Below are 144179 nucleotides of genomic sequence, written 5' to 3'. Positions count from 1 at the left end.
GTCTGTGATTCCCTGGCCTGGCTCCATCCTCTCCTCCACTAAGTTGCTGGATTGAGCCCCTCTCTGGGGGTTACAGAGTAGGCAGAAGAGGGGAGAGAGAATTGAGGAAAGACCTTTCTTAATAGACAGGCTGTAATCTTAGTTGACGTGAGGGTAAGAAACATTAAAATTGCCATCTTGACCTCATGGGCCACTCTGGCAAATTTCTCAGGAATCCCTGACTGTCCTATGGTTGCTGTCCTTTGGTGCAGGTCACACCTCTTTTCTTTTCTTTTCTTTTTTGAGTTAGAGTCTCACTCTGTCGCCCAGACTGGAGTGCAGTGGCCACTCCCGGCCCCCGCAGCCTCGACCTGCTAGACTCCAGCGATTCTTCCGCCTCAGCCTTCCAAGTAGCTGGAACTACAGGCGCACGCTACCACGCCCAGCTAATTTTTGATTTATTGTAGAGATGAGGTCTCGTCAAGTTGCCCAGGTGGGTCTCGAACCCACGGGCTCAGGCAATTCACTCACCTCAGCCTCCCAAACCTCTTTTCTAGTCTTCTGCTTATACCCCCGCAACCCCCAACCTGTAAACTTCTGGAGATCAGTTTCTTTGGGGAGTTTTTTTGTTTCTCTGAGTATTCTTCCTGAGTGATTCTTCTTGTTTGACTTCTACCCACAAGAAAGTAAATCCTATGCAATCAAGGTTTATTTTCTGACTTGCCTACTGTGGTAGCTTTGTCACCTAGGACAGTGATAACACATGGTTATCAATAAGTTTTGGTAAGTCAGTACCTATTTTTTAAAAGTACAAAGGAGGAAGAGAATAACAAAGGGAAGAGTTGAGGAGAGCAGAGGAAATCTCCCTAAAGAGAAAGTCTAGCGCTTGAAGACTTGAGAGGTGATGATGAGAGGCTGTGACAAAGACTATCAAAGCCCTTCTATTCTTGGTGGTTGTATGCTAGACACCATACGTGAGCTTTTTCGTGGCTAGACCCAGAGTCTGATGATGCATGCTGAAGCGAGGCTAACTACTATACTTTATAAGGCTACCAGATTGGAATGAGTAGTGTGTGTGTGTGTGTGTGTGTGTGTGTGTGTGTGTCGGTGGGGGTGTTGCTATGTTGCTCAGGCTGGTCAAGTATAGTCTCTAGTGACAGACAGGCTTGAGTTCCATTCTTGTCTCTGCCACCTCTACTAGCTCTGTGGCCAGGGGCAGGTCATTTCACCACTCTGATACTGTTTCCTTATCTTTAAAAATGGGAGTAATATTATCTAGTTTATAAGTCTATTATGAGAATCAAATGTGAAAATGCATAAAGAGCACCTACGAAGCTGAGATCCAAATGGTCCAATCTGAGAAGAAATGCCATGATCAGAAGCAGAGTAAGCAATCAATCTCAAATTAAATTAAGACCTTTATTTGCATGTTTTAATTCCCTGAAGGGGAAAAAAATGACCATATCAACATTTTTTTATGTCACCATTTTATCTTTTGTCCTCCACTTATCCCACATCACAATTGTTCACCTGTCTCTTGTATTTGGCACATAGTAGGCCAAATTATCCTTAAAATCTATATTGTTTAGAAAATATTTTAGTATTTCCCAAAAATAACTAGTCATGAAACCTCTAGCTTTTCCCTGCCTTTCTCTTCTCCATCAGTTAGATGACCAGTCACTAGGAAGACTGGCAAGAACATAGGTTAAGAAATTCAGTTCTGCTTGACAATGTCACATATTGCTGATCAGAACTAGCTCTTAGAGAACATGATTCTGTCTCCTCCATTCAGTTCAGCACTGATGGGAGCTGTCTTCTGACTTAATTGAGTTTCTAGTGATAGCATAAAAGGGTATTTTTAATTTCAGTGAGAAATTTTTTTAAATAGCTAAAGTAGAAATGTAGAGATGGGCTAGGAAGTTTTTAATCTCCTCGTCTAATCTCATGGTCATTTCTGAACTAGAATAAGCAAAGCATTTTGTCTGAAGTCATGTTTACTTCTAAACCCCTTCTTTCCTGGAAACAAAGGTCATTTTAATGTATCTCTGGATACTTGCCAGATTTAAAAACAATAAACGTTCACATCGAAGAAGAAATAAACAACCAGCAAACAAAGCCAGCAACCTCTATCACTAGGTCTGGCATATAACTTGCCTTCATTATATGTCATGACATAAAACAAATTATTGAATATTGAAGAGGCTTTACTGTGTTGTGAAGTATAAATGTAAGCTTGAAACAAAAAACACAAGTAGATATCTTGTTCACATGCGGAAATACACAATCAACGCGAACCTTTCGAAAACTTGGCTAAGGGGAATGCAAATAAAATTTTTTTAAATGCTCTACAAGACATCAAGAGACAAATATGTTCTTATTTAGTTATAGGTGAAGTTTGAAAAAGGGTTTTCTTTCAAAAACAAGACAAAACAAAGCCCTGAGAAATAAGGAGTGTTGCTGTACCAGCGTGCCACAGTGTAATCCCTATTCTCCTGCTGCTGATATCTCGGATATGCACTGTTACAGGTAATGTCCCACCCAGCTCTCACACCCAGTTCAACTTAATACACAGAACAAACATCTGTGAGAGCTTGTAAGGGTTCAGCTCTGGAATGGATAGGTGCTAGACATGACTATTACTAACCTGAGGCATGTGAGACCACACACAGGGCCTCTGCACTGGCTACATCCGCTTTCTGAAAGCCCTACACCCCCTGCTCTGGTCTCACGTACCACTATGTTCCTCAGGAAAATCTTTGGGACTCTGACCAGGCCATGACCCCTTTCATATGTTCTCATATCTGGATTGGCTTATGCAATTCTCTGATTGATGCCCATCTTCTTCATGAACTTAAACTGCAGAGGAACACTATTCCCAAGTGCCAAGTGCAATACCTAGAAGATAGAGGCTCCCAAATGTTGGTTGAACAAATAAGAGAATGTATGCAGGGAGTAGCAAGAGAGGACATTGAAGATTGTTAGAGGTCAGGCCACAGAATGTAAAGGGGACTTAATCTTGAACCATGGTGTAAGTAAATCCACGTGAACTTAATTACACCATGGTGTAATTTAATTTATCTAGGAGCTACATAGTTTAATTAATCTAGGAACTACATAGTTCTCTAAATGGCTTTAACTCTGACTTTCACATGACAAACAGGGTTCGTCCCATAGTAAAGGGATCATTCTTTGAATAAGCTGTGCAAGTTGATGCAGATTCTCAGTCTAAAAAAAAATCAGCTGGAGACCAGTAAAATAGACATAACCTCATGCTCCCTGGGAATAGAGACTAGGTAACATTGACCCTTCCGTTACCAGCCATGGACATGTATTCAGTCCTCAACAAACCCCCCCCCCCGCCCCCGCCTGTGAGAAGGCGGTAAAGCAACAAAGATGTCAAAATAGGGGCAGAGACATAGTAACACAAGGATTTAGGCAGCATGCCTGCCTCAGGTGTGTTTCTCCCCCACTGTGACCCTGAACAACACAATAGACGGAATCATATGAATTCTCCGTTCCCTGCACTAAACTTTGAGTGAAGATTTATGTCACATTACTTTCTGACCTCCAGAAGAGGACATTTAATCAGTCATTTTAATATGAATGGAATTCCTAGTCAAGTTATACTTTACTGGGATTCCGGTGATTCCTACCAGAATGAAGTCACATGGCTCTAGTCAGTGTCAGCGCCCGCTGTCAATAAATGGACTGGCAAAGGAAAATGTCTGTTGCTTGCAGGTAAGAGATGTTTTAAAAGGCTGCTTGCAAATAATTATTAAACTGAGATTTCTAGGTAATAGTAGTGTAGTTTACAAAGAAATACAAAGTTCTCTGAGTTTTGTTTCCTGGTTCTTTCTCCTCATCATCATTATGCCCATTGTTATCTTATCACCACTGTTAAAAAAAAATTCCTTTTTATTTACTAAGTCTCCCAGTAAATACTTTTGGAAGTCTGTTCTCAGAGTGAGAGAGAGAGAAAGGGAGGGTGGAAGAATCCTTTTCCTTCTTCTTTAGAAAGAACCCATTATATCTCTCAGTATCTCACAGTATCCGAGTTTTTTATTTTCTCCTATGCATTTTTTACCTTGTCTTGTCCTAAAAGGGATACAAGGTAACTTAAAAAATACATAACAATATAAAATTTTAAAAACTGATAACTGAAGAAATCGTTGTGTAGAAAGACAAAACCAAAAACTATCTTAATAACAGAAATGAAAGTATAATTCATTCCATGATTCATAGGTTCCTAATGTTATAATAAAACTGTTGTCCAGAAACACAGATGCTCTTAATGCAGGAACTGCCTGGGCTTCCTCCAGAAGGCATGGTAGAGCCCAGCCCCAGGAACATTTTCAGTGCAAATAAATAATGACTAACTTCTCCCAAGCATCCTGGCTACTAGACTGTCATCCAATGTGGGTCCATGGAAAAATGCCAATCTTCAACGCCATAAGGATAATTCTACAGTGACCAAGAATGTGTCCCACAACTCATTTCAAGGCAATCTAGAAATGCAAATGCATCATATACCTTTTAGTTAGTCTTACGCATTTTCTATTAATAGATCCTTGATAAGTGGTGGGAGGTAGTGAGCCAAGAGCTGCATCACTGCATAAAGAATTTGATGCTGGTAGCTCAGTGTGGTAACAGGAGGAGAACTGTAGGTGACTCTGCCAATGAGAAGTTATTACTCCACCATAAAGTTAACACCCCTGTTGATTGTTTACCACTCTCTTTGCCACCAGACAATTAGCCCTTTTTTGTACAGTTCTTTGGAACATAGTTCTTGATTTGTGCCCATCTGGGGAAGAAGATATTTGTTACCTTAGATCGACCTCCTTCTAGAAAGACCAAGGGAAATGGGACAATTGTGTAACCCATCAGAAGATTCAATTCACCTTGTTAAAACATACTTATATTACCAACATCTGAACTAAACTATAGATGACCTGTTTTATAGCTTCTAATATATGATTTTTGTCATTTACCTCAGGCCAGACACTTTCCTAAGAACTTTATATATATGACTCTGTTAATCATGGGACCATGATATAGTATCTCCTTGGAGTTAATTGGTAGGTTGCATTGCAGAAACAATGATTGCTGATCACCCCTGAATGTGAACAACTTATAGATTCATAAATCACAAAACCAATTAATTTATTTTATTTCACTACCCGTGTTCTATATTTAAGGTATTTCCCAGAACCAAGGTATCTGCAAAGCTGAGGTGCTATTCACTACTGACTAAAACTTGAGCATGAATGAACATACTGATTATTATACTGCAAAAATATTGTTGAAAATATCGTACACATTATACAACTTTCTTTTTATGAAGATTTAAGAAAAAATTCTTTTTAATCATAATAAAAAGAATAGCTGTTTCTCCAGAAAACTTACTGTTTTTATCTTATGATGGGTAACAATCACATAGCCTATATTTTGTATTTATTACAATTTACTACTAAAAAATTCAGAGCAAATGTGGAGCCTATATCTACTAAGAGTAAAGGATAGTAAGAAATATAGTTTGTCAAGAACAGCCTGGGCAACTTGGCGAGACTTCGTCTCTACAATAAATCAAAAAACTAGCCAACGTGGTAGCACACCTGTAGTTCCAGCTACTTGGAAGTCTGAGGTGGAAGGATCGCCTAAGCCCAGCAGGTCAACACTGGGGTGGCTGTGAGCATGCCACTGCACTCCAGCTTGGGCAATGGAGTGAGACTCCAACTCAAAAAAAAAAAAATGTATTTTGTGTATAGTACTATCCCCACTCAGGTTTCAACAGGACTTAATATATCTTTGCTAAGTATATTTTCCTTGTTCATGTTTTCTCTTTCTGCTTTTGTCTTCTTATATTGCATTTGTTTGTAAGCCACTTTAAATATGCTTTGGAACAAAGGAGAAATACATATGAAATATATTTAAAATGTATCACTTCAAGAAACATAAACATTATTTCAATGAAGTGTGATAAGATATTTTTGCTCTTCTTTAATTTTCTTTAATCTATCTTGCTTCAACTCCAGAGATAATTTCAAATAAACGTGAAAATGTCTTTCATGAGGGAAGGGGGAGAGAGGACAGGAAATAGAATGGAAAATGATGAATCATCAAAATGAAGATAATTTTGCAAGCTGACAATTGTAGTACATATGAAACCATATTTAGTGTGTGAAAATATTACATACTATTGTGAAAATCCACTATAAGGTAAGTTTCAGAGGACAGAGACACTGTATTCATTGTATATTGCTATATTCCCAGCATGTAGAATAGCTCTAGCACATAGTAGACACTAAAACAATATATTTTGAAAGTATGAATATAACATATTTGGAGTTAGGAGAACTGAGTTAATAGCAAATAAATGATGCCAAATATCATTTATATAACCACAAACATATAGCTTTTGAATTCAGTCTCCTCATTTATAATATGAAGCTTTTGAACCATGTACTCACTAATATTCTTTCCAACTTGAATATTCCATGCTCTTGTTAAATCTAACAGCGTAAACGTGAATATAAATATCTGTAACGATTTGGGAATTTTGTTTTCAAAATAGGATATCCAATCACATCTTCAATGGCCCTTATAGATGCAAGTACATCGAAGCCAAATGCCACCCCTCAATGTGAGTACAGCAAGGCTTTCCTCCTATTAATTCGAAAGAGACAATACTCACAAGTTTTACTATAGCTTTTATAACATTGAGATGTGGGCAAAAGGCTGTATTTTTCAGTGGATGTTGATATTTTGGTTTTGAGCTACTCTATGTTGACTGTATATTGATATGACAATCTCTATAATCTTAAAAATAAGGGTTGGTGATGTGCTATTATATTGTACCTTTCATTTGTCAAGAGATTTTAAGCTAACATTAAGATAATCTTCACAATACTCCCAGTGATCTGAGTTGGTGACAAGAACAGAAAAAGAAAGCAAATCAGTGACAAGTTGACATTAAACATAAACTACCGAGCTTTTGTTTAATATGCCAGGTAGTGTTCCTACACAGGAAAGCACATTTTCAATTTCAGATTTTCCCAAAGTCACACAGATTAAAAATTTATTGCATCAAAGCAAGGTTAAATTACAGCTTTCTAAAGAAGTTGGATTCTGAAAATAATTTTGTATTTCAGCCAGCATCTCCAGTGTGACCACGCAAGGCTTCAACGTCTCCTGGACCTCCAGTGGGACAGATGGCAAAAAATGTTAAGTATAACTGTGGGTCCCTTGGAATCCTCTGGCTCCCATTCATTCATCCAATGACATTTATTGAATGACACCTATGTGCTTTATTCAAAATAATATTCACAAAGCATCTACCACGTTTAAAGTTTTATTGTAGGTACTGGGAATACATTTGTGAACGAAACAGACCTGAGTTTCAAATTCTGGTAAAGGAGAGAGGCTAGTGGTGACAAGTGACATGGAGAAAACAAAGCAGTAGAGAGGGGCAGTGAGAATCAAGGGTGAAGCTGGGTTGCCCTTTTAAATGGAGTGGTATTGAAAGGTCTTATAGAGGAAAGTGACATCTGAGCAAAGATACAACCAATGAAGCTGAAAGGGCAAGCTGTACTTCTATCTGGGGAAAGAGCAAACTAACCAGAATATGCATATCACCAATAAAAAGGAAAAGAGGGAGCCCAGTGTGAGGTACAGAAATTGTTTCATTGTTACTCTTAATCCAACCAGTTAGCAGCAATGTCCACAGTGCTGCTTCAGCAGGTATGGACAGGGTCTGAGGAGGAAATCTACAGTGTCATAGGGAAATGGCAGGGAAGGTGACTGGAGAGTACAGAGGACACTGGATGCCACAGGGGCAGAACTCTGAATTGAACTGCTAGGCCCTTTGGCACAAAGAATAAATGTGTAATTTTTTTTCTTTTCTCATTTTATTTTATTTTTTTTTATTTTTTATTTTTGAGTCAGGGTCTCACTCTGTGGCCCAGGCTGGAGTGCAGTGGCACAATCACGGCTCACTGCGGCCTTGATCAACCAGGCTTAAGCAATCCTCCTGCCTCAGCTACTCCAGTAGATGGTAATACCGGCACTCACCACTACACTCAGCTAATTTTTAAAATTTGTTTTATTTTTTTGTTTTGTTTTGAGTCAGAGTCTCACTCTGTCACCCAGACTGGAGTGCAGTGGCCGCTCCTGGCCACCGCAGCCTCAACCTGCTGGGCTCCGGCGATCCTTCCGCCTCAGCCTTCCAAGTAGCCGGTATTACAGGTATGTGCTACCACGCCCGGCTGATTTTTTTAATTTATTTATTGTAGAGATGAGGTCTCGCTGCCCAGGTGGGTCTCGAACCTGCGGGCTCAGGCCATACACTCACCTCAGCCTCCCAAAAGCACAGGATTACAGGCTGAGCCACCTAGAAGTCTCACTATGTTGCCCAGGCTGATCTCTAATGCCTAAACTCAAACAATCCTCCCATGTTGGCCTCCCAAAGTGCTGGGATTACAGATTTGAGCCACTGCGCCCGGCCTCAATGTATAATTTCTCTAAGAAAGCATTTAAATTGTCCATTTAAAACCTTTAAAAGTATTTTATACCTAGTGGTTCAGTCACTGCTGGGAACTTATCCTTAGGCAATAAAGAGAGGAAAAAACATGCATAGTACTGCTGTTTGTTGCATTATTTATTTATTATTATCTCTCTCATGGACCTCAAACTCACAGATTTGGATTAATCATAATCTTCAATTCATGAAACACTTTCATCATTAGTCGATGCATGACCCTCTGTAATTCTTTTAATAAACATGTTAATAATGCAATATAACATAAACCTATGAATTCAGTTCTGCTATAAGAACTGAAAGACAGTATTCAAAAGGGGGAGCATAAAAAAAGAACCACAAATAAATGGAACTTAAGTGTCTGTCAAAAGTGGCATGGAAGATTACTGTAAAAAGAAGGGACTGTTCAGCAAATGGACCTGAAAATAGTAATTATTGATAAGAAAAACAAAAATTATAATGTATCCCTGCCATGAACAATATAGAAAAATAAGGTTCATATGGCTTAAAATCTTTGTCAAAAGCAAAACATTAAAACATGTAATGAAATAAAGGTAGATTTTTTTCTCCTGCTTCGGAGTAGGGAAGGGCTTAAGAAAGAGACATAAAGCACTCACTATAAAAAAGATTGAAAAATTAGAATAGAATTAAGAAACCTGCATTGATCAGAAGATATCTTAAAGAAAGTAAAACAGAAAGCAAGCTATAATCTAGGAGAAGATATTTGCCACATACGTAATCGAAAAATGATCAAGAATACGTAATTGATAAAAGATCAAAATTTTATATCAAAAGCATATAAAGAATGCCTACAATCAATGACAAAAAGCAACTGAAAATGAGCAAGAATGCACACCACAAAACACAGGGACTAGGAACATCAAAGAAATACTCAGTCCCTCTAGTAATCAGGAAATGTAAATGAAGACTAAAATCAGGAAATCATTTTACACATAATCAACTGGTAACAATTAAGAAGTCTGGTATTGCCTAGAGTTGAATAAGACTTATCCAACATCCTATCGACATAACTTTTTATATGTTGCTGATGATACCATCACTTTCATCATGTTTTGGCATTATGTTGTAAAGCTGAATATGTACTTACCTACAATCCAACAGTTCTATTCCTGGGTGTATACTCCCTCTAAAAATAGAATATGTTATACAAAATATACACACAATTGTTGAGGAGAGGAAACACTATTTTCTGGTTTTATTTATTGTTTATTTATTAAAGAAGTGGGGTACAATTCAGGATTAGGTATACAAGTGTTCATCGTACAGGTAAAGTTTGAGTCTCCCTTTGGTCCCCATTTTGCCTGGTTTGAGATCAGGTACCCTTATTGATGTTGTGTCCCTCACCTCCACCCACCCCAGCAGTATCCTGCTACTGCCAATCCCTTTCTTATAGTATTATGGTAAACGTTCAGGTCTACTTATGAGTGTGAACAAGTGGTACTCTGTTCTTTGTTTCTGGAAAACACTATTCTTATAGCAAAAACTTTAATCTAAATGGCCATAGGCAGGAGAATAGATTAAATAAATTGTGGTATACCCATATAATAAAATATCATAGAGCAATGAAAAATAAGTGAAAGACAATCTTATACAACAGCATGAATGAATCTTAACATTGTGTTGAGTCAAAAAGTAAATGCTGACTGATGACACGATATTTTTAAATAAAATTTAAAAACAGGTATAATCAAATATCATATGGCTTAGGCATGATATGTGATAGAAATTTTTAAATGGTACAAGTGAATAATAAACACAGCATTCAGGACAGCATTTGCTTTTAATGGAGATGCAAGGGATGGAACAGGCAGAAGACATTTATGGCATTATTTATTATGACCCAAAATCAGTGTGCATGAGTAGGAGTGAGAGGGTGTTAAGAAAAAATATATCCAGTAATGAAAGAACGTTGAATAGGTTAAGGTAATAACTCTATGAAATATTATGGAGCCAGTCAAAACAATAGCCATAATGTACTAAGCAAGTCAATATAGCTTAACATCTAGACAAAGGTTCAAGCTGGAAAGATTTTATCAATCAGATATAAATTGAGAATAAAAACATTAGTCAGACCAAGGATGAAAGGCTGTACATTTGTGCTATACAGTGTTAACATAAAATTGTATTGTTTGTAATAATCTCTGCTGAAATGCCTTACTTTACCTACATTGGTTGTCATTCTTTACTGTTGAGTCTAAAATACAAGTAAGTTCCATGAGACCTTTTATTTGTTTTACCTGTATCCCTGGTGCCTAAGATAATGCCTGGTATATAGTTTGTGCTCAACAAATATTGCTGAAGAGAAAAATGAATTAATACTTGTTTGATATGGGTGGAAATTATATAGCAATGGAGATAAAGATTTATTGGAAAACATTATATCAAAAAACTGAACTCCAACTTAAATTTATGCTATGATTATTTATAAATTATCCCCTGTTTTAATTGTCAGCATAATACAGTATCTGGTGTTTTCCTCTATTTCATGTTTTTGACTTTTAATTGGAATTATACCAGAATATAAAACACACAGGAACAAGGATCTAAACCTTTTTCTCTCTTGCAGTATCCTCATGTCTGTTAACAGTGGCAGACATACAGTTGCATTCAAATATTTGTTAATTGATGGAAAGGCAGGGTACATATGGGCAAACACAAGGAAGAAAACATGCCACAGAATGAAAATAGATGATCGGCTCAATTCGAACATTTAAACTCTTTGTTTGCTTTATTTAAATTTTTATTACTATATTATAGATGTCAGAAATAAAACAAGAAATTATTATCATCTTCTGCCCCAGAAATTGGAAAATTGAAAGGGTCTTACGAGTCTTGCTTTGTAATTTACACAAGTATATTCTTAGTCTTTTTTAGTAGGTTTAATAATGAAATGAACTACTGTAATCTTTCACATTTTCTGTCTCTTTCCATTTGAAAACTTCATTTATTCTGGGACATCTCTTTATCGTTCTTACCATAAAAATAGCCTTAGAAATTGTGAAATCTAGGAATGTATTTTAAAACCTACCAAATTATTTTTCCCTGGCCGTGTAGACCTACATTCTCACACGTGCAAGAATACAAAAGCTTGTTAACTAGTCACCATTTTTTAATCCATAAGCAGAGAGAAAAAAAACTCCTTCAGTAAATTGCTCTATTTATAAACGTTCACAAAGACACATTAGGATCCAGCAAGTTAATATTGATTACTCACTTCCAAACTATTTTTGAAACATGTTTCTACACGTTGGATTGTAATGTGACATCCAATATTGGATGATGCATTTGGCAAAGATGCATGACAGACATTGGTAATGGGATTTTTTTTCTCTCCCAGTATGTTTATTGCAATAGATTAATGAAATTTTCAGAGCCAGAAAAGGAATGATAATGGATGGATTTCTGGTGAAATACATATCAGTGTATCAAAGACCTCTGGGTTTTAGGAGTGTGTTTTATGGGATATTTGGCTTATGGATGCATTTTGTATAGCTCATGTATATTTTGGATGTCACTGCAAAATGCTGAGTACATTCAATTTACCTACATTTATAAAAATATGTTTTAATATATTCTTTTGTTGTCATTTTGCTTTTCAACTTGAAGAGGTCTAGGCTCTTCAAGAATATTGGAGAGGTCAAGAATATTGGAATCTAATTCCATTTTAGCGTCCCAATTCCTTACAATCTGGAATATAAATACATATTTTACTTTAAGCAACTATTAAATGAGGATACTCAGTCTGGTCATCTAAACACCCAAAATGTATAATATTAATGACATCCTGGAACATATTTTCATCCTGACACTCAGGTGATCAGGCCATGGAGCAGAAAATTGAATCTTAATTACTTTTTTCTATCTGGTTTCCCTTGCCATCCATCTGGTCCAGCAGAGCCTGACACCACATTGAAATCAGTCAGTCTGTGTAAGTTAGACAAATCGAAAAATGATATGAGTCTCCATGGGCCCCTGTTCCTCCTACTTACCCCTCCTACCCACCCCATTATCAAAATCAACAAACCCAAACTCAACATCAACACACACACTCACCCCTGGGCCTCAGAGTGCCTCTTACTGATCTCACAAGAAGATTTCATTCTGTTCATTGACCATGCATTCCTTATCTTTCAAAATTTATGTACGCTTCTTCCAAATCTTACAAATGTATTTTTATATTGCCCCTGGGCCTGGCTGGGTCTTCCTACCGTCTTGATAACTGTGCCTAATAATTTCATAGCAACCCCTTGTATTTCCCATAGGCACAAAGAGATTGAGGAGGGTCAATGGCAGGAACATAGCAATGCTGGGACCTAGAGCAATGCTGGGCCCTGTTTCTATTTTAGTCTGCATGATAATTCCTCAAGTCCCTTGGTTCCCTGTTGGCTGAGATGTCAGTTCTCCAGACCCAACATTTTTGTCCTCAAATTATCAAATCTCACGTGGCTTAGCTCATATCTCATTCTATTTTTCATCCTAAAACACTGTCCTCCTCCCGTTCTGTCACCTAGTTCTATTAGATCAGTCTCAAATTAAAGATATATTTCTCTGATTTAAAATTCTATCTTCTGTTAAAATACAGACAAGCCCCAAGGATATTGCAGGTTCGGTTCTAGACTATTGTAATAAAGTGAATACTGCAATAAAATGAGTTATGTGAATTTTTTGGTTTCCCAATGCATATAAAAGTTATGTTTACACTACACTGTAGTCTATTGAGTGCAATAGTATATGTCTAAAAAATGTACATACATTAATTTTTTTAAATCTTATTTCTTTAGAAAATGGTAACAATTATCTGAGTGTTCAGTGAGTTATATCTTTTTGTTGGTCAAGAGTCTCATCTCAATGTTGATGGCTGATGATTGATCAGGGTAGTGGTTGCTGAAGGCTGGAGTGGCTGTGGCAAATTCTGAAAATAAGACAACAATGAAGTTTGCCACATGGATTGACTCTTTCACTAAAGATTTCCTTCTGGCATGCCATGATGTTTGATAGCATTTTACCCATAATAGATCTGCTTTCAAAATTAGAGTCAGTCTTCTCAAGCCCTGCCACTGCTTTAGCCAGTAAGTTTATGTAATATTCTAAATCCTTTGTTGTCATTTTTTAAATTGTTCATATTATCATCATTCAGGAGTAGATTTTACCTCAAGAAACCACTTCTTTTGCTCATCTGTGAGAAGCAACTCCTCATCTATTCAATTATGATTCAAGTTTGAGATCGCAGCAACTCAGTTGCATCTTTAGGCTCCACTTTTAATTCTAATTCTCTTGATATCTCCATCACATCAGCAGAAACTTCCTCCACTAAAGTCTTAAACCCCTCAAAGCCATCCATTAGGGTTGGAATCTTTTTCCAAACTCCTGTTAATGTTGAAATTTTACCTCCTTCCATAAATAACAAAGCTCTTAATGACATCTAGAAGGGTAAATCCTTTCCAGAAGGCTTTCAAATTGCTTTTCCCGATCCATCAGAGGAATCACTGTCTATTGCAGCTATAATCTTATAAAAATATATTTCTTAAATAATGAGACTTAAAATTGCTCCTTGATCCACTGGCTATAGAATAGGTGATGTGTTAGCAGGCATAAGCACAGCATTAATATCTTTGTGCACCTTCATTAGAACTCTTGAGTAACAAGGAACATTTTCAATGAGCAGTCATATTTTGAAAGGAATTTTTTTCTGAACAGCAGTTCTCAATAGTGGGCTTAAAAAATGCATGTGCTGTCATCCAGGCACTGTTCTGTTTATAGAGCACAGTCAGAGTAGACTTAGCATCATTCTTAAGGGCCCTAGAATATGCAGAATGGTAAATGAGCATTAACGTCAGCTTAATGTTACCAGCTACATTAGCCTCTAACAAGAAAGTCAGCCTGTTCTTTGAAGCTTTGAACCCAAACATTGACTTCCCCTCTCTAGCTATGAAAGTCCTAGATGGAATCTTCTTCCAAAAGAAGGCAGCTTTGTCTGCGTTGAAGACCTGTTTTTAGTATAGTCATCTTTTTTTTCTTGAGTTGGAGTCTCACTCTGTCACCCAGACTGGAGTGCTTTGGCACACTCCCGGCCACTTCAGCCTCAACCTGCTGGGCTCCGGCGATCCTTCCACGTCAGCCTTCCAAGTAACCAGAACTACCAGCACCCGTTACCATGCCCAGTTAATTTTTGATTTATTATAGAGACGAGATCTCGCCAAGTTACCCCGGTGGGTCTCAAATCCTCAGGTTCAGGCAATCCACTCGCCTTGGCCTCCCAAAGTACTGGGATTACAGGCTGAGCCACTGAGCCCGGCTTAGTATAGTCAATTTAGTATGTTAATTTAGCTAGATCTTATTAATAACTTGCTGCAGTTTCTACATCAGTGTTTGCTGCTTCACCTTGCAGTGGAGATGGCTTCTTTCCCTAAACCACATGAATGAACTTCTGCTAGGTTTCCTCATCTCTGTAGTTTCCTCATCTCTCTTAGCTTTTATAGAATTCAAAAGAAATAGGGCCTTGCTCTGAATTAGTCTTTGGCTAAAGGGAATGCTGTGATCAGTTTAATCTTTATTCAGACCACTAAAATTTTCTCCATATCAGCAACAAAGTTGTTTCACTTTCTTATCATTCTTGTGTTCACTGGAGTAATACTTTTAATTTTCTTCAAGAATTTTTCCTTTGCATTCATAAATTGGTTAACTGCTCAAATGATTTAAAGTAGAATTAACATATAGTTAACAAACATGATGTTACCTTGAAGTACACAGAATATTTCAATCAATTAAAAGACAATAATGGCATAATTCTGATAAGAAATCCCCAAGGAGACATAAAAAGGGAAGATGGAGTAGCCAAATTTTTTTACTCTGAAAATTAGATATCAAAATGATAGCGTAGTTAAGCGTGGAGAAAAAGTATTGTTACATCAAAAGATGAGTCATTAGAAGTAGCCAACTCTGTCTAATAAAGGATTAAATAAACAAGCATTCTTCAAGATGTTTTCTCCTGTGGGAACAATTGATAAAAGAACTGTTATCTCTTCATCTTGCTGGAAGACTTATTTATAATATATTTTTGGTTTTGAGGTTTTGTTTTGTTTTTTACATACTTATGTATTCTTAGACATATAGAATCCATCAACTGGAAGCTCTGTTTCTTTCACCTCTTTAACCACACTCCCCACTACATTTTTTTAACAGATTAACAAAAAACTCAAAGTCAAAATGAGAAAAATAATGTACTTTTCCAAAGTGGTTTTGTAGATTAATTTTATCAGGCATTATTTTGAGAAGTCTTTTTAAATGGGGAAGTGACCAAAAATTTGCATAATTTTAAGTATTGCAATGTTTGTAATTTGTAAATGTCCTGATGGCATCATCATTTTCTGAAATTGTGTAGTTTGGGGAAAATCAATATTACCCAGAAAAGCCTAGCACTCTATATTTAGTGACAAAAAAAACTGGTGTCCACATGTCACTGATCCTTATAAAATGTACTGTACTGACCCATTGATGATTGACATGAAATGGAAAATATTTTTAAATAGCCACTTTCCTTAGAGGAATAGCACTTATTCAGTCACTTATACCTTGGCATAAATTAATTTATCCCATTCTTCCTTGCAAACATACTCTGAAGACATACAATATAAAGACAGCAAGCTCTGAAAGTAAGAAGTTAAAGATGACACCATGTTGAGCAAAAAACCTATAAGGTCATCTTCTTCATAATTTTACCTAAATCCAGGCCTGGTCCAAATTTCTTTTTAATTAGTTGTTGCTCTTTATCAATCAGGTCCCTGGCTAATAGCTTATATACTTAAAAAGGGCATTCAATACACGCTCAGTCCAACATCATCTATAGACCTTAGTATTCTCTCTACAATGAAAAACTAGTCAAGATTACTTGTATGGGACCAAAGAATTCTGTTGAAGGTAAGAACATCTCCTTAGCCTAATCAGACTCAAAATAGCTGTATACAAAACTACTTTTACCTCCAAAGCGACCCCAAATGGAAGTAGCTATCAAAGATTGTCCCTGTGTGCAAGCCCTAAGGAAGCATTGACTTACACCTCTTCTGAAGGGACCGATCACATACCTTTGTCAGCAACAGCAGCTGCTGTTGACATCTAGGAAGAAATCAAGAAAGGGGAGGACTGAGGGTTGTTTTGTTTGTTTGTTTTGTTTCACTTTGGTTTTGCTCATTTGTTTTGATCTTGCCACAAAAGAAACTTTTAACTGGGAAAATCATGTATGCTAACATTCGAAATAAATGAATGTGATATCTTTCTACGGATTGCAACCATGTACTACTATAGTTATTTTACTTTACATTGCAGGCTTCTATCAAATACAAATATGTGGATCCTGCCAAGAAGTGGATCTTTCTTGCCAGAGATGGAGCAATAAACAAAATGAGTTGATAGATCTATCTCAAAAGCCATATGTGCTGCCTGAGTTTGTTCCCATCCACTCAAGGGAAAGGTTTCCCTCTGAATGCTTCAGAAGGACTCATGAGCAGCTAACAAGGCCTGTGACCATAGAGGTCTGGTAATTCACTACTGATACAGTTCAGTAGTCACAGTTGAGCAAGAATGTTAGCTGACCCATAAGTACAATTATTTTCTTCCCTCACACATGTTCTACCAAGGTCTTCAAAGTCCTATTGGCACCTTTTCTCTAATAAAGGCCACCATAACACATCCAGGCTTTTATTTTCTCCTGTTCTTTTGACTTAGCTATGGGATGAGCATGAGAACAGTCAAAACACACTCTTTGTAACTGGAAAAGCCTCTTCTAGCATCTTCCTTTAATTTCTTTTCATGCTTCTAAATGGCTATGATTAAAACTTTCCCTCTGAGAGGCATCTGGACCACCAGCATCCCCTCGACTCCAACTTTATTTTGGGACATTCTAGTGTGTGCTGCAAAATAATTCAATGATCTTGCTTTTAGTATTCATTAATACCTTTTAAAATAATTATTAGATTCAATTAACAGTCAGGAAGAGATAATAGAATAACTATTCTTACTTAAATTGACTCTTCCCACACCTTCTTCCTTTAGTAATTTCATGGATACCTAATGAAACGTTCAGTTCATCCTCCTCAAGTACAAGTTCGACACTTCATGGTGAGTAAGTAGGGGAAGATTTAGGGGCATGAAGGTAGTGGTCTGATTTATTTGGGCAGAGGTAGAAAAAAAAAGAACCGATAGAAAGACAATCTCATATAGGTATTTAAAAGTACATTTTAGCAGGCCTGGTGACTGATACCTATAATTCCAGCACTTTGGGAAGCCAAGACAGGAGGATTGCATGAGCCCAGGAGTTCAAGACCAGCCCGGGCAACCTAGCAAGACCTCTTCTTTACAAAAAAATCAAAAAAGTTAGCCAGATTTGGTAGCACACGCCTGTAGTCCCAGCTACTCAGAAGGCTGAAGCAGAAGAATTTCCTGAGCACAGAAGTTTGAGGCTGTGGCAAGCAGTGATTATAACTCGGCACTCCAGTCTGGGTGAAAGAATGAGACCTCACTTAAAAAATAAATAAGTACATCTTGACGATGTAAATGGACATGAATGGAACCAAAATTCTTCCCAATCATTTAAAGAAGACAGTCAAAGAATAAGTCTTAGATTTTTTTCTCTATTTTACTGTATTTAGAAAGGAAATTTATACAATTGCATTTTTGGCCAGCTACAGCTATGAAAAATACATTTCAACTTGTATTTTTCCATTGGAAAGTAGAATGATAGCATGGATGTGTCTAGTCTAAAGTTGCAAAATAATTTTTATTTCTCATTAAACACATTGAAGTGGGGAAAATGAGTATTTTGATCCACTGAACTTCAATCCCTGGGAATAGACATAAGATCTCATCTTTCCTTGACCCCAACTATGGCCTTTTCCCATACCACTTAAATTTCTCATGAAGATTCTTTAGCAGATATTGTTTTGTTATTTGAACGTATGCAGCTTCTCTTTTTTTCTTTTAGCCAACAGTAAATTTCACTTCTTTGGTAGTTGTTATATAAGTTCCAGGATCCCAGCCTTGCTATAAATTGATTGTTAGTAAAATTTGCACATAATCTTTTAAGGGCACCTAGGCCATTTAAATTGAGCTCTTTCTAATAGCACATGGAACCCAATCATGGTTTTATATCACTTTGTCAAGTTGAGATAGCTAATTCAGATATCTCTTTTATATCCCTAGACGATGTCTTTACCAGCACAACCAGAGTATTTTCAGAAGTCCCCACAACTGTCAATAGATCTACTAAAAATAATCATGTCCATATCACCGGTGAGTCATTTACTCTATTTTTTAATGTTTGTTCACAATCAATATTTATCAAGTACCTACCATTTGCCAGGTGCTAAGGTATTCTCAGAGTCTAACAGAAGACCAAATTTTAATTGGAGAACAGAAAAGAACTCTTTTAGGTTATACTATTTAAATTAAAATCTGAAAGATGAATAAGAATTAGCCAAGTGAAAAGGAGCAAAAAACATTTAAGGCCTGTGAAAACATAATCTGAGACAAAAATCATTGGAACGAAGAGTAATCCTTAATTCAACTGATAAAATTTTGTCAATGCAAAATGCAATCCTTTGTTTTATTACATAAGAGAGCAAAGGATTCAATAGACTTAGGGCCCTCCCAATACAGGTTATGATTGTATGTTCACAGGCATAATCAACTTCAGGTATAATCAACTAGTGAACTCTCTACCTGGGTACTCAGCCTATTTCATATCAAAGTCCTTACAGTCCTCTCATCACTGGGGCATCATCCTTCACTCATTATGGCAATAAAGCTGCAAACTGAGGCACTACCAACATCTTAAGATGTCGGTGCCTTAAGGAGCTGTCTAGTTTAGATATGGATCAAGAGTGGATTCTGCTTTTCTATTAACACATTCCTGAATGCAGTGGTCCCCTTTTCTACATTTGATTGGAAGGTAATTTGTAAGACTTACGTAAAACCTTTGTTCTTTCACTTTCCTAAAATTTTGGAGGTAGATGTTACATCCCACCATATAATCAGTGTAAATTTTTACTTGAGTGAAACAGAATCTTGTCCACTCCTGAGTTGACCATCTGTGCAATTGTTTATTTTGTGATCAGGCTACTCCAGTGGTTTGAACTACTGTAAACTCTCTAGCCATCTGTATATGGAATGTACCACATGGTTATATATTATAGGACTACAGGGGCTTCCAGGGAACCCTCAGTGTCTACTGTGATAGGGCCGATGTAAAGCGAGCATTAATTAAGAAGGCCTCAAATCCCTGGATGGTCTATGAAAGATAATTTTCAGCACTTCTAACCAATGCTAACATGTTGACATCACGTGGCTGCAGTCTAAACTACGTAAAACACAGGAAAAACTTGGTAGCTAATATTTTTAAACACAATTCTTTGGCCTGTATTTTTTGAGATTTTGCTATATGAAAAGCAGTGCAATCAAAACTGGGCAATAAAAGAAATTAAAAACCTACAAGCAGTTTACCATCTAGTTGAGACAATAAAAAAAAATACAGATAACTTTTTATCTAAATTACCTATGTAATCTAAATAGCTAGAGAGCTATCTATCATGTATAAGACATTTCACTGGAGTGTTGTTAGAAATAACAAAAGTCTGGAAACAATTCAATCATCTAACATTATGAGACCAATTAAATATATTGGTCAATCCATTGAACTATTCAGTCATTTAATAGAATGAGGTAAATCTCCATGCTATGAAAAGTATTCCAAGAATGTTTTTTAAGAAAAAAAGGCCAGACAACCAATTCCTGATCAAAACTCCAGATGTCCATGTCATAAGAGATAAGATAAACAAGTGGGACCTCATCAAATTGAAAAGCTTCTGCAAGGCAAAATAAACCATAAAGAGAGTGGGGAGACAACTCACAGAATGGGAAAAAAATATTTGCCAACTGTATATCTGACAAAGGCCTAACATCCAGGATCTACAAGAAACTCAAACATGCAGGAAGAAAAAAAAAAGGCTCATTTAAATATGGGTGAAAGACATAGACACTTCTCAAAAGAAGCTATACAAGCAGCCAGCAGACACATGAAAAAATGCTCAGCCCCACCAATCATCTGAGAAATGCAAATCAAAACCACTTCTCAGTAAGAATGACCATCATTAATAAAATAAGAAACAACAGATCCTGGAGAAGATGTGGAGAAAAGGGGCCGCTTCTGCACTGTTGGTGGGAGTGTAAATTAGTTCAACCTCTATGGAAAACAGTGTGGTAGAACTAGAAATTGACCTTCCTATGACCCAGCAATCCCCCTCTTGGGAGGATACCCAGAGGAACTCAAATCATTCGACAAAAAAGGTACCTGTGCACACATGTTTATTGCAGCACAGTTCACAATAGCATAAACATGGAAACAACCATGTTGCCCATCAAAATTGGACTGGATAAAAAAGATGTTGTACATATACATGATGGAATATTATGCAGCCATAAAGGAGGACAAAATTATGGACTTTACAGACACTTGGATGGATTTGGAGTTTATCACACTCAGTGACCTACCACAGAAACAAAAAACTAAGTGCCACATGTTCTCACTCATAGGTTGACCCTGAACACCTATCATAATACTGCAAAAAAGAGATTGACCGTAGTGGGACACTCCTGGGGGGGAGGAGGCACATAACATCAAGAAGGGTGCTTGATCCTAATTCAGCGAGTCCAATGGGAGGCCCAAAACTTCACCTATACCTAAACCACTTATGTACCCAATCCTGATTTATACCCTACAACTTTCAAAAAAATGAAAATTTCAAAAAAAGAAAAAGAGGCCAGAGACAGAATAATGTGTATAGTATGCTCCCATTTGTAATAAAAAGGATATATATTCATTATGTATATATATCGTGTATACATAAATTTGTGAGGGTATATATATATATATATATATATATATATATATATATATACTATACATATACATACACACACACTTATATAAGAATAAAGAAATTCTGGTAGGATACATCACTATCAAAGGTTAGTCAGGCGGTGTGGCTCATGCCTGTAATCCCAGCACTTTGAGAGGCAGACATGAGAGAATCACTTGAGCCCAAGAATTTGACACCAACCTGAGCAATTTAGAGAGACCTCATCCCTACAAATAAAATAAAATAAAATAAAATAATTAGCCTAGTATGTGGCACGTGCCTGTGGTCCTAGCTATTCAGGAGGCTGAGGTGGGAGGATCACTTGAGCCCAGGAGTTCAAGGCTTCGGTGAACCCTGATTCTGCGAATTCCCTCCAGTCTGAGTGACAGAGTGAGACTCTGACTCAAAAAGAAAAAAATTATTGCCTCTTGAATAACAAAGCATAGACATGTTCCTGTAGTATGATCATAGGCAATAAGCATAGTATTGGCCTTTGGAGAAAATAAGTTTCAAGTAGGAGAAATAGTTCAATTGATCCTGTTTTCCAAATACCAAAGTGTCGGATTATAGTTTATCTCTCTTTATGCCCTTTTCAGGTATTGTGGTTAATAAACACAAAGATGGAACATCCTGGCCAGTGATTGTAGCAGCCTTACTCTTTTTCTGTGTGGTATTGTTTAGTCTTGGGGTGAGAAAATGGTGTCAATACCAAAAAGAAATGTGAGTATTATACTAAGATATGTAGGAACGGATCAATTTTTCATTATCAGATATTTATCAGTACAACCTATTATTACTACACAGAATTCCTTTCATATTTTAATGGGGATATAAGGTTCACAGAAGCTCAGAGAGGCTATATAGCTTTCCCAGCATCACACAGTCAGAATTCAATGCACAACTGCTGACTTGGTATCTCTCTCTGCATTGGCTTGGTCAGGCTATAATACTCATCAGGTGAAGCAAGTCTGTGGGCATAAAATGAAAACTGAGCCTCACCTCACCTCAAAACTGAAACTGATTTTTCTTTTAATCTTCATTATTTTTTCATTTTCATGCATCTTTGAACTGCCTGGACTCAGCTGGGCCTAGATGCTCAAGTGTGAAATTGAGTGAGAAAGGTAATTTTGAGAGATTTCCAGCTGCTTTTTATCATAGTCGATGCTTACTACCCTTTTCCTTTTTCTGCAAGCAGAAAAGAAAGTAAGCACTGTGTTACCCCTTTTATATCTTACTGAAATATTTTTCAAAATTCTTCAATGAGCAGTCTGAAATGGTATGTAAGTTTAAGTCTCACTTTTCTGGCTTGCCATTTTGGGTCAGTCTGAATTAGGCCATACTTGGAGGAGACCCCAATACACAGAGCTGATTTTCCACATGTCTTCTATTAATACTATTAAGATGACATTGACCATTGTGCCAAATGCTCTCCTGCTTTTGATAGAGTAGTCTTGAAGACTCTATAGCTGCATGCAGGGAGTGTTTCTTGGCGAATAAGACACTAAATCAGTGGTTAGAAATCTAGGTTCATCTCAGCCACCAAATGACCTTGAGAAATTTATAATTTCTCTGAAAGAACCAAAGTGCAATGTTCTCAGAACTGTATCCACCTTTTGATATATGTTGTCTCCATAAAGCATCAGAAAATTGGGTAATAGGAATTGGAGATCTTTATAAGAAAATAAGCAAATGAGAACCTGGAAATCTGAATTGATTTTTTAATTGTTCTGTATTCAAAAGTCTGTGTTATATCGAAATGGAGGTGTTTGAGTTATAGACATAAAGATGTTCACTGATATATTTCTGTTTTTTTATATTAAGCTAGATGGAAAATTCATATAGCTAAATCCCATACTAACTTGACTCCTTTATGCAATTTAGACAAAGAGATGAGTTTTACTAACATAAAATAGTGCTTTATACAAAGATGACGTTAAGAATGTTCACTGATTTAAACAAAAGGGATTAGGCATTATCCAGCTAGTTCTCAGAGATTGAGAAAGTTTTATTTCCCACCTCTACCATATCTCCACAGTACACAATGAGTGAAGGCTGGGGGTAGGATGAGCCAAGGGGCTATTTGAAAAGCTCCCTCTTAAGTCTCAGAATTTTAAGATTTTTATCTCTAGAGGAATGTTTTAACTCACATAGGAGAAACACTTCTTTTATTAAGAAGCAGTTGCCAGGGAAAGTATCGGTTCTAGTTAAAAGACTTGCATTTCTGGTCTGGTTCTCTTGAGCAAATTGTTTAAATCTCAGTTTTATCAGTAGAAGGGTGACAATAATATTCAATTCCTAGATACAAAATAATGTTATGATAAATGTGCTTTGTAAACTATAAAATACCATATAGATATTAATTAATGGTATGATCATGATACTCAAATGACTGATAGAATTGACAAGTGCATGGTTAAGCCAGCAAAATTTCTGAAAGAACTAGGAGGGTATGTCTCTATCTTATGAGTCTCTTCTCCTTAAAAAAAAAAGAAAAGGTACGTGTGGGGGTGTATGTGTATCTTCCTCACAATCTTGGCATTGAAAAAACAATGTTTTGTTCTTAGCATGGAGAGACCCCCACCTTTCAAGCCACCACCACCTCCCATCAAGTACACTTGCATTCAGGAGTCCAGTGGAAGTGATCTACCTTGTCATGAGATGGAGACACTCTAGTCCTATGAGACTTTGTCATACAGAAAATTCTGCTGGAATCCTATTGGGAAGGTAGAACTTGTGCTTTATTAATATAATCTTCCTTCAGCCAATCCTCTGCAGCAGCTAAAACAGATGTCAGAAGTGAATGACCTGTTTTCCCAGCAACTCACCCTCTTTCATCTGTAAATGGCTGAAATTTAAACAAGAGTAAGAGAATATGTCATGCTCACACCCAATGCAATCTGTAGGGGTTTTCTTGCTTATGTAAGAGGTACGCATTAGGCTGCTGAAATTAAAAAAAATACTTACAGTGCTTGCATTTTTTCATTTTAATTATCTGACAGAGGGACAACAATGTTTTCAAGTGCATGCCAATACTAGATCCTCTGCTTTTGAACATCTGCCAACATTCTAGACTGTTTGCCAAAATTATGATAATTCCAGAGCTTTGTTGCTTTCAGCAATGTAAAATCTAAGAAGAAAGCGTGAAAGTTCTTGCAAAAGTGACAAATAATGGGGAAGTACAGCTAGTGCTCATATTGAAATTCTGTTGTTTATTTTCACTGAAGGAAAACAGAATCCCTTGCACAAGAACCACATTTCTAATCTTTCTTCTCCATCCTCCCATCATGTTCAGCCCAGGCTTCTGCTACATGGACCAGAATGAGAAGGGATCAAAGAGATAACTAGCCAACAACCAAGTAGCCTAGTTGATATAAGACTTCACTAGCCTCTAAAATTATATGAGCTAAGAGCGGTTTCATTCTCAGCTTTGCATGTATGTGTCTATGTGTGTGTGTGTGTGTGTGTGTGTGTGTGTGTGTATGTGTGTGTGTGTGTGTGTGTTTGTGTATACGCATGCACGCATGCATCAAACTAGTACTAAACTGTTATGTAAGTAAACAGGCGGCCTAAACCCAATCTAACCCATCTAATTCCTATTATTCTCTTTTTCATCTGGTAACTTTTGTGTTTATCCAACCTGCCTATTTTTATCTGTTTTGAAACAGATAAAGTGCCTTAAATCAGACCCGCACTGATTAATTAACCCTGCTCCTACCAATCTTATACAAAAGAGTTCAAGCAGACTGTATAGGTGACAGAGAAGAAATCTAGTCAACCGGACATGTTCTGTGTTCAACAACAGTGTGCAAGTGAATAAATTACTGATCCTCCTTGTCCTAAAGCTTCTCACACTCCCTGCTGCAGGAGGGAAGAACAGATGTTGTTGACAGATACAATGATAGGCAAATTCTGTGTGGACTTTAGTCCCAAAAGGAAACTTTCATTCATTTGCAGTATACTTATCCCTGACTGCATATGAAAATAACTTGGAGAGTTTGTCTTTTTTGAATACTATGACTGTCCCACTCTAGTTTAATTAAATCAGGATCTCTAAGGAGTGAGGCACAGGCATCAGCACTTGAGATGATTCACATGTTCAGCAAGGGTTGAGAACTATGGAACCAGTGGAAGTTCCTTCTCATTGATCAGAATCTTGCGTAGGTGCTTAATTCTTACATGGCCAGCCTCGAAGATGACCCCAGTGGTTGCTTCCTACTATTATACCCCTATCAGTCTCCTTCAACACTGAATACAGATTATTTGTGTAACCCGGAGCCAGGATTAGGGTGAGGCATCTAGGATTAAAAATTTAAGGAAATATTCACAGGATCATGCACTTGCACGATCTTGAGAGTGAGTGCCAGACCCATCCCTGGTATACCAATAAAATACTGCAGAAATAACCAAGACTAGGTCATAAAATACATTGGATCTTCTCACGCCACCCCCCGACTCCCCCCCCAACTCCCCAAACGCCCGGCTATTGAGAAGCCCACCTGTCAAGGAACGGAGGCTTCCTGCTACCAAGTATCAGCTTGCCAGTCATGGAAGTGAGACATCTTGGAAGCAGATCCTCCAACCCCCAGTCAAGTCTTCAGATAATTGCAACCTCAGCTGATTTTTGGATTGGGACCTCACAAAAGCCAGAACCCATCTGCCTAAGCCTCTTCTAAATTTCTGACTCACAAACACTATGAGATAATATGTGTTTATTGTTGAACACCACTAACACTGGGTATAATTTTTTACATAGCAATAGATAGTTAATATAGTTCAATAAATGGAAAAATAAACTGATCATCTGCCTTAATTATCCTTAGTTCCTCATTAGTTCTCAAGAAACAGTCACAAATATGACTATTTTTCATGTGTATAGTTATTTTTATTTAATATAATTTAATCAGTAATTTGTGTACAAAGCATTGTGGTTTTATTTTACAATTTCATTAGGAGACATGAATACAAGCAGAAGTTTGGGGGTATAAAGTGGCAGAATGAGAGATGTTTAGATTGTTTCAGTAAAAGGAGAGACAGTTTTATAATAAGTCCATGTAGTTTTTCAATCTATCACATAACAGGTGTCTCATCGTGTTTTTATATTAGCTCTTCTTTGAAGTATACTCTTTTAGTCTTGTAATTAAGCTCTGGTCAACATTTGCAAATTTATTTACCACTTGAATAGAATGAACAGTTGGTTATCCATGGAAGGATGCTCACTCAGTGGTTCAAAGGAACTTTACATAAGCCTGAGAATTAGAGGGGGTCCAGATGCTTTTTTAGGAAGTGCTGTGAGTTCGGCATTCCTCATATGATTGAAATGACCGTTTAACCTACATCTTAAATTGCATGCAAACAAACTCATAGAGCCCATCTCAATTAGCAACTACTTTCTGTAGAAGTAAACGCAGTTCTGTCCCATATGGCATGTAACAATACTAGGCACTAATCCCTAAGGCTTCTGCATGTCTTTATCACCACCTTCTTTTTCACTGAGAAGATGCCATACATAAGCATTTTTATCACTCATTTCCAAAGCACTATGTGTTAGATAACATTGTTATTCCAAAATATTTCCTCATCCACTTGCATCATGTGCATACCTCAGCTTCAGGTTTGGCCACATGACTTGTTTGGGGAAATGGAATATCATGGGCATGACTAATTCAGGGCTTGCAACTCTCTGTTTGATTGGACTCTTGTTCTCTACTATTGCCATGAGAGCATTTTCAAGCTACCCAATGAACATATATATACACACACCCTATGAACATATATATGTGTGTGTGTGTGTGTGTGTGTGTGTGTGTGTGTGTGTGTATAACTTTGGAATTATTCTTAAACCCTGTCCAATGCAGCATCTGGAATGGGTCTTGATATTAGTTGAGTGCAGATAATATTGGAATGAAAATAATAGAATCTAAATTTTTCTCCCTGGACAGCATCTTTGTACCCTTCAATCTCTGTTACATTCTTGCCTGTTCCGCTCATTCAGATTCCTCATGTTTGCTCAAAGGCTCTGTCGGATTGTTATTATGGGGAGGAACTCTGAGAGGAATAAAAAGGAAGAGCAGCAAACCCTCAGTCACAACATCAAGAAAGAATATGGGTGGGACCACATCCAGCTCCCCTAGGTAAACGCCAGGAACTTGTGCACATTTGCCCTGGGTTTTGTCAGACTATTCCCTATTTACTGTTCAAAAAAGACATACCATCAAATAAAACACTACAATATTGGGCTATCCTGCTATCACGAAGGTAAGGTGGAAGGGAAAGAACAACAGTTACATGAATTCTGAAGGAAAATTTAATAGTGAACCTGAGAACCACAGACAAAAGTTAACTTCTCTTTTCTGCACTTTCTCTCTTCAGAACATAAATATCTTTTAATGATAAATGGGAAAATGAACAGGGACAGGAGAATTCCATTTATGGTAGAATCATTTCTGCATCATTAGTTTGGGATAAGCCTAATTCCACTCTTATAGATAATTGGGGTGTATTGGATTTTTCTCAAATATAAAGCTGTTGCACTGATTCAAAGGGACATACTTTGATGACTAATAGATCTGAATCTAACATAATTATAAATGAGAATTGATTTTAATTTGTGGCTAGTTAATAGAAAAGTATGACAAGAACTGTTTCTGAATATCTCTTTTGGATGGCCACTTTAAGATTTGTAGATTTCACATTAAAGAAATTGACATAAAAAAAAATATATATGTATGTATAAGAACTAGTCCTTGCCTTCAATGAATATAAAATTTAATGGGAGAGAAAGACATTTAAACAAATAAATATAGTCCTGTGTGATTGATATTGACATATATACACATACATGTATAAATAAAATTATATATATGTTATATTATATATATAAATAAAAGTATGCACAAAAAAGAGAAAGAATTGAGGGTATATCAGGGACAAAATGTGTGAAATATTTTTCAAGGGCTTCAGAGAAGAGGCTGTCAGTAAAGACAAGAGCACTACAGTAGAGATGCTGGAATCTGAGACATAGTGATGGGAATGGAAAAGTACCTAAGGATTATACTAGAAATGCAAGAGGATTTGATAGAAAATTGTTTAATATAATTCATCATATAAATAGGGCTAAGGAGGAAAATCTCCATAGCTACACAAAAGACCTTTGTCAGAATTCCACATCCATTCCTAATAAAAACTCTCAGGAAAATGCAATATTTCCTTAAATATGAACATACAGCTATATTTATATATAAATACATATATTTATATTATTGCTATAGTATATAGATACTATAACTATATAGTTATATAGGTACACTACATACAAGATCTGATCATTAAGTTTGCAAAATTATTCTAGAAAAAGTGCTACATAACTCATTGCCAAATATCACTGTGGTCACCTTCAAAGTACTCGACGTGGGAAGTTAGGGAAGCTATGCACTGATACTAGTGCCTAGTCCATCCATCAAAGCAATTTTGGAACTCTTTCTGGAATGGCCATCAGAGCTGTCATCATATTACCCTTGAAGTCCTGAACGTCATCAAAATGTCTTCCTTTCAATATTTCCTTTGTCTTCAGGTAAAGAAAAAAGTCACTCAGGGCCAGATCAGGTGAGTAGGTAGGATTTCCAATACAGTTATTTGTTTACTGACTATTATCAACAAATTGACAATTTGTCAATTGTGATGTATTGTTGTGATGCAAGAGCTCCTTCAGGACCATTTTTGCACATACCTTTCTTATGCCAAAATTTTCAGTTAAGATTTTCCTGTTCCTCTATCACGTTTTTTTGTTTGTTTGTTTTGTTTTTTTGAGTTGCAGTCTTACTCCACTGCCTAGGCTGGAGTGCAGTGGCACACTCACAGCCACCCCAGCATTGACCTGCTGGGCTCCTGTGATCCTTCCACCTCAGCCTTCCAAGTAGCTGGAACAACAGGCGCGCGTTACCGTGATCACCTAATTTTTTATTTACTCTAGAGACGAGGTCTCACCAGGTTGCCTGGGCTGGTCTCGAACCTGCAGGCTCAGGCAATCCACTCGCCTCGGCTCCCAAAGTGCTGGGATTACAGGCTGAGCCACCAAGCCTGGCCTCCATCGATGTTTATTTGATCTGCTGTGCTTCTCACAGTCAGCTGATGATTTTTGACGCAAAAGTCAATTAATTTTTGCAATGTTTCCATCAGTTCTGCTCGTTACTGGCCATCCTGACCTCTTCATCACTGACACTTTCTTTCCCTTCAGAAAAACATTTAATCTATTTGTACACTGCTGTTGTCTTCATGCCATTATCCCCATACATTTGGACTAACATGTCCCTGATGTCACTTTCACTCTTGCAAAGTTTAACAAGAAGTTTAATGTCTGTTCATTGCTCTAATTCAAGCTCCGACATTCTTACGACAGTACACAAAAACATGCAACAATAATGAACACTATTCAGCAAGACACTGCCACATGTCAACATGTACACAGCTGTAACACACTGATATACCAAGGTTATGAAAACTTACTGAGTCGTTTGTATAGTGCTGCCAACTTAAACACACAGTGGCAAGTTAAAGAACTTGTCAGACCTCATATGTACATACATATGTAACTATGAATAGCTATTGTTATATGTGTATACTATAGAGTACATACTATAACATATGTATACATATATACACTATAACTACAACTATAACTCTACAATATGTAAATCCAGATGCAATGAAAGAAAAGGGATAAATTTGACTACATAAAAATTGAAGCAATTTGCATGGAGAAAAAGCAAAGTCAATAAAAGAGAAGTGATAAAGTAGGCGAAAATATTTACAACATAAATCGCAGACAAAGGGTTAATATACCTAACTGATAAAGAACTTACAAATATTGAGGATAAAAAGCTGAAAAATTCTACAGAAAAAAATGTGCCAAAGATATAAACCAATGGTTCACAAAAATGATATGAAAATTACTCTTAAGCACTTGGGAAAAAATTGGAATCTATCCATAATAAAATACATGCACATTAAAAATTTACTGAGATATCATTTCTTCTTTAATTGTCAAGAATTCCAAAAGTTTGACAAAGTCTTTATTATCAAAACATGCACGTTCAAATATTGCTGAAGGAAGTGTAAAATGCTGCCTCCATTATGGAGAGGAATTTGACAATATCTAACAAAACTACATATTAACTTATTCCCTGACTTAGTAATTCCTCTTCAAAAATTTACTCTGAAGTTCTTCTTCCAACAATATCAAACTATATATACACAAGGTTATTCTTAGCATCATTATTTATGTTTGCAAAGTACTAGAAACTATCTAAATGTACAAATATAAGCAGTTGGTTGAATAAACTATGGTAAATACACAAAATAGAGTAATAAACACCCTTAAAGGCAAGAAAGAAGAAAATCTCTGTCAGATGATATGAAATGATTTCCAGAAAATATTGTGAAAAAGGCAAAGTGCAAAGTGCTTACAATATGGTACCTTAGTGTAAGAAATAAAGAAAATTGTTTTAAAAATTAATGTATGTATTTACTTATTTTTACAAAAAGAAACAAAGAAACATCAAGAAACAGTGGAGCTGGTTATTTTTAAGGGGTGGAGATGGAACAGGGTGGATGGGATGTGGGAGGAAGTGACCTTCTCTATGTATACCTTTCTATATGATTTCATCAGAAAAAGGTATGTTAATGTTCTACATATTCAAATAATAAAATTAAATAAATAGGAACAGGAGAAAAAGTCTAAAACCGAAAGCAAACTTAGACAGATGAAACCATTTGCATTTCAAAAAAATAGCATAATCATGCTGAAAGAGAAAAAAATACAGAAAAAACTAATCCAAGTAGCTATGAACATGAAATTTTATATACACCCAGTCATATTGCATGGAGAGAAAAAAAAAAGGTGGAGTTGGGGGGGGTGGGAAAGAAGAGTGGAGAATTGCAAGCAAATCTGAAAGGCTTTGTAGTGAGGATGATTTTTTGTTTTTTGTAGTAATATGAGCAAAGCAATTTTGAAACTCTTTTGTATGCATTATAAGATTTAGTAAATATGTAAATGTGTTGTTGTTGGCAACCCAGCTCACTCACTGTGGGAGAGGAAATATATAAATATGGAATAAGGGAAGATAGGAAATAATTTAGTGTAGATGCAGAAATGGATTCAAATTGAGATGATCAATGTGATCTCATGAGTTTTCTCTGTGTGTGTGTGTGTGTGTGTATGTGTGTGTGTGTGTGTGTGTGTGTGTGTGTGTGTGTGTGTGTGAGTGAGAATAGATGATACGCTCCTTCCCAGGTAACATATCTAGAACCCGTGAAATTCATTTGTCCCTCACTGGTAATGCTAATCGTAAACACATCTGTGTGTGTATGTGTGTGTGCACATATGTGTTGCACTGCAAATAAGTTTATATGTCTATATTGCCAGATGTGTCTTTTGAAAGGACCAACAAGCAAAATAACCCCGTAGCAATGAGCACACCTAGTATCCAGGTCTTTGTCTTTAATCTAATTTCCTGCTGAAAGGAACTCGACTTCTCAGAGAAATATCTGATTAACGTAGAAAGCTTGAAATATCTTGATGTGTCAGAAAGTAAGAATACAGTCCCAAAACTGCTGGGGGTATGTCAGAAGGATGCAGGAGTCAGCTTGAAGGGACTTTCACCAGATACATCTAGGATAATTTGAGCACCAAATAAGTAAGTAAAATAATGAATTAGAAACCACTGAGAAACATAGGAATTCATGAGTCTTTACCAGTAATATGTGATAGATACCTAGGTAGGTAGATAGAGAGCTAGAGAGAAGGGAGGGCTCTCACCTACAGCAGAACTTCCAAAAGCAGATTAAGAAATATGAAAGGAGTGCTGAAATTGGAAAGATCGTTTTGTAATCAGCATAACAAAGATTGCATCAGGCTAGGATTATCAATGGATACCAAATCAAATAGGAAATTTTGAAGAAGATCAGGATATTTTCATAGTCTCTAAATGTCTCCCCACAAAATGCTTATTAGTTACAAAGGAGAAAGAAAAAACACCAATTGTGTAGTGGGAAAATTGGACAAAAACTTGATCAAGTGGTCAAAATTAACATTACCAGTGAGGGACAGAAGAACATTGTGTTCCTCCAGATTTCCTACTCTGGAAAAAGGACATTACCTATGCAATATTAGGGAAGAGAATAAGTAAACTAAATCCAATCACAAAGTAACAGCAAATAAAACAAAATAAGAAATGTTCTATGAAAAGGGGGAAGAGGACTGCAAATGTCTAATTGACAGAGGCTCCAAAAATATTCTAGATTAAAGGAGGCTCAAAAAACATGACAACTGATTATAATATCTGACTCTAGATTGAATCCAGTACTAGGAGGAGGAATGTTATAAAACACATATTAGATCACTGAAAAAGTTGGAATATGGCCAGAAGACTAGATAAAAGTATTTATGACTCTGCTGTGGCTATGTAAGAAAATATTCCTATTCCTTTTTTTTAATAGTTGATCGAATTTTTTTGTTTTTTTATAATTTTTTATTTTAAAGATGTGGGGTAAAATTCAGGGTTAGGTATACAACGCTCATTATGCAGGAAATATACACTATTTAATGGTAAAGGTGCCGTGATATATATAATTTACCCTCAATGGATACATGTTCATATATACATATGTACATACATACATATGTGCATACATGCATGTACACACAGGAAAAGAGAAGCAAATGGTGAAGTAAAGAATGTAAATTGTTAAAGATAGATGAGTCTAGGTAAACGGGATATGAATGTGTACGTGTTTAAATGTTTTTTACTTTTGTGGCCACTTCTTAAGTTTGAAATTATTTCCAAGTGGAAAGTTAAATAAAAAGTGCTTAAGCAACATCCTAATAAAAGATGATTAATATGAATCAAAACCAGCCTATTTTTCCAACACTGCAGACTTTATACAGTAAGATGAAACCCAAAACTGTTTTGATGGGGGCAGTTTTCTTTCTCTTTTCTCTGAGCATTGTTTAATCTGAAAGTTCAGGAAAAAAATAAATGAGGATGCATTCTGCAAGCTCACTGTTTTTGTTTCATTTCTGGGTCTTACTCTGCCCTAGGTATTGGCTGGAATCCACCAAAACTTCAATCAATTACTCTTTCTTAAGGAAATGAATGAAGCCCTTTGATTTTTCCAAAACTCCAGGGCAAACTTATCCTTTCACCACTAAACCATTTCATATCAAAGGAGACTTAAGCTGTGTCTCTCCAGACTTCACCCAAGAGAGACGTTAGTTCCTCCCCAAAACCCTTGAGCAGTGTCTTTTTGTTGCCACCCTAGTAGATACTATGGAAACAGTCCACAGTTTACAGCAGTTCCCGCAGTCAAATCTCACACACATGGCAGAACTGGACTCAGGCTCCTGGTTAGCATTCCTGGAGGGGCCCCCCAAGAAGGCACTGGGACAGAAGGAAGGCTCAGTAGTCATTTTCCCTTCTTCTCCTGAGAACTTTATCATCACCCCAGATTTCTGGTACACAGCTTGGCCCATATTTTTATTTGTTCAATAAATACTTAATTTGAAGATCCTGTATTCTACTGAAATGAAATCTTATAGTTTTTTTAATTGTTGCTTTAGTGTAATGTTTAAATCACAATTTACAGCATCACTCTCAGTTGGAGAAACGCAAGCTGTGTACTCCTCCGATGAACTCAAAAGTCCTCAAGGTTGGGAAGTTACCTTGCATATCTGATATCCCCAGAGCAAGGACCAGGCCTGGCACGAGGCAGAGCTCAACTCATTAGTGTGTGAGTGAATGACAGGAAGTGGCAGAGGAGTGAAGAGGAGAAAGAAAAATGCCTCCTGGAACAGAGAAGTGGCTACAAATGGTGATAATCACTCACTCAAGTATGGTGAGCTGAGCTTTTTTTTTTTTTTTTTTACTTCATGTTACAGATGAATATAGTCACTTTAAATTGATTTTTGTCTCACAAAGGTCTTATTATGGCAGGTCAGTCAGGCTAGGAATAATCTGGACCTAAAATCTGGAAGGCTTGGCAGATGACTTAGACTGAACAGGCCACAGGGTCAGTTTCAAAGTTTAGCTTAGATTGATAGAATCAGGTAGGTATCCATAGATGCAGAGAAGAAAAAAAAAAAATCCAAAAAATCAGTGAAGACCAAAATAAGTCAACACAGAACACCAGTCTAGCCAGGTGAAGAAATGGGGTCTCAAACTCTAAGAGCAAGAGCTTATCTCAGCAGGCCAGAGCCAAGCCATGGTAGTTTTAGACCTGGGTCAGAGGTCTCTTGTGTTCTACATCCTTCATGTAAATTGATCAGGCTTTGATATTATACATTCAGTACCTGAAGAAAAGGCTGAGTCTGGCAGGTGACACTTTCTCCTGATCAAATCAACAGCAGAGAGTTAAATGGAGGGGGAAAGTCTTTGGTCCTCCACTCTCTCTCAGGAGACAGTCATGTCTCCGATGGTCCATATCCCTGATTCTTCACCTGCTGTTGTTCCATGCTGCCTAAGGTTTGGGTAAATGGACACTATTCCAAGCTTTAGCTTCGAATTTATCTGTAGTCTTCTATCTTGCTGAACTGAGTCAGAGCATGAGTGGACAGAGCTTTCTTGTGCCAAACTGACTTCTTGGTGCCTTTCCCCAGTCCTAGGACTTTTATATTAGAAGTCTAATGTCCAGGACTATGAGTGTGTGCCAGATGGGACTCAAAGCCACAAGACAAACAGCACATAGCACATTTAGAACACTGAATGTATTTGAGTACAGGCACACATATACAATATTTCATCTATCTATCTATATCTATCTATATATATATAGATAGATATATATATATATATATATATAGAGAGAGAGAGAGAGAGAGAGAGAGAGGAAGGGGATCCCCCCAAAAAATGGACTTATTTTTTGAAGGGTGGGCCCTTTGTAGTATAGGCTTCCCCAGCTAAGTAAGTGTTCTAGGAACTCATCAGCTTCAGTGTACCAGCTAGCATTGTAAGAGCCTGCATTCAGCTTCAGTGAATTATTTTGGGGGGGAGATTCTTTCAACGTGCTTGTCGATTTCATAATTTCATTCATGAGTACACCTGCCTACACCTTACTGAGTGTTCAGCAGTTTTTGACCCCATGCTCCACCCTCTTTATTCACTTGATCTCACCCAGAGGGGATTTTTGTTTTTGTTGTTTCCCTGGCTGAAAAGAGTTCTCAAAGGGAAATGTTTTTGCCAATGTGGAACAGGTGAAACAGCAACAACAACAAAATGGCAGAAGCACTAAAAGGCATCAAAATTGATGAGTTCAAAAACTGTTTCGAGCAGTGAAAAAAGCATCTCAATAGGTGTATTGCATCAACTGGAGAGTACTTTCAAGGTGACTGAAGTTTAAACATGTTTGAATAAATACATAATTTTTTATAAATAAATTCCGGGTTTTGGGGGGACCCCAAATATATATACACATACATATATATACATCTAACAAAATTTGGCTAAATTCACAAAAACAAGCTACATACAACAGTCCCACCACTGTGAAGGTGTACGAAGCACTAAAAGGTAACTTCTCTCCAGGTCATTTGTACTTCTTAAACTGAGAGCTTCACTATACATTCTCTGAGGTTGGTTTCTTAAAGTCAGAGCATCTCATCCTGGGAGTTGAATGCAGGGAGAGGGTAGAGAAAATGTTGTGCTGTCCCCAGAGGCTAGTATGTATGACCAATAAAAAATGTTGATTAGAAAACTATTCCCCAAACCACAATCTCAAACTTTTGCTGGTAGTAGCATGATTTTAGAATACCAGGTCCATATATATATATATATATATACACACACACATCCCCCCCTACACACCCCATATATATTTTTTTTAATTGGAGTCTAACTCTGTTGCCTAGACTGGAGTGCAGTGGCATGATCGCTGCTCCCCACAGCTTCGAACTCCTGGGTTCAGAAAATCCTTCCCCCTCAGCCTCCCAAGTAACTGAAACTACAGGTGTGTGCCACTGCACCCACTAATTTTTTTTATGTTTTGTAAAGACAAGGTCTCCCTATATTGCCTAGGCTGGTCTCAAACTCCTGGGCTTAAGCAATCTTCTTACCTCTGCCTCCCAAAGTGCTAGGATTATAGGCATGAGTCACTGTGCCTAGACCAGGTCCATATTTATATTATATAAGAAGTTCTGGTAGTCCTGGTTACAGCAAAAGAAATCAAATATTTGAGTGAGGAAAGGTAAAGAGGAGAAGAAGGAAAGGCTAAACTATGCAAAGGTAATATATATACATAGCTGGCAGAGGGGGGAAAAAACCAGACTGTGATTGGAAAGATCATAAAGCTCAAATATTTCAATCTTGCATCATCAAATGCTTAATCTTCTCTACCATATTTTGGTCTTGTTGGTGCCACCCTTGGCTTGAATGAGTCCAGTCACAGGGACTCACTTCTTCTGTTTCATTATATTGCCTAACTCTGACTTCTGAAATACTCTCCTTTATACTTGGCTGAAAGAGAAAGAAGTGTGGCATAAACTTTACTTTCTCTTTTACTTCCACTACTCAGAGGAAGAGGACACTGTGGGTGCAGATGCTGCTAACATCACATCCGCCAGGACCAGCTTCAGGAGTTTAGGAAGGGTGGAGCGAGACACATAGCTGAGTCAGGAGGTTAGCTCCAGACACTTGAGCAGATCAGAATCCTTTGAAACCAAAATCATCAAAAGGTCAAGAAATGTATTAAGGGCTTTTAACTACAGTCGAACATTCAGAGGAAGTTGACTGGGGAAAAGCACTCAAGAGTCACAGGTTTTATGTACACTGAAGATTATTTGTCTTGTTTTTTTTTTAAAGAATTATTTGTGTTGGTCAAGATGGATTGCATGATCTTGCAATTTTAATACTTAAAAAGTTGGGAGAGAATGATAATCTCTATTCTCAATTACTCTGATATTTACCCCATGAACAATGTGGTATCATTCTCTTTCCTACCAACAGGAACCCAAAATGCAGAGTCAGGTTGTTTAAAAGGTGTATTCCTTTTGAAGATTAAATGTTCTGAATGATAACAAATGTACAGAATTCATTCTAATGGTGACTGGAGTTCAAGTGATTACTAATGTATACATTAGTACAACAAGGGCTCCTAATAATTGATACAATTCTAAGAACCTTGGAAGGAGGGAAGTCTGGAAAATTAAAAAAAAAAAAGATAAGGCAATTGGTTTTCCTGCCAGTTCTGTTGAGATCAAGTATTTCTGTCAAAATATTCCTCTCTAATTGCAGAAATTTATATGCAGCATGGATCATGATTGTCTACCATTATACTTATTCTACCTTTTTTTAAAAAGAGAACTTTTTGACAATTCAAAACCTTGATTGCAAACATTTGAGATAAAACATTTGAGATAAAATCCTCCAGGAGCTTATTTTAAGACAGGAAAAAGGTGCCATTTCCAGAAGATCTGATTTATTAGGGATAGCATTTGACTCAGGAACCTGCATTTTGCAAAAACTCCTACTTGTTCCTGGTTCTAGTGCTCTACAGACATTTTTAGGACAATTAAAGCAGAAAGAAAATTTTCTGTGTGTGCTTGAAGTGAGTCTTTATTACCAGCAGGTGGCTCTATAACATCTTAAATCAGAGACTTTGCTGCTAACTAGCTGGAAAATAAATGCTCTGAGGCCTTTGTTTTCTCTCTGTACATTTTTTAGGGGTTGAAATTGGGGTAGGAAGAAGGAATGAAAGAGGGTGCTGGAATATGGTGTGGTAGAAGGAACAAGCAGATATTAAAATGAATCATTACTTGTTGGTAGCTCCTCCCAAAAATATTATAACACTGTTATTAAAGGAAATTTTCTTTAAAGTACACCAGAAAAACCTAATGTCCAATACAACTAAAAGGTACAGAGGCTCTTAGAGTCTTCATGAACACTGAGCTTTCAAATCTGGGAAAAATACTCTTATAGTTAGTCATTGTTGCCGTTCACTCGTCTCTTTACGGAATCCCAGTTGTGGGCCATTAAGTACCAGGTGGGATCGAGGTAATATTGACATTGCTACTTCCTCCTAAGCTGCTGCTTCTCTCTTATGTGATTTCTCAAGAACACACCACCTGGGTATAACCAGGGACTGGGTCACAATAACAATGACAAAACAATGGTCTCTGGCTCTGCTCCAATGGACAAAAGAACTGGACCTCAGTGCCTTGATTCTGCCTTCTGATGTCAGGAATATGTGAGGAGTGTCATGTGCTCTCAAGACAGTGAGTGCATCAATACCTCCCTTTCCTTGGAGGTTCCTGAAGGTGCCCAGTTGCTGCAATGATGTCACTCTTCCTGGAGGTAATTGCTGCTGCTGTCATCACGTCCCCAACACCACCTATGCTGGTGACATCTCTTCATTCTACTCTGATCTTTACTGCGTGGTCTTTTGGTTTGAACTGAGGGAGAGAGTTTGGTAAAGACCAAGAATAAACTTTGCTGGTATGAGGACACAAAACAAAGCAGCTTATATTCCATCCCATCTTTCATTTACTCACTTCTCACTTCAATCCCTTTCTCCTCCATTTGCCCCATTCCCCAGCCAGGGAAAAAAAAAAAATGGTTAATGAGCCATCACAGCAGCACTCAAAGCGTTGTGTAATCTCGCTTAACTCCAGGCAATGTTACTGGATTGAACAAGTGCCAGGGTCCTGATCCTGTTTGTGGTCTGTTCCTTTCCCATCTAGCACACCACTGTGGCAGTAAGGATGCACAGGGTGTTCGCTCTGAGGGCCAGAGACAGTTCAAGCCCCAACATCATCAAGTCAATATGTTTCCTCTGCAGTTCTTTGGGTGCCTTTAATCAAGTAAAATCCAGGCCAGTTTATCCTGCCGACCAGACATATCCGAATGGTAGGCTGTTTTGGCACTTGCTATGGGACACCCTATTCATTATGACATGAATCCAAACAAAATGGACCATATGTAAAATATAAACACCTCAAAAATCTAGTCACCAAGGAGAGGGCAAAGGCAGTCAGATCTTTAGGAACTCAGAGGGTCGTTACCATTACGTGTTACCTGTTATTATTGTAAACCTGGTAAAGGCTGTTTATGAACAAAGTACATTAAAGAATTTGGACTTTTTTTAAATTGACAAGACAGGCCATTTCAGGTATTTGAAAAGAGGAATGAAATTATTCACATTTCACTATAACACAATGGAGAGTGGTTGGGGAAATCAGAGTGTAATGGAGAAAAATAGCTTAGACAAGAAAGCACATTTTGTATTTGTATTTATAGAAACAAGTTTGGTTGTATATAATAAAAATGGATGAACAGAATGATGAGGCATCCAAGTGATGAAAAATAATTTCAGAAGTAGGCAGTGTGCCCACTCAGGTTCTAGAATTATAGGTCTTTTTGGAAGTGAAGAGTAGGGTTTGAAGAGGCAAGCACCAGAATTAAGAAGGGCCATGAAAGTAGTCTCGTGTACCAGGAGGCCTTTTGCATGCTTTCTTGCTTTTTTCTTGCTTAGATTATTAATTTCAATAATTACCTGAAAGAATCTTATTTCCCATTCTCCATTCTGCCATAGCTATGCACTTCCTAAAGTACAGTGTGAATCATTTTACTCCCCTTCTCAAAAACCTGCGGTGGTCCCTTTCGTCAATTAAAACAAAACAAGTCCAAGCTCTTGAATATGCTTTGGTCATAAACAGCCTTTACCAGGTTTAAAGTAACAATAAGTAACATATAATAGGAAGTGCCTGACACAGTGATCGAGAGACTTGGAGACACAGCTGTGCCACTCACCAGCTATGAGATCTCTGGCAGGGTGTAGCCTCTAAGCCTCACTGTCCTCGGTAAAATGGGAGTGATAATGGTACCTAACTCACCGGACTGTTGGAAGATTAAATGAGACGAGATGAGTTATATTCTCCACCTATTCCACAGGCTACTCTATTATATTTTCTGTTTCTCACAACTACCATTTGTTGTCATGGCTTTGATGATGTCTTCTCAGTTGCATATGTGTCTCCCATACCAAAACTCTCCCCTCGTTTTTCATAAGTGGGAACTTTTCTCAGAATTCAAGACTTGAATGCCACCTCCTTAACTAATGCCTCCCTGGGTGCTTCTCCCATCAAAATGTAGACTTCTTTATTGTTCTCCACATGTACCACAGTCATCTTTCCATTTTGCCTCACATTCCAATCACAATTTGTAGTTCACCTATTGGACTCTCTTTTCTACTGGACTATATATTATCTGAGGATCACTTAACTTTTTTCATCCCTAGCACCTATCAGAATGATTTGTACATGATAAGTACGCCATTTGGTTATAATCGCTTATTAAAATTGACTTGCTTTAATATTTCAGACCACTTATTAATTTACCTTTCTTCCTTTGATAAGTTTCATAGTATAGTATTATGAAAATATGAACTATCCAAATTCTAAATGTTCATTTTTATTTAAAAACTTATTTTTTTTCCCTAAACATCTGTGGCATAGTAGAAAACTCCCACTGATAATTTGGTTCCCGTTACATAATTTGACAGAAAAATTATTCTCTTAGAGATTGTTAGCTGATTTTTAATGCAAATGTGTTTTTGGATTGTAGAAGTGAAATAAAAACACTATACAACATTAGAAAAAGAGAAAAGACAATGTATATCCCTACCTATCAAACATGAACCTGTTCTCTAAGGCCTTGCTACTCAAGGCATAGTCTGAACCAATAGCATCAGCTGAAAGCTTAATGAAAATGCAGAATATCAAGCCCTTCTCAGATCTGTTTAATCAGACTATGGTTTATCTACACATTAAAGTTGAAAAGTGCTGCTCTAAGACACTACCTAGAGCACAACAGAGCATGACTTTTAACAAGAGCATTTATCAAACATCTCCCTGTGTTCAGTAAATACTTACTGAGCATCTCCTGTATGTCAACTACTGAACTAGACTCTGTGTCTTCATTGGCAAGATTGCTTCCAGAGCTGACTCAGGAATATATAGAGTGTTGCTTTCCTTTTTAACTGATTTATTGAGCAAATCAAGTAGCTGTAAATTAAGAAGCTGTCAATTTCTTTTCTTTGTTTTTTTAAAGGTGTAGGGTGCAAGTCAGAATTAGGTACAAAAGTGGTACATAAGTGAGTTAGGTACCATTATTACTCCCATTTTACCAAGGACACTGAGGCTTAGAGGCTACACCCTGCCAGAGATCTCATAGCTAGTGATGGTACAGCTGTGTCTCCAAGTCTCTCGATCACTGTGTCAGGCACCTCCTATTATATGTTACTTATTGTTATTTTAAACCTGGTAAAGGCTGTTTATGACCAAAGCATCATACAGGTAAAGTCTGGGTCTCCCTTTGGTTCCTCACTTCACCTGGTTTGAGATCAGGTACCCTTACTGATGTTATGTACTACCCCCTTCCCTCCCCTGGCAGCATCCCATTACTGCCAAACCCTTTCTTATAGTGTTATGACAAAAGTTCAGGGTCCACCTATATGTGAGAACATGTAGTACTCAGTTCTTTGCTTCTGTGATAGATCACTGAGTCTGATAGACTCAAATCCATCCAAGTTGGTGCAAAGTTCATAATTTTTTCCTTCTTTACTATCATTTTTTGTTGTTGTTAATAGAGTAACATTTATTTTATTATTTTTTTTTTCTTGAGTTGGAGTCTCACTCTGTTGCCCAGGCTGGAGGGCAGTGACATGCTCCCAGCCACCGCAGCCTCGACCTGCTGGGTGCCAGCGATCCCTCCGCCTCAGCCTTCCAAGTAGCTGGAGCTACATACAGGCGTGCGCTACCACACCCAGCTAATTTTTTGATTTATTGTAGAGATGAGGTCTTGCCAAGTTGCCCAGGTGGGTCTCGAACCCACAGGCTCAGGCAATCCACTCACCTCGGCCTCCCAAAGCATGGGATTACAGGCTGAGCCACCGAGCCCGGCTCATTTATTTATTTCTTAACATTTTTATTATACATGCTGTATTCATGAAAAATCATGACCTTAGAAGGAGCTCAAATTAGAAATTATTTTCAGCTATGAGCTGGTCACAAGTCACATGTAGCATGGATCTGTTAAGCAGAAGCTCTCTTCTCCTTATAGATGGTCATCATTTTCTTGATCTCAGCAATAGCTTTCCCTGGATTCAGACCTTTGGGACAGGTCCTAGAGCAGTTCATGATGGTGTGACAGTGGTACAGAGAGAACGGGTTCTGCAGCTTGGCCAGCTGACTCCTCAGTGAAGTCCTCCCTGGTGTCCATCATCCAGCGATAGGACTGCATCCGAACCGCGGACCCACCAGTAGCTGAGGCTGCTGGCACTACAGCAGGTGCGGAGGATGCACTCATAGAGTCCATCCAGTTTCTCACCGTCTTCTATGGACTGCAGATACTGCTGCTTGCCTTGATGGGACTCAGCCTTCTTGTCAGGTAAGGCTCGATGCACTTGGACTTGTACTGGACATAGACGTTGCTCAAATCGGGCACAAGATCATTTATCATGTACCTATGTGGCAGAGGGTAGATTTGTAAGGCTTTGTTGAGGTTGACATCAATCCTTCGGGGGCAGGCCAGGGTGCTGCCTCTGTTGATGTTCATCGCACAAGAGCCGCAGATAGCTTTTCTCTCCGATCTTCGGAAGGTCAGGGTGGAATCAATTTCATTCTTAATCTGGATTAAAGCATCCAGTACCATGGGACCACATTTATTCAAACCAATTTCATAAGTTTGCAGACGAGGTTTACCTGCAGCCTTGTCGGGGTCGTAGATGGCAAACTTCTTGATTCGAAGAGCTATGGCTGCATCTGTTTGGCCCCCTTGGCAGGCCTGCAGGCAGGCTCCGCCAAGGGTTGTGGCTGAAACTAGCTCAAGGAGAGTCAGACTACCACCGCCATCTCAGCTCCTGACGTCAGCCCCATTCCTTTACTCCCAGGTTGCTTTCGGTGACTTCCCGTGAGCATTGTGGCACCAAGCCTGGATCCACTGAGGACCCGCTAGCCTCGTAGGAGCCACTGAGTGGGAGGTCAGTTTTGTCCTTCTTTATAGCTACATAATATTCCATCATGTATCTGTAAACTCTTTTTTTTAATCCAGTTCACTTTCAATGGGCAGCACAGTTGGTTCCATGTTTTTGTTATTTTGAATAATACTGCAATAAACATTCCTGTGCAGATACCTTTTTTATAGAATGACTTGAGTTCCTCTGGTTATATTACCAGAAAGGGAATTGCTGGGTTGTATGGAAGGTTGATTTTTGGATCTCTTAGGAATCGTCACACTGTTTTCCACAGAGGTTGTACTAGTTTATACTCCCACCAACAGTGTAGAAGCATTCCTTTCCCTTCCCCCATCCTCTCCAGCACCTGGTTTGACTTTTTTTTAAGTTATTGATGATGGCCATCCTGACTAGAGTTAGGTGGTATCTCAGTGTAGTTTTAACTTGCATTTATTTGATGATTAGTGAGGCTGAGAATTTTTTCATGTGTCTGTTGGATGTTTATATGTCTTTCTCTGAGAAGTGTCTATTCGTGTATTTTGCCCATTTTTTAAATAGGGCTTTTTGGGGTTTTTTTTTTGTTTGTTTTTTTTGGTTTTTTTTTTTTCCCTTTCGGTATGTTCGAGTTCCTTGTAGATCCTGGATGTTAAGCCTTTGTCATATATACAGTTGGCAAATATTTTTTTCCATTCTGTGGGCTGTCTCTCACTCTCTTGATGGTTTCTTTTGAAAAGCTGTCCATTTCATAGAGGTGCAAAACATCTCTTCTTGCTTTCAACTTCTCACTCAGTAATGTCACCAAGTCTCTAAAGTTTGATGCTTTATTTATTTATTTATTTATTTAAGAAACAGGGTCTTGTTCTGTCACCCAGGCTGGAGTGCAGGGGCATGATCATAGCAATCATAGTTCACTGCAGCCTTGAATTTCTGGGCTCAAGCAATCCTCCCATCCTCTTGAGTAGCTGGGACTACAAGAACACGCCACCACATCCAAAGTTGTTTTTTTTTTTTTTTTAATAGAGATGGATTCTCACTATGTTACCCAGGCTGGGATTGAACTCCCGGACTCAAAGCAATCCTCTCACCTTGGTCTACAATGCTCTGGGTTTACAGGTGTGAGCCACTATGTCTGGTCTTGATGCTTTTTTAACATGCTCACTCATTTCATTAACTGCTGAAAAATAAGGGAGAAAAGGTATTAAATTAACATTTCACTGTAGCATTTAAAGAGTACCTTTTGTTTGCCTTAGAGAGCTTTCATAAAGTTTTATGTTTGAAAATTTTGAAATATACATATTTAAAAGTTGAAGCCCAAAAAGGTGACACTTTAAACGTAAATCTTAAGGTACTCTTTCCCAGAGGGATTTTCCTAAGGGAATAGGGGGGGAAAGAACTTTATGTATTGACTCGAAAAAAGGAAAAAAGGGTACCATACTGAAGTGCTCTTTAAGCATCAGAAGATATATGATAAATATTATACACTTTCTTTTACTTAACAGACAATTGGCAGATCAAAACAAGATTGTTTGGTAATATTATGCTGCAAAACAGGTTTAAATGGATATTAAGAATAGCCTGAAAGAGGAAATGTTAATAAGATGTCAAAAGAAGCCAATATGCAACAGGAGTTATGTGTATAGAAAGGTGAGTTGGGCACAGGAGATGAGATAGGGTCATCTGGTTATTAAATGTCAGCTGACCTACAAATCTGTGTATGAGCCTTCAGTCTTCTCTAAGGCTACTGCTCTCTTTTTCCATAGGAATATCCTGAGTCACTGAGGATCTGTCTGGCCTAAAACCGGTGACAGCCCCACAGTCAAGACCAGGGATCTCTTCTTGATTTGCCTGTTTGCCAAGATGTCCCTGTGATTTTCAATGTGCAAAGTCCTCAAAATCAGCAGAGACCCCATAGTTTTCCATCATGGAAAAGTACCACTTGAAGAAGTAGGGAATAGTGCAGAATGCAGGTAAACGGGCCTGTGTGCTTATGAGACTCCAGCTAGAGAGGCTCATTCCAAAATAGGATTTCCAATGAAGCTACTGCATTCAGCGCCTTGGCTACCATCTCGTTTACGAAAGAGAATCATATCAGCAAACCCCCCTGCCCTGGGGGGCGGGGGGTATTATGAAAAGCAAATAGGACAAATAGAGCTTATAAGAGGGTGTCACACGTCAGGGCAATACAAATGTAAGGTATCATCATTGCCTCCTCTGTAAAATGGGAATAATAGCACGGAATTGCTGCATAGGGGTGTCAAGGTGAATCTTAATGATGTCATGCTTGAAACACAAACCATCCTTGATGTTGTCATCCAAATATAAGATACAGCACCTTTCTCGGCCCGTTCGCCTCTCATATTCCTGCTGCTCCTGTGGTTTATGTCAACCTTTCTGTGTAATTGTTACCGAGTGGTGGGGGGAGGAAAGAAGCATTAGTGGTCGCGTTGAACTTCTGAGTCTGTGAGAGTCCAGAGGAAAGAAGACCTATGAGAGGCCCGACTTGGCCGAAGCCCGCAAGTTTCCACGATTGCCGCGGCCGCAGCTGCGTCGGTCTACAACAGGAAGGCGGGGAGTAACGGGGGGCGGAGGCTGGGGAGCAGGGGAGGCGTGGGAGCGGGACAGAGGGGCAGCCCGGAGGGCGCCGGCCAATCGGAGCGCGCTCCGCCAGCGGCCAATCACGGGCCGCCTCGCCCGGCAAATCTGCCCGGCAGTGCGGGGCGGGGCCGCCGGGAGTCCGGGTGCCGCCGGTGACACTTCTGAGTGCCTTTCGGGAAGCCACAGGGCGGGGGGCGTCAGTGCAGAGAAGCCGGGAGAGTAGCGGGCAGGCCCAGCCGAGGCACCAGCCCAGTGATATATATCCAGGAGCACAGACCAGGCTGGAGCGGGCGCGCCCGGGCGCGCACATGTGTGCAGACCCGCAGGCATGTCTCTGTGCTGTGTGGGCACCTGTCGTGTGAGTGGCTCCGGGCGTGGCTGATCCTTGGACGTTCAGTTTCTGTAAGATTTATCTCTAGGGGCCTACCTTCCCCCAGCTCCGGGGGGGAACGTAAGAAGTTTAACGGAGCAGGGACTGAGCAGATTAAGGGAGTGGAGCAGAGGCCGGGCCGGAGAGGGTGGAGACTGCGGTTGCTGGGGAGTAGGGAAGCACCTATTTGCCCCCGTCTCCCGACCAGAAATTTTGGAAAGACTGGCCTGGCCAAGGTGGCCCCGAAACGTCTACAGAGCCGAGAAGTGATGATCTCTGAGTGAGTGGCACTGGGCTGAGACTGGCCCATTTGTTGGCGAGAGGGATGCTAGCAATTAGGAAGGCAAGGAGGAAACTCAGGATGGGGACCATCTGCTCCCCCAACCTCAGCGGGACAAAGACATCATCGGAGGTCTGCAATGCCGACTGGATGGCCTCGCTCCCCCCTCACCTCCACAACCTCCCCCTTTCCAATTTGGCAATCCCAGGTATTCAATTCCTACTTGTTCCCACTGTGTTTAATTCTGCCATTTTAGTGTTGTTAAGGGGTTGGGTTGCTTTTCTATTATGCTGAGAAATTGTCAGTGACCCCTTTTTTATTTCCAAAACTTAACACTGAAGCTGCTGCCTGAAAGAGATTTAAGTGCACTGCATCGTTGGCAAAAGGACTCATGAGAATGGAAGCATCGTTGTTTTCGCTTGTGGTTTTTTGGTTTGTTTGGATTGTTTGTATTTGATAGCCTCATTCTAAGAATAATGTCCTTCTTAATGTTGGGGTCAGGCTATGTGAGGCATGCACGAAAATAAAAGGGGTACACTTTTAAGAGGGGGTGCACTTTGAGTCATTTCAATCACTTAGAGAAAAAAGGAGAGATCAAGAGTCCTGAAAAAAGTCATTAACAATTTTAGATCTAGATCGAAATTCTAACTGAAAAATATTTTCTTTCTCATTTATCTGACCCTATATATTGGAAAAAAGATACCAAAAATGGGTAAGAATTTGAGAATAGGTTCACAGTCAGAACTGAGTGTAAAAACACATATTTTTGTTGTTGGACAAGCGAGAAATAGAGAATGTAAGCTCTCATCACAGGCAGTCGTTAGGTGTGATGAGGTGGTGGTGGTTGAAGCTTTGTGAGTGTGTGTGTACACACACACACACACACACACACACACACACACACACACACACACACACAGGTGTCTGCCTGACTAATCTAGAACCACAGCCTTGAAAAGCACTTCTACTTCAGCCTCTAACTGGAAATTTTATACCTTGACATCATTTGTTAAACATATCCTCTTGCTTCCACTCATAAGATGGTTAAAACATGGTTTCTAAGGAAGGATATTTGGACAGTGAACTTGGCCTAGTGTGCCAAGCAAATCCTATGATGCTGATACTTGGAAAGCACTCGTAGGAACAGGAGATGGACTACTGCCAATTCTTTTCTCACTTGAAGACATAACAATTGAAATTCACCCTTAGACTTCCAGACAAACTCCCAAAGCATTCCCTGGACCCATCTGGGTTTTGTTGTAGTGGTTGTTTTCCTTTTTTGGTAACAGAAAAGATGACCTCATGCAACTCCACATCTTTGCTTTCTATGCATGAGGGAGATCTCTGCTGGCTTCAAATGCAGTGTTGTTGTTTTTTGTTTGTTTGTTTGTTTAGCTTATCTCGTCTTTTGGAGGTCTTCCAGGCCCATTCCTCTTGGGCCCTGATTGCTTTTGAGCAAGGAGAGGGCTGCTAAATTTCTTTATAGTTATAATCACTTATGTTTTATCAGCTACTGACTACAGCTCCTTGGGAAATGCCAGATGGGCATGCTTCAGAACAGGTCTTTTCCATGTTTAATTGACGCCTGTGGAGCCATTACTGAAATGTGCATGGGCCACTTTTAACATTAGTCATTTGCCTTCAGGCTTTCCGATGGAATTATTTTGTTGCGATATACAGCAGGTAATGTATGTTTGCAAACAGAATGGCATCTTAGGCAGGCCCTAAATAGCTATGTCATTCAGGGCATGTCCAGGGTAGATCGGGGCATCCTCCTTCCTTGTTGTACTTTGGATGACTCAAAGCATAGCAGCAGCTCTGCTAGTGACTTGGCTGTGTATTCTAACTCCATGACTCTAGAAAGGAGCTAGGCATTTGTTCCATGATCTATAGGGTATCTCACAGTTACTAGGATTGCCAGGGGTTGAGGGAAAGGGAGGGGAGCAAATAGCCGGGGCCTGTTGCTGTAACTGGAAATTCTATGATTAACCACCATTGGGGGGCGGGCATAGGAATTTGTTGATCCTGCTTTGTGAAGTCCAGTCCTGCTATGAAAAAAAAAAACGGCCTTGACTCCTCAAAAGATACTGAATTCACTACTGTGAAATGCCCTTTTCCCAGCAGTGGAAGGGACATTACATATATGTATATGTAAACTCGGGACAGGAGAATCACATATGAAGTGCTAACTATTCATGAACTTCCCCCTGCTAGTTGTCTTTCCTCTATCTCAAGCTTAATACTCCCCAGATAAAGGCTGGCAGTCAAGTTCTGCCAAATCTTGCCGAGAATCCTGAAATATAGAAGGCATTCAGGAAGAGGGGCCATCTTCCTTCCCCTTCCTCTTTTCCTCTCTCCCCTTACTATCACCATAATAGCTATTACTTGCTAAGCACTGCCATGCAGCGCCTGTTGACATATAATACCTCAAATCCTTAACACCTCCATGAAGTAGGTATTAACATCCTTGTTTTAGAATTAAGGAAATTATTATTCAGAGAGGTCAAGTAATTTTCTCAAGATTATACAGATAGTAAGGGACAGAACTAGTATTCAAGCCCCTGTATAACTACAAAACCCATGCACTGTCCCTGTCCCCCCACCCCCACCCCGGGGGGCAGCTTTCATAGTGCATCATTTGCAGTGAAGGAAGACTTGTTAAAACTAGATGGTATTTATGAGTAGTTATATATCACTTTGAAGAATTAGATAGATATGTATACATATTACATATCTGAGTAAAATATATGTGTGTATGAATATATATAGAATTGGAACCCAGTAAGTTTTAAATTCAAATTTAGTGCTTCAACCTGTTGTGTGGGATGTGTGCGTGTTTTACATGCCCAATCTGGGGTGTCTATAAGACTGGGTCAGATCTGTCAGGATGGGGTTGGAGCAGTGGGGACATAGGAAAGGGCAGAGAAAAGACAGGGCATCTGGCAATAATAGCAGAACTGAGATAGGATAAACTATGCCATATTTGAGTGCACCTGCTGCATTTGCCTAAGTCATGATAGGAGAGAACATGTGTGAATGTGCGCCTCTCAACAGAGCTTTGATGGATTATTTTACTTCCCCAACTGTTAAGAGCACCTGTTATTGACCACTGTCACCAAATATATCAAGGTATCTTGGAAAAGAACCTCCAGATAATTCTTATTGCTAACTGTATAGAATCATTTGGTATCTGAAGGGTAAAGAATTTGAAAATGACACAAGTCAGTTTTTTAAATTAAAGCTTTAAACTCTGCTAGTATTTTCATTGATGCTAGTGAAAGCATAATCGCCTCTCTGGACAAATGGGCTAATCGGAAAATACTTTTCTATAGTGTATACTGCTTTTCAATGATTTCTTTTCTCTGCATATTTTAGTGTGATTCCCTTTTTTTCCATATTCTTTCCTTTTTTGTTAAAGGTAAACTATTTAGTCTGTTGGGAAAAGCCTTGAATTTAAGAATCTTAAAATTTATTGTTGAATCTTACTGTATAATATTGAAGAAGTATCTGCATTTCTCAGGACCTGGTTTCTTCATTTGTAATTAGGATGTTGTGTTAAATTAAATATAGAGTCTTTTCCAGACTGAAAATTATTTGGTTAATTTGAGGCTATTGTTTTGTTTTGTTGTCTGTTCTTTGTCTAAATGTAGAAAGAGATTAAAAGAACAATTGGATGATTTTAGCTTTAAAGGCCATTTCTTGTATACCTCGTCAAAACAAAAAAAATATTTTTGGCTTGTGAAAACAAGGATTCACACTGTTAGAATGAAGCAGGGTCCACTCACTTTAGCATCCTAAAAGCACCTGGAGGTTAGTTGATCTAAATGAACTTTTATCTCATCAGACCTTAAGTGCATTTTAAGACACCTCCATACTCTGGCCTATGGGAAACCCAAAGATGAATCAGGCATCAACACTACTTCCAAAGATGCTTACGATCTAGTGATAGAGACATTTATGTATATATATTAGTGTGTGTGAGTATATCAATGTGTGTGTATATATATACATATATATATACACATATATTTTTTTTCTGTCATATATAGTTTTTTTTAAAGAACTTATTGGATTATAAGTGTTAAAACAGAGATACAACGTGCTACATAAGCACATAGAATGGAAAAATTAATTTTGACTTCTAAGATTAGGAACTACTTTGTTGGAAAAGTGGCATTTGACCTAGAATTTGAAAAATTATCAGGACTTCAAGGATTGTGGTTTTGGGGTCAAGGTTGGGATGGGGGCTTTTCAAGTGAAATAAACCAATTGTGCAAATGAATGGGGGCATACAAATGTGGGAAATGGCTGGGGAGGACACCCTTTCATGTCCCTCCATATCCTGTAATAGTATCTTTATCATAGCACTTCTCAGCACATTGTTATTGTTGTCATTTGTTTATTTGTTTGTTTGTTTAGAGACAAGGTCTGGCTCTGTTGCCCAGTGCCCAGGATCTGGAGTTCAGTGGTTTGATCATAGTTCACTGCAGCCTCAAACTCCTGGGCTTAAGCAATCCTCCCAACTCAACCTCCTGAAGAGCTGGGACTTACAGGCATGTGTAACCATGCCTGGCCAATTTTTTATTTATTATAGAGATGGGCTATTGCTGTGTTGCCCAGGTTGGGCTTGAGCTCCTGGACTCAAGTGATCCTCTTGTCTCAGCCTCTCAAAATTCTGGGATTACAGGTGTGAGTCACCACGCCTGGCCAGCACAATGTTATTTTTAAGTGTCTGTCTTTCCCATGGCTTGTGAACAACTTGCAGTCAGAAAATATGACTTATTTTCCTTTATAATCAGTAATTCTAGTAGAAAGTAGCAGCTCAGTCACTGTCAACTGTCAAGTGAATAAGTGGAACTGCAGACTAAGAATGCAGGAAAAGTGACTTGTGGCCACCGTCATTTTCCATTATGATCAGAACTAAACTGAATAGATCGATTAGGGCACCTTTCATAAATGGCCACATGAAGCCATCTGAAGATTTTCCAATCCATTCCTCGTTATTGTGCATAATATTCCTGGAGCCCTAGATAAGGCTCATCACTGAGCCCCATTAGAAATGAAAATTCCGAGGCAGAGTGAAATTGTCATAAGAGCCAGAAGCAGAACTCAAGTGTAACTTTTTTCCTAAGAACAATTCTGTCACCCAGCATCCCTCTACTTCTTTCCCTCCCTTGTCATGTTTGAGCCTCTCATCTTCCCTGCCTGGCTGTGGCCTCTCCCTGCTCTCATTTCTTGTTCCCCTTTTTGCCTTCCTTCCACTGATCCGACCTGTTCCCTGGCCTTCCCTCGCCAGGGTCAACCCTTCCTCGGGTGCTCCTCTCTGCTCTCCAATTCCCAGCCCATTCTCTGTTCTCATGTTGCCAGTGATCATTCCCTTCTCTGTTCTCATGTTGCTGGGGATCATTCCCTTCTCTGTTCTCATGTTGCTGGTGATGATTCCCTTCTCTTCTACCTTTCTGGAATTCCGTCCTTTTCCCATGCCGTTCTGCCCTCGACCACTTGGCGATTTCTATAGCTCTTCTTCCTGTGGTCCACACTCTTCCCACAAGCGGAACATGGAGACAAAATCATTTGCAGGGAGGGGACGGGCAGGGCAAGACGGAGGTGTCATTACTGGGATCCTGCTTCTGGAGATCAGACCAGGTCTGCTGCATCTAAAAGAGATTTGAGGACCACCCCCCAAAGAGTGCAAAATAAATCGTGTAGCAAGAACTTTTGGTTGGCTTTACTTTGAGGATAGCATGAGCCATGAGTTGGCCCTAGAATAAATCTGTTCTCCTACAGGATTTGAGGTTGTGGAAAACCAAGGACCAAGCGGAATCTACCAAGGCTGACTCAATCAAGAAAAAAAATTATCTGAGACCAATATAGGAATAGTTTATTTTTGTTTCGTTTTCATTCCCCCCCCACCCGGGTGGCCATGATGAAGAATAAAAAGAGGCTGTGATTTGGTGTTCCTATTAGTAGGTTTCTCTCCTAAAAAGGCTCATCACTTCCCTAGCACTCCCCTCTCCCCCATTTCACACAAAAGTCACAAAGCATTCTAAAATCACACATGTCTATAAAAAGAAGAATCACGGGTTGGCTAAGAGTATGAATGCTGGAGCCAGATTGCCTGGAGTTGAATCCTGACTCTGCCCCTCACAAGCAGTGTGACCCTGGGCGAATGACTTAACCTCTCTGTACCTTCTCTGTACACAGAGATACTCTATGCACTACCTCCAACTTAGTGTAAGAAATAAATTAATTAATATAGTGTGCTTTCTGGCACAAAATAAGCACTATATAATAATTGTTATTATTATGTATCTTAAAAATCAATCACAACATTCATTTATTGAAAGCCTGTATCTGGAATGGTCAACAAAAAAGAGGTATAAGATGCAGTCCATACCCTCAGGTAATATGCAATCTAGTTAAGAAGCTGATTGTACAATTAAGCCATGTGACTCAGTGTTCTCTGCCTGATCAGATTAGGGTAACTTGAACGGTTACCCCTTCAACAGAGCCTTAGAGTTAAAGAAAGAATTCATGGAGGGTTACCCAGAATGGAATTACCAAGAAAATCTTAAATGCAATGTGGGGGTCACCAATCAAGAAATCCAAAAGGTCTTCTTTAATTATTTACTCTGCTCTGTCCACCCATCCCAAACTCAGCTGTCAAATCTTGTCATCTCCAGACATCCAAAGCCCTTGGGAAAAACTCAGCTCTGGGTAACAGAATGATAATGTTAACTCTACTCTCCTCGTCCTCATCATTTGCCCTCCTAACTTAGCTAGTCATTTTGTGCCCAACTCAGAAGTAGGAATATTACAAAATGCCTTCCTTGGAACAAATCTTTAAACATACTGGATAACTCCTTCCCCATCTATTCATCATCCCTCCAACACATGCATCTGACCCCCACACTTGCATGTCACCCATCATCTAACATATGCACATGCACAGACACTTAACTACGAGCTTAGCCTCACCCTCACCCTCAAGGAACCCCAAATCTCATACTGCTATTGTTTACCCTTCATAATCATCCTCCAAAAAACACCCACTGATATTTTGGACCCTTTCATGCTGCTTTCACCCAATGCTCCTCCTCGGCTATGCTTCTGACACTGAGGAGTTGGTTTGTAACACGTGATCTGAGCTGACCTCCACTAGTTGTGACAGGCCACCTCCACATCTCCCTCTTGCCTCCAGGAGCTTAGGAGCATGGGCATACTCAAGGTAATGTTAGTTAAATGCCTTAGAGTCCTGTAACTTTGCCTTGGGGAAATCGCAAACCACTTTGCAAATGCTGAGTAACCCTAATTAGAGTTTCAAACCAGGCCTGCAGAGGAGGGATTATTTATAGACATCGTAATAGGTGGGTGTGTTTGTGTGTGTGAAAAGAATTTGAACACACATCAAGAACCAAATTTAGGTGGAGGAGATCTGTGACTAAATTTGTTTTAGTATTTACACACGTGGTTGAGCGTGAGTGCTTCCACCTTGTCTCTTATGTTGTTAAACACCGATAGGAATTTGGATTATATTGCTGAACACCCATGAGGATCAAAGTACATGGGAGGATTATATTAGCAGATCTCCAGGTAATTCCAAGATAAAATACAGTGGGCCACCAGAGGCCTGCATTGCTCCAAGGGAAATGCCTAGGTTATATCAACTGTGAAGCACAGGCAGTCTTTTGTGGATTTATTGTCTTCTAGTCAACTAAAATTTTCAGATAAAATAGCAGGCTTGTTTTTTTAAAAATTTCCAATTACTCTAGAACTATCAGCTCTAAAGAATCATTTCTTCTTGGAGAATATTCTATCAATATTTGTTGTTTCTATACAGACCTGACAAGATCAAAGTAAAGGAAAAAAATAGGATCCATTTGTGCACTGTAATGCAAATATCTTGGAGTGCAGCAGCAGTCTGCAGTAATGGTGGATCTGAAAAATTCCTAGACCCTGTCAGACTGAGATGAATATTTTATGAACATGTATGATTTGAAGACTTATATACAGAAAGAAATATTTTAAACTGCAATTAAAACCAGATGTCCCCCCCCAGAAAAAATAATGCCAAACAGATAAAGGTGAAAACAGCGTTCTCCTCCATCCTCCCTGGGTTTGAGTTTAGGTCGTTGTCCCTGGCAGGAAGTGCCCGTGTGAATTCTCACAAGAATTATATGAGCATGTTATGTTAATTTGGCTAAAAAAAAAAAATTCAGTGCTTGTTTACTTATTTTGGTTCTCATTGCCTATACAAAAAAAGTACTCATTTTTAAAGGAAAATCATTAATCCAAATGATATTTACTGAGTGCCCTTTTGTGCCAGGTACTGGGTTAGATGAGGTGATTATAGAGATAAATGATATTCCTCTCCCTGCTCTCTAAGTTATCTTACAAGAAAGCCAAAATTCAAGCACAATAGAGAAAATGCATAGGATACTATAACACTCAGAAAACCAATACCCAATTTCACTACTGGAAGTGAAGGAATCCTTGGTAGATTGGGTTTCCAAGAGGAGATGACTCTTGGGTTGAGTCATAAAGAGTGAATAGTAGATAGCCAGGTGTTACATGTAGAGAAGAAGAGTAAGAATGTCACAATGCAGAAAAACTGAGGAGTGAGGAGGGTTCATGGTGACCTTGAGGAAGCCTAGGCATTCTGGTGTGGTCCGAGCATAGATTTCATTTCAGGAAAGGAATAGAGGTGAGACTGGAGAAGTAGGCAGAAATTAGAAGAACTGTGCCAAGATTAAACATCATCCTGAAGGCAAAAAGCAGCCATTGAAAGACTTGGTCAGGAATGGGTGGAAAGGCTCTAAAATAACTGCTAAGAGTGAAGTGACTCAAAATGACCCATCAGTTATTAGGAATACTAAGGGGTATGATGAGAAACTCATTGTGTATTTCACTCTCATTCAATACATGTACGTTAATTTTCTTCCACATGTTGGGTTTTCTCCCAGGCACTGGTGATTCATTGACGGTAAATACAAGCATGACTCTTGCCTTCAAAGAGCTAGTGGTCTTCAACTAAGAGAAATGGACATTTAATCAAGCAGTTATAACACACCATGTTATGAGAGATGATTGGAGAAGCATTGGCTACTGCTGAAAGAAGCACAGAGCAGGGACATCTTAACAAGGTTTGAGAGTCCAGGAAGGCCTCCTGGAGGAAGTAGTGACTAAAGTCTGAAGAATGTGCAGGAATTAACCCTCAGGATAAGAAGAATAGGGTAAGAGTGCTCTAAGAGAGGAAATAATATAGTACTGTACTATACCACAAAACAGTTGTGAAATGGAAACTCTTAGTTGACTTACCACAGTCATTAAGCCCCATTTATTTCACATGCTGACATCTCAGTTTGCACCAAGAGGCTCAAAAAAAGCAGGAGAATTTTGTAGTAGGGTTATTTAATTTATCCTTTTATCCTATCCTAAACATTTTCCCTGTTTCCCCTAAACCCTAGTATTATTCTTTCTTTTGTGTCGCAAATTAAAAGGTTTTTAAAGAAAATATGTTTATCTCAGAACTGAGAAGGCTCATCAGGGTATAGCCAAGTACCCCTTATAAGGGATTACTTTACAAAAGATGAAGCCATCTGTTCAGAAGTAAAGCAGGGTACACATTAGCAGATTAGCAGAAGAGAGAGAGAATGTCTTATTATGATAACTCATTACTGTAGTTGTACCATAGGTTGCAAAGAGTAGAGTATCAGGGAGTAAAGTGGCAAGATACTTAGAGGTCTAATAAGCCGTGTTCAAGTGATTTACTTTACCTGAAATCACTTGAGTGGAAAGGGTTTTAAGAAGGGAAATCACAAGGTCAACCTTGGATTTTAGAAAATCACTCTGACTGCAGCACAAAGTGTTTTGGAACCTGGAAATGCTGTAACCAAGGGGACAAGTTAGGTTGCTTGTTTGGTGTGGGGATTGGAATCTACTGGATTCCAATCTATTGAGGGAGAGAAAAATCTTCCAAAAGAGAATACCCATCCGTATGTCAAGGGTTTTAAAATGCCTTCATACTTGAGACTGAAAACCCTTTGACTCACCTAAACCATAGGATGTGGGAGCTGACTTGGAGAATATCTGGGGCAATGGAAAACCCATGTTAGCCTGCAGACCCCGGGGAGGTTTGGTGTCCCCTTGGGGCCCCTCTGGCCACTTCAAGGTCAGGGATGGAGACAGTTGATGAGCAGATTTAACTAGAGAAAAGACCTGAAAATCACCTTGAAAACCTCTGATTTACTCCAGTTCCCTCTAACCCAGGCTAGTCAGTTGGGGTAGACAAGGACTGGTTTTCTAAATTCCCAGTCTATGTCTTTCCTCAGACACTGGGATGCCCCTTGGCTTTTCAGCACATAAAAAGGAATAAGTTGATCAACATCCTCTGCTTCCAAGTGTTCTGCCTTACACAGTTGCTTTGTTGCATTGTGAATAATTATGAATTCAATAGGCACCTGATTAAAATTAAATTGGCCACATGGCTCTCTCAGATTATGCAGGCAGTTTGGTGGTTATTATTAACGCTCTCCCACATGTCTCATGGAAAATAATCAAGTCTGATAGGTGAAGTTTATTCCTTTGGGTTGGGAAGAAGGTTTAAAGATGTTACCTTTGGTTTGTGGGACTACTAAATGGTCCCCCTGATCTTGAATCTTGGATTCATATTAGCTAATTTTGTGTCTCCTAAAGATGCCTCAGCCTTTCTTCACTTGTTAATACGGGGTCAAGTTTTCTACAAATATTGCACTTTTTCCAGGAACCTAGTTCAGGTGTGTGAGATTGGAGGTCCCTAGTAGATGTTATTAGTAGATAATTTACACAGGCGTAAGTTACAGAAAGTCGACCCTCTGGTACTTTTCTTTTTAAATTGCCCAATGCAGTGTTTTATTATAGTTGCTCCTTTAGTCATCCTTTCTATTTAATTCTATCCTCTGTTTTCTGACGCATGCCTCTTCATTGACCCAGATAACTTAAGCTAGAAGGAAATATGAAGATAAATGGAGCTGGAGGTAAACAGGTGCTAGGGATGAAAAGGTGCTGAGCAGAGTGTACAATGCCTATTTAAAGAAGATGGATGGACCAAAGAGAAGTTTGAAAAAGGATCGGGAGATTTAGGCTCACCAACCATAGACAAATCTCTTCATTCATTCAGTTATTCATGCTTGCATTTATTCTGTGTAGATATACTCAATTCCTACTAAATGCCAGAAACTAAGTTATGGAGATATAGGCATGATTAGACATGATCCTGCCCTCAAAGACTTACAGTCAGTTGGCAGAAACAGATATGGAGATGAATACCGCCCCCCATGTCCTAAATTCATCAAGTATAATCTAACTATCATGGAAGCAGAGAGGGAAAGAACAGGTAAGTGTGCTTTTTGGAGTCAGGTGAACTCACAGACTAATGACTGTAATTAAAATGAAATGGCAAGTGACAATTAGATTGTCCCCAAGGACTGTAAAGGATTTTTGGTTTTTTAAACAAATATTTTGCTATATTAAATAACCATAAAGCCCACTTCTCATATATAACCTTGTAAATTAATATGTGTTTAGCTCAGGCCTCAGATAATTTTATGTCAAATTATCATCTATTCATATCAAATTTATTGTAATATTTGCAGAGATTAAATACTTGAATTGTAATACAAGATGTTTTTCTACAAAAGCTTCCCTAAACATCTTCAGTGTTTAAGAACACATGTTCATTGTAATGTCTGTTCTTAGTAATTTTTATCTTATTTCTACCTTTAATTTTTATGCACACTAGAGGCTATAGAGAAGTAGTTCAGAGTATGGAGTCCATTGTTAGCACATGTAGGATCAAATCCTAGTTACTAGTTATGCGACCTTAAGTAAAAAACTTTACCTCTCTGTCCCTTCATTTTTTCATCTGTAAAATGGACAAAATTATAGTATCAGTGCAAAGTTAGAGAACACTCAAGTCATAAGATTGCCCTCACTCCGACACCAATACAAGTTTGAGAGGGCCTCAAGATCATCCTTTTGTTTGATAATTTGCTAGAAAGATTCACAGAACTCACTAAAAGCTGTAATACATGGTTACTGTTTAAGGTCATAAAGGCTACAAAAGGAAAGAGGTGCATAGAGCAGAGTTCTGGGAAAGTTACAAATGTGGACCTTCCAATTGTCCCATTCCCATGGAGTTGTGGATTGTGTTACTTTCCTGGTACTGATGTGTGACAATATGCACAAAGTATTGCTAATCAAGGAAGTTCACCTGAGCTTGGGTATCTGGGCCTCCACACAGCCGACCTCAGCATCCAGCCCTTTCAGAGGTTAAGCCCATACTATGTCACCCACCATAAATCACATCTCTGTATGGCCTCAAAGTCTTCAGGTAAATAAAGATACTCTTATCAGACAGGACCTTTCAAGGGTTTAAGAGATTACCTCCTGCCAGGCTTGGTGGTTTAGTAATCCCAGTGATTTGGGAGGCCCAGGTGAGTGGATTGCCTGAGGCCACAGGTTCGAGACCCCAGCACGGGCAACTTGGTGAGACCTCATCTCTACAATAAATCAAAAATCAACTGGGCATGGTAGCTCATGCCTGTAGTTCCAGCTACTTGGAAGGCTGAGGCAGAAGGATCGCTGGAGCCCAGCAGGTCAAGGCTGCGGTGGCCAGGAGCGTGCCACTGCACTCCAGTCTGGGCGACGGAGTGAGACTCCAACTCAAAAAAAAAAAAAGAGAGAGAGAGAGAGAGAGAGAGAGAGAGAGATTACCTCCCTTGGACCAAGGGCAAAGACCAGACCTCTCTTTGGGTAATGTTAAATTTTTTACAACACAACCAAGTACTTTAAGAATTAAATAAGATAATATATGCAATGTGATAGGAATATTGCCTAGCACAAAATAAATACAAAATTTTGTATCTAGCTATTATTATTAAACATCCTTTTAATTACCTAATATGTTCCTACTACTTCTAGTAGTAGATGTTGTAGGAATCTTTTTTAAAATGAACAAGATGTAGTTCATCTATCTTGAAGGAACTATACGAGAGTTCAGATAAAGTCAGTAAAAGCAGAATGAGATGAGTACCATAATAAAGAAGCAACACACTGTGCTGGGACCCAGGAAGGGGAAGGTTGCTTCTAGACAGGGGTTAAGGGACAGCTTCAGGAAGAGAGCACCTGGGAGCTGGACTGGACTTCAACACAGGAGGAAGGGCATTCCAGAGAAAGAGAAGCAAATATGCAAAACTAGGGATAGGAAAGCAGGGGCACCTTCAGGGACCAGAGAAGGGCTGCCATGGCTACCTGTAGAAGTGACAGAAGAAAAAAATGGAAAAGGTCGGAAAGGCAGACTTAAGCTAGATCCAGAGAGGTTTTCAATGTCATGCTGAGCACTTAACACTTTGGTTGTAGACTATAGGGAGCCAGTGACAAATAAGGGCTTGAAGAAAACCCTGCAAGAAAACGTACTGTCCCTTTTGTGACAACAGTCTTTGAACTTGCTCTTTCCTTGACTGCAATACCCTCCCTTCCAATACCCACCTCCACTTTCCCCCGCCAATTACAATTCAGTTTAGGTACGACCTCGCTACATCTCTATTACAGGACAGTGCACCCCATGGGGACTGTTTTCCTCTGCTGTGTACAACTGTGTTTTGTCGTCTCTGTATTCTTGGTGTCGGGTTCAGAATAAGCACCTTATGAAAAAAGTAGAGGGAGGCAAGGAGGAGGAGTTATGGAATCTTGAGATATCTACCAAGAATTTAAGCATAAAAAGATATAAAAAAAACATATTTCTTGTTAACTTAAGGAAAAACTGGGACACGCAGGAAGTGAGTAATAATGCCTAGGGTGAGACAAAATCTTATAACTGCATTGCAAAGTCTTCTCAGGGCTCCCCAAGGCTTTAAGAATAAGAACAAGTATAATAATAATAGTAATAATAATAATAGAAGCAAAAGAGGAATAGTTTACCTATTTAACATGTACATAGCCCTTGCTAGGTGCCCAATTTGCTCTATTTGATTTACATAAACCCAGTTAATCCTTACAATAATCCAAACATGTAGGTGCGCTTATTTCACCATTTTACAGATGAAGAAATTGGGGCACAGAGAGGTTAAGAAGATTGCCAAAATAAAAAATAAAAAAATTCTTATAACAATACTAGAAGTGTAAAAACTAGGTCTTGCCAGAATCATTTACTTGTATTTGACTGAAAGACATGTATAGAGTTGGAGATTGACCCATGTTGGGCTGTAACTTCAGTTTCTTTTGTTGGTTATAATAGAGGGTAGTTTTCTTTTCATCTGAGGCCATTTGCTTCCCTAGCAGGACTCTAATGCATGAGCACCCATGAGGATGGTTATGTTTGAAGGGCTGCCTGCTGACCTGTTCCGGCTGAACAAGTCGCTTTTTTTTTTTTTCCAAGACCAGACATCTAGGAGGCTTTTTATTGACTCAGAACAAAAGCAGCCCAGTGGTTTAAGTGGTCTGTGTAGTAATCACCCAGCAAGGCTCCAGCAGAGAAAAAAAATCTTTCTGGCCTCTATTCTGTCTCTATACAGAGAGGCCAGCATGAGGTTGTAGCAGGTATGTGAGCTCTCAGAAAACTGGTCTTCAGGGATGGGGTGTGTTTTCATTCACCTGCCCTGTTGGGTGTAATGTACAAATTTCCTTTAAACCCATTATTTCATGTCATTTAGACTGCTACTTACTGGATCTTCCCTCCTCCTTTTTCTCTTTGCTCTGTCAGAGCACCTGGCTTAATCTTTCATTTACAGGAAAGAGAAAAGACTCCTTCTTGTCCTTGAAGGGAACTAGTTGTCCTTGAGGGGAACTAGTTCTGTATCTCAGACATTCTTCTATTTGTCAGATGAATCTTAAAATAATCCTACCCTGGGAAACATTCCAGCCAAGCTAGGTGACAATGAAGATTTTTTTTTCTTTTTCAAAGTCCCTACAATAAATTTCATTAAACTGCCCCACAAAGCAATGAAACACCAGCCTTCAAAGTGAAGGGAACTGTCACATAAATGCTACACAAGAAGTGACCTACTGGCCAATGCATTCAATCAATGCAGGGCAGACCCAAAGCCAGCTGACAGGAAGATGGCCCCTGAGAATCTGTGTGAGGGAAAAGAATGTCTCCAGCAATTTCACGAAATTCTCAGATGAGTTAAAAAAAAAAAAAAATACCACCTCAGGCTTGAGAATGATTTGCTTTCTGCAAATATGATGAGCTAAACTTGTAAGCACATTTTCTGTTTAAGTATGGTAAGTATGAAAGAAACATGTTATTTATTTGCAATGATTAATAGTCATTGGTAAATAGGGTCACGAATTCCTTTAATGAGCTGTTAGTAAGTGGAATTATCCAGTTCTTAAGTTAGAAGATTTATTTCATTCACCTTCCTAAGTTTGCGAATGAAAACACTGAGCTCCAAATACGAGTTTCTAAGCCCAGGTTCACACAACTAATCAGAGTTGAACTGGTACTGGAACTTGAGGCTCTGAACTGTGGAATTAGTGTTTCAACTGAGAGAAGGTTAGAGTGCCCTCGTGTGTCCCAGCAGAGAAATTCTTTAGGTCTTTACAAAATTTAAAACAACTTTAATCTCTCCGTCCTCTTTCCTACATTGGGGTGAGGCATTTAGCTCTAAAGGCAAACCCTGTGATCACCTTGTTATTGAAAGTAAATGAGCAGTGCATTTGACTTGTTTAACCAGTAAGGAAATAACACCAATATCGTTCCTAGAGTATCCTTGTATGCACTGAGGTCTGACAGATCTGGGTTTCTGTCCCAGGCTGCCACTTGTAATCTTTGCAATCCTGAACTAGTTGCAAAACCTGTTTGAGCCTCAGTTTCTTCATCTGTAAAATGCAGGTAACCATCACCCTGCAGGATTGTAGTAGAGATCAAAGGAGATATGTAAGTAAAATGCTCAGCCTGGATAATAAGCACTCAATAGAGTGAAGTTGTTTTGGTTCTTTTCAGACAAGATCCCCCACCAGGAATCACCAGCAAGTTAATAATGAGGGAGCTGAGGGATAATCACTGTGTGAAGAGAGCATCTTCAGGAAGCTTTTAGTTCTTGGATGAAAAGGTTTCTAAGAGCTCTAGGAGCTGAGGAAAAGGAGAGAGAAGTTTTAAAGAAATGTTTACTGAATATGCTATTCCTCCAAAATGCACTTCTCCTTCAGATGGGGAAATTTAGGTGGACCTAAGCCAAATGGCTTTATCACAGATGGAAGCTCTTTCAGAGGTAACACCTGGCACTAAGGGTCCACCAGAGGGGATTGGGGGGAAGTCTCTACTATGAAAGAAAATATTTGAAAACCAGATCTTTATTTATGTCAAGGATCCATTTATTTTAGAAGGCTTTATTTATTGCGAGGCAAACCATAACGAGCAGAGGTGAAAAACAATGGCTGGATGTATTCATCCTTTGATTTTAATTTTCTTCAATTCCTTATGAAACAAGCAAGCGATCTCAGCTAGTGTTCAGCAAAATTGCAGTAAATCAAGGCCTCTTGCCCCAATGAACTTTCAAAGGTTCCCTCCCTGCTGCCCTCCCCACCCCTAGTAATTTTCACAGCTATCCTTCTCCTAAGTGTGGGAGGGAGATATCATTATTTATGATACAGGGAGACTTGACCTTTAAATGTCAGTGAAAGTGTAGAGCCTGGCCACTCTGTCTGCTTCTTTCACCAGCTCATTGGAGAACTAAGGGAAAGAGGCCTATAGTGTGCAAATGGGGAAGAGGGAGGGGTGGAAGGAACACAGCATCTGTGCTTCCATCTTTTTGTTATATAACGGGGAAAGCAAAAGCAGGATGAGGCTGGCCTCTGTTACCTAAATACATATTCTAGATAGAACAATCACTGGGAGATTTATGTAGATTATCGTACTGCAAGAACTGATTTAAAAAGAAGGCTGCTCAGAGTTTGAAAGCCTTGCCCCTGAGCCCTGGGGGCTTGCTACCCTTTTTGGCAATCTTTTACCTTTAAATAAGGCAAATGTAGCCCATGAAGCTGAGAGATTTATTATTTATAGAAAGTTCCTCATCAGACGCATCTATGGCTGTGGAGGAACCAAGTTGGAGCCTCTGAGCTTCCGCAGTGACGACCTGCTGCATTCTACACTGTTGCGGTGCTATTCTGGGCAGTGTGAGGCTTAAGCTGGACTCTGTGGCCATAAATCTTTAGTCAACGAATGAAAACATATTCCCGCCTCATACTGGAAAGTGTCCTGTTTGTGTGGATTATCTGAACAATACATTTTCTGGCTATTGTAGTTACTTCAATAGTGTTTGTGAAGCACTTTCTTCCCAATGTTTGTCTTGTTTTCTGCTTTTTGTTTTTATGACTTTCTATATCATTCTTCTCCTTAGAACGCCCCCTCCAAATCTAATATATTTTGTTTATCAATGCTTATATTACTAGCCCTTGTGGTAGTGTGTTAATTCCAGTGTATCAAGAAAAAAACGTTCATAAAGGTGTCTTTTTAAAGGAGTTCATCTCAATCAGAGAGACACCTCCTTTTGTGCTTTTCCCCATCCTTCTCTCCTTTATATGACATCACCCACCTCCCCAGCAAGGTCTGCCCCTGCCTGGGAACCGTGGTCCAGGTACGAGGTGAGAAAAATCCAGCAGAGAAGGTCCACAGAGCAGAGGCCCGGGTGGGATGAAGCCCCAAAACAGGGTTGGACTAAGATACATTGGGCCTCAGACAGCTTAGTAACAGGGCACCGCTTTAAACTATTTCTTTAAAAATATTTATTCATCCTTTAGTGAGAAATGTAGAAGTGAAATTGTCCTGCATCTTTGAAAGATCTCCAATTTCATCTCCTTTCCTCAGTTTCTTTCTCAGCCCTGATCCCCTTGCTTTCCGCCTTCAGTTCTCAGCCTCTGCTCCTGACTCCTCAGCCTCTCTCCCCTTCCTCAGCAAAGCAATTGAGCTCTTTCTAAGCTTCTGCCTCTAGACAAGCTTCTGCCTCTAGACTCGCATACCCCCACCCTCTGCTTAATACTGCTGCAAGCAAGTCAAAAGCCATTAATGCCAGAGATGAATATTTCAGTTGTGCTTAGCAAACAGAAGATACTGCAGTTACCAGGATTCATTCTGCTTAGTGGGGATTAAAAATGACTTTTTTTCCTTATCACATGTTCATATTCAAGAAAAAGAGTTTACTGTGTACATGGAAAAGGGCTTTTATTTTATTTTTTTAACATCTTTCCCATATTGTAAGAAGTCACTGCTGTAGCAATTGGCATGGAATTTGCAGTTTTTATCCCAGTGATACCATCACATTCTTTGTAGCCAGGGCCCTTCCGTCACTGCTCTGCAAGCATGCCCCTCAACTAGGTTATACCTGGAAGTCCACAGTCCTGACAGAGCTGGCCACCTCCATGAGTCTGGAAGATGCCCAAGGGAAGTGGGCTGGTGATGGCCACCTTAAGAAGTCAGAGCTAGACATTAGGGGGTCTGGAGTCCAACTAGGCCAATGACAATTCCTCCTCCGCAGCAGAATGAGTCATGCTGAGGGAGTGAGCAATTCCTAAATGGTTTTTCTTCCAGAAACTTGGGCTTGCTGATATTGCCCATATGCATATTGAGACATGTTTTTAGTCATTTGTAAAATCAAGTCATGGTTTCTCCAAACCTCAAAAAAAAAATCCCAAGTTTTTAATCAAATGAATTTGAGTAGGAATGTTTTTACTAGCTTCTTTTTAGTACATTTGAAAAAAATTTGAATTTCTTAAAAAATCACAGGTAATTGTAAGTCCTTGCATTTTAACGAACTGTGATTTTTAAGTGTTTGAGAACCTAATGTGTTTTAGCTCATTTTCTTTCTCTTTTCTTTTTTTTTTTTTTTGAATTGGAGTCTCACTCTGTCGCCCAGGCTGGAGTGCAGTGGCACACTCACGGCCACCCAATCGTTGACCTGCTGGGCTTTGACGACCCTTTCGCCTCAGCCTTCCAAGTAGCCAGAACTACAGGCACCTGCTACCACACCCAGCTAGTTTTTCAATTTATTGTAGAGACAAGGTCTCAGCAAGTTGCCCGGGCTGGTCTGGCCTCAAACCCCTGAGCTCAGGCAATCCTCTTGCCTTAGCCACCCAAAGTGCTGGGATTACAGGCTTGAGCCACCACACCTGGACCATTTTCTAAAAAAATATTGTTGAGAGCCTTCTTTTGCTTTTTCCCCCTTTAACATTTTTTTTTTTTTAATTTTAAGGAGGTGTGGTACAATTCAGGGTTAGGTACACAAATGGTCATTGTACAGGTAGAGTTTGGGCCTCACTTTGGTCCCTACTTCACCTGGTTTGAGATCAGGTACCCTAATTGACGAAGTGTGCCCCCTCCACCCTCTCCTAGCAGTTTCCCACTACTGCCAATCCCTTTCTTATAATATTCTGATAATTGTTCAGGGTCCACTTGTGAGTAAGAACATGTGGTACTCAGTTCTTTGTTTCTGTAATAGATCACTGAGTATGATAGATTTTTAATCTATCCAAGTTGCTGCGAAGTTATGATTTTGTCTTTCTTTATGGCTTCATAATATTCCGTTACGTATATGTACCACATTTTTAAAATCCAGTCTACTTTCTTTTCGATTTTTTAAAAATTTGTTTTAAAATTGTGGGGTACAGTTAAAGGTTAGATATACAAATATTCACTGTGAAGGTACTCTTGTTGATGAGGTGTGACCCCCCCTTCCCCAGGCAGATATCGACTACCATTAATCCCTGCCTCCCCCCCATACTTTCCCGCCACTGTCAATCCTTTTCCTATAGTATTACCGTAGTTGTTCAAGGTCCACTTATGAGTGAGAACGTGTGATACTCAGATCTTTGTTTCTGTGAAAGATCATTCAGTATTATAAACTCTAATACCATCCAGGTTGCTGTGAAATTCATGATTTTGTTCTTCTTTATGGCTGTGTAATATTCCATCATGTATAAGTACCACACTTTTTTTATCCAGTCCTCTTTTGATGGGCAGCATGGTTGGTTCCATGTTCTTACTATTGTGAACAATGCTGCGATAAACATACATGTGCAGATATCTTTTTTATAGAGTGATTTGAGTTCTCCTGGGTTATTCCAAGTAGGGGGATTGTGCGGGGTCATATGGAAGGTTGATTTTTAGAGCTTTTAGGAGTCACCACACTGATTTCCACAGAGGCGGTACTAGTTTACACTCTCACCAACAGTGTAGACGTGTTCCCTTTTCGCCACATCCTTTCCAACATCTGTTATTTTTTGAGTTATTGATGATGGCCATTCTGAATCCAGTCTACTTTCGATGGGAAGCACGGTTGGTTCCACGTTTTTGCTATTGTGAATAGTGCTTCAATAAACATGCATGTGCAGGTATCTTTTCTGTAGAATGATTTTGAGTTCCTCCAGGTATGTTCCCTGAAGGGAGATTGCTGGATCGTATGGAAGGTCGATTTTTAGATCTTTTAGGAATCACACTGTTTTCCACAGAGGTTGTACTAGTTTACACTCCCACCAAGAGTGTAGAAGTGTTCCCTTTTCCCTGCATCCTCTCCAGCATCTGTTGGTTTTTTGAGGTATTGAGAATGCCATTCTGACTGAAGTTATGTGGTATCTTAGTGTGTGCTGGAGTCCAGCTCCAGGAGAGAGTCAGGACTTGAGACAGGGGAATACGGGAAGCGGCGAAAAAGAAAAGACGAACACGACAGGATCCTCTTCCTGGGGAGAGCTCAAGACTCTGCCAGTTTTTATTCAACTCTTACAAGCTTATATAGTTTTTTACTAACCCCTCTACCCACAAAATGTTACACATTAAATGTTTACATCATGTTTTTTCTTTTGTTTATGGGGAAGTTGACCTTTACAAGTTTCATTTTGTTCCTTCCTGCTACCAGTGGTGTAACAAAATACCAGCTGCCAATTTATCAGCCACATCCTGTGACCTCTAGGCCAACTGAATCTCTTCCCTTCACTATTCTATTTCTTTTCCTTTACTAATCTATTTTCTTAATTCTACCCATTTCACATTTTATATTTCTAAACAAAACTTATGTCTAAATCTACACTTATATATGAAATTAATCTTACTTCTAATCCTAAATGTATTTAATTTTAAACCTACATTAAGTATATATAATTTTAAGTTTACCTTAAAACTTAATTATTTCCTATTCCTTCTATTTAACTAATACCTACATCTATAATAAACATTTATCTTTTAATTATAACTGCTATTTATCTAATCCTTATTTTAATTTTAACCCTCTTTCTAATTAAACTATAATATTTCTTAAATCAAAAGGCATGTCTGTGACTTGTTTTTCCCAAAAACACCTGTTTGTGGAGATACTCTGTCTCAGTTTCCCACTTCCTCATCAATCACAACTGTCAATGTTGTTACTTATAAAGGATATGAGGAAGTGCTTGTTTTTCCTTTTTAGCTAAAGGTTTCAAAATTTGCATTCCCTTGTCCCTTCAGGGGGAGATTTTTGCTGTTGAGCCTTTTTTACAATTCCATACATAGGTCTACTGCTAATTCCACATCCTTGCACATTCTAAGGGGCACCTTTTTTGCTGCAATCTCACCTCCATTATGCCTATGTATAATTTTTGCTGTCAAATGCCATCATCCACTTGAGCATCTATTATCTCAACTAAATAGGAATTTTAGGGAATATTCTCAAGCCTATGCATGCAATCCTTCAAAGTTAGGGAAGGTCCATCAACAGGATCCATGGGGCTTTGCCTCTGTCATGGCTGCATTTTACTGGGGCCTTGCTCCCAGCCGGCGTTTTTCCTGTTTTCAGGTCCCTTTTACCTTACTTTTACTAGTGATTGAGGCTCCCAGCAGTGTGTTTTTCATAGACATTTCTTTGATGATTAGTGAGACTGAGCATTTTTTCATGTATCTGTTGGCTGCTCATATGTCTTCTTTTGAGAAATGTCTATTCATATATTTTGCCTGGTTTTTAGTAGAACTGTTTGGTTTTTTTTTCTTCTCGGCACATTTGAGTTACTTGTAGATCATAGATGTTAGGCCTTTGTCAAATATGCAGTTGGCAAATATTTTTTTCCCATTCTGTGGGCTGTTTCCCTGCTCTCTTGATGGTTTCTTTTGTTTTGCAAAAGCTTGTCAGTTTGATGAGGTGTCACTTGTCTATCTTCTCTCTTATGGCATGGGCATTTGGGGTTTCAATCAGGAATTGATTTCCAGTTCCAATTTCCATAGGGGGATCTCCTGCATTTTCTAAGGTTCTTATAGTTTGAGGTTTTATGTTGAGGTCTTTGATCCATTTAGAGTTAATTTTTGTGTATGGTGATAGGTAGGGGTCTTGTTTTAATCTTCTGCATATGGTCAGCTAGTTTTCCCAGCACCATTTACTGAATAGGTTCTCTTCTCCCCAGTGGTTGTTAGTAGAGGCTTTGTTGAAGATGAGTTGGTTGAGAAATTGAGGTTTTGCCTCTGGAATCTCTATACTGTTCCATTGGTCCATATGCCTATTCTTGTACCAATACCAGACTGCTTTGATTATTGCAGACTTATAATAAACTTTAAAGTCTGGAAGTGTGATACTTCCCTCTTTGTTTCTTTTGCTAAGGATTGTTTTGGCTATTTGTGGTCATTTATGTTTCCATATGAATTTCTGTATTGTTGTTTCCAGTCCTGAGAAGAATGCTGCTGGTAATTTAATGGGTATTGCGCTAAATCTGTAGATTGTTTTGGTAGAATGGACATCTTAACAATGTTTATTCTTCCAATCCATGAGCATGGAATATTTTTCCATTTATATTATCTTTGATTTCTTTGAACAATGTTTTGTAGTTTTCATTGTAAAGGTCCTTCACTTCTCTGGTTAGGAAGATGCCAAGGTGTTTCTTTTTGTGTGTATGGCTATTGTGAATGGTATTGTGGTTTTTATTTGCTTCTCTACCTGCTTGTTGTTGGTGTATAAGAATGCAACTGTCTTTTGCTGTTGATTTTGTACCCTGAGATTTTGCTAAAGTCCTTTATCAGTGAAAGAAGGTTTTTGACAGATTCTCTTGGATTTTTGAGGTTTAGAAGCATGTCATCAGCAAAGAGGGATAACTTGACTTCCTCTTTTCCTATTTGGATACCGCTGATGTCATTCTCTTGTCTAATTGCTCTAACTAGGACTTCCAACACTATGTTAAACAGAATGGGTGAAAGTGGGCAGTTTTGTCCTGTTCTGGTTTTCAGGGAAAATATTTCCAATTTTTGTCCATTTAGCAATATATTGACTGTGGGTTTATCATTGATGGCTCTTACTATTTTGAGGTATGTTCTCTCTATGCCTACGTGTTCAAGGTTTTTATCAAGAAGGGATACTGGATTTTATCAAAAGCTTTTCCTAAGTCTAATGATATAATCATGTGATTCCTATTTCTATATCTGTTGATGTATTTAATTACATTTATGGTCTTGTGGATGTTGAACCAGCCCTGCATCCCAGGGATGAAGCCTACTTGGTCATGGTGGATGATTTTTGAGATGTGTTATTGAATCCAATTTGCTGGAATCTTGTTGAGTATTTTTGCATCTATGTTCATCAGGGATATTGACCTGTAGTTCTCTTTTTTTGTTGTTGGATCTTTACCTGGTTTGGTTATCAGTGTGATGTTAGCTTCACAAAATGATTTGGGGAGAGTTCCGTCTATCTCAATTGCTGAGAATACTTTCAATAGGATTGGCATCAGTTCCTCCTTGTATGGTTTGTAGAACTCTGCTGGAAAGCTGTCTGGTCCAGTTTTTTTTTGTTTTTGTTTTTGTTTTTTGTAGGTAGTTTTCTTATGATGGAGTTGCTTCCCTGGGTTGTTATTTATCTATTTAGTGGCTCAGTTTCTTCTCCCATAGTTAACTGTGAATAACTGAAATTGTTTCAAACTTGGAAGGTTGTGTGATGTTAGAAAGTCCTTCATTTCATTTAAGTTTTTTAGTTTTTTTTCTATACAGGTGTGCATAATAATCTCTGGTAATTTTTTGTATTTTTTCAGGGTCCATTGTGATTTGATCTTTTGCATTTCTGATTGTGTTTATTTGGGCTTTTTCCTTGTCAATCTTGCTCAGGATCCATCAATCTTGTTTATTCTTTCAAAGAACCAGCTTCTTGTTTCATTGATTTTTTTTCTATGATATTTTTGTCTTCTATGTCCTGTATTTGGGTTTACTTTGGTGATCTGGATTCTTCTGCTAAAGTTAGGATTTTGGTAGACTTGCCTTTCCAGCTCCCTTAGGTGATTTGTTAGGTTGTTAGCTTATGATCTCTCCATTTTCTTGAAGTATGTTCATTAAAGAAATGAATACCCCCTGTTGAGAGCCTTCTTAATAGAAATTTTATGTAAACAAAGTCTTCTGGGTTCAGTAATCAAAGCATAAAACCATCTTACATTAGTCCATTATGATGTTTAATTTATAATCTAGGCACAGTAAGAGATTAATAACAATAGCTAATAATAAAATAGAGCAATCATAACAATATGCCAGCATCACTACTCTTGCACTTTGGGATCATTCTTTTTTTTACAAATTTTTTATTTTATTTTTGGTAGATGGGGTCTCACTGTGCTGCCCAGGCTGGTCTTGAACTCCTGGCCTCAGGTGATTCTTCTACCTTGGCCTTCCAAAGTGCCGGAATTAGAGCCATGAGCCATCACGCCAACCTGGAGTCATTCTTAAATAAAATAAGTTTTAATTGAACACAAGCACTGTGAGACTACAACTGTCGATCTGATAATGAGGTGGCCTCTGAGTGAGTGGAGTGTACAGTGTGGATATGTGGGACGAAGGGAGGATTGATGTCCCAGGTGAGGCAGAGTGGGCTGTCATAAGATTTCATCAGGCTACCCTAAACAGGGTGCAAATTAAAAATTATGAATTGTTTATTTCTGAAATGTTCCATCTAATATTTTCTTTTTTTTTTTGAGTTGGAGTCTCACTCTGTCACCCAGACTGGAGTGCAGTGGCCACTCCCGGCCACCGCAGCCTCGACTTGCTGGGCTTCGGTGGTCCTTCCACCTCAGTCATCCAAGTAGCTGGAACTACAGGCGCGCGCTACCAAGCCCGGCTAATTTTTGATTTATTGTAGAGATGAGGTCTCACCAAGTTGCCCAGGCGGGTCTCGAACCTGCGGGCTCAAGCAATCCACTCACCTTAGCCTCCCAAGGTGCAGGATTACAGGCTGAGCCACCGAGCCTGGCTTAATATTTTCAAACCATAATTAACCGTGGATAACTGAAATTGTGGAAAGCAAAATTGCGGATAAGACATTCAACTGTATTTTCTCAGAAAAATTCAACTTTTTTTTTTTTTTAGTTGGGGTCTCACTCTGTCACCTAGGCTGGAGTACAGTAGCATGCTCACGACCACCGCAGCTTCAACCTGCTGGGCTCAGGTGATCCTTCCGCCTCAGCCTTTCAGGTAGCTGGAACCACAGGCATGTACCACAACACCCGGCTAACTTTTTGATTTATTGTAGAGATGAGGTCTTGCCAAGTTTCCCAGGCTGATCTTGAACCCATGGGCTCAGGCAATTGTTTCACCTCGGCCTCCCAAAGTGCTGGGATTATAGTGTGAGCCACTGCACCTGGCCTAGAAAAATTCACCTTTTAAAAACTGGTTAACAAGTCACCAGGTTGTCATCTCTGAAACCCTCAAATATGGACTTACAGTCTGAGGAGGTACTATTATTTAGCTGGGTCTCTTGATTTCTCATCCTAATTCTGTTTAAGGGTCTGTTCTCTCTTCTTTTCCTCCTTAAGAGATGGAAGCAAATTACTCTCTTTCTCTGACTTGAACACTTAGGTCTTCTGTCTCTTTCTTTATAAGCATCATATGGCTTTCTCTTCTGCTGTTTGTCTTCTGACCTAGTTGAGCTTTTACTGCTGCCCAGATACTGCATGGTAGCTAGCTAGCATCATGTAAACTTCTTAGCTTTATCAAAATAAAGTGTGGGCAAGGTTTGTTTGTTTTTTTCGTCTTTGTGTTTGGATACCTTTAATATCCTTTTGTTGTTGTTGTTGTTGTTGTTGAACAGGGAAGAGTCTTTGCATCTAAGGCTGTATTAATTTGCCTAGAATTTTTTTTTTTTTTTTTGCTTTGTGCATTACATATTATTTTAGAAAAATAAAATTGACATTCAGTACAATTTTATGCAGCATCAGCTACGGTGGGTAACTGGAAGATAGCTGCACCTGGGTTTTTTGCAAGCTGCCTGCATTCCTTTGGGCCCAATTCACAGGGTATAGGCTAATAGTAGCAGAAAGAATATGCAGATTATGTGACCTAAAATGAGACCTAAAATTCAGACTGAGGCTGTGGCTCAGCCTGTAATCCCAGCACTTTGGGGGCCAAGGCAAGTAGATTGCCTGAGCCTGTGGGTTCAAGACCAGCCCCGGCAACTTGGCAAGACCTCATCTCTACAACAAATCAAAAATTAGCCGGGCTGGTAGCACTCGCCTGTAGTTCCAGCTATTTGGAAGGTTGCGGCATAAGGATCTCCAGAGCCTAGCAAGTCGACTCTGGGGTGGCCGTGAGTGTGCCACTGCACTCCAGCTTAGGCGACAGAGTGAGACTCCAACTCAAAAAAAAAAAAAATTCAGACTGAGATAAAATGCACAAGTCCTAATGGAACACTGTATTTTTAGTACAAATCTCATGCACATTCAGTGTATGTTTTGAGCCCAAACCAGCGATGGACCAAGCCATCATAGTTGTAGTAGAAATGATATGATCAAGTCTTGATTTTAAAAAATGGAGTTTACATGAAGTTTAGGTGACTCTTTTAAAAATGAGCTCAAAATAGTATTTGTCTTTAAAAGAATCTTGGAAAATAATTGTTAATACCTATTAGAAACTCTATTGATATTAGTAAAGATATTTCAGTGAAATCATTTTTCAATTCTTTTAAATATGCTCTTCTCAATAAATGAAAGATTTTTTTTCCCTAAATAGGATTTTTTTCCTGAATTTTACTTCAGATAGGCCAGTTTTAGTGCCAACATAGACATAAATAAATACTTTGGTAGCTGAGAAGACATTAGCTCCAAACACTTCTATAGATTTCCCTTACTATCTGAATTCTTGGTGTATAAACATTTGCTGTAACAACTTATGAGATTAGTTTTACCTAAAATCTCATTATAGTGAATTCACACATGTGAGCTAGCAAAAATATTTAAGTTGTAGGTACATCCAGGCGAAAGCTGGAAGATGTCTTGCATCCATAGTTCAGCTGCCATCCTAGTAGGCTCAAGCCATGCATTAGTGCTCTCAACTTATTACATTATTGAGTGAAAATGTCCTCTAAAAAATAAAAAGTCAGTGAATAAACAGGAAAGCCTGAGAGGCCTAAAAGGCCTATAGATGTGAAGAAAAATAGAAAATGTTAAAGTGTATTGAAAGAGGTAAACTAACATAAACTTGGTCTTACTCATGTCTCTAAGTACTATGCATTGAACATTTCAATGTGTAAGAAAATACAGAAAAACTTCTGAAAGTATTTCTGGTTCTGGTGTTTTGTGTTTAGACCATATTCGAAAAATATCCTTTTGGATGGTGCCATAGACAGTTGAGTGTTTTAGTGATATTTGGTATTTGTGCAAACTGATAGAATTTTTTTATGGGTTTGGAAGGTATTACTTTTTTTTCATTCTCAAAATCCGCTATTTGACATGCTTTTACTAACAGATTGGATATGTTTTTCTGTATTTGTTTTTCTATAGAAATGACTTGAGGATGTCTAATTCTGTGATATTAAAAGTAGCCCAAGATCACCTTCAGAATTTCTCGTATGCTTTCAAATTGTGTAGTCACTGTATTTATTCCCAAGTACTGGCATAGAAGCAGACTAGAGATAATTTATAATTTTAGTTTTAATGCTAATTTAAACATAAACCGTGCAATACTGTGAACTTACTCTTTTTGATGTTGATTTTGGGTGTAATCTAAAATAAATCCCACAAGCTTCAGACTTCATTTTTTCAAACTCTAAACATTAATTGCCATAGCAAGTTCCTAAATAGAAATATTTATTGAAGTTTCACAGCATTATTTAAAAACCAGAATTGGCCGGGCTCAGTGGCTCAGCCTGTAATCCCAGCACTTTAGGAGGCTGAGGCGAGTGGATTGCCTGAACCCACGGGTTCGAGACCCACCCGGGCAACTTGGCGAGACCTCGTCTCTACAATAAATAAATAAAAAATTAGGCATGGTAGCACATTCCTGTAGTTCCAGCTACTTGAAAGCCTGAGGTGGAAGGATTACCAGAGCCCAGCAGGTCAAGGCTGCAGTGGCCGGCGGTGTACCACTGCACTCCAGTCTGGGCGACAGAGTGAGACTCCAACTCAAAAAAAGAAAAATTTTAAAATTTTAAAAATAAAAACCAGAATTATTTGTTTCTCAGATAGTGTCATCCAAGTAAAAGACTGACACAAATTTTTAAATACTTAATAATAATAATTATATGTTTGAGGTCATTCTTTATTTTTTTAAATTTATTTTAAAGATGTGGGGTACAATTCAGGATTAGGTGTACAACTGGTTATTGTACAGGTAAACTTTGGGCCTGACTTTGGTCCCCACTTTGCCTGGTTTGAGATCAGTTTCCCTTATTGATGACATGTGACTCCCTTTCCCCTGGCAGTGTCCCTCTACTGCCAATCCCTTTCTTATGGTATTATCATAATTGTTTAGGATTGCCTTATGAGTGACAGCAGGGACTCTTCTAAGTGCTTACCTGAGTTAATTCATTTAATCTTCACAACAAATCAGTGAAGTTGGTACTGATGTTATCCCCATTTTGCAGATGAGGAAACGGAGGCATGGCATTTTACTAACAGCTAATAGGCAGTAGAGCCAGGATTATGAACTCAGGCAGCTTGCCTATATGCATAAGAAACTCTAAGCTCTTATGCCCTGTGGGAACACTCCATTTGGCTTATTCAGAGCTATACCAATTCACTAAGTTAGGTCTCAGAACTTGCAATTTGTAAAGTTCTTATTTTGTAAACTGAAAATCTGGATCCTTTAGGACTGAGTAGACAGAGAAATGACAAATGAGAATACTTAAAAGATAACTGGAAAAGGGGGAATTGAGTAGTTTTCAACCCATTAGTATTCTAAGGGCAGGTATGGGAACAGAACCTTCTACTACTGGGTCATCTTATGAATGGATGGGAAAAGGTTACTGGAGGCATTGAGAGACATGCCAATTAAGGATGAAAAGGGACAAGGTCAGAGGTCCCCCCCAGACAGGGATCTCAGTCTAAAGCAGTAATACGTCTCAGACTTTTGTTCATTATCACTCCCCAAGGAGTCTTTTTAGACATCTTTACCCTGATCGCTTCCCCTCCCCATGAAATTGTAATACTATATATGTATCTGTGCTTTATACATGAAAGAGTAAGAATTTTCACTTCTCAACAACCAAGTATTGGAATGTCAGTGCCTGGGGGCACATACATTGAATGGTGTGAGTACACCTGGACAGGAGGGTGGCTTCAGTGAACCTACCTGGAGCGACCAATGGGCTTCAAAGTTAGGAGGACTCACCAAAGGTCAAGGAGGACGTGGAGGAAGTGAAAGCAGGAGGTTTTCTTAAGTATGTGAGGTCGGGATTTCTTTCCTGGGAGGTCACCATCCCCACCTCTTCAGATGGAGAGTTTCTCTTTCTTGTATGTGTCACTTAACTTTTGTGTCATTCTTCCCTCTGTGGCTGCAGTCACCCTCTGTGGCTATGGTTACCTTGTAATCTGAAATGCCACTATGCTGTAATGAAATGTATCATTTCAGAGTGTGTGCTTTGAATTCTTTTCGTTGTGTTTATAAACCAGGTTCCCAAGAAGCTTGCTTTAACTTCTTTTAATCAAGTTTAGAAAATGGCTACTACTTCAATTTGCAAGAAATAATTAATGAAGGTACTTTAACTAAAAACTGCTATGCTCTCACCTGAGATATTTGTTTCCCCCAAAATGACAACCCTCAGAATAAAAACAAGCAGCAATTTGTGCTCCAGATAAGAGCAAGCGAGTTGTCTCTGGTCTTTACAAGTCCAGCTTGTTTTCTCGAACTTGGTCTTTTGGATAATCTAACACTGTCTGGGAGGAAATAACTATAACAGTGAACAAAAATCTCGCTAACCTTTTTCCATTCAAATCTCTTTCCCTTGTGATTTTGCTGCCAATTGTTCTGGACTCCGTAACCGAGTGTGTGTCCCAAAGGTCCTAATAAACCTTAGGTAACCTCATCTAATTACCTACTAGAAGGCATGATAAGGAAAGCAATGACTTTCAATTTTCTTCTTCTTCACAAACATGCTGTGGTTATTCCTGCTGTGGTCAAAGGGCAGTAGGCATTCCTGGAACAAAAGGAATGCTAAAGAAAGCATCAACCAAGATATGGGAAAGGCTATCCATGAGTTTATTGGAAGATTTGAAGTGCTAGAAGACCTACCAGAGAAGGCCATGCCCAGAAGTCAGAGAACTTGTGGGGAAAACATAATCTTATATTTATGGCCATAAGTATCAAACCTGAGTATACAACACAATCAGTCAGGAGCTTGTCAACTCCCACCAGAGAGATTTGGTCTTAGTAGGTCTAGGGTGAAATCATGAGTACTGGTGTGTTTTTTTTAAACCTCCCCCACCTCCTGAAGGTTGAGAACCACCACTTTAGGTTACAAAGTGATTTCACATACATTATCCAGGGTATTGTGTTATAGAGAGAAGAAAAAGAGATATTGTTTAATGCCTGTTGACTGTATAAGAAAACAGGACAAGGACAGGCAAGTGTCTCATGCCTAGCACTTTGGAAGACTGAGGCAGGAGGATTGCTTGAGTCCAGGAGTTTGAGACTAGCCTAGGCAATGTAGCAAGAACCTCATCTCTACAAAAATCAGAAAAATTGGCTGGGCATGGTGGTGCATGCCTGTAGTCTCAGCTACTTGGGAGGCTGAAGCCGAAGAATTGCTTGAGCCCAGGAGGTCGAGGCTGTGGTAAGCCATGATCTTGCCTCTGCACTCCAGCCTGGCAAAGTGAGACCCTAACTCAGAAAGAAAGCAAGAAAGTGAGAGGGAGAGGGAGGAGATGAGGAGGAGGAGGAGATAGAGGAGGAGGGGAGGGGAGGAAAGGAGGGGGAGGGGAGAGGAAAGGGGAGGGGAGGGGAGAGGAGAGGAGAGGAGAGAGTAGGAAGACATAGGAGTAGTAGTTATAACAATGAAAAAACTTGAAGAAGAGTGAGTTTCTAGAAACGAAGAAAAATGCCTTCACCTTTCTAAAAGCTAAAATCAGTCTTAGTGGTATAGAACATTAAGAGGGGACTCATATGTCCATATTTCCTGCTATATATCGAATAGTTTTAAGATGACAACAGAATTCTCTGTTGAGAGAAGCATAAAAACATTAATGTTTTACACCAATTATTTCCTAAAATCATACTGTGTCTACTCTATAAATGAAAAATAATGCAGAAGAAGAGAAAACTATTTGTTAGTGGTCAAAAGGTATTTTAGAAAATGTCATGTTAACATTTCTAAGCGCATTTTGGTGCGGTATACATGATCTGAATGTATAGCAGACAGTATGTCTCAGCAGGACTCTAACAGCTTTCAGATAGCTATAATTAATAATTCTGCAGGTGCAAGCAAATGACCTTGGATATAGCTGAAGGATGAAGTCAAGCCACTGCTGGGCTCACAGACTAGAGGAAAATATAGAAGTCAAGTTGCAATGAGGCAGAAGTAAAGGAACTTGATCAAAATGCAGGAAGTTAAATATTAAGAGTTTACAAGTGAATGATGACAAGGCTTAATCTGTAACCAAGATAGTGGTGTCTACAGTCAACAGGGTGGGGGCTAAGCTGTCATCTGAGTGTCAGCCAATAAGGAGAGGATTAATGAATCAAGTACAGAAAAGAAAATCTCCCAGGTCCTCAATATTTAAGATAAGGAGCTTCAGTTAATCAGCCCTTCACCTTCTGGTTTCTAGCTAATAAAAAATGCCTGACAATAGCAATAATTATAGTTCAGCACTTACTAAATGGCAGCATTGTTCTAAGCGCTTTGCATATATTTAAATATTCACAACAACCTTGTGATAGTAGGTACTGTTGTGCCCATTTTGCAGATAAGGAAACAAAGACATAGAATAAGCAACTTAGTCAATACAGGTTATAAATGCCAGGGAGAAGATACTGACAAATTTGGAGTGGGAGAATATTTCACAAAAGGTGACAGCAAAAGAAAGTGAACAGAGTCCAGAAGGAGGCCTGCCTATCTATGAGTACTGGACAGAGATGAGTCTGAAATAATGCATTGGAACCATACTGAAGGGTGTTCTAAACCTGATTCAGAGTTTGAACCTGATTTGAGGTGGGAGGTGGGAGGAAATCATCATTAGATCTGTATCTTAAGAAAACTATCTTTTGGACTTGAACTTTGGGTATGAACAAATGTGAAAGGGTTTTGAGTAAAAGAACCCAAATCCCAAATTAGGGTCCTCTCCTTCTCCCTCTCCCTCTTGGGGGGGGCTGATTATTTAACAGGTAATTAGTGTGTCAGTGAGAAGACTGACAGCAGAATGTTAAAGGAAGACACAGATTTGATATATGTTTGTTGCAAAGGTAAAATTTAAAGATTTGGTAGCTGGTTGGATAAAAGGGATGAGAAAGAGGGAAGAATTTAAGTAGAATCCAAGATTTCAAGTCCGAGTGACCCAGTGAACTATTGGCAGTAGTTGAGGAGAGGCACTTTGTGGGGAGAGAGAGCGCCAGCAGGAGTAACTGGACTTTGAAAATATGCCATTTGTTATGTGAGCAGGCCATCAAGGACAGGCCACAACAGGAAGGTGGAAACATAGAAGAGTCTGAGCTAGAATGGAAGCTTTTGGTGTCATCTGCGTAATGGTGCTATGGTAAACGGAGGAGCAGATGAATACCTGAAGGTGGGTAAAGGAGAGGAGAATAGAGAACCAATTCTTGAAAATATTTAAATTTAGGGGCAAGAAAGAGAAAGAGAAGCCAGAGAAGGACATGAAAGGAGAGTAGTAAAGGAAGGATAGGAACACCCAGAGATATGCCTTAAGCACAAGGGAATGTGGAAGTTTCCAGAAAAGAGCTGACTTGGCTAACCCTCAGAGAAGCCAAGAAGAACAAAGCCATTTGGATTAGAAGGGTGTCAGGATCAAAAGGAGCAATAGAGGGTTAGAAGGTGGACTTAGGTGGGAAGGAGTGAGCAGATCACAGCAGGCAAAGGCAGCAGGACTGGCCGACACATCCAGAAATTTCACAGCAGTGAGGAAAGGGAAGACAGTAGTGTGTGGGCGCAAGACAAGTAAGGCAAAGTGCTTTGTCTTGTTTTAAGATAAAGGACTAACCCTTAAATCTATTTTAGACAGAAATAAAGAAGCCATAGAGAGGGGTGAGTAAAGAGGCATAGGTAATTATGCCAGGTAGCAGCAACAAGGATACTTCTGTGTCAGAAGTCACAACGGGATGAGGGCCTAAGCAACAAACCAGAATGCATGGAACTGCTATCCCTACCACTTCTTATGCAGCAATTCTTTTAAAGAATAAGACAAAGTTCAATGATGCAGGGTTGCCTTCCCCCCCCTTCTGGAGAAATGCATGAATTTTATGCATACATCTAAGTACAGAAGGGGAGAATCAGTTTCTTTAAAGTATAAAATAACTTCCATGAGTTGGGGGAGGGAGGAAACTTTGATAATGCATTTGACTTACAAAATATTAGTCTTTTCTTTTTGTAAGTACTATTTGCAGATTGCATAGTTTATAAATATTCTATGTGCAAGAGCGGAGAGGACATTTTTAGCCTGGTTTTCCGAAAAGAAATAACGAAATGCACTTAAGTTCTTGACTGTTATGTCACCTACTCTATGTGAGGCAAAAGCTTTCTGGAAAAGAAATAAGTAGAAGGGCAGAAATATTGATAGCGGTTAATGAGTGATGGTTGGCTTTGACTGTTATAAGCCTCTATAGGGCAACCACTATGAAACATTCAGCAATCTGCTCCATTGTTATGTCCTGTCCCATAAGTGGAGTAGGGGGGAGGTGGGGACGGTGCCGGGCACAGAATGTCAGAAAGGGTAAGGTGGGGCTGGGAAAATGAAAAGGGAGCAAAGAAGTAAAGAGAAACTCCGTGTTCCCAGGGAATGTGCACATATTTCCACTTCTATGGGATGGGCTGCACGCAGTCCCTGTGTTTTCAAAATTGTCCTTGGAGTCCCATTATGTCACAGTTCTGCACCGTCCTCAGACACAGAGAAGTGTTGGAGGTTGTTAGCACAGCTCCCTCTGGAGTAAAAACTGGGCTCCACACCAGGAAGAAAACACCAGAGGGGATTTGTCTCTCCTCCATGCTTGGCTAATAGCTATTCCCTAATGCCCAGGGAAGAATTAAGTTCAATATATGTCTCGCACTACATTACACACTCAATCCTGAACAGTTGGGCTGTTAATCTAATTTAAGAAGAAGAGAGAACTGGCTAGTCACCATCGGCACATAATGTATTCATATTAAACCTTTCAATTAGAAGATATAAAAATTTCTTGTTTCTGTACAACCAAGGAAGCACAGCATTAGGCAAGTATCCAGTGGGTCTCATTAGCAGAGATAACCAATGTGGAAAATCCAAGGAGACTTGCTCCACATATTCATTCATAATAGCATTTTTTTTTACCTGAAATATGCCAGTAATCTTCTCACATGCAAAATTCAGTTTGCCTAAGAATTAATAAATATGCTTTTTCTTAGTACCTACTGGGTGTTCTCCATGTTCCAGATGCTACATAAAAATAAAGCATTGTGTGTCACTTATTTTCTTTATCCCCTTTATTTCCGATTACATAAAATACTAAAGCCATCACAAAATGATTTATTTTCAAGAAAATGGGAATAATAGAACATAAAACAGTTGAATTTTATAAAATTCTATATTATGTATGAAATGCCTACTCTAAAATTTAGTAAAGTGGAAAACTGATGACAATAAACTAGTATGACTACAAGGATTTTGACTGTAATATGGGGGGTAGTGGTTAAGAACAATGTTAATAGTGTCAGAACAAAGATGATTTCCTTCTAGATGTTGCCTGCAAAGTGCAGCCATCTCTTTGGAGTCCATAGCCTTAGAGCCAGTCACAGCACTAACTATATTAGCTACTGCATCAGCTAGTGGATAATAAACATAAGAATGACTGTATTGTACAGAAGCCAATGATAAAATGGAAGATATTTGCTAAAGATAAATTTCACCTAAAACCAGTTAGTTGCTATTGAAACATCTTCTCACTGTAGTTAAAAATATGCCTATAGAAATCACTCATACTTCATAACAAGCTGATCTATGTCTAGAAGGACACCTACCCTCTTCCCCTCCTCCTTTTATTTTTAGTTGATATGTAATAATTGTATATATTTAAGGAATACAGGGTGATATGGGTGATTTTTTTATCTGTGTGTACAATGTATAATGATCAAATCAGGGTAATTAATTAGTCTATTACCTCAAACGTTTATAATTTCTTTGTGTGTGAACATTCATAATCCTCTCTTCTAGCTCTTTGAAAATATATAATACATTATAGTTAACCATATTTATTTGACAATGCCACAGAACATCAGAACTCATTCTTCCTGTCTAGCTGTACTTTTGTCTCTGTTAACCAACCTCTTCCTAGCCTTCCCTTCCCCTACCCTTTCCAGCCTCTGATACCCACAATTTTATTCTACTTCCACAAGCTCAGAAAATCTTAGCTCCCACATGAGTGAGAATGTGTGATATTTCTCTTTCTGTGTGGAATTTATTTTGCTTGAATAATGTCCTTAGGCTCATCCATGTTGCCATGAATGACAGGATTTCATTTTTTTTTTATGGCTGAATATGTATTTCATTTTCTTTATTCATTCATCTGTTGATGGACATTTAGATTATTTTCATAGCTTAGCTATCGTAAACAGTGCTACAGTAAACACAGGGATACAAGTATCCCTTTGTTACACTTATTTACTTTTCTTTGAATTAATACCCAGTAGTGGGATCGCTAGATCCTATGGTAGTTCTGTTTTTAGTTTTTTTCGAGAAACCTTCATACTGTCTTCCATAATGACTGTACTAAATTACATTTCCACCAGCAGTTACATACATATCCACATCTTCACCAGCATGTTATTATTATCTTTTTTGGTCTTTTTTATAATAGCCATTCTAATTGGGTTGGGATGATATCACATTGTGGTTTTGATTTGCATTTCCCTGATGATTAGTTGATCATTTTTCATGTTTGTTGGCCATTTGTGTGTCTTCTTTTGAGAAATATCTATTCAGTTCCTTTGTCCACTTTTTTAAATTGGTTTATTTGGTTTTATTTTACTGTTGAGTTGAGTTCCTTGCATATTCTGGATATAAGTTCCTTGTTAGATGAATAGTTTACAAATATTGTCTCTCATTCTATAGGCTGTTGCTTCACTCTGTTGATTGTTTCCTTTGCTATGCAGAAACTTCAGTTTAATATAGTCCCATTTATTTATTTTTGGTTTTGTTGCTTGTACTTTTGAAGCCTTTATCATAAAATCTTGGCTTAGACCAGTGTTTTGAAGCATTTTTTTTTCCTGTATTTTCTTCTAGTAAGGGTACATAACAAAAGGGAAAGAAAGAAACAAAGGATATACAAAACAATCAGAAAACAATTAACAAAATGACAGGATTAAGTCTCCATCTGCCAATAATAACCTTAAATGTAAATGGTTTAAATTCCCCAATTAAAAGATATAGATTGGCTGAATGGATTTAAAACACACACAAAAAACTATATGGTGCCTACAAGAAACTCACTTCACCTGTAAAGACACATATAAACTGAAAGTGAGGGATATTTAAAAAATATTCCACACAAATGGAAACCAAAAGCGTGCAAAAGTAGCTGTACTTCTACCAGACAAAAAGACCTTAAGGCAAAAAAACAACAAAAAAGAGACAAAGGTCATTATATAATGATAAAGGGATCAATTTAGCAAGAGGATAAAACAATTTGTAAATATATATGCACCCAACATCAGAGCACCCAGATATATGAAGCAAATATTATTAGAGCTAAAGATATAGATAGACCCCCCCCAATACAACAATAGTTGGGAATGTCCACACCTCACTTTATTGGACAGATCATTTAGACTGAAGATCAACAATGAAACAGACTTAATCTGTACTATAGACCAAACAGATCTAAAAGACATTTACAGAGCCAGGTTCGGTGACTCAGCCTGTAATCCCGTGCTTTGGGAGGCTGAGGTGAGTGTATTGCCTGAGCCCGCGGGTTCGAGACCCACCGGGGCAACTAGGGAAGACCTCATCTCTACAATAAATCAAAACATTAGCCGGGCATGGTAGCACGCGCCTATAGTCCCAGCTACTTGGAAGGCTGAGGCGGAAGGATCACCGCAGCCCAGCAGGTCGAGGCTACAGTGGCCGGGAGTAGCTACTGCACTCTAGTCTGGGGACAGAGTGAGACTCCAACTCAAAAAAATAAAATAAAATAAAAGACATTTATGGGCTCCATGGCTCAGCCTGTAATCCCGCGCCTTGGGAGGCTGAGGTGAATGGATTGCCTAAGCCCGCGGGTTTGAGACCCGCGTGGGCAACTTGGTGAGACCTCATCTGTACGATAAATCAAAAAATCAGCCAGGCGTGGTAGCGCATGCCTGTAATTCTGGCTACTTGGAAGGCTGAGGCAGGAGGATCGCCAGAGCCCAGCAGGTCGAGGCTGTGGTGGCCGCTCCAGTCTGGGCGACAGAGTGAGATTCCAACTCAAAAAATTAATTAATTAATTAATTAATTAAATTAAAAAATAAAAATAAAAGACATTTACAGAACATTTCATCCTACTTTCAGCTTGTTAAGGCAAAGGAACAGAATGTGCATTTGGACCATTTAGTAGCAATTTTGGCTCATTAAAGTATAAATTCAAAAAAAGGGACATATTAACTAACCTGTGTTTAACCCATCAAAATGATTATCTGGTCTGTCAAAAAATTATTCCTACTGACTCAGACTTTTACAAAAATAACATAGTATATGCAATTATTATTTTTAATTTTTATTTATTAATTTTTATATTTTAAAAGCATAAAAAGAAGGCAAGACTTTTAACATTGTGCCTTTTCTAGAATTTAAATACCTACTTCAGCATTATTGAGATAGACACAGTGTTTTCATACCCTTTGTTTCAATGGCAACATGAATGAAATAAATATGCCACAATTAAGCATTCTTCTATAAGGAACACTTAAGCAACCTCCAGTTTTTATCTATTATGAATATTCTTTGGCAAACATCTTTGTTTTTCTGAATGTTAGAGTTTATTTCCTCAGAATAGCTTTACTGAAATGAAATTACTGGATCAAATGATATGAATATTTTAAAGCTTCTTTTTTCAAGCATTTTTCTAAGTAGTTTTCTGGAAGGGTATTTATTAATTTACCTTATACTAGCAATATATGAGCTCTATAATATTACCCCAGGCTTACACACTACTAATAAGACTGCATGACTCTTATTTGTGCTTATTTCTTTCCTAGCAAGCTTGAAAATTTTTGTAACTATTCATTTACAAATTTTTTATGTGTATTTGAGTCTTTATTTTTTTTCTTATCAATTGGCTTATTTGTCCCAGCTCCTGTTTCATCTGCTTTCCTCATCTTTATTTCTTTGTACAGGCTCCCATGATTCGTTCAGCTACTGGGTAGATGAAAAGTCACCAGTGGGGCCTGACCAAACCACAGCTATCAAACGCCTTGCCAGGATCTCCTTGGTGAAGAAGCTAATGAAGAAATGGTCTGTGACTCAGAACCTGACATTCCGGGAACAGCTGGAAGCTGGCATTCGCTACTTTGACCTGCGTGTGTCTTCCAAGCCAGGGGATGCCGACCAGGAGATCTACTTCATTCATGGGCTTTTTGGCATCAAGGTCTGGGATGGCCTGATGGAGATTGACTCGTTTCTTACACAGCACCCCCAAGAGATCATCTTTCTGGATTTCAACCACTTCTACGCCATGGATGAGGCCCATCACAAATGCCTGATTCGCCGGATCCAGGAAGCCTTTGGAAATAAGCTATGCCCAGCCTGTAGTGTAGAAAGTCTGACACTGCGAGTCCTGTGGGAGAAAAAGTGCCAGGTAGGAGGAAAGGAGAGATAAGCTTCCAAGGGCAAGACGTTGCCAGCTATATAATAGCTCAATCCAGGGCTCTTAGGCTAGAAACCGTGGATTGTTTGGAATGTTAAACATGTAGACTGGTTCCTGGGCTTTAGAACAGCTTCAGAGGCCGAGACTAACACCTGTTAAATATTTTAAGTTTGTCCAGCAACCTGTTTGATGTCAATTGACTTCGAATGGCCTGTCCAGAACCAACCCAGGGTAAAGCTGTGAAATTGGGCCACTTGTCATTCTCCTTCTAGCTCTCATAAGGTCCAGTTTTACCTTTCTAGTTCCCCTCAGGGATAGTCCACGGTTTCCTGCCTTCAATTCAGTGTCAGGTCATGCTTGCCAAGATATTGACTAATAAGGAAACGCATTAGCTGACAAAGGCATATGAAGTAATTCATTTCAAGATGGTTCAAATTTTAAAAGGCCTTCTTCATAGCATTTGGGTCATAGAGGGAGAGAGGGTTAAAGAAAGAATAGCCTGATGAAGGGGCTTTAGCTTGGGAGTGCGTTCCCTGGGCTGCTCAAATTAAGAAAAGCCTCCAAACCTAGGCCCACGAGGGACAACATGGGTCTCAGATGTACTCCACTCTGACCCACAGGTATGACAGCAGGAGAGGAGAGCTTCAGAAAAAGGCAGCCTCCAAACTCGCTTAAAAAAAAAACAAGTACTTTACATTCAGAGTTGCTCACTGGCTCAGTAGATGCATTAACCAAACAAAGAGGCTGATATTTTTGAACTGAAGGAGGAGCTTTTAATTAAAAATCAGCTAAAGATTATTCACTTGAAAATATTTACTGAACACCAAGTATGTTCCAAGCAGCCTTCTAAGGACGAGGGATAAATCAGTAAATAAAACAAAGATACCTTGCCCTCATGAAGTTTTCATTAAGGTGGAGAGAGATAGATTGTAGATAAGAGAGATAATTAATAAACATGTATTAAATATATGATATATAGACATATGTTTCTAGCATTTTATATATATAATTCTAGAAAGTGACAAGAGCTGTGTAAAAAAAGAAAAATTCAAGTGTGGTGAGAGGGAACCAGGGTTAGGTAGATTGAAGAGTGGGTTGAAATTTTTTTTTTTTTTTTGAGTTGGAGTCTTACTCTGTCACCCAGACTGGAGTGCAGTGGCTGCTCCCATCCACTGCAGCCTCGACCTGCGGGCTCCGGCGATCCTTCCGCCTCAGCCTTCCGAGTAGCCAGAATTACAGGCATGCACTACCACGCCCAGCTGATTTTATTTGATTTTTAAATAGGTAGATCAGGGTGGCCATCATCAAAAAGATGACATTTGGGGAAATGAATCACATAGCTATCTGGGGCAGAAGCAGCAGCCAGCCCAGAGGATTGTCTCTGCCATCTTTGAAGAAAAGCAGGGGCTGATGGGTTTCAAGAGTACGTGAGGATAGAGTAGCCCAAGGAGGTCAGAGAGATGACAGATGATTGCATGAGTCTTGGAGGCCCTCCAAGGATGCTGATCTTCACTCTACATGAAGAGAGTTCTGAGCACACAATGATGTGGCCTGACTTAGGTCTTAATGGGATCTGTGGGTACTCTGCTAGGAGAGACCGGGATGGGGGAGTGGAAGTAAGTAAACCAGGAAGAAGCCTGTTAGTGGCAAGTGGTCATATTTTGAATCATCAGAAGGTAGAGCCAACAGGGTTTCCTAATGGATAAGATTTGGGGTGTGAAAGTGAAGATTCAAGGATGACTCCCAGGCTTCACCTGAGTAACTGGAAATATCAGGTTGTTTTGCATACCTCTAAGAGTGCTAAATGTCTTTGATTTTATAGAGGTTTTATGAGTTAACTCTTAGTATCTATTAAAATTTACCTAAGCCATTTTCTTCACTAAAACTTTTTTTAAAATGTTTTTATTTGCCAAATATTTATTCTACCTCTCCCCTGTAAATCTAAGTGTATATCTGTAAGGTCTAACTTGGAGAATCTGATTTCCAGTGGAGTTTCTCTTTTACAACATTAGATAATAGCAATAGTAACAACTAAGATTTATTGGACCTTTACAATATGCTAGGTACATGGGTTAATTCTTCAGATCCTCCCAACAACACTATGAGATAGGTGCTTTGTTATTATCCCCATTTTACAGATGAGAAAACTGAACCAGAGACTAAGCAACTCATCCAAGGGAAAACTGGGCAAGTTTTAAAATCTTAGTTAGTGAGAACTAGATTCAATCACAGGCTGTCTGGCTTTCCATAGTTCCTACAGCTTCTGGTGCTCTCTGAGAACCATTTATACACATTAGTGGTTGGTGATTTTTACAACTGGCATCATATATTAGGCTAATGAAACACTCTTTTTATTAATGAGCCCCTATTATCAGAAGACCTCATAGAGTTAACATAATGGGACAGAGGGTTGTAGACCTGTGAAAAGGCTTTTGAATTTTGGGATTCAGATAAAGTTAAATTTGAGTGCAGATATAATTTCATAGTTTTGTACACAGCTAGTATTCTGGATGGGTTATCACATTGCATACTAAATTGCTTAGAATTCTGCAAGAGTAAAAGATGTCTTCGGAAATAATAGTGTGAATTTATAGCAGCAGAGTGATGACCTAACATAGCTTTTTAAGTATGTGCTAATTTAACTATATCATCCAACTACAAATACTTCTAAAGTTGTGAAGGTATGAGACTGTAATGACATCTCAGTCATCATAGAAGGAGTGTCATCTATTTAAATCCTAAGAACCCTCTGTGCTCCTTTCTTCCCCGAGTTTTCCCTGCCACATCTCTTCTTAAAAGCTAAATAAAGCCAGGCACAGTGGCTCACATCTGGAATCCCAGCACTTTGGGAGGTTGAGGTGAGAGGATTGCCTGAGCCCATGGGTTCGAGACCAGCCTGGGAAACTTGGCAAGACCTTGTTTCTACAATAGATCAAAAAATTAGCCAGGTGTGGTGTTGTGCACCTGTGATTCCAGCTACTTGGAAGGCTGAGGTGAAAGGATCACCTGAGCCCAGCGGGTAGAGGCTGTGGTGGCCGTGAGCATGCCACTGCACTCCAACCTGGGCAACAGAGTGCGAGTTCAACCCCCACCCCAAAAAAAGCTAAACAAAGAGATCTCAAACAGTCACCAGTCATCCCCACCCCTCACTGGGACAGTGTTAAACTTTAAATGTTAATTATGTAATGAGCTGCCTTGCATGTAATGTCTGAGTATGTTATTACTACAATTTAATAGCAAAGAATATACTACCATTCAGTCAAATTTCATTTACTTAACAAGCAATTATATCACAACTCACAGGTATATATTTATTTGTACATTAGTGGCTATGGGTTTTGAGGGTACAACGAGTTATAAGATTTAATCTACATCTTGGAAGTATTTAGGATCTTAATGAGAAGGTAAGAATACATAACACTAGGGAAATACAAAACAACTGATAGGCGACTGCAAGATAAAACTGCCTCAAATGTTCTGTTCTATATGAAGAAAGGGGTTTTGTAATAAATCAGTTGAAAAGTAGAACATAGCATAAGTCTGTATCCCGGAGGCTCCCAGGAAAGGAATGATCAGAAGAAAAGGAGGTCCATCAAGGAATCGTTCATAAAGGAAATGAGATTTTTAATCTGAGCCTCAAGAGAAAAATGGAACCTGAACTGCTGGGCTGGAGGGAAGTATATTTCAGAGGAAAGTACAGCAGAGTGAAGGGGGGAGGCAGATGCAAAAGACAGGTGCTGAGCAGCGACACTGCACCGGATTCTTGTACAATAAGAGCCAGTTTGCAAGGCCATCTTCCCACTGCAAACAGAGGTTCTCCCTGTAAACTTCAGGATCAGATTGCTCAAGAAGGCTCGCAAGGAAAGGGATAAACACGCTTTTGGATAATTTGTGCTTTGTGCACCTATTTCAAGGCAGAGTAAAGAACAGCACCACTCTCTCATCCCCTGACTTGCGGCCCAGGGGCCAAGCATCATGGGATATCATCTGGCTGCTCTGCCTCAGGGCTTCACAGTCTCCCACTGCTCCCATGGTCCATTGCACAGGCCGGCTTTCTTCACAGGCCCCAGCCTTCCAACCTGGCCAATTACACCACCAGGAGGAAATCCTCCCCCTAGGTCTCTCAAGCAATCTGCTTATGATGAGCCTGTGATTAACCTTATTAACACACGCATTTACCACAGTCATCACTAGCAGTCAGACATTACTCAAAACCACTAAAAACAACAAGAACAGCCATTACCTGGTTCAGTGCATCCAGCCTTGGCACTCTACAGCTCTGGGCCTTCAGGAGCAGTTAGTCAGGCACCCGAGTCACCAGCTAAATGCACACTGGAGACAAGGCTAACATTCAGAGCCCTTGTTCTTGGATGCCCAGAGGATTACTCTCTATAGCCAACTATCTGAGGATTGCAGTCCAGGTCACATAAACACGCATAGGACATTCCTCCAGGAAAAGATCACTCACTGGTACCAGGGAGGGGAAAATATATTACTTCTAGAAACCTACAGGGCTCTGAACTGGGACAATCAAAATAGCAAGTCCCTATCCACAGCAGCCTCCCAGAAACTAATTAATGCTGTGGATGTGGTTTGCTAATTATTTTCAATACCACCATCATCCTGAGAGGTCCCACCGGAGGGCTCTCTGTGAAGTCTTCCCTGACTCAAGTGATGCACTCCCTCCCTCTCCTGGGAAGGGCAATTCCATTCAGAGCCAGAGCACACAATTCAGAATCTATTTACTCACAAATCAGATCAGTGTTTTTATTTCAATTCCAAGAGCTGTCAATTTCATGAATACTACAGACATAACTTCTGGACTGTACTGGCCAACTTAACCTGTGAGCTCTCAGCCTAAGGGCCAAAGATTTCTAGGGGCGGAGGGGGGAAAGGAATGTAAGGATAGAATTTAAGAAGTCTGTGAATTTGGATGGGAAAAAGTTACATATTCATGAATTAATATATTCACTGATTATGAGAACAGGTAGTAACCCTGAGCAATCTTAGCTCTGTTACTATGTCTATCCATAGATGCATCCATATCACATTTTAGTTATTGCAGGTATCTTAAAGTGTCATTTATGATCATCACTAACTCAAAATTATGGGACTTATTAGACCCACAACAAAATATTTTTATTTAATGCATTTATCATAAAGCACATGTATTAACTTATTACAAATTTATTTAATGCTTTGATAGCTATATTTCCATATCATTGATTTTCTTTGTAATCATGTCTATTTTATTTTATGCATTCATTTAGAATATATTTCTGAGAAGGTGTCTATAATTTTACCATACTTCTAAAGATGCTCATTGGCAGTAGTGGGAAACTGCTAGGGGAGGGGGACACACGTCATCAACAAGGGTAACTGCATAATGATCATTTGTATACCTAACCCTCAATTGTACCCCACATTTTTAAAATAAAAAGGAAATAATATCAGTTCATATAAAAAAAGATGTTCATGACAAAAAATTAAAAGTTGAGAATCTTTGAGTCAGACACATCACAAGTGCTCAGTAAATCTTTGCTAGTCTTTCTAAAAAATCTATAAACACTAGTCTTTCTAAAAAATCTATAAATATGACAATTTGTGCATTGCCACATAAAATTATATTTGTTTGCTTTTTTCCCAGAAATCAGTGTCAACTCAGGAATTAATGTTCAGCTTCTTCATGAATTGCTCTCCTTTTTCTGTTTTGAACATTTCAGGTTCTTATTTTTTACCACTGTCCCTTCTACAAGCAATATCCCTTCCTGTGGCCAGGAAAGAAGATTCCAGCACCCTGGGCAAACACCACGAGTGTGCACAAATTAATCCTCTTCTTGGAGACCACCCTGAGTGAGCGGGCCCTGCGTGGCTCCTTCCACGTATCCCAAGCGATCCTCACCCCCAGGGTGAAGACTATCGCCCGAGGCCTGGTTGGGGGCCTCAAGAACACTTTGGTTCATAGGTAAGCATTGGCTTCCACCTCACAAAGTAAGGTTTTTGGTTTATTTTTTTTTTTAATTGTCCATTGCGCCAGGTTTGAGACCCGCCTGGGCAACTTGGCGAGACCTCATCTCTATAATAAATCAAAAAATTAACCAGGTGTGGTAGCACATGGCTATAGTTCTGGCCACTTGGAAGGGTGAGGCAGAAAGATCGCCAGAACCCAGCAGGTCAACGCTGGGGTGGCTGTGAGTGTGCCACTGCACTCCAGCCTCAGCGATGGAGTGTGAGACCCTGGCCAAAAAAATATGTACATACACACACAACACATAATTTTTTCTTCTCCTTTCCATGGCGACCATGAGTCCTTAGAAGCAGCATAAGATGCTGCACACTATGCTGCAGCTTCAAATACTTCCTGAGGACAGAATTGAGCCTGGCTGTACAATTGGGCAAGAGAAGTTCTGGTAATTTTGCATTAGCTGATAGATGTTCTTTTACCTGGGTACTGATGAATAATAGATATTGTCAAGAAAAAGGATAGATAGATCCTGTTAGCTGAACTCATATTATATAAACTCAAAATGAAATAATCAGGAACATATTTTTATATGCATATGAAAACATGTCCCTGTTTATTTCATTTTGAAATATATATATATATATATTTACACACACATGTATATGGTTCCAGAAAAAGTATACACAGTTTAAGAGATGTTACCTGTGTATTACTTTTAGTTTACTATAATCAGAAATGTTTAGACGCTGATGGTAACCACTTTGAGTGCCTCTTGTAATTGCAGAAATCAAACGTGGCTTGTATTCATCTACAATTTTAATACAGTTTTTTCCTTTCTTAAAATGTGTATACTTTTTTTGGCACCCTCTGTACATACATATATATGTATGTATCTATATATATACATGCACACACACATATGTATATATATATATATATATAAAGAGAATGTTATAAATACATTTGGATAACAGGGCACCCCTTGCAATGCAAGCAGAGGAAGCTAATATATTTTGGGTAACAGGATGTTTACAAGGATCCATTTGGTTCCCGAGTTCCAGGTGGTGAGCAGAGTTCAGATAGTGAAAGATTCACACAGAAACATGTCCCTGTTTACTTGGTTCTGCGTTGGGATAGCATGAGTTCAGGTAAAAGGAGTTCACCTAGCAGGAGTTTAGGTAGCAAAGGACACCTGCATTTTTCTTTCTTGGTGAGAGCTCCTGTCTGTGTCAACCATGGCAGAACCAGAAACCCCTTTCTGTGTGGTTCATTTAAGTCTTGACTGAATTAGTTGTGATGAACTTGGAAAGGGAACTTTATAAACCAGTATTGTTTTATCTCTTTGAAAGATCTAGAATCACAAATTTTCTTTTTTTATGATATATGTATGTGTACCCACTCCATTTTTCTCATGCCTTTGGTAAATGTGTAGACTAACATTATTTATTTATTCACTCATTCAACAAACATTGAATACTTAGGAGGAGCTAGTGCAAAAATTCAAGATGAACAACATGTCTGCCCTCATGGAACTCACAGTCTCGCAGGAAAAACGAACATGAAAGTTTCTGTAAGACAATGTGAAAATCATTCTGAAAAAGTCCGTAAAGGCCGGGCATAGTGGCTCACATCTATAATCACAGCACTTTGGGAGGCTGAGGTGAGAGGATTGCCTGAGCCCATGGGTTCAAGATCAGCCTGGGCAAATTGACGAGGCCTCATCTCTACAATAAATCAAAAAATCAGCCATGCGTGGTGGCACGTGCCTATAATTCCAACTACTTGGAAGGCTGAGGCAGAAGGATCGCCTGAGCCCAGCAGGTAGAGGCTGCAGTGACTGTGAGCATGCCACTGCACTCCAGCCTGGGCAACAGAGCAAGACTCCAACTCAAAAAAAAAAAAAAAAAAAGGCAGTAAAGAAAGGTATATAAATAAGGAAGAAAAAGTATTTAAAATAAGATATATCTGTATAGTGTACTCTGAAACAGACCCTTTTTGCAGATGATTTCATATGATTCTTAAATCAAGTCAGCCTCTAGGAGGGCACAATGTCTGAAGCACATTGTCATCCCCACTTAAGATGATACTAAGTGAGATTAAGTGACCCAGATCCACATAGCTACAAAGAGTCAATAATATGGCACAAACTCTGGACTTCTGATTGTTAGCCCACTGCCCTGATCAACACAGACTTGGAGACCACATATTTTAATGCTCTGTTCCATCCTGCTCATGGGCCCACAATTGTTTTATTAGTTCCTGAATCTGGTCAGATCTCACTAGTTACAGTTGGTAACCCACAGTGTCTCAAAGCTTTTCATATGCCTGGACATTCCCAGAAGTTTAATCTGGTTGCAAATGAAACAGTCTCTTCCATTTACCTTACTGGTGAATGAAGTTGTAATTGATGTAAATTTACCTTCCTGGTGAATGATGTTGGCATGTGCCCAAAGATATCCTGGTATGCCAGAGCTCTTGCCGGACTGTTAGCAAGTAGATGTCCCAAAGCTTGGGAAGATACCTTGACATCTCAGCCTCCGCTGGTCACATGAATATGACAGGGATGCATCTTGCATTCCTACGCCTGCACATCAACTGGAAGAGGAAATGCAATTTGTTCCCCCAAGGCAAGTGCAAAATGTGGCTGTCATTTCCTCTGGGCTATGGAACAGACATAGGGCCTTCTCTTGAATACAGACACCCAGAGGGTCTGTCTTGACTGATAAGCCCCCCGCCAAGGTTGCTGTCAAACTAGTCCTGAGCACTAATTGTCAGCTCTAACCAAGAGGAAAAAAAGACAAGGAATATTTTCTTACAAATGTGGAGGTGGCTTTCGCAGCAGAGATTTAACCTCCCAGCTCATAGGTGAACTGGAGACCTAAAATCTTGTTCACCTTTGTTCAACACCCTAAAAGGAAGCACATAAAATAGACCGAACTTCTATGGTGGTTTCCCCTAGATTCATAGAAAGCTGAATTTCAGAATTCATAGCATTCCCACTGAAGTCAAATAAAAGTGAGTTTTCCCTAAGCCTGAAGATGGTATCTGTAGAACTCTAAGGAGACATGGACTAAAATCAGAAGACCTGAGGCTGAAGCCTGACATGGTTCCTGTTATGGGTTGAATTTCGTCCCTCCCCCCACAACATCCCCAAGTTCATATGTTGAAACCCTAACCTCCAGCACCTCAGAACTTGACTGTATTTAGAGATGGGGCCTTTAAAGAGGTAACCAAGTTAAATTGAGGCTCTTAGGGTGGACCCTAATCCAATCTACTCAGTGTCCTTAAAAGAATAAGGAAATTTAGACACAGACACCAGGGATGTGTATACACAGAGAAGAGGCCATGTGAAGATACAGAAAGAATGGCCATCTGCGAACCAAGGAGAGAGGCCTCAGGAGAAACCAACACCATGATCTTGGACCTCCAGCCTTCAAAACAGGGGAAAATTAATTTCTGTTTAAGTCAACCAATAAGTGATATTTTGTTTTCTCAGATCTCTGAGCTGTGGTTTTGTCAGCAGTTAATGGGGTTAATAATACCTCGTGAGGCTATAGAATCTTAATATGAAAATGCCTAGCATACGCCTGGCACAGAATGGGCATGCCATCTCTACCTGTGAAGAAACCCAGAAACACAAGGGGGCCAGCCTTGTTCTCAAGTAGGCCTCAAGGTCAAAGGGAAGTTCCTGACCTACTGTTCTGCAGTCTGGGAGCTGTCGCCTCCAGGGTCTGTCAGCAATATCTGGCTCAGTCTTTCGCCTAGATCTCTCATCCTGGTAGATACTCGGAGATAAGAAAATAAGGTTGCTCCTCTTCACAGTGGGTTCTATATTCCCCTTTCTTTGTACATAATCCTTGTTATTTGATCCTTGCCTTGGGGAAGCTTGACACACGCAACCCGAAGCTGACGCAGAGGCCTCTTTGTCACCAGAGACCACAGGTACATAGCTTCCCCCACATTTCTCTGCTCAGGCTTCAGGGATCTTCCAAAGGTTTGGCTCTGGCAGCAGTCGCTGGAACTGCCGCCAAGCCGTCGGTTCTCATTCCCGGTGATGACCAGCAGATGGCGCCTGCGCTTCATACTTAAACACCGACCGGGCTTTGCAACAGAAGTCTTGAAGGCATCAGGCTCAGTGCTACTGGGCCCTTGGTGTGGGTCACTGTATATTCACGGTCTGTCTTTAAGGGACGTCTGTATTTACAGCCCCTTAGTCTCAGGCCACAGCATTGTGTCACCTAAACAGCAGGACGTGACCTCTTGAAGGAGGTTTCTTACCTTCAGCCCCTAAGTATCTCTACCTCACACCCTCTCATTTATGATTTTTTCTCCTGTGCAAAGCATTTACATAGACTTATTGTATCCCAGGAACTATTCTAAACATTTTACATGTTTTATTTTATGTAATATTCCAAAAATTTATATGAAGTATTATTGTCTCCATTTTACAGAGGGAGAGACGAGGGACAGTGAAATTCTACAAGTTAAGGTCATATTGCAATTATTAAGTCTTTAGGAGCCTTGGTTAAAAATAGAAGTACTCCTGGGGAGGGTGGTCTGTTAAGTCATAATCAGCTATGACTATAAAAAGTAAATTAATTTATGAGATGTATTTTCGCCCATGGCCAATTGGAGGTCCCCTGAGTGAGGGAGGAGACCCAGGACCAATTATAACTGTTATGGTAAGAGAAAAAGAAAAAGGGCAAAATGCTACTTAGATCTGACTCAGGTTGTCTAGAAAACCGAGAATCAGGATGTATGCTGAAAGAAGGAGAAAAGGAAGGGAGACGATGACACCAATGAGAAAGTTGCTAGAAGAGAAAGTGGCCTGTTAAGATAATAAATTTTGTTTATTTTCAATTTTGCCCAGAGCAGATCCTTCCTAAAAAAATCTTCACTTCTTACCCAAAATTTAAGCCCTGTTTCTGTCTTTCTTAAACCATTCTCAACCTACTGTGTATTTGGTGAGCTGTTTCGACCATGATGTAAAATTCTGAGTACATTTACTTGCTACCTCTTTCTACTGCTCATGGCATTGTATACTTAGGACTAATATAGAGGTTATCACCTTGAATTGTCATTATTTGTTTATATCACTAAGCAATTGGCTATCACATAGGAAACCTTCAGTTTATAAAATGAGACTAGCCGGGTTCGGTGGCTCAGCCTGTAATCCCAAGTTTTGGGGGGCTGAGGTGAGTGGATTGCCTGAGCCTGACGGTTCGAGACCCGCCTGGGCAACTTGGGGAGACCGCATCTCTGCAATAAATAAAAAAATAAGCTGAGCATGGTAGCATGTGCCTGTAATTCCAGCTACTCGGAAGGCTGAGGCGGAAGGATCGCCAGCGCCCAGTGGGTCAAGGCTGCAGTGGCCGGGAGCAGCCACTGCACTCCAGTCTGGGCGACAGAGTGAGACTCCAACTCAAAAAATAAATAAATAAATAAAATGAGACTAAAAAAACCTGTTAGTAAGACAATTGATTAAGTATTGTTCTATTAAGAAGCCACACGTGGTGTGACTATCTGTGTCTCCATATGGAAAAAGTGAGCCTTGCCCCCTACTTTATACCATATACAAAAATTAATTTGAGATGTGTATTAGAGCTAAATATAAAAGCTAAAACCACAAAGCTTTTAGAAGAAAACATAGGAGAATATATTTGTAAATTTGGAACAGACAGAAGTTTCTTAGTTCACAGAAACCAAAAAAGAAAAAATTGACAAATTAGACTCCATCAAAATTAAGGAATTCAGCTCATCAAAATATGTCATTGCCTCAATGACAACACGTTAGACTGCTCACATGGTGATGCTGACTGGAGACTGAGCTGGCAGTCAAACAAAAAACAAACAAACAAAAAAGAGTCATTGAGAAATTAGTAGACAAGCTACAGGTTAGGAGAAAATGAACAGGCTGGAAGAAAATATTCACAAAATCTATCTGACAAAAGACTAGTATAAAAAATATAAATAACTTCTCGCCGGGCTCAGTGGCTCCTGTAATCCCGCGCCTTTGGGAGGCTGAGGTGAGTGGATTGCCTGAGCCCGCGGGTTCGAGACCCGCCTGGGCAACTTGGTGAGACCTCATCTCTACAATAAATTAAAAAAATGAGCCGGGCGTGGTAGCGCGCACCTGTAGTTCCAGCTACTTGGAAGGCTGAGGCGGAAGGATCGCCAGAGCTCAGCGGGTCGAGGCTGCGGTGGCCGGGAGCGGCCACTGCACTCCAGTCTGGGTGACAGAGTGAGACTCCAACTCAAAAAAAAATAAAAATAAAAAATAGAAATAACTTCTCAACAAATTTTTTTAAAGATAATGAAAAAAATGAGTTAAAAAATTGAACAGATGCATACAAATAGAAGATACAAATATGGCCAATAAACATGTGACAATCTGTCCAACATCATTAGTCATCAGAGAACTGCAAATTAAAACCTCGTGAGATAGTCTAGGTGTGGTGGTTCAAGCCTGCATCCCAGCACTTTGGGAGGCCGAGGTTGAGCCTGGGGGTTTGAGACCAACCTGGGCAACTTGGCGAGACCTTGCCTCTACAACAAATCAAAAAATTAAATGGGCATGGTGGCATGTGCCTATAGTTTCAGCTACTTGGAAGTCTGAGGCGGAAAGATGGCCTGAGCCCAGCAGATGGAGGCTGTGGTGGCCATGAGTGTGCCACCGCACTCCAGCCTGGGCAGCAGAGTGAGATTCCTATTCAAAAAACAAACAAGCAAAAAAAAAAAAAAAAAAACCTTGTGAGATATCTCTACACACTCGCTATAATGGCTACAAAGAAAAAGACTGATAGCATCAAGTTTGGGTGAGGATGTGAAGCCACCAGAACTGGCACACCTTACGGATGGGAATCAAAAATTGGAAAACCTCTTTGAGAAAAGTTCGGGAAGTTTCTTACAAAACTAAATGTAAAGCAACCTATAATGCAGTAATTTCATTCCTGAATATTTACCCGAGAGAAATGAAAGCAAATGTCTACAAAAAGGCTCCTATAAGAATCGTCCATAACAATTTTACTCACAATATCCAAAGCGGTGGCAGCAGTCCATGTGTCCATCCCACGTGTGTAGGAAAATGGATGCGCAAACTGCAGTACAGTCCTACAATGAAATACTGTGCAACAGCAAAAAAAAACAAAAAACAAAAAAACTGATACATGCAACATACATGAGTTTCAGAACCATTATGCTAAATGACAGGAAGCTCACACAAAGGAATATAATTTTGCATGGCTTATATGAAGTTCTAAAGTAAGCAAATCTGACCTGTGATGGGAAACAAAATCAAAGTCCTTGCCTCTGGGAGGATGGGGCAGGAATTGATGGGGAAGGGGCATGCAGAAACTTTCTAGAGTGCTGGTAATGTTTTATACCTTGATATGAGTTTGGGCCATGTGTATATTTGTCAAAACTCAGCAGTTACTTCCTTAACATTTGTATGTTTTTATTGGATGCAAACTTTATGTCAAAAGAAAAACAAACCAAAAGCACATATTGAACCCCAGTTATGCCTATGCAAGCTGAAGTACTTAGGGGATGTGTGTAGATGTTTATAACTGGAATATGCCAAATAAAAATAAATCTGCCAAAAAAAATAAAAGATGGACTGATAGGTGTGTGGTAAGCAAGCATAGAAAAATGTTAGTGATGAACTCTAGATGGTGGATATAGTCACTGTAAAATTCTTTCAATGTTGCCCTATATTTGAAAATTTTCATGACCAAAAAAAAGAACTCTCCAATACTGAGATTCTTGCTCTTAGTTTTTCAAGTTCCTGTCTAAATGGTATCTGTTTGGTGCTTGGAGCAAATAATCTCCTCCTCAGCAAAGTAACCCTTAAAAGTAAAATTCTCTGATAGAATAGAGACCACTTCATCCCTGAAGGAGATATAAAGCTTAAAGGGACATACCTCTGGAGGCTGGTGTGCTTATTAACATGCTTTTGTTATATCAATAGAAATATTTTGTTTCCATTTCTGGAGGAGTTCCTCTAAACGTTTGCTGTTTGTCCTCTCTTCCTCCACCACTTCCCCCTGTGTAGGAATCTTCCTGCCATCCTAGACTGGGTCAAAACCCAGAAGCCAGGAGCCATGGGTGTCAACATCATCACATCGGACTTCGTGGACCTGGTGGACTTTGCCACGACCGTCATCGAGTTGAATGACCTCTTACAGGAGGACAAAGCTCTGGCTAAATGCTGATTTAATTTTTTATTTCGCTTAATGTTGAATTTATCCATCCAGGGTAGAGTTCTGAAGGGTTTCCTGTTAGGATGTCCCCTGAGCAGTGATGGTGAAGTAGAGAGGAAGATGGCTTTTTTTTCTCCTTCCTCACAGGGCCATTGGGATACCATTACAGGGCTTTTCATTACATTTTCCCCAAGTGAGACTTTTAAGAAACTTAAGTCCAAGGGAAGAAAGTATGTTTCATGTGATCAAGGTCAGGATCTCCCCAATGACTTCTAGTGGTGAATGGAATACAGAAATAGGGTCTCCAAGTTCCAATGGGGTGTTGAGTGTCCCCTAATTGGCCCGGTTCCCTATTGTTTTCCAGGTTGTTGTGTTTGAGCCAGTGAAAAGGATGAACCAGAAAGACATTCCTAGTCAAAATAATGGCTCATTACCAGCATGGACTGTCCCGTGGGGTGACTCTGATATCAACCTGGGGCTCTGAGGGTAAAGGAGCCAAGCACAATTTCTCTCTAGGATTGCTGGATGTCTCCAGCTCTTCTCGGAGAAAGTAAGACTCATTTATCACCAAGGTGTTTCAACCGCAAGCTGTTCTTGCATAGCACACACTGGTAACTGGTCACCTTCATTCTTCAAATAAATATTGTATACTGCCCTTGGTGTTAGAAAATATGTTTCCCTGTTTTAAAACATTGATTCCTTTCTAATTCTTTTGACACTTCCTTAAAAGTGAAAGGAACAATGATGGGAGATCTTTTTGACTCGGGGGCCAACAAGAGATAGACATGCATGTTTTTTGCATGCCAGATTTCTTTAGCTTAATTCTGTAGCTTTTTCCAAAATGGCTGCCAGGTAAGCACCTGCATCATTTTGGCAAAGTCTGCTTTGGAGTGGGATCTTCAATTCAGATCTTGGAATTGCATTTCATTGTAGTCTGTCTAGGACTTGGGTCTGCGTTGTGGGATACAACACTAAGTGAAAGGCACCTCGTCCATGGTACCATGGAAGCAGACGCAGAACGCATGGGAAAGTGCAATGGCATTAAAGGAGGAAGCTCCAAGTGGGTTTGGAGCCATTCTGTAACTCCTTGAAAACAAGACTACCTCGGGGGACATTTAGGATGACTTGTGCGTCATCAAGTGAGAAATTCCCAGTGATGGAACATTCCCAGCCCTTGTCTTGATTGTTCTACTCTCTGCGGGTTGTTTTGAGCCTACTAATCACCACTTGCATGAGGGCTTTGAAACTCAAGGGGGGGATTTTTATATTATTTTATTTTATTGATAAGAGGTGCTTACCTACAAAGAGCCCTCTTGTGTTTTGATTGATTGACTTGTTTATTTATTTATTTATAGATTATATATCTGCAGTGCTTCTTACCTCAAGAGCACTCACACAGGAGCTCACTGAACTTTTCTTACCCAGGATGGATGCTGCTATGGTCTTCCTCCTCTCAGCAGGACCACGCATCTCAGGGCTGTGAGTGACCCCTGACGCTTCTGTACATGTCCTGCCTCACCCAGTCCTGCTGGGGACAGTGTACATGTGTGGATATGGTCCAGATCTAAGAAGTCATTACCAAGCCACACCCTACAACCGAAGATGACATGAGTCATGAAGAATTCTTAGTTCTTATGTAGGCCCTCCAGAAGTGTGTTGAAAAGGAAGGAGCTAGAAAGAAAACTGGGCATGGGAGTGTGTATGCTCTGATGTTCCTCAGCACTCTCTAAGAATCCCTATGGAAGTATCTGGATTCTTAAGGAAGAAATATAAACATGGAATCCCAGATGGATGGATGTGCTTATAAAGATTGTTAGAGTCTTCTCCCAGCAGTTTCCTGTTTCTATCCTTTGACGCTCATAGATGGGTTTTGCATGTTGCCTGCAGAGAGGGGTGTCCTAAGTGAGCTACTAAAAGCACATGCACACCCCCAACTCTTGGTCTTCCATCCTGTACTTTTTGTATAGTAATTTAAGCCCTGGCTTTTAGCTTCTGCAGCTTGAGGAGGTTGTAGTACAAATGCCTCTGGGAAAAATCTGACTGAATTTTCCCTTTTTGTTTTTTTGTTTTGCTTTGTTTTTGTTTTTGCCTTTGAACCCCTTCCTAAAGGGATTTCTGGGATACCCATTATCAAAATCTGTAGAACCTTCTCTGGATAGGAGTAATAAAGTGAGTGCCTCACTTTCTTAACTTTCCATCAATTCTGATATTAAACCCTAGTGACAAGCTCTGAAATCCCTGGTCTACTCCCAGGGTTTTATTTCTGTTGTTGTTTCATTTTGCTTTTGTTTTTAATCCTTGGTCAATTGCTGGGGACTAGATCATCTCCCCTCTTTTAACCCTTTGTCACTTGGCAAAGAGATCAGGAGGCAAGAGGAGACTTATTCTGCTCTGTTTTATTTGAGGCTCAGCTTTGTCCAGGTGCTCGGTGCTATTAGGCCAGGTGTGTTGATAAGTATCTACACAGGATGCCAGTAACACCCAAGGGCTGTTGACTGTTCCATGAAATATTTACTTGATTTTCTCCTTTGGTTCTTAAATATATAGTTGCACTTCACTTGGGTTGTAACATTCACATGCACCTCAATGTTTGCATGATAAAAGTCATGAAGCATGACACGGAAGCCCAGAAAACTGCACCAACATTGCATGCGTGGAATCCAGATCCAGGTAGTGAGTGCAGGCACTCACTCCTCCATGCTGCTTGAAGTCGGCAACCTTGCTTCATCTTGAAAGTCTGCACAGAAGTTCTAGGAGGTAGGAAGAGGATTATTTACAATTTTCCCTTGATAAACACCCTTGAATTGGCAGAATCTCTGCTTCAAGAAAAGGTTGCTTAACATATCAGAAAGGATGTGTGCCTTTTGCTCCTTGACCATGAGGCCAGACAGGAGAATTCAGGCACATGAGAAGATGAAAAATAGACTCAAAGTTGATGACTCATTATGTAACTGCCAACAATAAAAATGGTGACCCAGCCACATCACTTATTCTCACCAGTTCTGGAAACCTTTCAGATCAAAACAAGACTCTGTACCTTTGCTCAGAATTAACTTCAAATTCAGTTAAGAAGCTACTTGATTGAGTCGAAGAAGACTTCAGTTTCACAGAATTTAGCTTGATATTTATCCTGAAATGTAACTGGTTTCCTCATGAGCTCTCTGGACCATTCCCCACATGGCCACATTTCCATGGCTCTGTGGCAAAGGGACCATTGCAGGCTTCAGTTAGGTCAGAGCAGTATGTAAAGATTTGAACTGTGAGCCTGTTAGAGGTACCATGTGGTTTCATGGGACAGAAGATATTCTTAGGATTGGAGAGAAGGTCAAAATGAACTTAATAAAAGGGAATGATAAGATATTGAAGATTAAATTTTAAATTAATGGCAGCTCTCTAAGAGGGTCATGCCAAAAAACGTTTTTGTTTTGTTTTGTTTTGTTTTTTGTTGTATTAGACTCAGGAGAAATTAGTCATTTTCCTTAGCACTCAATCCAGACCCTTGAAATCTTGAGAACAGTTAAGCCACAGCCAAAACCCAGGATTTTATATAAACTCAAAGAAAAGCACAAGATCTGAGTCCAGGTAATGATAAATGTTAAGAATCCTAGTTCTTTTTTCATTACTTCATATTCATGTCAAAAAATTTATGTTTCTTCTCAAAGAGACAATGTAGTGGAACATTCCAGAATTAAATGCAGTTTTGTGGTGTACCAGGATTTTCTGTCTCTGGTTTTCAGAATCTTGCCATTAGAAAGCACTCCCCAAAGAGGCATAATTACATCCCAGCTAGAAGACTTAGCACAAAGCTAAAGGTACAGTAACAGAAGAAATTCAGACTGAAATGAAACTACTTTTTTTCCTGGGATGCAAAAGGGCTACATGGAATTGGTCCACCTTGCGTATTTAATTCACGCCATAGTTGAAGTTTTTATAATGTGCTTTATTGGCTGACTTCAGATTTTTCCTGTTAGGTTCTGGGAAACAGAGTGGGCTAATGAATAGGGCACAGACTCCCCTCCCGTAGCTGAGCAAGTGATCCTGTGCTAACGCGTTCTTGGTTCTCTCATTTGTAATAAAGATACTGTCTGCTACTTTAGTGCTGAGTGTTTTGAAAATTTTGGTTGGCTAGCTCCCCAAAATATAAGATCTTTAATGTTTAGATTATACGCCTTTTACTCAGGAGACATACAGTTGTGGTATTCTTTCTTCTGTGGCATGTGTAGAGGATGCTACTTGGCCTTATTTCCCAAAAACCTGGTGTAGGATGACAGAACTTGTCCAGGAATGGCGCCTTGATCTGTTGAATAACATGCAAAGGGCTCAAAGAAATCTGACAACATGTACTTGTTGGGAGATGGGCTTTCCCAATACATGCTAAATAGCCTTGTTATGCCAAGAGGAAATGAACAGAAATTGATAGCCTCAAACATCCAAACTGACAGGAAGTTTGTTTTCATAGCATAGACCATGGTTGTCCTCTAAGTTCCACTAACATTCCGGGACAGCTGGATCCCCTGCCTCAGGCCGCTCCCTAGCATTTGCCACCATAGCTTTGTCATTCATAAGCATTGCCTTGGGATACACAGGATTGAACTGATTGGCTGATAAGTAATTTAGCTAATTTGCCCTTAATTTCAAATGATACTGGGCAGCTTTTTTACTGCCCAGAGAGACCTACTATCTCCTTAACCTCTGGTTCTTCCCAGCTTCCAACAGTGACCCTATATCCCTGACAAGGCCCTAACCCAGAAGAATAAACTACAACATGTTGATGTTCTTAAAATAGCACAGTTTGGACACTGTAAAAAATATACCAAGATAACTCTGTCTGTCCTGCAGTGGATATCATGTTCTAGTACCTTCTCCAACAAAACTGGTTCTTAGGACTTTTCAAACTCATTTCTAAGCCAAGTAGTTTAGATAAAATATTTTCCTTCAGCCGGGCTCCGTGGCTCAGCCTGTAATCCCACGTCTTTGGGAGGCTGAGGTGAGTGGATTGCCTGAGCCCACGGGTTCGAGGCCCGCCTGGGCAGGCGAGACCTCATCTCTGCAATAAATCAAAAATTATCCGGGCGTGGTAGCGCGCGCCTGTAATTCCGACTACTTGGAAGGCTGAGGCGGAAGGATCGCCGGAGCCCAGCAGGTCGAGGCTGCGGTGGCTGGGAGTGGCCACTGCACTCCAGTCTGGGCGACAGAATGAGACTCCAACTCAAAAAAAAAAAAAATTATTTTCCTTCTCTTTTCTGGGAATTCAACTTCACAGTCTACTAAGGCAACCCTTTTGATAATCTAAAGGCAAAATCTTTGTCATCTCTTCTCATGTCCTTCATAAAATACCAACTTCTTTTTTCTTCTAACCATTCTCCATTATCTGCTGATTACTGTTAATCACTGGCAGAACTTACAGTGGAAGGCAAGCACATTCATGGTACACTTTTATCACAATGGTTATAGTACCTTCCTCTTTTCTTTCCTTTTCTTTTCTTTTTTTTTGAGTCAGAGTCTCACTACATCACCCAGGCTGAAGTGCAGTGGCCATCCCAGCATCGACCCACTGGGCTCCGGCGTTTCTTCCGCCTCAGCCTTCCAAGTTGCCAGAACTACAGGCATGTGCTACCACACCCAGCTAATTTTTTGATTATTGTAGAAATGAGGTCTCACCATGTCGCCCAGGCTGGTCTCAAACCTGTGGACTCAGTCCTCTCGCCTCAGCCTCCCAAAGTGCTGGGATTACAGGCTTGAGTCACCGCGCCTGACCTCACCTTCCTTATTTCAAATGCGTTATATGAAATATATATTGCATCCCCCATCCAATCATGAGAACTATACCTGATAAGGAGCCCGTAAATGGACCAATATTCAATTCAAATAGCAGGGGCTTGCTCACAAGCTTTAAGCCCAACAAGAAGCACAGCACTTTGAAAAGTCAAATAGGCCTTTGGTAACTCTGTACATTTGCAATTTTACATTTGTTATTAGTTTATAGCACTAATAACACTTCAGTCATAAATCCATAGTATCAATATGATAAATTTTAGACCATATTCTAGAAATAGTGGTACCTTGCTACTATTATACTTACTAATTTATACCCCAATATTAATAAGTATTAAATACAGGTTGTGTATGCATTATTTGTATTGTGTATATGCCAACTGTAACATCACTAATCAGCAGTTATAAAATACAGAAATTGTCATAGATAAGTCTTGGTCAATTCAAATGATATATGAATCTGATAAATGCTCTAATAGGTATTATATTTTGTCCTGTATTGCTTGTTTTATACTACAGTGCATGTTGTTTGCTGAGTTAAGTTTAAAAAGAATAATAATAAAGTACACCAAGTTTAAAGTTAGAATTAAAGTTTTGCATATATTCTGCCTGATACTCTGAAATGTATTTTGTGGCTTAATAACTATTCATATACATTTTCACTTGGCTTTTTCCCCCAGGAAATAATTGTTCAAGTATATCTCTCTCCTTCTTTCTTGTAACCTTGATTAAATTGCTTACTTCAACTTAGAACATTGTAAAGTCAGAATACCTCATCTTAACCATGAGAAAAATCTAATATATATAATGTGTTTTCTTGTATTTGATTTGAGCTACCTAAATAGGTTTAAACCCAATAATAAATATGAAAAACCGGAAAACACTTTTCCTTTATTTTGATGAGCATTTTGATATTGGTCCACTTCTAATTTTTTTTTAAAGAGTTATAGACTCAGTGTCAGTAAAATATCTTGTTATACAATATTGAATGAAAACCCCCTTGGGCATGTCTAGCACATATTGGGGTTAGCTTCAGGTGTTTGCAATTCCCCAGATAAGCAGTCCATGAAGTGGGTATACAACCTTGTTCTCATACTTTTTCAAGTCTATTGTCCCTAAGCTTAGACCAGGACTTACAGCCATACTGACATCCACATTCTCACCTGACCACATCTCTACCCACATTAATTTGAGTGATTGCTAAATGCCCAGAAATAAACAGTGCAGAGATTATGTATTTGTGCAGAGTATATAAGGGTGGACCTGCCGTTTCTGTTGCAATGAAGTTTCTAATATTTTTCTTATTATTAGTTATTTGTAATAGAATAGCTAAGAGCACTTAATTTCAACAAAGTCTTTTTTTCGCCTGTCCTTCACAAAAATAATGGGTTCATCCATTGCATGAACTTAGCAGAGATCAAATTAATTCTAAGTAATCATTAATTTTACATAGTCAAATGTTGAAACCAGTAACTAAGAATAACTATACATCTGTTTAAGTTACCACAGCAATTTAAGAATATAGTCATAGTCTATATGTATAAATTTATGTATAAATATATATATAAATTTATAGGCCAGGCCATGTTTCCTAACTTTGGCCCCCTCCCCTACCTTGGGAAGGTGACTCTCCTCTCTCTCTCTCTCTCTCCTTCCCCCTTTCTAATTTACTTTCTAGCCATTGTTTTGTTAATCACTGGTCAGGCCATGGGCTCTTTGAACTATGGCCTCCATGTTTTCTTAGCTTTGACCCCCTTCCTTATCCTGGGGAGGTGAAATTCCTCTCTCTCTCCCTCTCTCTCTCTCTCTCTCTCTCTCTCTCTCTCTCTTTCACTCTCTTTCACGCCCTCTAATTTACTTTCTAAATAAACTATATTTTCCAATCTAAAAAAAGTTTTAAGATAAATTCATAAATATACTTATAGGCAGAACCTTAGTAAATCTACCATGTTTAGTTACATGTTGTCCTCTGGTTGGCTTAACCATATTCAGTCATTTCTGTTTAGTTGTTAATAACAAATTACATGATGTGACAAGGCTGGGTCCAAACATAAGCAAAGTGTATATAATCTGCATGGTGCAATTGCAAAGAGACTACTGGCTTGCCTCAATTTGAGTTGAGTCATTGCCTCTATGACAATGGCACTCTTACATTATGTATGAACTCCTTAATAGCTAATCACAGATTAATTTATTATATTACAACTAGGATATAAACATTCAGTTTAGTATAGAAGCTAAGAATGGGTATTTCAGAAATGCACAGACCTGGGTTTCTATCCCGATTCCATCACATCCTGACTGTGTGTCCTTAGGCAAATTAATGTGTCTACACTTAGGATACAGGGCTAATAATACCCACTATGCAGGGTTACTGAGAAGAACAAATAAGAAAATGTTGGAAAGAATTTTAACACAGAGTTGGGCACATAGTACATTCTTAGTAGTAGCTGTTAGTCTGCATGCTAGGGGCAGCAACTTTGTACCCACCTCTTCCAAATGGCACCCGGCTAAATTCTTTCAACATGATTGACTACTAACTTTGTGTTGATTCATAAATAATTTAGCAGGAACTAATGAATGAGACACAAATCATATGAGTTTGGCCAGTGAAAGGGAATGTGAAAGCTCTTTGTGTAGCAGATTCACAGGAGCTCTGCAGTGAAAGGTCAAGGCAGCTGGATGGTGCTGGGTGCTTAGATTGAGTCATTCATTCTCATTCTCTCCCTCTCATCAGTGAATGAGAGGAGGGTTGTAGGCAGGGTCAAAGAGAAGAGCAGGATATAAGGAAAGCACTAGAGATAAAGTCCTGAACTTTGGCTAATGGTGGTTTCCATCTCTGGAAGCTTCCTAATCTGGAGGTGCTTATGTCAGTATATATTTCTGGACCTGATCCCTGGAGATTATGGTTATTTATATCTTAGGTATGTCTCAGGAATAGTGCCTAGAAATATGCATTTTGTGTGTATACAATTGGAGAATTACTGAACAAAATACGCATTGCTCAGAGAATGGAAATCATGCCACTGGTGGTATGCAAGATGATGTGACTTAGAAAATGGCCTCATCCTTAAATAGTATTAATATCATTAATCTCAGTTTAGTCGTAGAACCTCTCTTTCCCTTGCTTATCAGCAAAAAATAAAAAGGCAATACTATCTAGCTAATATTTAATATCAATTTGTTTGTATTGTATTTATTTTGTGGTTACCTTCTCTTTGTAGCAGGTGATCCTGGGTTTTCAATAGTGATATAAAATTTTCTTAATTTATTTAAATGTTTTGAAGAGTCCACTGTGAAGAAGCTATAGAATGACTTAAGTTTATGAGGCTTTTCAGTTTGAAAAAAAAAATGTGCAGTTGATTCCACATATTTTTGCCTAGAACTGGGTTTAGCTGTGCTCTATCTAAACATTCTTTACTAGCTAAATAAAAACTGGTATTTCAGATAGAAAACCATCTATTTTTTCACGAGGGAATTTTCTTCTTGTTTCCTATGGAGGTCCATGTTCAGATAATCTCTCCATGTTGTCATGTGGAGCTATTTATTTATTTATTTATTTATTTATTTATTTATTTTGAGTTGGAGTCTCACTCTGTCGCCCAGACTGGAGTGCAGTGGCCACTCCCGGCCACCACAGCCTCAACCCGCCGGTCTCCGGGATCCTTCCGCCTCAGCCTTCCAGGTAGCTGGAACAACAGGCGCACGCTACCACCCCCGGCTAATTTTTTTATTTATTGTAGAGATGAGGTCTCACCAAGTTGCCCAGGCAGGTCTCGAACCCGCGGGTTCCTGCAGTCCACTCACCTCAGCCTCCCAACGGCGCAGGATTACAGGTGAGCCACCGAGCCCGACTTGTGTGAAACAATTTAAACTAGGAAAGAAAGATCTTGGAGTCACCTAGTCCTACGTATAGCTGGGCTTGGTAAACGTGGAACGCAGAGAGCAAACCCCATTTCTTCAGCTCTGAAAGTGATCCCTGATGTTAGGATCCTTGACTGTCCTGAATTTTTGCTTTGTGTTGTTTTCTTTCTTTCTTTTTTTCCCAAAAGAATTCTTCCTGATCAGCAGAATGTTTCTGTGTTTACCCCTCCCCAAATCTGCTCACTATGACCAAAGGAGTGTTATTATTTTTAAGACTTGAAACCTTTCATTCTCAGAGAGGGTGGGAGTTTGCAAAGGAGGGACAGTGGCCAAAGCTCATGGGCCTCAACCTCACCCAAGATGGCCTGGACAAGTGCCAGTGAGACAAAAGCACTAGTCAAACCAGGGTGTTTTCACAGCTGGGCAGTGTTTTTGGACAGCATGGGTGGGGAGGAGGGACATGGAAGTGTCAGCCTCTGTTCAGTAGCATCATGCGATTGAGGGAAGCCTTAGGCAGGCAGATGGCTTTAATCTAAGGAGCTGAGCATCTAAATAATAGGATTTATCTTGTAGAGAAAGGCCATAAGAAGCCAAGTTCCTGTTGCAAAAGGAAGCAGCTGAACACTGCTCTTTGTTTAACCTGAGAACTCAGCTGCCTTTTTGACCTGGAGACTTTCCTGCCCTGTTTCTCCCTGGACGTTTGCTCAATCCAGTACCAGAGGATCTTTTGGGGTGGGGGTGGGGGGCTCCACAAAGTGTAAGGGGATTGGGAAAAAGATATTAGTCTGCCTTTTGCAGAAGTTTCTGCCACCAACAACCTTGTGAGTGTGGAACCAAGTTCTACATCCGAGAGGCCTGAAATGCCACAAAATGAAACACAAAGTCTTAGATGTGTGCTTGCTTTTGTCTAGGGGAGCCATAATGGTCAACCAATTCTTAAAGAATATATGATCCTAAAAAGTTATAATCCACGACTTTTCAAGTGCCTCTGGGAATGAATTGTCATGTAAATGTTGTTAAGTAAGAAAGGACGACTAATTTAGGCTAGCACTAGAAAGCCTTGGTCCTTCCTCTTAAAAAAAAAATCTAAATTAAGACACGTGTGAATTTGTTTACTACAGGTGCTCTCTTCACAAAGGTAAGGTCAGATACAACAAGATAAAAAGAAGCAGACTAAGCCAAGCCCAAAGATTTCTAAGAAGTAATTAGAGGGGATCTAGCAAAGAGAGGTCACAGGTCAACAAGGGATGGTGGGGTCACTGTGTGCAGACCTGAGCACCACCTTACAGAGGCAAATAGGTAAATTGGAGTCTTCCCAGAGAAGGACAATTAGGAGAGAGAGAGGTCCAGATATCATGTCACAGAAGAAACTGGGGAAGTTAGAACAGGAAAAACTAGGAGAAAGGTGGCAGGGATATCCTTTTTTTTTTTCTTTTGGGACAAGATCTCACTCTGTTGCTCAGGCTGAAATGCAGTGGTAAGATCCCAGCTCACTGCAGCCTCGACCTCCTGGCCTCAAGTGATCCTCTTGTCTCAGTCTCCTGACTAGCTGGGACTACAAGCATGCACCACCACACCCAGCTATTTTTTTTTTTTTTAAGAGATGAGGTCTCACTATGTTGCCTAGGCTGGTCTTGTACTCCTGAGCTCAAGCAATTCTCCTGCCTCGGCCTCCCAAAGTTCTGGGATTACAAGTGTGAGCCACCATGCCCAGCGCAACCAAGGCATATCTTGAAGTATTTTTAAATTGCTACATCTACTTGATTTTAGAATCTTATGACTTTCGATATAGAAAGGATCAAAGAACATATGTACCAGGTATTAATGTTATAGGAGAGAAAAACTAAAATCTGGGAAGAACTGACTGGCTAAGGCAGAGTTGGGACTAGAATCAAGATCCTAATTCCTTTCCCAGTACCATTCCTTTCTCGGTGTAGTTTTCCACTATTTCCAACTGCTTCTCTGGGTGTCTCATGTGCAGAGAAGAATTTGGACCAATGAATTGCTGTTTCAAGCAGGTAGAGCTTAGTTTAATAAAGAGTATTTCTACATGGAATGGGTTGAAAAGTGAGATTGTAGCCGGGCTCGGTGGCTCAGTCTGTAATCCCGCGCCTTTGGGAGGCTGAGGTGAGTGGATTGCCTGAGCCCGCGGGTTCGAGACCCGCCTGGGCAGCGAGACCTCATCTCTACAATAAATAAAAAAATCAGCCGGGCATGGTAGCGCATGCCTGTAATTCCGGCTACTTGGAAGGCTGAGGCAGAAGGACTGCTGGAGCCCAGGTCAAGGCTGCGGTGGCCAGGAGCGGCCACTGCACTCCAGTCTGGGCAAGAGTGAGACTTCAACTCAAAAAAAAAAAAAAAAGTAAAGAAAAGAAAAGTGAGATTGTGAGCTCACCATCATGAAGAGTATTTCTGAGGGAGTGATTTCATTTCCTAATGCTCCTATTATAATTTACCACAATGTTGGTATCTTACAACAACACTAATTTATTACTTTGCAGGTCTGGAGTCAGATGTCACCAGGGCATATTCTTTTCAGAGGTCCCAGAGGAGAATCCATGTCCTTGTCTTTTCAGCTTCTAGAAGCTGCCTGCATTCCTTGGCTCGTGGCCCCTTTCTCCATCTTCAAAGCCAGCAGTGTGACATCTTTAGTCTCCGACTCTGCTTGTGTTATCACAACTCCTTCTCTGATTCTAGCTCTTGCTAAGGATGCTTGTGATTATATGGGGCCCTCTTGGCTAATGCAGGACCATCTCCCATCTTAAGATCCTTAACTTGATCACATCTACAAAATCCCTTTTGCCATGTAAAGTAACATAGTCACAAGTTCTGAAGATTAAGATGCAGACATTTTTGAGGGGTATACTTTAATCTATCACAGAATGTATCATGGAAAGATTTTTGATGCTGGTACTGGTTTTAGAGCAGACCTGGGTTCAATTCCTGATTTCAGCACCATTATCCTTTTTAAGCCTCTGTTCCCTCATCCATAAAATAGGAAGAAAATCCCAAGATTATCATGAGAATGTGTGGCAATATACACAAAATACGTAACATATAATACATCCTCATGAATGGACACCCCTCCCTCCCCCCTGCACCCCACTTAGGTAAGGTTTGCAGCTGGAATGTCTAGGGGCTGAAGCAGTTAACTTGATGCAAGCATTGAGGCCATTGTAGACACGAACCCATGTGGGGTTTTTGGGTAAGTCTGTGGCTACTTCCCAAGAATGTTGCAGAGAATTATGAAAAACTGATAAATTTCTGTGACGGTATTAATTCTCACTAGACAAGAATTTAATTGAAGAAACTCCATTATTAAATGGGAAATTTCACATAGTAACATTCAAAATTTTTCTGAGATTGCTAAAATATAAGGGAATAAAATTTTCCTCTCCTCTATAAATTATTCTCGGGGCTTCTTGTCCACCTTGCAGATCCAGTTACAAGGTAATTGCTTTTCTGGATAGTCAACAGCTATCAGAGTATACCTTCTGCCCCCCACAGTCCTGCTATCTGATTTTGTCACCCAGTTCTCTGGTTGGATTTGAGCTCATCTAAGAACCTGTCCCGGTGTGTAATGATTGGCTAGGGCAGGCAGCTGAGACCAAGGTAGACTCCCTCCTTCACATCTGTCAACATACCTGACTGCAAGCAAGTTGCTGCCTGTGACCACTATCTGAGGGGCCAGAGACAGCAGGGAAGGAAGCAGTGGGGGAATACCTCACCTTCATACTTGGAGAACAGTAGAAGCCTGTGCGGAGGCTTCTGCCCAAGGTCCCACACTTCTCAGAGAGGGCTGGAACAGCCACAGACCGCCACTGCTGAGGGAAGAGTTGGGATTGAAAAGCAACAATCAAGGTAGGTGACCTATCTGATCATAGGTCCTTCTTTCGAGATTACAAAACAAACACTTTGTATAACCTTGTCACCAGAGTGTCTCTGATGACAATCTATGAAAGAGAGGTGGTAGAAGTGGGTGTGTGTCAGAAGAATTCAGTCATCCATCAGTGTTTTCTGGAAAGCAGACTGTGTTTTCCTTGTATCCTCTCTCTCCTCCAAAAATTGTTGTTGTTCCTGTACATATTTCAAAAACTTGGAAGGTTCTTTTTAAAAGAAATCTTTCATTATAACAAATTATATGTGTGATTTATTGAAATTCTGCCATTGATGCGGGCTCCACAAACATGGCTCTGTTTCAGAACTTTTGCTTGCATGATTTCTTTTCACTTTCAAGATACACCAGAAAGGACAGCATGCATATAATTCTAAGGGTCGCACTGTCCATTTAGAGGGCTGCCAACCTCAAATGATAGGATCTCCCAAGAAGTTGTGTGTATTTTTCTGCTTTGGTACCAAGAGAGTTAAAAATCCTGAAATTACTGGTGCAGAATCAAGCTTATTTACCTAAGCTTATCACACTGGGCAGCCAGGTCAATCATTTACTGAGGCAAGGAAGGCAATTTCCTACTCTGAACAGAGGACCACCAAGGCCTGTACCTGTCTGATTCCCCCTGTAAAATAGACATGGGTAGCAGAAAAGGAACTCTTCTTGCCCGAGCTCAGGAATTTGAGACCAGTCTGAGCAACTTGGTGAGACCTCGTCTCTACAATGAATCAAAAAATAAGCTGGGCATGGTAGCATGCACCTGTAATTCCAGCTACTTGGAAGGCTGAGGCGGAAGGAGCACCGGAGCCCAGCAGGTCGATGCCGGGGTGGCCATGAGTGTGCCACTGTACTCCAGCCCAGGCGACAGAGTAAGACTCCAACTCAAAAAAAAAAAAAAAAAAGAAAGAACTCTTCTCTGAAGCTATAGCCTACATTTCCTTTTGACCAGAGTAAAGTTTTATCCTTTCCAGAGTAATAGATGCCACAAATTCCCTCCTAATTCAATGATAAATAAACATGAACAAGACTCAGACACAAACTTGATACCAGATATTACCAGGCACAGAACTTGTGGCTTTGGACAGAGCTTTCCTTGTCACTGGAGGTCTATAAGGAAGAAGGAGACTAACTATGAAACAAGTTATTAAGTGATTCGTGAAGAAGAATAAGGCTATGAAGTAATCATCCCTCCCCCTTAAAAACATCATGGAATTTCCCTTCTTCAAGTCTATACATTGTAGAAATATGTTATTTTTAATCAGCATGATCCACTTGTCTTTAGGTCTGAACATAACTTTTCTAATTGCAGAAGTGTTTTCAGGCTGTCATCACATACACCTGTCAGGACTGTAAAATGGCTTCTGGCTCTTACAATTGTTAGTCAGAAGCTGGTGATACAGAGGCCTTTAGAGAATTGGTTGGGTCATATATAGTCAATCAAATGATTGTCAATCATTTGTGGAACTGAAGTAACTCTTCCCTCACCCCCACCCCCGCCTCTACTTAGGTAAGTTTTGTGACTGGAATGTCTAAGGGCTGAGGCAATTAACTTGATGCAAGCATTGAGGCCATTGTAGACCCGAACTCGTGGGGTTTTTGTATAAGTCTGGATACGTCCCAAGAATGTTGCAGAGAATTATGGAAAACTGATAAATTTCTGTGACAGTATTAAGCCCTGTAAAATGTCAAGTGTGGGTCTAGCTGGCATCCAGAGTATGTCTGTAGATAATACAAGTGACAGAACTGGTATTAAAGAGGAAAAAGAGTCTTGGGGTACTCATACATTGGCCAAATTTACCCACAATACCATAGGCTGCCTTAAGGACATAGGCTTGACCTGTCTTTTCTGTGCAGCATCTGACACAAGGCCTAAAATACCCTGGAAGCTCCCCTGAAGGTATATCCAGCTTTTTTTCCATCTCATTTCTATTGGATAATAGTTAGAGGGAGATTATTCTTGAGATTAAATAGATTGGAATTGGCATTGTGCTTTTACATATTAGGAAGTTAGAATACAGAATATGCCCAAGATCAAGCAATTTGAATGCAAGCCAGAATTCTACTCAGCACCGCCTTGTTCCCAATCCAGTGCTTTTCCAATATGGTCACTGAACTGCGCACATGGAGAAGCATAAATTAGGAGTCACTGGGGTGAGCAAGGCTGACCAACCCAGACAAAGGTTCTCCACTAACCTTTGGATAGGTCATGCCCAAGGCCAACTGGGTGCCACTATAACCAAAAGCTTAGCATTGGACTAGATTGAAACTTCTTTGAAGGGAAGTAAAGAGAGAAACAAGAAGGGAGCAAACGGAAGTATTTTTGGTGTTAGCAATCACTGGAGTCGTCTCAGTCCTGGATATTTCCTAAGTAAACCCAGTTAATCCTTAGGCTAGATCTCTGCCCCTTTCAATTCAGTAGACTTAAAACCATGATCAAGTCCACTCAAGTATGACATATGAACTATTTCCAGAGAAAGAAATGACCCTATCTCAATTCTCAGGTAATGCAATTATTTAATTACTATCTTACTTCAACAAATATCCATTTATCTAAATCCAGGGGATCTTGGCACAAAGAGGTTTGAAACAAGAGGAACCATCAACCGTCCATTATATCAAGGTTCCCATTATTTATGACCTCAAAACACTCACATTGGCTTAAAACCCAAATGGTTTGTTGGTGTCATTTAAGCAGTAATGTACAGCAACAGGCCTTCGGCCACCCTCACCCCCAGTCTCAGATTTTGTTCAACTATATCCTAAAAATTCCACTAGCTATCTGTCATAAATTCCAAAGCAGCCACAATTCCTGAGCATTACAAGATCAAGATAAAGAAATGCCATCATGAGATGTGGGCGACTAAAAGTCTTTGAAGAAAGAGTTTCCACTGGCCCGCCTCATACATACCTCAAGTGTGTGATAGCAGAGGCATTACAAACAGAGATTGTGTCACCATGTCCACCAGTATCAACTGGCCTCACATGAACTGCACTCACATACCATTATTTTTGTTAACTGAGATACTAGGAGAAAGGAAGAAAGTAAAAGCTGAAACACAAGTACTTATTACAACTCACCTTCACCAAGTACTTACTATGATCAAGAAATGAGCTGCTGCCTTTTTATCCATATCGTTTTTCAATTAGTTTTTTGTTTTAAAAGCTTGAGGGAGCTGGGGGGCACACGATAGTCCCAGGCGGTTTCCCATCCAAGCACTAACTGGGCCTGACCCTGCTTAGCTTCTAAATTCCCAGCAGATCCCATGCCTTCGGGCTGTTGTGGACCCAGACCAACTAATTTTATTATAAACCTGTGCAACCTTTCCAGGTCACAGAGTTAGTAAGATGAGGTGAAATTTCAGTTAGGGCCTGTCTAACTCCAAAGCCCTTGCTCTTTAGTATCCTGTTCTGGAAAACATGCCCCAAAGTGTCTTATACTATTGGCATTCTAAGTGTAAAAGAGTAACGAGTCCTTTCTAAATTATTTGAGTAGATACTTGGAGTATATATTTGTTCCCCTTCCCCACCCCCACCAGATGTTCTTGACCACGTAAAGGCGTAAAACTCAATATCACAGGTGGTTACTTTCCTCTTCTCCAGGAATGTAACCAAAAAACACACATGCATACACACAATAACTGTCCACAGATCATGCTTCAATTCCTCTCCAAAGCTGTGAGAGAAAATTGTTCTTCTTTTCTGATTTGTAAACATTCCTTTATTTGTATGACTTTAATATAATATGAAGAAATTTTTCATTTATTAAACCAATATTTTTTAACAGGTTATTTCTGCAATGAAAATTTAGTCTTTGAGAAAAATAATTCATTTAAAATTTTCGAGTATGCCAATGGTTTTAATTAACCTTTGAAGTAGTCCTATAAGATGAATGCCATTTTCAGATGATATCTTCCCAGATGAGGAACCTGAGACTCAGTATAAGTGAATGCCTTTCTCAGTCCCATAGCATTTGGGACATCAGATTATTTACTCTTTTTTCTAATATACAAGCAGTGCTCTGGATTCTTAAGGCCTACAAATGGTAGGAATGGGGCTCACAAGCTATTTTCAGAAATTAAAATTTCCAAATGACTACACAGCTTGTTCTCAAGCTACAGAGAGTCACTCAAATGTTGATTGCCTTGCTTTTGGATAGAATTCTATCAGGTTACTGTGACAATGCTATTACTCTAATTAGATTTTCATAGAGTAATGAAAATGAAGACACTAATTGTGATTTAATAAAATCTATCTTATAGGAAAAAAAAATTTCAAGCCCATATGCCCATGAGCAAAAAAAGATATCAAAGGAGTTCTTGCTAGGAGAAAAGTAAGATACCACTGTTCTCTAATCTGTTGTGCACCTGTAGAATATATACATGGGTGGGTTAGAGCCTCCATGGTGTCTCATGGTACACACAGGTCCTCTTTTGGTTAACCTGATAATCAGATGGGAGTCTCATGAGTCAAACAGCTGCCAAATGGTAGGGAACCTAAGGACATCCTTCTACAAATTGAGAATCCATTATGAGTGTACTCTCAACCCCTATAGAAACCAACTAAAGTCACAGGAGGACTTCTTATGCCCTATGAATTCCATTCAAACCTAAGATGTTCTGGGGAGCCAGGGAGTCCTGCAGCAGCCGTGCATTTGGAGAAGATCAAGTGTTTTCTTATTCCTAATGATTCACTCAGGGAATTAACCCTGGCTGGCCACCTGAGTCTCCATCTCATGTGACAGTGTTGTCCACAACCTTGCGTTGGTGTTAATGTACATCTTCATCATATCTTTTGTCCCCATTTCTGTGACCTCAAAAGTTTTCAGGATCTTGGTGCAAGAGAACTCCTATTTTGGGGCAATGAGCAAGCAGAGTAAATTAAACTCCTGCCTCTGCTCCACACCAGTTTGAAAATTATTACCCTTCTCTCTACAATTTCAAGGTCAAGTTTCCCATGGGAGCAGTAAAGGAACTGAAGGTCACAAAAAGTTGGCTATTCACCATGCATTGGAGGGATTCCCAGAAAGTAAAATGAAAATGAGATTGTTTCCACATAAGACCTCTGTATTTGGAGGACAGGATTCAAACAATTTGAATTTGCAGTTTCACTGTGCACTGAGGTAACCTCCACAAAGTTCCTTTTTTTTTTTTTTGTAAAACCAAAATAATATCAAAAATACTTTCTGCAGAGAACTCTAAGCAGAATTCTTTTTTGTCATCACTGGGCTGAGGTTTTCAAGGGTTCATTTATTAAGATAAGCCTTACATAGTACGTTTGGCTGGAGCTCCTGTGTATTTCTGTGGAATGGTGGCTTTGGTCCATGGAGCCTACTTTGTGATGATCTCATTGGGTTTCGCAAGGTAAACAGATGAAAACTTGTGGTTACTACATGAGCAGGCTGTAAGAGAAAAGACCCACAGGCAACCAAAAGACATTGCAGTGAATGAGCAGGTGGCAGGCTTCTCTATTACCTAAGAAAAGCCAGTACCCCCATCTGATTCTATCAATTCCAAGGAGATGGAGCCTCAATTTCAAAAACACGTAATCCAAAAAAATTGAGCTCTGCTTTCTACACAGAGTCCTGAACATAGACAAGAACCAATGACTAGATTACCCAGAACAACCCAAATACATCTCGTTTTGCTTCTCTTCGCAAAATGAATAGGCTCCACTTTTCATAAGAGATATTGTTATAGATGTTGTTATAGTCCAACAAAATAAGCCTAAACCAGCCCAAGAACCTTCTAGTCCTGACTTCACTGTTGTATTTCTCCTTGGCAGTAGCTCAGTTTCCATTCTTTACTCATCTTTGAATAACTACAAACATGTATTGATGGGTTATCCTCTCAGTTCAGCAGCAGTATCTACTCTTCCCCAGAAGTCTTTTAGACACTGTTTTTTAAATGGAATTAAATAATCTTGCCACTTATTAGAGGTGAGGAGGTTTTAAATTTATCAAGTGGGTCAAACTGCAGCTTCCTTAGAGTCCTCTGTGTGTGTGTGTGTGTGTGTGTGTGTGTGTGTGTGTGTGTGTACTTTTAATCATTATACAATACCCTAAAGATTATGGGTTCTCAGTAAATACTTGTTGGTGATAATAAATTGGTAGTCAACTGGGAATTTAGTAGAAAACATTGCTTATCAACAAAATTGACTTTGGAATTTCCAGGGAAGATTAAAGAAAGAACTGGAAATGTTACCCATTGGTGTGGAGAGAACAGCACAGTGTGAGTCTACTTGCTCGTGATAGAATTGCCAGTGGATAGGAGCCCTTCATTTTCTCTGATTCTGCTACTGCTACATGCCAACCACACAGCACTGAGCAAGTCACTTCAGGTCTTTTGCCCTCGATTTTCTCATGCTCAAAATGGAGGCAGGGGCTTGAGAGCATATCAACCTTAAGGTCTCCTCTAGTTTTAATAGTCTGTCTTCTATGAAAACCTAGATAAAAGATCAAAAAGTTATTTAAAGAAAATACAGAAATGAGGCTTGACATGGTGGCTCACTCTGGCAATCCTAGTACTTTGGGAGGCAGAAATGGGAGGATCACTTTGAGACCAAGAATTGAGTCTAGCCTGGGCAACGTAGTGAGACCTCAACTCTACAACAAATATAAAAATTAGCCAGGCATGGTGGTATAAATCTGTAGTCCCAGCTACTTGGGAGACTGAGGCAGAAGGATTGCTTGAGCTCAGAAGGTTGAGGCTATGCACTCCAACCCGGGTGACAAAGTGAGACCCTGTCTCAAAAAGAAAAAAGGAGCCAGGTTCGGTGGCTCAGCCTGTAATCCCACGCCTTTGAGAGGCTGAGGTGAGTGGACTGCCTGAGCCCGCGGGTTCGAGACCTGCCTGGGCAGGCCAGACCTCATCTCTACAATAAAATCAAAAAATTAGCCGGGCGTGGTAGCGCGCGCCTGTAATTCTAGCTACTCGGAAGGTTGAGGCGGAAGGATCACCAGAGCTGAGCAGGTCGAGGCTGCGGTGGCCGGGAGTGGCCACTGCACTCCAATCTGGGCATCAAAATGAGACTCCAATTCAAAAAAAAGAAAAAGAAAAAAGGAAGGAAGGAAGGAAGGAAGGAAGGAAGGAAGGAAGGAAGGAAGGAAGGAAGGAAGGAAGGAAGGAAGGAAAGATTTTAATCTCTCTGGGGCAGTTGTTTCCATGTCTTAGGTAAATAAACTGAGGAGAATAAAAAAACTGCTCAAGAGATCTCAGTATGTAGCCTTGAGGATGTTATAAATTGGAGAGGCTGGGTGTTGATCTTTGCTAAAGAAGCCCACTCGGCCAGGAGAATATAGGGAACCACTTCTGAGTTCTCTAGTCCAGCTGAAACCCTGGCACCAGAACTCAGCTCAGTCACGTCTCTGTGCCACTAATGCATGCTCCAGCGAGCAGGCAGTCATGACTGTTATCCTCTCTTTATAAATAAATGGAAGCCCTTAAAGGTGACGTGACTTGCCCAAGGTTACAGAAACATATGGCAGTGAGTCAGATGGAACTGTGTGCATTTAGAGGAGGGGGGGAACAGGTGGCATTAGAAACAGAAAGTGGAAGCTTGAGGGCCAGATCCACACCTCTTCTGAAGTCCACAAAATAATGGTCAAGGCCTGCGGAAGAGCTTTAAGTCTGCTCCGGATCCTGAGATCACCCCTGTCCACTGGCCTCTCCCTGAGTCTCGCCAGCTGCCCTGCTAAGGGTACTCAGCCACCGCATAGCTAACTGGGTGTCTGTGCTCATGTCCCTTCTTGTAGCTTCATGAAAGGCTATTTGTAACGAAGAGAAGGCACATCAAAGAAGTGAGACTGCATCAAAGATCTTCCCTGAGGCTCTGAACCAAAAGGCCAGGTTTTTGTTTTTTGGGGGTTGGGGTTGGGGAGAGAATATGATTTCCCTCTTAAAATCTGCAGAAATGAATTGTCATTAGGATGACTAGCAGCACTATAACATTCCATTTCAAGCATTGATTATTATTTTTTCACCTCTGGGTTTATTTTATGTCTCTCTGCTCCACTACTCTGTATAAAAAGGAAAAAAATAATGCTTATTCTCTATGACATTGTATGAGAGAAAGCAGCCCAGGGCAGCTTGTTCAAAGGAAACTACTAATTACACCAAACAGTAAGGCAGGCTAGACCATTTGGAAAAGAGAGTATAAGAGCATTATGGCCCGTACTGGTTTTATCACCCAGACCTGTGTGTAGGAAGAGGTAAGACCCTGAAGAACCCTGCCACAAGTAATGGCAAAGAACCGCTTTGCCAACAAGAAAAACACTGAAGAAACTGGATATCAATGGTCTTATGTCCCAGCAGCATTAGAGGCTGCATCACTTTGCTGCCTACAAGAGGGGACCCCCAAAACCCAGAATTATCTTTTGGAGGGCAGGCCCCTTGTGGCTCAGGCTTCCCCTCCTGGGTAAGTGTTCTAGGAGTCCATTGGCATAAGTGTACCAGCTGACATTGTTGCAAGAGGCTGTATTGGCTTTAATTCTTCTTATTATTATTTTGGCACATACCTGCCCACACCGAGCAGAGTGTTCAGCTGTTTTTGACGAAAAACTTCATGACCCCATGCCCCACCCTCCCTATTCACCTGATCTTGTCCCAAGTGATTTTTGTTGTTGTTGTTTCCCCGAATGAAAAAAGTTCTCAAAGGGAAACAGTTTGCCAGTGTGGAAGGGTGAAACCAAAAATAGCAGAAGGATAAAAAGGTATCAAAATTGACAAGTTCAAAAACCTTTGAGCAGTGGAAAAAGTGTCTTGGTAGGTGTAGTGCATCAAATGGAGACTACTTTGAAGGTGACTGAAGTTGAAACAGGTAAGAATAAATACACAATTTTTAAATAAATTCTGGGTTTTGGGGGTACTCCCTCATATTTTTGTCCTTTTTAAATATGAGAGAGGGAGAGACAACATTAATCATCATCACCGTGGGATATCTGATAATTTTGGAGGTGTAGGAGACAGACAATGCCATGGATTCATTAAGCATAGAATGATTTCCTGGCAGAGTCTACAGGTGGCTTTCCATTGTATTCAACAAAAATCTTAATGGGTGTTCCGACTTCTCAGTTTTCACTCTTTTCCTAATATCTAACTGATTTCTTCTTAGGTAATCTCTTTGGGAGAGGGATAGGTAACAGGTAACACAATAAATAATGCTTAGTTGATACTCTCCATACCATACTGGCTACATTCACTTTGTTGAAGCTAAAAGCAGATAATCACCCTTGGGTTGCCCACCATATTCATTCAGTTAAGACAGGATAGTCAGAGGATAGGTTATGATTCGACCATGTACTATCACTTAAAGAGGTCAGAGAATCAGAACAACCCATGACTTCAACAATTATTATCAATGTCAAACTTAGCTCAAATATAGAACTCAACGCCTCAATGCATTCCCACCAAGTTAAAAAACAAAAAGCATCAAAGGGAAGGGGGGAGTTAAAAAATAAAAACAAGTAAACATCAAAACAAAAACAGGCAAGGTACTGAAACATGGGCCAATCTCATACATTCTCTAATGCTAATGACCAAGTACCAGCTGGCACCCTCTCAACTTCTTCTAGTCAGCATGCCATTCCTTCTCAAATTTAACTGAATTTCTATTATTGTACTGAATTCTCTAGCATTGCCAGCTTTCTAGCAGAAGAAAAAGGGTTTCAGAGAATGAGGTAAAACTGAACTCTCTTTTCTACTTTCAAAAAGTCACCCGGCCAGTCATACACCTGCCCATAGCCCTCACCTAGCCCATTGATAGTCAAGAAAGGCAAAGTCCATGGGTCTCCTGTCTCCCACTGTCTGCCCAACGGTGACGGGAAAAGGGGAACTTATCCCATAAAGGCTTTCCAGAAGATGCAGGACTGTTCCTGATATCCTGTTTTTCACTGCCCAGTGAAATGAAAGGGAGGGAGACAATATTTTGAACAAGGAGACATCCATGCCATAAGTCTTCAGGCATTGGGGGCACCAAGTGTCTTGCTGTGACTGAGGCGGAGCTAAAATAATTTACAAGTGGGTGTGTGCATTTGTGTAAGTGTGTGATACATAGAAAGAATTTTAATATGAGAAAGGCCTTAGATCAATATGCAACAAGAAAAATCTTTTGTCTGGACTATTTCTGGGTATAGGTCGCACAAAATATAAATATTTGTTTAATTTCTGAAATTAATTAACAAATGTTTGCTCAAAACACTGGCCTTAAGAACTTCTATCAATAGCATACTCCTTTCTCTAAAATTGCTGCTACACATTTTGATCATTTTTCGAAAAGGCACACTACAAGAACCTTTGGCATGTAAAAAATTCTTTTGTGATGTCTAAATGAATCTCAGGGTTGGTTAATTATACTGAACATCAGATGTCTTCAAGTAACACTTGGCATCCTAAATTTTATGTCCCATTACCATCCATCTTATTTAAGACAGTGTTATAAGTAAGATTAACCAATAAAATTCAGGGAAGTCGATCAATGAACACAGCAGCCAGTGCATTATTTGGTTAGAATAGCCTACTCTCCAAACATATTTTTGTTCCTATTCTGCTGACACATTCTCTGCTCTATCTGGTTTTGCTTAACCTTTGGCTGTTCCCCTCAAGAAATTAGCTAAGGGTCATCATATTTCCTTTTTTGACTGCTATCTGATAAACCTTCAGCTGGAATACTACTAATCTTCACAAGCATTTATATCAAACGCTATTAACTCCCACTCTTCCCAACCCAATGTCATAACAACATATTGGAGTTAATATTTTCCATGTTCTAACATAGACCCAATAAGACATTTACAAAGTACTTAACACGAGTCTGAAACTGTACTAAGGGCTGTAGATTCAGAGATGAACAGTTCACAGTTCTGCACAAAAGGAAGATATACATCTTACAAAGCAAATCACTACAGCATCATGGACAGCTATAAAGGCAGTGATAAGTAACTGAACACAAGGCAGAAAAGTTCCAGGTGGAGACTCAGGAAGACTAACAGAGGAATTGAGGCCCAAGTGGTATTTTAAAGAAAAGGAAATTAGGGTTTGCATCCTTCCTTTTTAAGAATTCAGACTTTGAAGAAAAAGCTGCTTCCTTTTAGGTATTTGTCTGAATAACCCAAGGAGAGGAAATTACATGAGTAGAAGTTGTGGTAGTCCTTCTTTATGGCTGCATAATATTCCATTGTGGGACTTCACAGCAACTTGGATGGATCTGGAGTCGATCCATCCAAGAAGCAAAGAACAGAGTACCATATGTTCTCACTCATAAGCGGAACTTGGACCATTATAATACTCTAAGAAAGGGATTGGCAGTTGAGGGAAACTGCTAGGGGAGGGAGGGGCATACCTCATCAACAAGGGTACTTGCATAATCAACATTTGTATACCTAACCCCTATTGTACCCCACATCTTTATAATTAAAAAAAAAGAGAGAAAGAAAAAAAAAAGAAGTGGTGGTAATCATTGGCTAAGGGAGTTTTGATCTCTGCAGAAGGAAGGTAAGAGAAAAGTCCAGAGCAATCCTTCTAATTAAAAGTTTGGAACGGCTGGGCACAGTGGCTCACACCTATAATCCTAGCACTTTGGAAGGCCAAAGTGAGAGGATTACCTGAGCCCATGGGTTTGAGACCAGCCTGGGCAACTTGGCAAGACCTCATCTCTACAATAAATTTAAAAATTGGCCAGGCATGGTGATGTGTGCCTGTAGTCCCAGCTACTTGGAAGGCTGAGGTGGAAGGATCACCTGAGCCCAGCAGGTCGAAGCTCCGGTGTTCGTGAGAGTGCCACTGTACTCAAGCCTGGGTGACAGAGTGAGATTCCTACTCAAAAATAAAATAAAATAAAAGATTGGAACAAGAAGAACTAGAACTTTGCCCTGAATCAAAGTCTCTGTCTAATTCTTAACCCTTGGATTGAAGACTTATTTTAAGAACTTTCCCTGTAGCCCAGGGCTCACATGCTCTCCCATACGCTATGGATCTTTGCCTGTGGACAGTCTTGTTATAAATCTGATCTCTACTCAGTTATGAATTGAATTGAATTTTAATTATTCTGGGAGCAACGTTAAATAGAAATAATGAAGAAAGAATGAATGAAAATGGAGAAATAGCAATGAGGTCTTCTGATGGTAGGTGGTAGCAGGAGGCACCAGGTAGAAAGCTCAAGGTTAAAGAATAAGGATGGCTACCCAGAATCTATTCCCAACAGCCTACATTAACATCCAAATCCAACTTTAACTTTGATACTACACATTTTAAGCAGTATATTAGTCAGAAGGGTAACCTTAGTAGCTTTCAACCTAGCCTGGCTGGAAATTCTTCTTAGGGTGGCTTAGGTAAACATTCAGTGTGTAAGTAAAAACTTTCATCATTTTAAACAATTTGCCTGTTTCCTGAAGTTGGGCCAACAGATTATTGAATTGTCTGATTCTTTTAGAAACTCAGATCATAAATCAAACTCTTAATGAACCAACTTTCATGTTGGTTTCATTCTTTCATCCATTGAAAGAAAGAATATATGTAAAAGTCAATTAGGACAGATTTGACTACATAAATATTTAATACTTCTTTTACAAATGCTATAAACAAAGGTAAAAATAGAATTAGTGAACTGAAAAAAGTATATTTGCAACATAAATCACAGACAAAATGCTAATGTCCTTAAGGAATAATTACAAATCCACACCAGCTAGAGGCAATACCCCAGTAGAAGGTTGGGCAGAAAATAAACTGGCAATTCACAAAGGAAGAAAGGTTTATGGTCTATAAGCATATAAAGAGATGTTTGGCCACACTAACAATGAAATAAAGGTGAATCATAAGAGTAAGGTGGCATTTCCTTTTATGAGACTGGCAATAATTGGGTAATAATAGGTATTGGTGAGCATGTGGGGAACCGACCCTTCCACACACTGCTGCTGGGGAAAGTGTCCATTCCTACAGCTTTTTTTTTGAGTTGGAGTCTCACTCTGTCACCCAAGCTGGAGTGCAGTGGCACACTCCCGGCCACCCGCAGCCTCGACCTGCTGGGCTCCGGCGATCCTACCACCTCAGCCTTCCAAGTAGCCAGAACTACAGGCGCTACCACACCTAGCTAATTTTTTTTTAATTTATTGTAGAGACAAGGTCTCGCCAAGTTGCCCAGGTGGGTCTCGAACCCTCCAACTCAGGCAATCCACTCGCCTCAGCCTCCCAAAGTGCTGGAAATACAGGCTGAGTCACCGAGCATGGCCCCTACAACTTTTTTTTAAAGGACAGTTTGTCAACACTTATTTTAAAACGTTTTAAGTGGGTAGCTTTTGATTTAGCAAATCCACTTCTAGTACTTATTTTTAGAAAATAATAAAAGTGTAGTGCATTCAAATTTTCCCATGTTACATGAATATTTATATGAGATTTGTTTAGATTAGCAAATTTGGAAAATGGCTTATGTGTTTATCAAAGAGGGCTTGGACACACACACAGACACACACACACACACACACACACACACACACACACACACACGGATACTGTGCAGCCATTTAAAATAAGATCCACGTAGCAGTAGTACTTCACAGTCAATAGATCTGTGTTTAAGTTTTAGCTCTGTCAGTTACTGACTGTGTGACCCTGAGCAAGTCATTTGACCTCTGCAAGCCTCTGTAATCTCATCTTAAAGAAATGACAATATTAGTACCTGCGAGTCTTAAGATTGAGGTGAGCTCAGTGAGAGTATGAGTGTAAAGCTCTTAACACACCATCTGACACACAAGAAGAACTGAATAACTGTGAACTATTGTAAGTGATGGAGCCTGTTGCTACAATTCTGCTAAGTGAGGAAAATTCAAATAAAAATAGCACTGTCGTCTTCTGTGAGAAATGATAAACTAACCCTATAGCTTCGCCTCTTGATTCTTTCAAGACTTTATTCAAATAGAAAAAAAATTTTTTTAAAAAAGAACTCAGCAAAAAATGAGAAAGAGGATTATCAACAAATTGCTGGAAGAAATAAAACTAATTCAAGAGAGGAACAAAATACAGAGCAACAATGGCATCTGTAAAACAATGAAGACACTATATAAGTGAAGTGAATAAGAAAGTTCTTTTTTTTTTTTTTTAGTTGAATCTCACTCTGTCACCCAGGCTAGAGAGCAGTGGCAAGTTCACAGCCACTGCAGCCTTGACCAACTGGGCTCAGTTGATCCTTTTGCCTCAGCCTTCCAAGTAGCTGGAACTACAGGTGTGTGCCACCACACCCAGAAGATTTTTTTTTTAATTGTAGAGCCAAGGTCTCACCAAGTTGTCCTGACTGGTCTTGAACCCCTGGGCTCAGTCAATTCTCTCACCTCTGCCTCCCAAAGTGGTGGGATTACAGATGTGAGCCACCATACCTGGTCAGAAAGTTCTTTTAGTGATTAAAATTTTACTGTTATTTAAAAAACTGATGGACTGGAAAATAAGGTTGCAGAAGCTTTTTGAACTTTAGAACAAAATGACATAGGTAGAAATGTGAGAAAACAGATAATTAAATGGTAACTAAAAATGAGAATAGCTAACATGGACTAAAAGCGCTGGGCACTAAAAGTGCCAGGCACTGATTTACATCCCTTACAGGTATTAATTCAATCAGCATTCCAAGCAATCCTATGAGGTAGCGAACAATATTATTCCCTCTTTACAGCTGGAAAGACTGAGGCATTAAGAAATTAAGACATTTGCCCCAGGCCTCATGGCTAGCATTTGGGGTATACACACAGTCAGTGTAGCTCTGTGCTGGATTGTCACTGCACCTTGGCACCTCTAAAACCCTGCTAAGAACTTCTCTGCATCACTAAGAAGCAGGAACTACATTTCCCAGAGTATCCACCCCACATGGTTCCAGATTCCAGCCTCACGCCAGTATCAGTGACTGAGAAGGTAGAAGAGGAGAGACCAGTATTCTCCCGACGCAGTTGCAGGCAGAGGTATGGCAGAAGCTGGATGTAAGGTCTGAAGTAGCTTAAAGTTGAACGTCTAGAGAATCATGCAAGTTGAAGTTGTGGACTCCAGCCCTTCCAGTGCTTGTTCCTTTCATTAAAACCTTTCCTACTAGAAGTACACAGAAAGGCTTTTGTATCTCTGACCAGCTCTGACTGATACAGGTTCCAAACACTTAGTTCCCCTCCTGGAAGTCCAATATCTAATTCATAGGTGTCTCGGAAATAGCACAGAAACTTAAAGGGAAGAAATTAGCAATAAAGTAGAAGCTTAGCTCTCAAAAGACACAAAGCTTAGATGAAAAGTTTTCATGTCTGGCACGATGAACTGAAAAGAAAAACAGGTAGGCAACCTTAAGATATTTTAGAATTCTGAAGACTGAAAGAACACACATTTCATAGAGAGGAAAAAAAGTAACCTGCAAGGAATACAAATTAACTGGTTCTGACTTCTTATCAACATCATTATATGATGCTAGACGATAATGGAGAAATGCCCTCAAAGTTACAAGGGAACATGTCAACATAACATTCTATACCCAGCCAAACTATAAATCAACAATTAGAACAGAATATAGGCCCTTTCTAGTATAGACTTAAAAATTTTAACTTCTATGCACAATTTGTTAAACAAGGATGAAATTCCAGTTTGATAAACTTAGAAGAATGCAAGAGGATGATCTATAATCATCTTAATACTATGGATGTATTTTCAGAAGTATTAAAAATATGTAGCATAGCAAGCTTTCACATGTATGCATACTACTTTGAACAAAAGTATTAGAGGTATTAGGTATTAAATATATAATAAAACAAGTAGTAGGAGAATATGGCAAAATTGTGATGATTACACAAGAATGACTGAAATTCGGGGAACACTTTGCTAAAGTAAATGCCTTAATTCATTATCTCTTCCAAATATATTTACATTGCTAAACACAAAAAGGTCCTTAAAGGTTTAAAGGACACAGCAGAGGCAAAAGCAGAAGCTCATCAGCTGCAACACTACCAGGGCAGAGGAGCCCAGGGACTGTTATTTGGTGGCCCACCCCTGAAGTCAGACTAGCTTCTTCTACTTAGACTGCATATTCATCCTTCTTCTCCCATCTGCCCTCGGAAGCCTCTCCCGCAGGGAAGGGAATGTGAGGACGTGTTGAACTGTGTGTTCTCGTTTGCCTACAAGTTCCATTTCTCATTATAAAGTAATAAATTTAGCAATCTGACTCATGCACCGATACCTTTATTTTTACTTCCTCCCATTTTTTCTCTTATTTTTTTTTTAAATCTTGTTGGGTTGTGTCTTTCTGTATAAGTAATCTCAAATCTTATTTAGAGTAAGAAAAAGTTTAAATATATAACATTAATGACCCTAACCTCACTTTCTTGTGAGGCGCAGCAACCCCCAGAGCCTGATCCCCTGTGGGCACGTAGGCACATGCTTCCAGTCCTACAGAGCTGGGATTAAACCCTGGTGCTGTAGTAAGGGTTCTTGGTCCCACAAACTAGACTCTGGAGCTGTAAGCAAAAAACAAATGAATTGAAAAGAGATCAAATCGTTTATAGAAGGGCTAGGAAGCCTGGAGAATGAGACCCGATATAGGGAAGGAAACAAAACAGAGCCAAGATGTCACGTGAAGAAGAGTGCTGCCATTGGCATTATCACCATGAATACCAGCTGCGGTTGGTTGCACCAGCCACACCTGACTCTACCCTCTGTCAGAGGCACTGACCATAATCTCTAAAGGTCTTCTGGACGTGCATTGCTTAGTAAAGGCTCACATCCTTAACCAGATGGACCTGGTTGCCGAAGCTGCCAGGGAACTGGGGAAGGAAACATCTAACTAACCCTTTGGGCTTGGGCTTCTTTATTGGTATTTCCTGAACACCACAGGAAAGCAGGTCAGGCAAAAATGACAAAATTTCATCTTACCTGGGGACCCTCTGAGGCTCTACCAGAGCAGCCAACTCATGTCCCTCTTTATCGCCACCTCATTTTTCTTGTTAAATTCAGCAGTTTGCAAATCAGAATATTTGTGTTATATTAGTTACATTTGCATAAGATATATTGTCAACTGTTCTCCAGGTCAGACTGCAAACACGAGTTTCTCATTTAAATTTTTAGAGTCTCAGCCAGGCTCGGTGGCTCAGCCTGTAATCCCGCGCCTTTGGGAGGCTGAGGTGAGTGGATTGCCTGAGCCTGCGGGTTCGAGACCCACCTGGACAACTTGGCGAGACCTCATCTCTACAATAAATCAAAAATGAGCCGGGCGTGGTAGCGCGCGCCTGTAGTTCCAGCTACTTGGAAAGGCTGAGGCGGAAGGATCACTGGAGCCCAGCAGGTGGAGGCTGTGGTGGCCGGGAGTAGCCACTGCACTCCAGTCTGGGTGACAGAGTGAGACTCCAACTCAAAAAATACATAAATAAATTTTTAGAGTCTCTTTTATTTGTACTTCTAAATAAACATGGACAAGGCTGAGATGTCTTTCCTGTTACATTCTACTGGGACATAAGTTTCAGATTACCTATGAGCCTTTTTCATTTAAAAAAATCCATTTTGAGGATAAGTTCAAAGAGATTGAATGCTCTAACGTAATTAACCACCAACGATGTAAGATGCTTAGTTCATGAATTATTGAAAGAGATCTTAACCTACGATAGTGCAAAAACCACTGAGCCACCTAACTTAGGAATCAAATAGATGTCTCTGGTAAATTCTTACCAAAAAAATCTGCAAGGAAACAAAGACATCCATTTCAGTGTCATATGAAAAATGATATAGGTAGAAATAAAAAAAAATTAATTAATAACAACTGTTGACTGATACCGTTTGCACTAAATTATATTCATGAGCAAGATTTTTATGTAGCATTGGAGCTCACTTTACTACTACTCTATTACAGTAACATTTCTCGTGTTTATTTTAGTCACCTTTACATTTACAATGTTCTAGAAGGTGGTGGTGTTAAATTTAATTTGTCAACCTACATTTAATTTTATAGGAATCCAGATTAAACTGCTGTATAAACAAGAACTGCCTTGCAGAAGCTTCTTGGTTATTAGACTGGAGAAATCACAGCTGAACTAAAAAATATGCTGCCAGGAATATTTTTTCATTTTTCTCCCTATAATTTTAACGGCTCAAATGAAAGAGCTGTTTTTCTTTAACAATAGTATCCTTGTTGAAGGACCTTAAAAAGCTGTTCAGCTACACTGAGACAGTCTAATTAAACCATTAATATAACAGTGATGGCAACAGTTGCTAAATTCAAAGCACACTTCCATCTCATGGTAGATATGAAAGGTGATTTTTTTCAGCATCTAGTTGGAGTCTTAGTTTGGGAACTCCTGTCCATTAGAAATTTCCTTGCAGAAAAACATCATTACTCTGTGAGACTTACCACAATAGCATATTCTTTTCCTCAACAGAGGTTGTCATTGAAACTACACATTATCAAGGCAGCTGTCCGATTAAGTTTTTACAAAGGATTAGGGGGTTATATGAGTACCTAACAGCTGCACTAGCTAGGATAAAACAAGGGCTACCAAATCTTACGCCTCTTGGTATATGGAATGAAATGATATATTCTTTCCTCATGCAGCAGGATATTAATATTGTAAAAAGAAAATTAAATTAGAAATAAAACCTTATTCATTCTAATATAAAGCCTTGCGTGAACACAAATGAAGAAATTTAGAAAGAAATATAAAACATTGCCCATTCTTTCATGAGAAGTCTCAGTAACCATGAATCAAAAGTTTAAAACATTAAATAAAAGTGAAACTTTGAAGCACTGAAGAAATTCTGCATGTTAGTTCATGAATAGCTGCTTATGTAATATGGATGGCTGCCATGGAAGTTCAGGGAATGGAAACACTTGAGGGTCAGAAGTTAAAGGAGAAAGTCGTTTATCAATTAAGACCTCAAAGAAGAGTCATCAAGATTGTCTGAAGTGTGAGTATGAAAGTTGGAAGTGACATGAGAGATCATCTTCTGCTCCAGTGTTTCCTAAACTTACCTGTTGAAAAGACTCAGATGAGAAACCTTCTAAAATAAAATTGTACACTCCTTTTCTCAGCCCTGTGGAGCCATATATGCCAGGGAAGGGGACCCTGTATTTTTTAAATGCTACAGGTGATTCTTTATATCTGGAAGTCTGGGAAAAAACATTCCAAGTTAACCTGTGATTTCAGCAAATAAAATGGTAAACAAGTACCAAATGTAAGGGGAAAAAAGGTGAATGGAGACGTGTGTGTGTGTGTGTGTGTGTGTGTGTGTGTGTGTGTGTAGTATGTGTGTGTGTACACAATTAGTAATCACATAAGGGATGAGTAGGGAAAAAGACTTGTGTCGAGTTCAGGGCCAAAGAACCATGGCCTGATGCCTTTCATATAACGAACACTCAAGAAGCACTTTGCACTGACTCAATCAAAAATACTGCAAAGAGCAAAACAAGCCATCACCCTCAAGCATCTGATGACCTATGTATTACTTATTACCACCTTATGCCTATTTGTTTTGTTCAAACCTCTAGCAGGAGACACAGACCATGAATCTTAAAGTCTCTTGAGGACTGTGTAGCAAGACTCAGTCAAAACACTCAGTGCCTTGGAAAAACTTAAACACCAAGGAGGTAAAGATATTTTGCTACAGTGAGGTAGAAAGCTGAAATTCAAGAAAAGCAGATTCAAAGCTTCATCTCAGAGAAGCTATCCAGATGCATTATGAGTGTGGTAGATTTTGCTAAAGCATATGAATGAATAATAGTTCACAAAATAATTTTAAATGGGTTTAGAGGACCTTGAAGAAAATTTCTGAAAGCCAGGCCAGGCCCTGAGCAAACCACAGAAACATAAACTACCATATGGGGGATAATCTTACAGTGGCAGGGTCGGAGCAGATGACTTCATGCATTTCCCCACCAACCCCCACCATTAAAGCTCTAGTTCTTAATGCCTCTCTCTGCATTCCTCTAGTCTAGGAGTTTCTAAATTTTAGTGTATATGTATGTGTGTGCGTGTGTGTGTGTGCATTTTTAAGACAGAAATGCTTGTATTCACATCCTAATAAATTCTAAAATTCTACCATTCTCTTTTCTCATAGATTCTTCACTTTTTAAATATGGAATTTGTGATGTACCTTAATAAAAATTTGATTTATAAAACCTAAATAATGTTTTGACATTACTAGTTTATTTCTTGACCTGTTGAGGACATATATTTTATTTATTTATTTTTTTAATCAATATTTTTTATTATGATGTTGTGGGGTACAGTTAAGGGTTAGGTATACAAATACGTTTCATTCAGGTACCCTGTTGATAAGAGGTGTTTCCCCATCCCCAGACAGATATTTGCTACCGTTAATCCCATCTCCCTCCCCCCCCATAGTTTCCTACTACTGTCAGTCATTTTCTTATAGTATTACATTGGATGTTCAAGGTCCATTATATGAGTGAGAACATGTGATACTAGGATCTTTGTTTCTGTGAGAGGTCACTCAGTATTATAGACTCTAGTTCCATCCAGGTTGCTGCAAAATTCATGATTTTGTTCTTTTTTATGGCTGCATAGTATTTCATCGTGTATACATACCACATTTTTTAAATTCAGTCCTCTTTTGATGGGCAGCATGGTTGCTTCCAGGTTCTTGCTATTGTGAACAATGCTGCAATAAACATACGTGTGCAGGTATCTTTTTTATAGAGTGATATGAGTTCTACAGGATATATTCCCAGTAGGGGGATTGCGGGGTCATATGGGAGGTTGATATTTAGAGCTTTTAGGAATCGCCATACTGCTTTCCACAGAGGTTGCACTAGTTTACACTCCCACCAATAGTGTAGAAGTGTTCCCTTTTCACTACACCCTCTCCAGCAATTGTTATTTTTTAAGTTGTTGATAATTGCCAGTCTGGCTGGAGTTAGGTGGTATCTCAGTGTAGTTTTGATTTGCATTTCCCTGATGATTAGTGAGGTTGAACATTTCTTCATGTGTCTGTTGGCTGCTCAGATGGAGGACATATATTTTAAATACCAGAATTGGAGTTAACTGATATAAACTTTTTTTTTTTTTGAGATGGAGTCTCACCCTGTCGCCCAGACTGGAGTGCAGTGGCCGCTTCCGGCCACCGCAGCCTCGACCTGCTGGGCTCTGACGATCCTTCCGCCTCAGCCTTCCAAGTAGCTGGAACTACAGGCGAGCATTACCACGCCCGGCTAATTTTTGATTTATTGTAGAGATGAAGTCTCACCAAGTTGCCCAGGCGGGTCTCGAACCCACGGGCTCAGGCAATCCACTCACCTCAGTCTCCCAAAGGCGCGGGATTACAGGCTGAGCCACCGAGCCCGGCTTAAACTTTTTTTTTAAGTTGGGATCTCACTTTGTCACCCAGGCTGTAGTACAGTGGCACAATCACATCTCACTGCAGCCTCGAACTCCTGATTCAAGCAATTCTCCTGCTTCAGCCTACCCAGTAACTGGAACTACAGGTGTGTGCCACCACGCCCAGCTAATTTTTTTTTTCTTTGTAGAGATGAGATCTCACTATGTCAACCAGGCTAGTCTTGAGCTCCTGGGCTAGGGAAATCCTTCCACCTCGGCCTCCCAAAGTGCTGTGATTACAGCCATGAGCCATTGTGCCTGGTGATAGAAACATCTTCATAGAAACATCAAGTTTTAAATTTGTTTCAACAAAATAATATTTTCTTTCTATTTATTTATTTATTTATTTATTTTTGAGTTGGAGTCTCACTCTGTCACCCAGACTGGAATGCAGCATATGCTTTTTTTTCCCTGTCAGTATAGCTTTAAAAAATCCATGCTTTGCTGGGCACCGTGGCTCAGCCTATAATCCCAGCACTTTGGGAGCCCGAGGTGAGAGGATTGCCTGAGCCCAGAGTTTCAAGACTAGCCCCGGCTTCTTGGTGAGACTTCATCTCTACAATAAATCACAAAAACTAGCCAGGCATGGTAACATGTGTCTGTAGTTCCAGCTAACTGGAAGGCTGAGGCGGAAGGATCACCTAAGCCCAGCAGGTCAAGGTTGCTGTGGCCATGAGCATGCCACTGCCCTCCAGCCTGGGTGACAAGAGTGAACTCCAACTCAAAAAAAAAAAAATTTCATGCTTGACATTTTTCATAGGACTGAATCCATGGGAGGGGTGAGTCAACAATCAGGATAAATCCCCCTACTGGGAATATACCTTGAAGACCTCAAATCACTCTATAAAAAAGATACCTGCACATGTATGTTTATCGCAGCATTGTTCACAATAGCAAGAACCTGGAAACAACCATGCTGCCCATCAAAAGAGGACTGAATTAAAAAAATGTGGTACATATACACGATGGAATACTATGCAGCCATAAAAAAGAACAAAATCATGAATTTCGCAGCAACCTGGATGGAACTAGAGTCTATAATACTGAGTGACCTCTCACAGAAACAAAGATCCTAGTATCACATGCTCTCACTCATATAATGGACCTTGAACATCCATTGTAATACTATAAGAAAATAACTGCTGGGCTCGGTGGCTCAGCCTGTAATCCCGCGCCTTTGGGAGGCTGAGGTGAGTGAATTGCCTGAGCCCGCGGGTTCGAGACCCGCCTAGGCAGCGAGACCTCATCTCTACAATAAATCAAAAAATCAGCTGGGCGTGGTAGCGCATGCCTGTAATTCCAGCTACTTGGAAGGCTGAGGTGGAAGGATCACCGGAGCCCAGCAGGTCGAGGCTGCGGTGACCGGGAGCGGCCATTGCACTCCAGTCTGGGTGACAGAGTGAGACTCTAACTCAAAAAAAAAGAAAATGACTGACGGTACTGGGAAACTATGGGGGGGGGGATGGAATTAACAGTAGCAAATATCTGTCTGGGGATGGGGAAACACCTCTTATCAACAGGGTGCCTGAATGAAACGTAATTATACACCTAACCCTTAACTGTACCCCACAAAATCATAATAAAAAATATTGATTAAAAATTTTAGAAAAAAAAATCAGGATAAAACCATGAAAGTGGTTTTATAATCTACAGATGCAGAACAGACAGAGGCAATAAGCTGTACTTTGTTAATGGATCCTATCTATGAAAGGCCCAGTCCATCTTTAGTCTGTTAGTGCCATCCAGGGTGCCAGGAATACGACAGTAAAGTTTACTCTGATGTTGAAAGGAAGGAAAGAAGGAAGGAAGGAAGGAAGGAAGGAAGGAAGGAAGGAAGGAAGGAAGGAAGGAAGGAAGGAAGGAAAGGGAAAAATTACTGCTTCTCAGAGCTGGAAAGAGTAAAAATGTAATTTTATGTGTGTGTGTGTATATATATTTATATAGATATATATCTCCTAGTAAGATATGTGTGTGTGTGTATGTGTGTGTGTATTCTCAGTGATTGAGTGTATTGTCCTTTCGGGCTGTTGTAACAAAATATCATAAGCTGGGTAGGTTATAAGCAACAGAAATTTATTTTTCACCATTCTGGCTTGGAAGTAAGAGACCAGCAGATTTGGTATCTGATGAGGGTTCACTTTCTGGTTTATAGCTGATGCCTTCTCACTGTGTCCTTACATGGTGAAAGTGCAACTAGCTTTCTAAGGTCCATTTTATAATGGCACCGATCCTATTACTGAGGGTCCACCCTTACCCAAAGACTCCTTCTCCTAATACTTTCACACTGGTGATTAGGTTTCAGCCTACAAGTTTTGGGGAGACAAACATTCAGGCCACAGCATTGAGATTATACATATATATTCAGGTTTATCTCCTTCCAAATTTTTTATTCTTAATCAATCAGCTATAATTAAGGAACCCACAAGAGTTTGCTGGGAATCTTTTTGGCTCATAATAGCAACAACACACAATTTGTAAGGCAAGGGTATTTAGGGGCAGAGATCATAGTGTATCCAAGTCGGAAAAGCCCATGAAGTCCCACTTTCTTCTTCTTCCTTATTGGATGCAGGCTGTAGTCACAACGCTTCTGCAAAAGCATCTCAGGAAAGGCATTGCTAGGCAGCCTCCACTTCCCCTGGGTCAGAATTCAATGCACATAATACATCTTGCCTTCATTTGCATGTTGCTAACCCAGACTCAGGACCAATATTCTTTCAGTGAGCATGCAGCTAATGAAAATAAGACCAGATAGTGACATAGAGTGTTGAGAAAAACTCTTTTGAAACTCAAAAGCAGTTTCTGTCCCTAGAAACCATGTTTACATTTTTTAAATTCCTATTTTACCTTATTTGGAGCTGTAAGATGGAAAACAGAGACACTCTCCTCCCCCTCCTCAAACCAGAATTTAGTGTCAGTATATCTTTGGTAGAGAAAAAAGAAAATTTCCTACTTCGGGATACGTGTCACATCAATAACCATAGGTTCCATTTTCTGGCAAAACCTAATGAAATTTTCCACCATTTTTCAATTAGCAAAAGCAGCATCTCAGATAACAGCAAGGCTTTTGTAACAAACTAGCAACGTTTGGAGTAATTTTTATTGAGTTATGTTTGCATGGTTATTAAAAAGCAGATTTGTGTCAGACTGCAAGACTCATTTTACACTGGCCTCTAGAGAACAAACTAAAAGGCAGAAAACTTTCTGTTTTCTTGTTTCTGTGATGTGCATACAGTTTTTGTTTTCCCACTGAGAGCCACGTGAGACCAGTGAGGCTGAGAAGCAAAATTGGAGTCTGAGCTGAGATTAAAAAACAGAAGTAGTAATTTTCACTTTTCATTTTAGTTGTTTTATCCTCTATGATAAATTGCAACTGGGAAATAGGGGCGAGGGGAACAGGATGCTGCTTGGCTCATTCACGGTACTGCTTGAAACTTTTAAAGCTAAGTGTATTTGGATACTAACACCAGTTTTCCAATTATCCTATTCAACCTAGAACCACAGTGTTATTCAATGTTCTTGTTTCTCTTCTGGCATGAAAGTAACTTGAAGCAAATCATCCACACTGGGAAATGAGCAAGTGGTTCCAAAGACAGAAGCGTGCTACGAATATGCATGGGAGCGTATAAAGCTCAGTCTCCTCAAGGCACAGCATCGATTCTGAAAGGTGCTGACATTGTTGATGAAATTTATCACACAAGATGAGACGCGAGCAAATCCTTCGTCCTAAAAAGGACAGAAACTCAGAAGGGAGAATGAGTCACTGGCAGCTGTTAAGAATCATAGTTAGACCTCCATTTCTGATTTAACTCTCTCCTTTATCTGCCGCAGAGGCCAGTGGGTCCCAAACTTCAGCTGCATCCAAATCACCTCAAGGGCTTGTTAAAACACTGAACCCCATGCCCAAAATCTCTGATTCAGTAGATCTGAGTGGGGCCACACAGACAGTATGCAACTCTAACAAGTTCCCAGGTGATGCTGGTCAGAAATACCACACTAAAAGACACACTGCTTTAGACAATATTGATTTCAGAATTGAGTCAGAGAGATCAAGACCAGTGTATTTACCTGGAAAACCAAACCAGCCCATTTTTTTTTTAAAACAGGAGAAAGGCATACAAATTTACTTAAGGTGTATACATGGAGAGAACCACAGAGTAATTACCCCCAGCCTTATATTCCTTTTAAATAGGTGCTTCTATGATAACCTGAAAGGAGCACTACTAAAAGATAGGATGAGGGTCAGAGGAACACACTCTCTCCAATAAGGGATGCTCCCCATCTCATTCACCAGACCCAGGTGAGGGTCAGACCAGTGTGGGTGAAGGCTGACCTGCCCATAAGTATCAGTTCATATGTAGGCTTTGATGCCAGACTAGACTTAGGTTTGAGATAGGAGTCGGCCACCTTAGGTGATGAACTTGTTCAAGTCAGTCACTTACATTTCTAAACTGCAGTTTCCTTACTATAAAACTGGAAGAATAATACGACTGATCTTATCCAGTTATTATGAAGATTACATAAGATAATGTTTAGAAAGTTTTAACAAATTGGCTCCAGCATAGTTAGACCTCAACAAATGCTAATTATAGGTAATGTTTAATAATTATATGACTAGTATTACCATATTATTATTATATAGCCAATATGTGTAGCATCTTTACTACTCTCAACAAATTTTGAAAATGTTTATCCCATTTTCAGATATTGTAGACTAAGGCATTGAGAAATTAAGTACTTTGCCCAAGGGCATCCTAGGGGGCTCTCTAAGGTTAGGCCCTGTGATGCTTCTATTATCATAATTCTAATCCCAGGTCTCTAAACATGATCTGATTCAGACCTTCTAGAGAGCTCTCCCTAGGACCTGGCCATGATCCTCAGGATTAAAGGAGGTGGTATTATTTCTTCAAGCCCTCCTGGAGTCTCTCTCAGCTCTGTTTGGCCCACATACTGCTGTATGTAGTTTGTGTCTGAAATGGAAAATTTCTGTAACACAATACCCAGCTCTGATCCCCACAGACTCTCAAATAATCTTTTTTTTTTTTTTTTTTGGTTTGGGTTAAAATATGACCTCATGTGCAACATAGAAGCCTCATTTCCCAGCGCTCTCAGCAGATTCATAAACATTACAAATTCAAAACCCCCTGGTTCCTACAAATTCCAGAGAATTAATTTCACTTTTTTAAAAAAGGAGAGCAAGGACTAAGAAGTAAAAAGAGAAATGGAAAAATTAAAGCTGACTACCCGCCCGTTGGATGCAGAATGTATTGCTTTGAGTGTCCATCTTCTTCTCCCACACTCTTCTCAAAGCCTTGCATGACTTCCAACACTGTCACAGGCAGCCCCAGGAAAAGGCAGGAAACAGTAGTCTCTGCGATCCTAAAACTCGGGCAGTGGAAATCCAGGACTTTGGCAATTCAGTTCACTAATTCCCTAGCATCCTTTTCTTCTAGAGCATCATACACTGTGTGTATGCGGTCCTGGACCAGTCTGAACAGTACAGTGGGTTTTCCTTGACTAATTTATTTCTATGGCAAGCTACTGTAGCATAATAGTGAACTGCAGAGGCTCTGGAGACCAACTGTTTGACTTTGGTTCCCAGCTCTGCCATTTCATAGCTGGATGACCTAGAGCAATTTTCTCAACCTCATTCTGTCTTAGTCCTCATCTGTAAATGAGACTTGTTATCACCTGTACATTGTGAGATTTTACAAGAAATAAGTTGTTTAATAAGTTATAGTGTGTTTAGGACAGTTCTTGACACAAAGCAAGCTCCACAATGTGTTGCTATTATTATTGCTATTGTTATTATTATTATTGCTACTGCTCTGATGCAAGTCAAAAAGTCAAAAAGCAGTGCTGTGGTCTGAATGTATGCATTCTCCAAAATTCATGTGTTAGGAAGCCCCCAAGGTGATAGTATTAGGAGGTGACTGGGTAATGTGGGCAAAGCCTTCATGGTCAGGTTAGTAGTGCCCTTCTAAGAGATCCCAAAGAGCTAGCTAGACCCTTCCACCATGTGAGAACCCATAGTAGGCATCATCTATGAGCCAGGAAAAAGGCCCTTACCAGACACTGAATCTTCTAGTATCTTGATCTTGGATTTCCCAGTCTCCAGAACAGTGAGAAATAAATTTCTTTTGTTTATGAGCCACCTATCCTACGATACTTTGTTATAGCTGCCCAAGACTAAGACAAGAAGTTATGGTTACTCTTGCTCAAGAAAATAAAATGTCATAAAAAGGAAGCGGGTTGGTGTTCTGGTAATGGCACAACTTTGGAGTCAAACAGACAGGCTTGACCTCTACTTAACACTGCTACTTAACTTGGGTGACCTTGGGAAAGTTATGAACCTCTTTGAAATCCAGTGAAATCCAGTTTTCTGTTTATAAAATGGAGACAGTAACACGTACCTCATAAGGTTACAGGGGGGATCTAATGAAGTAATGTTTGGGAAGCACTTGATTGTTGATCGGCAGCCCCAAAATTGTAGTCATTATGTGGCCAACTGGTCACATGAACAAAGAAACCCTTTAATTCCTGAAAGCACTTACAACGACACTACTTGACACAACTGACTAAAATAATCCCAACATCTAGCATTCTTACCAAAAAAGAAATTTTCTTTCAAAGACAGAGTACCCAGTAAGTAGCCTCATTTTTTATATATTTTTCTGTCCCTGCATTAAACTTGGTTTGTTGTTGGATTTATAAATTTCCCGTCGCCCCTACCCTCAACCTAGGCTTCTTTAATCACATATCTTGTCCCAGCAGATGCATGTTGACATGGGGTTTTGCCAGATTTAAGGGAACTATGATAAAAGTACTTCACTGACTTTCTCATTTCAATTTCCAGATAAGAAATTTTGTGTGATGAAATGAAGCTCCTTGAAATATTACAGGCAGAGTAGCAGCTCAGTTCTGGACAGCACTGTTTCCATCATATTGAACTAAATTCAGGCTTCCAGGTGTGCCTTTAACAGGTAATACAGTAGGATGGGTGCCCCCTGAAGTTGTGCAACATAATAGCTTTAATCTCAAAGCACAGGAAACAAGGTCCACTTACTCAGACTTGGACCCTAATCTCCCTTATTTTTGATGAGTCAGACTCTGTTTCCCAAACCTTAATTTATACTTGCTGAATGAGAACATACTAATCCCCAGTGATAGCATCATGAACAGGATTTGCAGAATCACAGATTCAGAGAGCCGAAAGACCCATACAGATCATCAGACCCACCCTCTCCAGTGTCTCCGGGGAACATGCCAGTGCAGCTCCAATTTGCCTTTTGTCAATACAAAAAAAAAAATCTGAGGCTTGGCTTCCAAGGAGTATTGGAGTTCAACTATTTCTCATTCTCAATGGGTAGAGGTGAAGTACCCTTAACCCTTGGCTCACTCCACCAGGACATGTGTTTGAAGCTCTTTAGTTCTGACTAACTCATTTCCAAGAGGCAGAAAAGTTAGTGATGTCAGCGTTCAAGGTGTGGTGAGGAAAAAATGGATGAATTCAAACACCAATGGAAGGTGATCATGGAAAGCATACCCTATCCAAGTAACTGTTATTTTTACTTTTATACTTTCCCTGTCCCTCACCGCACTCATCTCTAAAACAGTGGTATCATAGAAAGAGCACTTTAAAGCAAAAAGCCTTCTACGAAATTATCTTGTCCTATGGCACTCAGTTTTCAGCTGAGAAAATGAGTCTCAGATGTCAGGCAGTACAAAGCATCCAGGAAAGACGATCGATCCAGAAATCACTTATGTTTTTAGCTGCCTTAAAGAGGAGAGAGAAATGTATTCAGGTCAGAGCAAGTGATATTTTTAACTCCATTACATAAATAGAGACGCTAAAGCTCAAAAACAAATAGTGATGCAACCTCTTCCTTGGTTCTAAAACCGCTCTGCTGAATTAGACCATCTATGAAGGCAATAGGGGTTGAAGAGAAGACCAGAGCTAGCTTGTATCCAGTAGCTCCCTAAGAATTGAAGCTGAAGGGTAAGTGAGGAGAGATGGTTTCATTCTTTAAAACTTCAGGTGGGGGCCGGGCGCGGTGGCTCAAGCCTGTAATCCCAGCACTTTGGGAGCCCAAGGCGAGAGAATTGCCTGAGCCCAGGGGTTTGAGACCAGCCTGGGCAAATTGGCGAGATCTCATCTCTACAATAAATGAAAAAATTAGCCAGGCGTGGTAGCACGTGCCTGTAGTTCCAGCTACTTGGAAGGCTGAGGCGGAAGGATCGCCGGAGCCCAGCAGGTCAATGCTGGGGTGGTGGCGAGCGTGCCACTGCATTCCAGCCTGGGCGACAGAGTGAGACTCCGACCCCAAAAAACAAAAAACCCTAAAAACTTCAGATGGGAAAAAAATCCAAACTCTTTTCAATAATGTGGAATTCACTTTAACATTTTATTATTGCCATTTCTTCATCTACACACACACACACATATGCACACACATGCATATACACACACTACAAATGGGGAGAACAGAAACCTGGAGTCAGAACACCAGGGTTTTTAATTCACTACCTATGTTATTGTTCTCTGATTCACATTGTCTTCTTCTACCAATAAAGAATTATTATAATGTCTTTCTCATAGCATTGTTGTGTGGATCAAACAACATAATGATGTGTAACTACTTGGCAAACTATGAAGCAGTGATCTAAAATATTTTTAAGAACCTTCTTAAGAATCTGATGAAAGCTAAGGACTCATTAAAAAATCCCCACATGTAGATAGAAAAGTTTTACATGTAATTTCAGAGGGTTTACAGACCCTCCAAAGACTCCAGCTTAACACCTGCTTATCTAACGTGGAATATTACAGCCTGGAAAAATGCAATGTTTTTCTGACATAGGATAAATTATAATGAGCCATTCATTTATTTGATAAATTTTACTGGGCCCTTATTAGGTACTGGGGGCTGCAGCGGCACAAATATCCTTATATTTTAAGATTTTGCAATCTCAAAGGTATATTAAAGCAAAGGAGACCCTTCACATGCATTGTATTAACTAAGAAGGTCACCACTCTGGCATCTGACCTCAGAGCTCCCATGTCTGGTTGTTCCGGTCAGAGAGAGGGTAATGTGATTACCTCTGATTTGAGACAGGCAACCTGTGTATAGCAAGGTCAAGGGACTTTTCTCAGGTCTATAAAGGTATTCTTCTCCAGAATTTGATTCGTGGAAGGATTTGGGTGCAGACAAGCAGAGGGAAGTTGTGTTCAGCTTTGACTCCTCACAATCTCCTGGCCTGAATCTCTCATGTCGATGAAAAGACATC

At 39.6% G+C, this 144179-nt stretch overlaps 2 protein-coding genes and 1 pseudogene across 3 annotated transcripts in view; 2 read left to right on the top strand and 1 right to left on the bottom strand.

Moving 5' to 3' along the window:
• Positions 1–24114, top strand: part of CD96 (CD96 molecule) — an 88022-nt gene extending 63908 nt beyond the window's left edge. For both annotated transcript variants that reach the window (XM_008066593.1, XM_008066592.1), the window contains exons 10-15: positions 6551–6619; positions 7128–7199; positions 17582–17647; positions 18728–18817; positions 22038–22161; positions 24006–24114. In XM_008066593.1, the coding sequence (XP_008064784.1) occupies positions 6551–6619; positions 7128–7199; positions 17582–17647; positions 18728–18817; positions 22038–22161; positions 24006–24114 (530 nt within the window). The remainder of the gene's footprint in view (positions 1–6550; positions 6620–7127; positions 7200–17581; positions 17648–18727; positions 18818–22037; positions 22162–24005) is intronic.
• Positions 24115–42514: 18400 nt separating this feature from the next.
• On the bottom strand, positions 42515–45791 carry LOC103269012 (annotated as a pseudogene).
• Positions 45792–46192: 401 nt separating this feature from the next.
• Positions 46193–100122, top strand: PLCXD2 (phosphatidylinositol specific phospholipase C X domain containing 2). Its single transcript, XM_008066590.2, has 4 exons — positions 46193–46887; positions 85412–85872; positions 91605–91846; positions 99897–100122. Exons 1-4 carry the CDS (start codon positions 46725–46727, stop codon positions 100054–100056), a joined length of 1026 nt encoding a protein of 341 aa, XP_008064781.1. The 5' UTR covers positions 46193–46724; the 3' UTR covers positions 100057–100122.
• The last annotated feature ends 44057 nt before the right edge of the window (positions 100123–144179 follow it).

The sequence above is a fragment of the Carlito syrichta genome, unplaced genomic scaffold, assembly GCF_000164805.1.
Source record: "Carlito syrichta isolate Samal-C Ts95f unplaced genomic scaffold, Tarsius_syrichta-2.0.1 Scaffold309017, whole genome shotgun sequence".
Lineage (NCBI taxonomy): Eukaryota > Metazoa > Chordata > Mammalia > Primates > Tarsiidae > Carlito > Carlito syrichta.
This window is presented reverse-complemented; position numbering and strand designations above follow the sequence as displayed.

Bases quoted from the DNA above. Each gene is read 5' to 3' on its own strand.
- PLCXD2 (XM_008066590.2), top strand. From the start codon at position 46,725: ATGCTAGCAATTAGGAAGGCAAGGAGGAAACTCAGGATGGGGACCATC. The intron at 46,888-85,411 runs GTATTCAATTCC...TTCTTTGTACAG, and splicing joins TTCCAATTTGGCAATCCCAG to GCTCCCATGATTCGTTCAGC. The intron at 85,873-91,604 runs GTAGGAGGAAAG...TGAACATTTCAG, and splicing joins TGTGGGAGAAAAAGTGCCAG to GTTCTTATTTTTTACCACTG.